Consider the following 127,426-nt stretch of genomic DNA (forward strand, 5'->3'; position numbering starts at 1 on the left):
CATTTTCACTACAGATGAGGAAACTTTATCATGGCTTGTGTCTATCCAGAAGTTATTTGTCATTCATTTTAAATATAACTTAATTACAACCCTTATACAGAATATCACAGAATTAAAAATAATAATTAGTAATATTTAAAAAAAAAAAAAAAGGAACTATTTTCTTCCTTAGGCAGACAAAAGCAAGCAAAAAAAATATATTGTGTGTCAGTTCACTGCTGTAAACAGCAGTAAAGCTGTTGTAAAACAGGTGTAAGGAGAATTTGATATCTATTAACACATCATGTACAAATATAGACAAATATTGATTACACTTTTATTTTAGTTTTGTAATTTTGAGAAGTCTTTCTGATATCTCATTGTTCATCATTTGTTCATGAGTTGTTCATCATTTGCAGAAGAGCACAGAGTTTCTATTTTTTCTTCAGCTCTCAGCCTCAGCTGAAAATGATGGTCTCATGGCAGACCAGAACCTCAAATTGTTTTTGAATAAAAATGGATATTATGCAGTTTTCTTCTTACATGTTTATTAAGAACTGAATACCCTGATAAATGGTACAATGAAGTCCCCAAGCATACTTTTTTTCATCTGCCTGATTTGAGCTCTTAATTTGATCTCAGTGAAACAGCATGTCTTTGGCAAATATAACACACAATTAAACTGTATGATCTGCTTCTAATAGTGTTCTTGCATACTCACATTTTATTTCAATTAGTTATTTAGATTTATAAATAAATGGCATGCCTTCTCTTCTCACCCCAGGCAATCAGGTAAACAAAATCTAAGCCTAATTATGATTTGCTTTCCTCCCTCTGCAAATTATTTTAATCGTTCCTATTCCAAACTCCAGTATTATGAGAACATGAGTAATAAGAAAAATTATTTTTGTTGTCACATTTTCTGCTCTGCTTATCACTTGGACTTTTCATCAGCTTTTTTGAGTGTGGATCATTGTAAGCCTATAAAAAGGTGCAGCTGATTGAAAAAAAAAAAAAAAGAAAGGATGACTTCACACTGAAAAATACCTAAAAATATAAACTTTCGTACTTTGCATTTTAAACATGATTATACAAATTTTACTTATGCTATTTGATGTCAAAGAAGGGTAAGATCATGCTGTAGTTGAGTGCAATATAACTAAAATACAATTGCAATACAAGATGCAAACTCATAGGAAACCAGACTTCATTAGTTCCACTTTTCATGGAACTACTTTTTTATACAAACAGTCAACTGACATTTACCCAGACCACAAATAATTTTTGCTATGGATGCATAACTTGCTGTGTCTGATAGTACTTGCTGGCTCAACCTCAGAAACAACAAAACAGAGATACGTTAATCCCAGGAAAGCTCTTGCCCAGAAACAGTTGAGCTTCTCTCATATTATACAAAAGCGAAGTTGTAAACTCAGCAGCCCTAACTTTGCTCCTGGAGAACCATGTCAGTGTCTCAGGATTGAAAATCTCATCATCCTGGTTCCAGGAGAGCTTTTGAATGGGCACAGCAGCACGTGCATAGCAGCATGCCAGCAGTCTTGAGCCCAGCACCCAATTTACCCAAGGATATAAACAAGACACCTACCACAGAAAGCCATCAAGTACCTGGAAAAAATAGTGTTGACCTGGAGTTAAATAAGCTTTACTGAACCCAAAGTAAGTTCCAAGTAACTACAGAAACATTTTGCTTTCCTGTCAGATCCATAATTTTCATAGCATCCAGATTTTTCACTATCATAGACCTTCCTTGTCACCTTTCTCCAGTGTGATACTGAGTTTACTATGGCCAAAACACACACACACACAAAAAAAAAATAATAAGAGTTCATTACTACATCTCTTGATAGGTGTAGGGGTTAAAATCAGAAATAGTGATGTATGTGATGTATGTGATGTTGATATAACTATTACTCTACTATTTATATGTAATGAAGCAGAAGGATATGTTACATCCCATATGACGTTAAGGATGCAAAAGAAAGTTTCCCATCTGTTGACAGGGATGTGAAAGAGCATTTGTTAAAGTTAATTATTTCAGTTAAAGCTGAGCATAGAATCATAGAATCATAGAATATCCTGAGTTGGAAGGGACCCTTAAGGATCATCAAGTCCAACTCTTGACATCGCACAGGTCTACCCAAAAGTTCAGACCATGTGCCTAAGTGCACAGTCCAATCTCTTCTTAAATTCAGACAGGCTCGGTGCAGTGACCACTTCCCTGGGGAGCCTGTTCCAGTGATCTTACACCCAACATCACCACAGTAACTAGATGTGGACTTCACTGGAGCAGTGTAAGGGTTTTATGAAGGACTGACACAGTGTGTCAGTGTCAGATGTGAGCAAGCTCCAGGGTGAACCGGGGACTCAGGCCAGCAATCCCTGCTGTGGCACAGAAGAACTCCTGTGACAGACTCCAGAATGTCCTACATTTCCAGCAAGGTGTAAGCAGGGTGTTGCAGCTCCTGAGAGTAGTGCAGATGCCTTTGTTGGGATGCTGCGCTCCAGCTTCTTGCCTGCTTCAGCAGTTCCTGCAGAAATAGGCACATCCCTCCACAAAGCTGACATCCCAGGAGCCAGGAAAAAGCCAAAGCATTGTGCATGGATATGTGATGGGGAACAAATGAGAGGGATAGTGATCCAAATGAAATCCTGGGGTCACTTTAACCCCTGTTAAATCCATGTCTGCAATGAATAAAATGAGCTGGAGACCAGTAACTTTGGTCTGGCTTTCATGTAGTACTTTATTTTATTTATCAAAATTATGCTTCAGGGTTTCAGAGATTAGGAGGATTTCCATTCCTTTTCTCTGCAACACACAACTGAGGGATGCATTCAGAAGGAGAGAAAGCTTTCTTTTTTTTTTTAAGAGTTGGATTACACCAGAAATGGTATCCAGCACAGGTCAATCCATTCTCTTTGCTACTGTACAGTGCACTTTCTTAGCTTGTCTATCTGAGGTATTCAGCTCACATGATCGTATTTCCTTCAGTAGATGTGGGAGGTTTCTGCTGATTGCAACAGACCACTGAGGACAATGACATTTGAAATGATTTTCTCTGACTGAGGTCTAGAGGAAGATCAGTGTACGATGTAACAGCCTTTGATATAGAGAAAGTCACACTAGGTGATTAAATGATATCCGTCAGCCAGTTTATATGCTGAAAAATTTCACTTGCATTTTCCTTGCAAAGGAACAAACGTGAACCTGAATGCAGAAAAAGAAAACAGAAACACAAACCCAGATATGTTGGAGTCATGGGCTTAGGAGCAGAAGGAGGGCTCCAGAGAATGAATATAATGGGTCAGTGGCTATTAGTGGTAATAGCAAATGTCACACAGAAAATCTAATACACCGGGTAATCTTTATTCTATATAGTAGACAGAATAGCAAGGGCTCAGCTGCCTAAATGTAGGGGGAAATACTTCATGAAAAATAAATATTTAATTTAAGTTATCCACACTTAACTGATTGGTTAAGTCAGAAAAACCTTCTGTAGCATTGCAAGAAGAAACAGGGAATCTAAAATCAAAAATATGTCTGGGCACATGAATACCAATGAGTAACAAAAGTCTATTTAACAGTTATAAACTGTTTGAGTTCTTAAATCCTCCTGTTATTCTCCAGAAAGACTGGATTTTCTGTATGTTAGAAATGAAAGTGGTGGACACATCCTCAACGTCACTTTTTAACCTCCACTCCTCCCTCATTTTTTGTTAGCAGTTTCATACTGAAAATCAAATGGCTAAATTTAGAACATGAAATCTATGTATTGAAAAATTGGAACAGGCCTCCTGAATTACGGCAATATGTTGAGGAATCAGCCTGGTTTAAAACACCGAGATAAAGAAGTCAGACACCAAAGGGCATGGAATTAAAATGCATTGATACAAACAAAACAAGGAATTAAAGAGTGATTTTGGTTTTGGCATGTACTTAAATCTGACTATAGAGGTAAATTTAGTATGAAAATATGGTGATACCATACATATAGGCTAGATTAAAGCAAAAAACAGTATGGTCTTTCCTTTCAAAGATTATATTTCATTCCACTGTTTCTCACATCTCTCCTCTTTTTACAGATTTGTTAAGCTCAGTAGCAAATCATATTTCCTTCACCTGTAGAGCTCTGCAGTGAGACTTTCCTCCTTCTTTGGTACATCTGAATTCAGGAGAGAAATGTTCCTGCTTTTAATTTGCTTCATCCTCTTTCTGCTTTCTGTCTTTAGTGCTGTTTCCACCAAGACCCCTGAGCTCCCTCTGGGGTTTCCACAGTATTTCCAGCACAGAAGCTGAGCAACACCACCTTTGTATCCAGGGCCCCAGAGTTGCATAACCAAGAGTTTTAACCTGCAAAATGCAAATAGGGAGGGACGCTGTTGATTCAAATGCTCCATATCAACGTATAATAAGTAGTGCAAATGCACCTAACATAAAATCATTTGTTCTACCCAATATCTGGATTCGTTCCCTTTTTTTTTCCCTCCCATTAGTCTCCTTTTTCTTTTTTTTTTTCTCTCCAAAGTATTTGTCAAAGTAAGAAAAACATTCATCTGAATTGTGATTATGGAAAATAATTCTCCATAAGATATGATCAACATTCTCACTAAAATATTAATTAGTAAATAATAACAATAAAGTTTCAGGTATGTTTTTAATACCTAATCACATATTTCATGTCCCTTGAAGCATAGTTTACTTTGTAAATATTTTCTAATCCAACAAAACATGTACAGCCAGCCTCAGGTCATAATTCATGCAGATAGCAAGAGGACTTCGTGCTATTTTATAATGTAACTTCCCCATTTAATTAACTCCTTTAATATGTTATTATCAGACTTTTTTTTTTTTTTCCTAGCTCGTGTGCCTTTGCTTGTGTGACTAAAAAGCTCTGTGTACCATTCAAAACAGGTCAGCTTCCTCTCTCTCTCATAGCAACAAAAACCTGGCTACCTCTGAAGTGGATATGGTAAATGGGAGGGATTTCACATCATCTCTTGTCTCTTCAGCTTATATGCACAAAATGCCACAGTTCTGCTCAGAATATATTTTTCTGCAACAACCATTTTGTGTGTGATACTAATCAATTTGCTATTAATGACCAAAGCTACTCCATAATAAATATATATCAATAATACAATCTATTCATGCTTTTTCCTAATTCAGTCATGTATGGTACTTACAAACATTCTTCTCCCTGTTTTTTCATTTTCCAGATAACATGCTAAAAGCATATGAACTTTTTAAAAATGTCTTACATTCTGTCTTAAATAAGAAAGCCACATTCTTGTCTAGTAGCTTCACTTAAAAAAAATCCTTAATGCTACATATTTCTTGCAAAGATATGGTTAAACATTATGTTGAACACTGTTACCATTTTTATCTGATAAAACTTACACTTTCTTATACCACCAAGTCCAGTCTTGTAACCATGATTCAAGCTGTGGCCTCACTGGAAACCTCTCACTAATTTCAGTAAGTCTATTTGCATTGGGGCTGTTCAATATCCTACCCGGGGTCGCTGAATCAGACCATTAGCAAACACATACAAATGTATGCCATTCAGCCATAGGCAACTTGAATTTCCTTATTTCCAAATTAATGAGCTTATCGTGCATCATAAACAGCTCTTATTTCCCACAGTTATAAAAGAACTAACATGGTCAAAATTAAACTCTTCCTTTACTATGACATCTGTTGTTTTTTCATTAACCATTACCAAATTTTGTTGAGTGCCCTTCAATCAGGGAATGTTCTGTTGCTGAGTTCAGTCATAAAATTATTATTTTCACAGGGCACAACTGAAAAATCTTCTGACCAGTATGATGAGTTTTTGAGCTCCCTTCACTTCACTTTGTTAACAAATTAACATTACTTAGCAATGGTAGAGCATTCACCAGCTCTTGAGAGACTTTTTACAGCAGCAGAACTAAAAGTGAGTGGAAGGGTCTGCAGGGTGAGAGCTTGGGCAAGAGGTTCTGAGAGAGCATTACTGACACAACACCTTACTCCACAGAGCAAAGGAAGACAATGCAGTGCACTGTTGACCAGTGCTATGATAGTGCTAGAAGAATAATTTCATTTAGCATTTTCTTTGGCCTAATCATAAAAGGAAAACATTTAAATGTTTACAAGTTTGGTGTAGTAATATTGCCAAAATCTATTTACATGCATTTGCATTCATCTATATGGCCACGTGGAAGGTGACCATATAGATGAATGGCCTGCTGCATCTGAACCAAAAGCCAAGACCTTCAGTGTGACTGCAGGATGCATTGCCTGAATTTTCTTTTCCCTTTCCTTGGACAAATAAGAGTGCTTCTAGTCTAGGTTACCATAGTTTCTGGTTTCCTTAGTAACCCCTTTGAGAGCATTCACGTGTTTGTGTCAGTAGGAAATGGGATGAGGGGGTGTCTAAAATGAAACACAAACCTCTCAAACTTGGAGAGAAAAAAATCCCAGATTCTCTCCTTAATTAACAGCCAAATCAAACTTAGAACAAGCAAAATCTTACTGGAGATGAACTGAAATATTTATGACTGAGTATGGATTAAATCATGATGTGACCAAAGGACAAGTTTGTTCAGAACCACTGAGAGACTCCAGGGTTAAGTTGGAAGTTGAAAAGCACACTTCTTATCCTTGGGACAGGAATTTGAGTTATGAACTTTGATTTGAAGAGATGTTTCCTTTCTAGAGTTTTGTTGTGTTGTAGTTACAAAGAAAAAGGTGTACTACACCTTTTTTTGCTAGTACTACACCACTTAAGGTGTAGTACTAGCAAAAGAAAACAAGGCCAGTTAGAACTATGGGTTTTCTAGTAGCTCTGTGCAAATATAATGAAAATACTGTCATAATTATAGACCTAGTAACATTTTACCTTCTTTCTTCACTCAATTGACACTAAATAGCAAAATAATATATCATATGAGTTAAAGTCTTGATCTTGCTTTCCTTATCTGAGATAATGGATGTGCCCTTTAAATACATGAGAATCAAAATGTATATTTAAATTTAGAAATTGATTTATCTTTTAAGAAAACTATTTTTATTATTAGTCTTCACTGACCCTTATTGTTGTGCAAGTTGTCTGTCCTGCCCTGGGAAGAAACTTGTTAGAGTTGCTTTTTTGCTCTTGTTGCTGAAGAGTCCTTTTGTGCAGACACTGACTGAAGCAGGTCAGTGCATAAAATTTGAATATAAGAGAAAATCTTAACTATGAGGGTGGTTGAACATCTTCTCGGGTTGCCCAGAGAGGTTACAGAATTTTCATCCTTGGAGGTATTCAAAACCTAACCAGCAACCTAATCTAAGTGTCTAGACATCTCTGGAGGAAGGTCCTTTCCAACTTTAACTGTTCTCTTACACTGGGATTATGTGATGGGCAGGAAACTGAGAGAATGAGAGAACCTGGGAAAAGTTTAATTTTATATAAGGCAGCACCGGCACCTGTAAAATGCGATTTCACAAATGTAATACTTTTCTAAGTTAATTTACAACGTTTAGAGTTTTAACTGGAAGTGATTTTGAAAATCATATTTCTGTATCAAAAATAGGAAATAGTAACTATGGCATTGATATTAAATGGGCTTATTCTCCTAACAATAATTTTGGTAATTACAGTATTTTGAATTATAGAAATTTGGGGAAGTTAGAAGAATAATAGTTACAACTAGAAGAGTTTCATTTATATATTGCAAAAGGTACAGACAGCTCTTATCACATAGAAATGGGGGAAAGATGGAAGACAAACATATAGATATGTTGAGAGTAATATGAGGAATTAAATGTTGTTAGACAGCAACATAAACTTTTCTGTTGTTTTGTTGTTGTTGTTGTTGTTGTTGTTGTTGTTGTTGTTTTGTTCATGTTTCCCATTTTTGTCCCTAAGCTGTCATTCCCCTGAACTGTTGATGGCTTGCTGTGTTTTTGAATGAAGAAAAGCAAAGCTGTTGATAAAACCTTTTTAACTTTTGGATCCCGTGCCAATGATTTTTAACTCACAGTAACAAATTGCAATTTATTTATTTTTTTGGTCTTTGTCTAACTGTTTCTACAAAACAAAAATAAAAAACAATAGCACAGGTCAGCAATGACTGGTTTAGTTTCTTCCTGTGAGCCTCTCCTCAGAAGTGATTTGAAAAGCAATTGAAGTTTTCATACCTTGTACACAAATAGAGCATTAGCAGTGGCCCTATTTTATACACAACACATTACACATTAATTTTTAATCAGGTAAGCTGTAGGTGGCCCCTAATTAGGTATGTTCTGCATTTTAAAGGTGATTTATTGATTGGGTTTCCCTTAATTATCAGTAGGAATTCTGCCCTTCATTACATATACCTCCACTGACAACTTTACTGTCCTTAAACAATTCCCTGATCTTTGACTTTTCACTGCCTTGAATTCTGAAGAATATTTACTTCAGCACAAAGAGAAGAACCTGAACAGTAATGTTTTGCATCTGTTTTGCTGAGATGAAAGTAACTACCTATTGTCCACATCAAAAAATAGTCGGGTCTTTTTCTTTCCTATATATGCCACTAAAAACACATGGAATCACAAAAGCACCACTGAAAGTCTGACTCAAACCTTGGTGAAATCAGTGGGAATCTCTCTATTAAATTGAGTAAACTTCAGCTGGGATACTGAATAGCAATGCCTTGCATTATAGTCAAAGAAATTTCTTTCCTCTGAGAGATAGAAGAGACTCCCTAGTGACTTCTAATGCTGTTTTTAAGAGTAGCAAACTGTAAAGATGAGACTGAAGAATAACAAAGAAATAATTGAAAATACCATTACTGCAGTTTACTTAGCTGCTGGCCACAAAATTCAAGATTCAGCTCTACTGAAGAACAAAAAAAAAAAAATGAGAGAGAGGTAGAGAGAAAGAAAGACAGAGGGAAGGAAGGAAGGAAGGAAGGAAGGAAGGAAGGAAGGAAGGAAGGAAGGAAGGAAGGAAGGAAGGAAGGAAGGAAGGAAGGAAGGAAGGAAGGAAGGAAGGAAGGAAGGGAGGGAGGGAGGGAGGGAGGGAGGGAGGGAGGGAGGGAGGGAGGGAGGGAAGGAAGGGAGGGAGGGAGGGAGGGAGGGAGGGAGGGAAGGAAGGAAGGAAGGAAGGAAGGAAGGAAGGAAGGAAGGAAGGAAGGAAGGAAGGAAGGAAGGAAGGAAGGAAGGGAGGGAGGGAGGGAGGGAGGGAGGGAGGGAGGGAGGGAGGGAAGGAAGGGAGGGAGGGAGGGAGGGAGGGAGGGAGGGAGGGAGGGAAGGAAGGAAGGAAGGAAGGAAGGAAGGAAGGAAGGAAGGAAGGAAGGAAGGAAGGAAGGAAGGAAGGAAGGAAGGAAGGAAGGAAGGAAGGAAGGAAGGAAGGAAGGAAGGAAGGAAATATAAAGCAACAAAAATAAATCTTTTCTGCATGAGATGTAGTTTGTATGTGCACAGACTGGGGAAAATTTCCCCCTTCACATATAAACAGTTTGGTCTGTAGGGGCTATTTATAATTTGGGCATCATTCTTGGTTTACAGGCTAAGTAGAATGCTTTTAAATTAAAATATTAGTATAGAACATTCATGTTATAACTAAGATTAATATTATTAGAAAGATATATATTATATATTGCTATTCAATAAGATGAAACAAACCAGTGCTACTATTTTCTTTCATCTTCTCATTCTTTTATTGCTGACTTTTAGGTTGCATTTGAGAAAATATTGAGCATTCTTTAACAGAAAAAAAAAATCACTGCAGTTCTATTCATTGATTAGCAACTAGCTCTCATAATAAAAATAATTTCTAACCCAGAAATATACGTGATAGTAAGGAATCATGAATTAGATATTATACTTGTTACACCACCATATATTGTACTCAAAGCCATTGAATCATATATCCAGTACAGTATGTTATTAGAACGCCTTTCTCATGTAGATAATATTTCAAATGTTTTTCTTAAAATTCCGTACAACCTGCAATAAAAGGTCTCATAGGATTAGTAAATCAGTGCTTCAACTTTCAATTTCAGGTACATGATTAAATTTTCAAAAGGCTGTGGTTATCAGAACTTGTTACCCTCTCTTGGTGTTTAATAGCTTATATAATACAAGTCACATTACACCTTCTTACAGCAAGGGATCATACCCCCACAACAAAAAGAGATACTAACTGCCACACTTGGTAACAACATCAGGTAAAGACCTTGAACAGTGGAGGCTTAAATGATCTCTCAACAATCAGAATGCTGCCCAAGTCAAGGCTTAAGCAAAACAAAATGGGGAAAAGTTCATTAACACTGTCCAGGAGTGAACCTTGATAACAAAGGTTCTCATTACATGGCCACAAGAAGGATCCCAGAGGATAGTCTTCTTTTGTACATGATGACAATGTTTAACAGTTCTTATTCCTGAGTGCTGCATACCACTACAAGGAATCTCTGCAAATCTTCAGCTATGAAATCAATCCAGCATGTCTGTATGATTCTAATTTCAGCAGAAGCTGACTGGTAAAGCTATTGGAGAACCAGTCAGAAAGGTTTCTCATCTTGGTTAGACTAATTTTTTCTCATAACTTTGTGATTTGTTCTTGTTCAGAAACAAAGAAAGAAATTTGTGTTATTTTCACCACCAGTAACCACTGTCTTTGTGTACTTTTCTTTCAAATCAATTAGCACTGAATTTCAAAGGTAGTATTAAATAGATGCCTTGCCAGTAACACTAAGAAAAATCCCTGCACTTATACAGTTAATTAGTCTTGTTACTTTAATTGAAAACCATTTAGAACCCAGATCTGAATGGAGGGCAATCTGGGAAAGTGGCCAAGCATGGTATTAGGGAGCGATGCATGCTGCACCCAGCCACAGCCCGCTGGAGGCAGCAGACCTCACCTTCCCCGGGCACTGGATCAGGCTGTGCTGCTATTCAAAATGTTGCTGAGGAACCATGTATTTATTGTAAGTAATCACATTGAGTAACAGTTATAATAATGAAAACAGTGGAAAGCCTTTTAAAGGGCTTACTGGCTTACTTCAATAAGGAAGGAAGGTATCCTCTTCCAGAGACTGGGTATATGGAGGGCAGACTGATAATAGCTAAATGTTCTTGAGGAAATAGGTGTGTCCTGTTGTATATGTTTCATTTCCAATAATCAGAATATATTTTTTGGTCCTGGTTTAGTTCTTGGAATTTCAGGATGTTCATACATATATATGTGTGTAATAAAAAAGTAGAGTTAATTTTTGAAGTAGAACCCACATAGGATCAAGAATTCAGATTACACACAGAAACTAATCTCTGTGTTGTGTCAAATAGGAAAAATAGGACTAGAATTAAAATATTTTTTAAGAACTGAATCATTGAACGTGAGGATGTTTGCTCAGTTCTTTCTGAGCTTCCACTCTAGAAGAAAAGATAAAATACTGTAAAGAAGTAATGGCTTTCTCTTACCAAAAGGTAAAACTATAGAAATATAGAAAATCTGGAATTACTTATGCATTTGGATTCCAGTTTATGGAAAGTGCTCTTCTCCTAAGGAAAGTAAATGTGTATGTAGGGTGTCAGCCTCAGCTGAGGAACAAACTCCCTCCCAACCACTTCCTTGCTTCCTCTCCTAAACCGAACAGGCAGAGAAAATTTGATGGAAAAGCTCATGGGTTGAGATAAAGTCACAGAGATTGCTCACCACCTATCATCACAGGCAAAAGAGACTGCACTTGCAGAAAATTTATTTAATTTGTGTCCAATTAAAATAAATTTAAGGTAGTGAGAAACAAAGATTCAAACACCTTCCCCCACCTTCTTCTCAGGCTCAACTTCATTCCTTCATTCCTTTTTATCATACAGTGGTTAAAGTAGTAAATGTCTCTTTCCATTGCCTTTTTAGACCACTGAGTTCATTTTGAAGTCCCAGTTACCATCAGGTTTGTAAGATGATTTAGTAATTAAGAGTATCATTAAATGCTGTTGTTTGTCGCTATAATATATTTGCTCTGTTTTCTCTTCCTTTTCTCTCCAATATGTATGTCATAAATTACTCTAATTCTAGATATCTTATTATAGGCATGATTATTCCATCATTTTGACTGTTTGCTGCTCTCATTTTTTTTTTTTCTTTTTTTAATTCCAAATCATTTTGCAACCTGAGATCTTTTTGTAATAATGGAAAAAAATGGGTTTAGGGCATGCATTTTGCTAAAATTGATGTTTGAATTATTAAATACAACTCTATTCCCACATGCGATGAGAGACAAGTAGAAAGTGGAAGCTGTCTATAATTTAATTATAGTACATACAATAATAATCAGTTGTCATTAGGACCCTGATTTTCACTGTGTTGTGCAAATACAGAAATACCTAATTCACTGCAGGGAGGTATGGTATGGCTTACACAGCACAACATAGTCCTTCCTCTTTGTGAGAAACCAGACTTTTTATTTATTTCTAGTACTTATTTCTGGTGACAGTATGTCACTGCGAACTTTTAATTGCACAAAGTGAATATGTGGCACTAACAGGTATTTCAATTTAAAGAACCTCTAACTTACAAATAATTTATTTTGAATGCAAATCACAATAGATGGGCATATTCTGGAAAAGGAATCAGAAACAGCATACTTATTTCTAAGTGATAGCTGCTTAAATCATAAGTTCATGCTGCTATTTTGAAATTAAATGCCATAGTCTCAGCTCTCTAATGATAGAAATTTGTTGATTATTACAGATCTTTAAACAGCTCTCAAGCAGATATTGAAACAGATTGATGATGCCAAGTTGACATAAACTAGAAGTGTTAAATTCTGCTGCCAGTTTCAGATGCTTTGAAATACTTCAAAAGCAGAGCTCCACTGGCTCCAGATTGAGGACTGTGCTAAGCACTGTATACCTATGTGATGAAAAGTCCCTATCTCAGCCAGCTTACATCTCAAGTGTAAAAAGCTTCCTGTTGACCAAATGAATGCTCAGGAGAAACTGGGCAAAGGTCATCAACGCTATCCTAGGAAGATGTGAAAATTACAAAGTCTAATTATTGTAGCTGTGCAAATGAAGTGGGGACTGGCAAGAAAGATGGCCATAGTCCACTGAAGGACTAATGAAAGTCTGCTTGCAGGAATGTGTGGAGAAAGACATGTAGCCTCAGGAAAAAAAGAAAAACAAAATAGCTTTCAAATATATATAGCTTGTACTGAGCATGTGGTGCTAGTTCTTGTGTACATGCTTTGCATATGAATAAAGTAATTAACCAATTAAAAAGGCACATGATTAAAATTATAATCTATAGGATTTTTGTCTAAGGAACTGATTAGACATATATGAAGGAGAAGTGTAATTTAGATTCAAGATGCTGGACAATCAACACCATAGTGCTGCTGATGAAGCAGCAAACTACTCTTCATGGTTTTTAGTTGCTGTGTAGCCTTAATGAAGAAATGGAAGAGGTGAACCAGGCCAGTCTTGAACCACTTCAGTTGGTCTTTGTGGCTGGACAGCTCCGGTCACTAAGAGAGAGGATTAGATGTAGACCCTGTGGCAGTGAGCAGTAGCTTCTGGCAGAGCCCACAAGCCCTGAAGTGCTGGCAGATGAGGGTAACCATCAGCAGTGTGGTTTGTGTTTTTTTTAGTGATAGGTGCAGACAATTGCAGCCTTTCTTTACCACCCACCACCAAACTCAGGGAATTTCTAAACCAAACATCTTCATGCCCTTGTTATTGTTGTAGCTGTTGTTGCAATTTTCACATGCAGTAGAGGGCCCAAACCTACGCAAAGAAAATGATTACCAGCTCACACTGAAATTAAGAGAGATCACTCTGCAGACCAGCTGAGTTGTCCCATTTAGTTGAAGAAACCTTTTCAAGGTTGCCTGAAAAAAAAAAAAAAAAAAAAATCTAAACTCCAGATTCAAAACCATACCCCACTGTTAATGTACAATGGAAATCACAATACATTGCTTGCACCAGAGTTTGATTGCTGACAATTTCTTGGCCACTCTTTCCACAAGTCAAAGAACTTTCACTAAAAATAGAGGGTTTTAAGACTTTAGTTCTCACATTGAAGCCATGAAATAAAACTAGTAGCTTTCATGTAACTGAAATAATGGTTTCAGGCTGCCATAATTGAAGTCACACTTTTGAAAGAACTGACTCAAATGCACATTATGGGCTCTGAAACCAAAATGTAGACTGGCTATGTACAGATCTGTTCCACAGTTGTAGAGCACTTGGAACTGCACACCGTGCCCCAGTGTAACAATCCTGAATGCCTTGTTCTCTTCCTTGCTAGATAAAACTGCAGTCTGAATTCTTAACAGTGCTTTGATCCAGTGCTAAAATAACGAATTATGTCCTGGGCAAAATACTTCCTCCGAGCCCAGTGTCAAGCAGGGACAAGTGCACTCCACTTGAGTGTGCTACCAAAAAGGCTTTTGTCCCAATAAAGCACAAAAATGATCCTATGTTCATTCCTTCCATTTTACATCATGGACTTTCCACAGTACTTGCCTGCAGAATTTACATTTAAGCCATGCTACCACAGATTATATATATATATATATATATATATATATATATATATTTTCTAATTGCTTCTACTTTCTTCCATTACAATTATAAGGGTTATCTAATTAATTTGGAAACATGGATGTTTTGAACTACCTTCAGTAAAGCCACTGTTAAGCTCTGCAGGGAAAAATTGAGCTCTGTATCACCACCAGATTCTTGTAGAAGCTCTCTGTCAATAGACTTTTAATTATTTCTGCATTGTGCGTAAGAACACATACCACAATGAAAATTAGAATTTCTCTGCTTATAAGAAAATATTCAGTAGCCAAAGGCAAATCTGCAAGAATTTCACTTCTGGAAAAATGCATGTTTCAGAATATGGCATCAGCAAAATGTGAATCCTCTTTAATCTAAACATTTGTTTTTACACCTGTCATACAGGACTAAATATAGCTTGTTTCTGTGCTCCACCACCATATGTTGCCAGTTTCTGAGTGCAGCAAAAGTGGTTTTAAATTTAAAAGGTTCTATGCAAATTCCAGCTGCTAATAGCACTCATTTTTATGTTCAAAAGGGGTTTACTGCTTTATGTAGATGTTTAATTTGTGCTTGTAGTTACTTAAGGTATATTCAAACATCTGATGGCACTTGTCAAAATTTTCTATGGTATATTCATCCTGTACACCTGTGAAAGGTTCTTGAGAAGAATGAAGTACCACCAGCTACACATGGAAATGTTAGCTCATATTAATCAACATATTGCTTAAACTCATATGCTTTTAGATTACACCTTCTGAAACAGAATTAAAATTATGGCCTTGTTATTACACAAGGAAACAGTAGAAACATTTGTTCTACAAGCAAAATGGGGAAGCTGGTTAGTGCCTCCGAATGTCTGGGACCAGATCTTTTCTCCTAACCTGTGCAAACAACCGTCTTTAGGTCAGACACAGAGTAAATACATTAGCAGAAAGCAATCTGCACATAAAGCAATAAAACTTCATCAGAACAAGCTACCAATGAGTCCCAAAGAGTGACAGCACCATAAGAGAGTGTCTGTGGACAACTAAGCATGCCAAACCCCAATAACAGAACACTAACACAATGTTTAAGGCCATCAATTCACCATTCCCTGCAGAAAAAGAATCTTTCAAGCCTTTGCTCTTACTCAGTAATGCTACAAACTCTCAAAATGGTTGAATCCCTAGTGCAGTCACCTGGATTGTCTTCCTTCATCCCAGCTCTTTCCTGGGTGAAGCATTTTCACTGAAGGTCTCACCTCAGTCCAGACACTGCCTAGTCACAGATTTTCAAATCTGGCCTGCATTACCTTGCAGGCAACCTTTTATGTGCAGCCCAAGTTCATGCTTATTTTAAAGAGTGTCCTTGCACCTTCCTGGAGCACAGGGTTTTCTCCAAAACTCTAGTCATAGTAGGGAAGAGGATTTGGAAAACCAGTATGACCATCTGATAGCATATTATCTATACTCTCTGTAAACCTATGAGCAACAGCTGAAATATATAACGATTCAAATTAAAAATGTAGCTTCATATTTCAAAATATCAGTTCAGCATTTTCTTCAGCAATGTGGAAGTTGCTAATATACCTGCTGAAAGCAACAATGCAGCTATGACACTTGTGGAACCCACACCTTTTTTGTCCCCCCTAAAAGGCAATGGGCAGAGAGAAATGGGAAAAAAAAAATGTTAGAAATCCATCCTTCATCTTCAAATGCAAAAGCTGAAATATTTCATGAGCTTTTGATTTGCAGGAAGCCCCAAACTCCTTTTCAGAAAACAAGCTCCTGCAGGGGAAGATTCATTGGGCATTTGTTGTCCATTGAAAGTCCCTTCTAAAGTATGGGCTAAAGCTGGTTTGCATTTTCTTAGCTCTTCAGCTAAACTGACAATTTGTCAGTTGCTCTTCTAAACAGACACATCTCTTTACAGGTTGATTTGAAATTGACTTTCTTTGAAACTCAAATCAGGCTCTAGCAATGAATTATATAAAACTGCTAATCCAAAGCTTGTATAACTAGCGTGTAACTATTAACTTGTGTAATTTGTGGAACAGTTAGATCACTCTATTTTGCATCCGCCTTTTTCTATTTTATGTAACTAAAATGACACAAAAAGATCATCAAATAGGTACAGGACACATAATGATAAAAGATTTTATAGACATGATTCTGGGAAGACTATGTTCCTCACAAAGGAGTTACACAACTCATTCTTAGAAGTGCCAATAAAATCTTTATTCCTCTCCTTCCCCACCCTTTCCCATCCATATACATACTAACATGAATTTTTATGCAGTATTTTGGAAAAATGTGGTTTATTACATTTTTATAGTTCTATGCTTTGTTATTCACCTAGTTTATCTATTACTTGGTATTTGTGTGAGGTTTTCAACAACTTCTTACATGTATATAGATATATGTAAATTCCCTCTTTATCCTGTTCCTTCATTAGGTATCAGATTTTTAAATATTTTAGGTCAGGTCTGGGAATATTCACTGCTAGGTCATCCTGTTCTGAACATATGGTCTTGTAAAAGAGCATAGCTGGAAACTTGTAGATTACTGCAGCAGACTTCTGGGATTCTAGTCTCTCCCTAAACTTTTAAAGCATTTGCTGTAAACCTCCTATTTAGAGAGTCATCAGTCATAAAATCAAAATGTACATTTTAGTGATAATCTCTTTAATCCTTTTTGAAGTTTTGCATCTTACAGTAGGAAGCACAGGCTGATCTAGAAAGGCAGAACATAAACAGCCAAACCATACTGAAGATTTGCTAGGGATTTCTTGGGACAGGACAGGAAAGCAGATTTCTAATTGCCTTACACGCACCATTTTTTTCCTCTGAAATCAGGAATCGTGGTTTCTCTCTCACAGATCTCTTCTGATTTACAGGTTAGGTGTTGTTGTGCTTGATTGTTTCTTTTTTCCTCAAAGAGGAAATACCAGTCACTAAGTAAAAAAGTGTTTCTTGAATAGAAGAATGACAAAATTAAAATTGTCAAAAGACCATCAGCGGAGATAACTAAAACAGGTAGTACAGTTTAAAATCTGAGAAAGGATTAGATATTTGGGGGTTAAGATTTCTAATACATAGTAATTAAAGCTATTTTAAAACTTCCAGCTGAAAGACCTAGGAAAAAAATTAACTCATGGTTTAAGCCAATTATTGCATAGTAGCAGTTAAGATTGCATTTAATTCCTGCTCAGATTTTTCTTCAGCTGCTTGTTAGAGATGTTTGGGTACCATCTTCTCCAACCTGTGCTACTGCTCCCTGAATACTGGAAAAAGTCTGGCTACAAGTGTGATCCACTGTGTCAACTCCAGTATATATGTTCAGTTGTTTTTTACATTGCTACAGTACCATAGCTTCACAGACTGAAAGACAAAAGGTCTACCTAAACAAACCAGCAAAGCTTAATATATATATGTATATGTTTAAACAGTTTTCTTAGTTACATGATAAGATTATGAGTGGTACAGGTGAATTCCTCTGAGCTGGGTCACAGGTTTGCCTCCCAAAGACTTTGCCTCCTATAAAGTCTGAAACTTGTAGGTGCCGCCTTTTGTAAATATTAATAATGGCACAGGAACAAGTGCCACAAGCAAAGGGCACTTGGCCACTCAGAGGCCTCCCAGCAAAAGCTCACTGCCATACAACCCCTATATCATTTGTTCTCCAAGCTTCTTATAAACTGGCAGATGTACATAATGCCTATGTATTCCACAACATGTGGAGTGAAGGCTGCAGTTATGCCTTCTTTCCTGCTTGCATTTTGGACATAACATTTAAATAATTTTTTGAAGCAATCAGGAAAGCTTCAGTGCACTTTCAAGCACTCACAGTGACTGACCTATTGCAGCCTGCATCCCCCCCAGCTGACCTTCTCTAACCACACTCCTAAATATACTCTTCAGTTGCAATCAACTTGAAAGCAGCCAACTTTAACCTCTCACACAGATTTTAAGATAATAATAACAATAATAAAATAAAATTTCAGAACTTTCAAGCGGTATTAAAGACACCACCCTAAATTCTGCCAACTACCTGGCAGCCTGAGCAGGTGCCCAGCAGAGATGCCTGGTGCCTCGGTTCCCTGGGTAACAAGCTTAGGGATAGAGCACAGACCTGCCAGGAATAAAGCATGAGCCATTCCACTTTTTTTGCTGTCATTTTAAAATATTTCACTATCTTAAAAGGTGGTTTAAAAGAGACAGAAATCACCTTGTGTGCATTCTCCTTTTGAATCAAGGGCAGACCAATGATTGTTTATTTATCCTGAGCAAAACTAATGATGGTCTTTGTCCAAATCCGAGCAGACAATGCTCACATCACTGGAGCTGGCACGACACGTGTCAGTAATTCACGGGACTGGAGCAGGTTAGAAACTGACTGCCTTGGTCACACACAGAGCACGATTACTTAATGATAGCAATTTCCCAGTTTTACAGTTTGCAGTGCCAAGGAAATATCGCTTGTGACAGTGGAAACAAATCAAGCCTGAAGTGGTTATTCAGCATGGAGAATCAGAGCTGGTTCTTCTAACACTGAAAAATGTGGAATTTATTTCAGTGCTTAATTGATGATTTCGATGCCTATTTCTAAGTAGATTTGTAGGAAAGTTTGGGACACCAATCCTTTCAAATAACCAGAAGTTATGGATTAAAGTGTTTTTGCTTCTTTCAGCTGTTATCCTGGCTCTGGATTTATTTTTTTTTTTTTTTTATTTAATGATTGTTCACTGTATGCCATTAGTCTTCCAACTGTGAGAGTTATTTATTTGTGCTGTTTTCCTAAGTAGCCCTGCTAATTCTCTAGTGAAAGACCATGCATAAAAACAGAGCTACCAAAGCCAGCTGAAGCCTTTCAGATCAGAAGGAGAAGGCATTAGGGAAGAAAAGGGTTGTTGAAACCTCTCAAGGTTAAATTAAAAACTTCGCCTTCCCTCATTAAATGAGTGTTTTTCAAATTTATATCATCAGTTGTAATAGGAATTCACAGACAGAAAAAACATTATGGTTTTTATATTTAAAATCATTTCAAGAGAAAAGACTGAAAGGTATTTGGTTTAGCTGGTAATGAACTAACACAATCTCTCAAGAATAACATCATCAGTGCAAAGAAGGGGAAATTCTACCTATATATATTTTACCCATTGTAAACACCATATGTAAACAACCCTGTAACCACGTAAACACCCATATGTGATGATTTCATAAAGTTATAGGAAATGAAAGAGTCAAAAAAAAAAAAAAAAAATCAGCAATGGGGGTTGTTTTTTGACTAAAAAAAAATCATTAGCCCAAAAAATAACACACAAAGGTTTTTACAGCCGAATAGCTTTCAGACCGAAAAACACTATAAATCTATCACCGCTTTCTGACCTACTTTCCATGGTCATGGCTAATTCAATCTTCTTGCTTTTCATATCTCTCTGTCTCTGCCAACAGACAGATGAGCAGTGGAAGAACAGAAGAGACAGGTTGGGTTAAGAGGCCAGATCAAGGTAAATCATAGCAAACAAGAGACTGGAAGATTTCAAAGATCTAGTCACTAAATAAGAAGAAAATTACTCTTTTAAGATAAAGTTAAAGGACATTATTAACACAAACATATGTTTCATAAATCACCAGAAGGTGTCCAAGTAAATGATCTTTCCAAGGATAATGTAATGTCTGAAACAATTATTATATCACCTACAGTATCAAAACTAAATTCTACAGGAAGATAATTAAGAAAAATGAATAAATAGCAGATGCATTGAAAAATTAAACTTCAGAAGTAGGGGAAAAAATTGAATACATCAGAAAACTTTGACATTTTCTAAAATAATTATTTTTTTCTTTAAGAAATATGTATTTGTTTGGGAACAGGAGCAATTTATAAAATGAGGAAAAAACAAAACAAAACGTAGGATTAATTTCAAGTCAATTGAGCTATTTTTCCTGACCTGCACAACACAAAATAATTTTTAAAAAGCTAATAATGTTTTGTGTTTTTTTTTCCCCTAAGAAACTTTTTGTTCCAACCTCTATTCTGTGCCCTCTCACCTCCATTTTATTCTGATTTGATAAGTAAATGACATATATGTAACAGCACTGCACAGTTTTTATGTGACCCCTATGTCTTCTGATACATTTTCATCCCATTGACCACTTTCAAATAAAAGAAAATGCAAATTTGTGCAAATGTGTCTGAAAACTGACTTCTGTTTGGAAAAGATAGACCCCAGTTCAAGTCCCTCTTTAAGAGACAGTGCAACTCCATCAGTTTCCTGCTAACTGGACAGCATATCAGACTTCGTATAAGCTGCTGCATGACCAGCCAAACAGGTCGAAGGGAAGAGATGGATGGGATTCAGGAGTTAGAAAAAAATAAAGGGAGAGGAGAATATTATCACATCAAGAGTTTTACTGTTCACTTGACTTTTGGTGTGGTTGTTTTTTTGTGTGTGTGTTGTTTTTTTTTACTGTTCACATGACTTTTTTCTTTACTCATTTTTTCCAATTTGGCCTCAATTTAGTTATTATTTGTACATTCCTAATTGAATATTAATAAACTCTCAGGTACGAGCTACATCAAAGACACTCAGGATCTAAAATTCAAATGATATGGGGGGGTTCAAAAGAGAGGTAAAAAAATATGTTATTTGCACTGCCTTGATTCAGAGGACCTGCACCCTCTGACTTTGGCCCAAGTGTGTAAGAAGCTACCAACTGCACTGATCTACATCTTGTGTGAAGGGTTCCTATAGCTCTGGCTGAACTATGCAGGAAGGAGGCAGGTGTGTCAGGTTTGCCTGATCATGCAGATGAAAGATGTGGCTGGACTACATCATGGCCCCATGCAGATACAGGGAAAAGATTTGGACAGGGAGTGGGGACACAGCCAGAATCTGCTTCTGTACCCAGGCACACATCCAGGTCTTATCTCTTACAAATAGCTTTTGAAACTCATTTTTATTAGCCAAACACAACAGCAGTTCACACTGATAGACCTAACTCTTAAATCTCTTCCATGCAGCCTACTCATTTGTCTGGTCATGTAGCAGCTCATTCAGAGGCTGATACACAGGCCATGTATATGCTGTCTGACTAGCAGGAAACTGCTGGAGTTGCACTGTCTTGGTTTAGGAAGGGACAAATTTGGGTCTACCTGCCCACTGAGCTTCTGCCATGCTCACTCTTTCTCCCAGTGCATCTTCTTGATCAAGATATACCAGGAATACACTTCCTAAAAGCAACTATCATGTCTTTCTACATCTTCTTCCAATAAAGACAAAGCACATTGCTTATAGGGATTAATTACTTTTCTGAGCTGACCACTTTATTCCTCATTGAAATCTATATCAACGCTGAGACAGATATAAAAACAGTAGGAGCATCAGTTCTGTCAAAAGGCAAGTGAACATCTTCACAGCCCCACAGTTTTCATACACTCATGTAAACCTCTTTTAAGGCATGTTTGGATTTATTATTTTTTTTCGGTCCTAAAAGAGCTAAGTGGATTTTGTGCATTTCAGTTATGACCACAAGAACCTACCGGACACATTTCGACCAATTTTCTCAAGCTATACCATCTTGTGCTGTGACTTCTAGGGGAGCTGTATGCACCACCAGGAAATGTTAGCACCTCTACTAGTAGGTATTTGTAGTTTTACTATTTGTAGTTTTACAGAAAGTAATTTTTGTTTGTTTGTTCTTGCCTGCAAATTTACCTTTCAGAAAGCTGCCAATATTGGAAAAAAATAAGTATGCCAAAATTGCAATTCTCTCATTAGCTACAGCACTTTAACAATCCTGTAGAAAAGCTATGGGAAATAATAATAATAATAATTTCTATGACACATTTCTTTTTTATTATTATTTACTAGGAAATACTGTGATGATTAATTTTCTGAAATTTCCAGATGACAAAAGAGAAAGTAGAAATACAGAGGTATTTTTCAGCTCTATAGTTGATGTTACATGGAAGGTTCAAGCAGATCTTCAAGTAGATTAAACACACTTAGTTTCACAATTTAATATTCACATATTTAAAAAATAATACTTCTTCAGAAGATGATGGAACTGGATAAACAATTTTTAATTGTAAATCATAGGTGTTTTATTCTGCAGTCTTCTGACCACACAGAGGAAAGGAAAAGGGAAAGTTAATTTCACTGCAACTTGCAGTTCAAGATTGCTACTAAAATTTATTTATTTGAATTCAAGAACTGGAGACAGTGTTTGTTCAGAATTTCATTTTAGTAGACATTTTGGCAGAAAAGAAAGTAAAAAATAAATTGAAATAATTGCAGTAAATTACATTAAGAATAATTAACAGAAAGTTACCATTTTACTATAAAATTCTTTAGGATTCTTTTCATTTTTTAAAATATTATTGCTATATATTATGGAAGATAAATACCTCTAAGCAGCTAATAAAGTACCTATCATTTATGTACTGAAACTTCCTAAGGCATCTAGTAAATCTAATGGTTTGGGGTGTGTTTTTTTCACTCTTCAGCTACCTCAGCTAAGAGGTAAACGTGGGAGATTGATAAAACATTATTATAACCTTTATTATAGGTTATTATTATAACCTCGTGGCTATAAGATTGACTATATTGAGTAACCCAGTTGACAGTAAAGTTGATGTGAGTAAACTTGCTCAATTTGCAGAACTGTAGCATGATGATCTACTCCAAACATGTATTTAGAAAAGCAGGTTTGGCTACAGAAAAATAAAAAATATATATATTAAAAAAAGAAAGAAAGAAAGTTCACCTTTGAAAAACAATCACAGAATCACGGAATCACAGAATCGCAGAATTTCTAGGTTGGAAGAGACCTCAAGATCATCGAGTCCAACCTCTGACCTAACACTAGCAGTCCCCACTAAACCATATCCCTAAGTTCTACATCTAAATGTCTTTTGAAGACTTCCAGGGGTGGTGACTCCACCACTTCCCTGGGCAGCCTGTTCCAATGCCTCACAACCCTTTCAGTAAAGAAGTTCTTCCTAACATCTAACCTAAAACTCCCCTGGCGCAACTTAAGCCCATTCCCCCTCGTCCTGTCACCAGGCACGTGGGAGAACAGACCAACCCCCACCTCGCTACAGCCTCCCTTGAGGTACCTATAGAGAGCAATAAGGTCGCCCCTGAGCCTCCTCTTCTCCAGGCTGAACAAGCCCAGCTCCCTCAGCCGCTCCTCGTAGGACTTGTTCTCCAGGCCCCTCACCAGCTTTGTCGCCCTTTTCTGCACCCGCTCAAGCACCTCAATGTCCTTCTTGTAGCGAGGGGCCCAAAACTGTACATAATCTTTCACAGTGCTTCTTAAATCAAAGAGGCTATAATGTTTTCTGTTATTAAAAAAAATAAATACATTTCATAGCTTTCTCCTTCCATACTCTTTATACTCTTTTTCTTTGAGGTTTGAAGACTTTTCTTCCCTCAATAAAACAGGAAAAAAATTTCTCTTGTAGAGCAAAAGTACGAAGTTCAAGTTCAGAAATATACAATAGATATTTATTTATTTATAGTACTTTGCTTTGTACTCTATAAACCAAAAATACCCTCAAAGATCATGTCCACTTTTTAAACAATGGAAATTATTTTGATATTGCTTGAATGGTCTTCTAAATATCTTTTATAACTTCTATCAAAAATAGCATGTGTCATTTTTAACTATAAGGATATAATAAAACATTTAGTGTAAAATTCTATAGTTCTTCACTGAAAGGAATTATGATTCTTCAAAGGTCAGCTATAAATACCTTTTCTAATGCCTTTGTGACTGAAAAGAGCTTCATAATAATGAGTATAATCTTTGTCTGTCCAGATTTTCTTTCTCAAGGAAATCACAAATTGGTAATTTCTTCCTGTTAAATTGGCTTCTTTAACTCTTCTTTACAGGTGCTCTGCAAGGTTCACCCTTTCATAGCAAAGGATAAAAAAATAAACCTGTAAAAAATAAAATTAAAATAAAATAAAATAAAATAAAATAAAATAAAATAAAATAAAATAAAATAAAATGTAGCTGGTATCATTGCAAAGTAGTACTTTAGGAAGACAAACTTCAAGAAAAAAAAAAAAAAAAGGAAACAATTCTAGATTAATATAAGGAAACACAGGAAAACCAGATTAACAGGTAGGATTGCTGTTTTCATTGTTTCCTTAGATGGGCCTCACCCATTGCTCCCAACACCACAGCAAATATAAAACAAGTCCCAAAGGGCAAAAGGAGCTGTTGGTGTACCTTTTGAAATTACATTTTGCAGCTGTTTTTACAAGAAATCTGTAATAATGTGAGCAGGTAGTGAAGTTGAAGACATCGTAGAGCTCTTGTGTAAGCACACCTTCTCTGCCATTTTAGGAGATATTTTTTCTGTTTACTTAGCACTCTCCTTAATGAAGTAAATCAAATAAGCCACTGAAACCTGAAGTTGAGTAAATATGAGTAAGGTCCACAGTAAGTACGAGAGTACAATTGAATTTCCAACACTGCTTTGGTGGTTTTTATTTTTGTTTTTAATTTTAAAAGTTCCTCTCAAGTGGAATAGATCTAGCCAGTAGTCTTAGTGGCTATCTCACTGTACCCTGGCTTTTTCTATATATCCCATGTAGATATATAAATAATGTCTTTACTTAAGATAACTATATCCAGAAGACAAACTACTCTGAGACTTTTCTTGGTAACTCAAAAAGAACAGTCTTGAAGGTGTTTATAGTGAAAAAGGGGACCTATACAGATAAAAGTGACAGAATTAAGAGCCTCAGTTTTATCTGAGCTGACACACTGAAAACAGTTCATTTAGTCTGTATGTGAAGACATGGAAGAACATCATTTTTTATGGCTCAGCAACTTAGCCTTCAGACCCCCAGGGATAGATTCTGTCTCATTGAGGGCACCGGGTTGGTCTTCAATGAGAAGAGGAATCACCTTTTGGGTTGGTGTGGTATGCACGCTTATCTAACATCAACTCAACAAGAAAAGACAGGATCTAAATCTCTTCCCCTACTAGACAGAAGAGTACTTTTTTTCCAGAAGTCGTAGCACAGGTCATCAGTTGGCCCCAAAATCTTCCTTTTGAAGACCCTCCAGCAACAAGTGGTGCTCAAAGGCTGTGCAATGAGGCAGGTGCCAGCCTTCAACAGCCTGCCCAAGGAATTATAGGTTGGAGCCAGAAGCAAAGTAGCACACATCAAAATAACACACAATTTTAGTGTTGTAAGGGCTGAGTGATCCCTGACCACCATATGATGCCTGATGCAAATAAGGAAACTCAGTTTACATATGGATCATCCGTAACCAGAGCTGAACATGTGGGTGCAACCAAAGTGCAAAATAATGTTTAAATTCATATATGTGAGCAATGGGGCTATAATAAACAAATAAACCGGCAAACACAGATTAACTGTTACCTTTTTTCCCTAAAGTGGTTTTGAGTCATTCAGTGCATGTGGCTCTGTTACATAAATCTGAGGATTTTTTCATGTCAAGGAACTGTAAAAGGGTACTAATTTTAAAAGACTACTAAATATTGAAGTTTCCAGTGCTCAAGTCAATGCAGCCATAATTTATTCTGTCTGTAACATTGCAGTCAAGAATCTCATATGATGCTTTATGTCATGATCCATCAATTAATTCAGCACAGAGCCACACCACTGCTGAAGGGGTCGAGCCTGTCATCTTCCTCCCTTCCTAAACCCTGGCCCCTCTCTTGTGCAAGCATCAGCACTCAGGAGGACTTGTGGTGAACTAGACAGAGGTCTCATCTCCATGATTATGTGAGTGATAATCCCTGCTCAAGGGAAAGGGCAAGACTAAGCACTTCGCTTGTGCCTTTCAGTGGCAGTGATGGGTTATGCCTGTTAAACTGCTGTGGGATCCCCAGGTAAGGGCTGCCACAGAAAACCCTAAAATGGCACAGACTGTTATCTACTGCAGCTTTTCATGGGATCAGCTACAGTGATTCCTCAGCCACATCTGGCAGCTCCTTCTTCTGCCTGACACTTCATATATTTTTCTGTTATTTAAGCTATTCATCTGCAGTAATAATAGCTATTCCAGCCTCATTAACTAATGAGAATAATTGCCCATTGTCATTTTTATTAAATCCTTCCTTTTTTCTTTCTTTTTTTTTTTTTTTTTTTTTAATAGTCATGCTTCTTACTGCACTTCTTTCCTCAAAGTTGACTAGGATGAGTTGATTCCCATTGTGGCTTCTAGAATAGGATGTGAGCTTAATAATAATGGATCAAATCCCCGTCCAAATTAAATCAAAAGCATAGCTCTCTGATTGCGTTGCCATTTCGATTAACCCATTGTTATTCAAATGCAGGAGTTCTGCTAAGAGAACTCCAAGTCTCCATTGTTTCCTATGAATCAGCTTTGTTACTCGTGGCTTAGCTTCCCCTTGTCAGTGTAGATTTTGCAGTGCCTCTGCCCCATCATGAAGTACACACATCTTCCCTAGCTGCCCTTAACACTAATTTCAAGACACATGGAGAATTTGGCAGAGACCATTACGGCGCAGTGAATGGAACCACTGTGGTTAGCAAGGGCGTCATGAGCAAGCCCATATTACAGTGTCATAATATAAACATATAACTAATTAACTAAATAATGAAGAGGAGACATAAAACAGTTTCTTATGCTTGGGGAATTATAGAGCCTAAGGCTCAAATGGCAGCTTTAAATAAGTATTTCTTTGCTTTCGTTAAGGCAGGTTGCTTTATTTTAATATACATTTCATATTAAAATTAATTATAATGTATATTGGATTCTGCAGTTATAATTTGTATTTTCTGCTTTATGTGTCACTCACTCATTAGTTTCCTAAATAACAGAGAACACATTTAGTCAGTTGGCATTTTCCAGTGTTTTAATTGCCTGCTGTGATATAATTATTGTGACATTTTGGGATGTTTTTAACATCCTGAATTAAATATTCTGACATCCCACAGAGCACTTCATGAAAACAGTCAAACTGTATTCAAGTCATTAGGAGTCTACAGTTGTCCTTTAATATTAAAATTATTTTTGACACCAAAAAAAAAAAGCAGATAAAATTAAAGTATTTAACAACTTAGATCTTATGTCAGTTTCCATCTTGAAAATTGCTAATTATTATTAGAATATAATTAGTAACTACAGATCTTAAAATATTGTATTAATTTGTTTTTAATTTTCATTTTATTTTTTAGGTAGCTATCAAACAATGCTACCTCTGACGTCCTATCTACAAAGTTCAATTTTTAGTGAACTCTCACTGTAAAATTATTCTACATTAATTTAAAATAAAAAAAAAAAAGAAGAATAATAACATCTGATTCACAATGGTTATGAACTACTTTATATTCATAAAAATAATGTCATTTGCACAAAAAGAAATGTTTACAAGAGTTAACATGAAATGCCTTGGATTCCAGATTAGAATTAATTTCTGGAAACAATAGTTGTTTAATGGATTACATAAAGAGAATTAGATAAATCAAATAAAATTTTGTGAATTAGCTCCTAAAAGATGTAAGAATAACACATATTTAGATAATAAACAGACATTTCCCTGCCTTGGTCTTTTCAGCCCTATTTTGCAAAAAGGATTGCAAATTTCCTGGCATGTGAACGTGGAGGTTTTAGGAACCACAGATGCAATGAGGGCAGCTCCATTCAACCTCCAGTCCAGCCTTTCTGCCTCTGCCTGCACCACTGCAGAAACACACAGACCTTGTCAGGGACGGAAAGAGAAGTCAGGAGAGCAATGGAGGGTGATATTTTACGCTGGCAGTCTCCAATTAATACCTGGTCCCTAAAGAGTCATACATTGGCTTGTGCACAGCACTATATTGAATTGTGCTGTGGTCAAGCTACAAAAACAGATAGACACAACTTGACACTTCCCTTCCTCGTGTGAGTCAAGCACAAAGTAGTGCAGTTGTGAGTATGGCATTAAACCAGAAGTTGTGTCTGGTGATTAAATACGATCTTAAAAAGCAATGTCAATATACTCAGCATTTGGTTTATACTTAATGCTGACACCCTAAAAATCCTCCCCCATTAAAAAAAAAAAAAAAAATCAATTTGTTTTTTGACTTGTCAAGGTCTATATAATGATTTTTCTATCTCAGCTGCAAATTTAGTTATTCGACAGTATTAATCAAATTTCAAAAGATTGTCTGAATCTTCCTACAATGAAAATTGGAAATGAATGCAACACTGTAATAATGGAATAATATTCTATGAATCTTAAATGTAATCATGTTATGTTTATGCAAAAAATATATTGGCCTATTGAGCAACCAAGAAACAGACAATGCAAGATGAGTGACAGAGTCAAGACCTAGTTTGTGTGGAAAGGCAAGAGCTGGCAGTTGTCAGAACTGAAACTAGATGTGAGGGCTAAACAGACCGATATCCTATTGACATCAGTTAGACAGCAAGAATATGGAAAGCAAAGTTCTTGATTTCTTGATCACTATGCATTAAAATCTTTTAGATCAAATTAATTATCTTACACAAGTGAAGGGACAAGTGCAGCGTGTGCAAAATTAATGTCCATCATAACCTCAGTGAGAAGCCAGAGAGATAATGGAGTTAAAACTTGGGGAACAAATTTGCAGCAAAGATGTTACTTTTATGTATATAATTACCTGCCTTTTCTGTGAGTTATGACTTTACTTATATGAGTACTTATTTACTTTATATCTTTCTGATGGTACACTGATGATTCATATTGACTTGAGCATGCCCTAGTGTATTTACTGCAATAAAATGCACTGAAATAATTCCAATGATACGATCAAAATGTTCAATTACCCAGCTGACATTTAATGCTGACACTCCACTCCATCCTCATGTCAAACTTCCATGCAGACTTGAGGTATTTTTGTTGTTGAAACCATGCCTCCATTTTTATGTCATAACACTTTAAATGAGTTAATTACAATTCCAAACAGCAGGTGTGTGTTTTAACAGCCATAGGATTTGCACTAACAGGCTAATTGCTCAAATATTCTGTTAACTTAAGTGAAACTTGTGCTCTGGCAGAGCAGGAGGAATAAAGAACTAAGAAATAAGAGATTACAAATAATAATAAAATCAAACTCACATAAACACAGTATGTATTTATTGATAGTACCACACTGGCAATGATCTCATTTTACTCCAATTCTGCACCATTTCTGAATATGTTAAAAGACCAGCACAAGTGTCCTCAACCATATTGATCCTACTGAAGTCACAAGTCCTTTTGCCTCATTTTAGCTGCTACTTGGCCAGGCAACTAAACTAACCGTGCTGAGTGGATCCCTTCTCAATGGAGCATTGAAGTACACACCATGCAGCACAGCCCAATGAAGACTCAAGCAGCCACTTGTAATGAATGTGGTAATACACAGCCGTGAATTGGCTTTTCCTTCTACCTACAAGAATTGCCAGACATGAAGATGGTGATGGATCACTGCAAGTGGGAAAAGATGCAGCTTATTCAGGTGCTCATTTTCACGTGCAAAATCTGAGGGTAATGAGTTTTTTAAATTGAAATATGATCAGCTGACTCTGTACTCCATTGTGGGGTAGCATTAAAAACCAAAGAATAAACCAAAGAACTGTTAAGTGCCAGAAACAAGACTTTAAAAAGTCTTTCCAAAAGGTTTATGAAATATATTTTGCAGGAATACCTATCAGAAAATAAATATTTTTGTGCCTGTGTGTTGGAAAATGCTAATAGACTCTTCACTTTGCTAGAAAATCCATCTAACAAAAAACCACCAATGCTTTACTATTTTCATTCATGGTTTGCTACAAGGTAGTATGAAGTTACTGTCATATTTTCACTTAGTTCTTTCACATATACTGAAGTGATAACTGAGGTCATGAGTAAAGTCTTGTTCATATTTCAATATTTTCAGACAAGGTACTTCACTATTAATAAATTGGAATTAGACCATTACCTTTACAGAAGGAACGTTACACCGGGAGCACCCACATTAGCATTTCAGTTCAATAAAAAAATTAGTGTTCTCAAGCATATCTTTCACTCATCCCCATGTACTATGCTCCATTTCACATTAAAAAGCTGTTTTAGAGTGCAAAACCTGGAGTTTTTTCAGGTGAATGTATGCTGGAAGGTATGCTCCAGAAGCACACCTAATGTTGTCTGGCCAGGAAAGCCTTGAAAAGCATGAATAATGGAGACATAAGATCTGATCACCAATGTCCAATTCTGCAGGTTCAAGGTGTGAAGCCACTTGCTGATGTGCGCATAACCATTCTGTCCAGAAAAGTGACACGGAAGGTTTGATATTTAAATGTACAAGTCACTAAAAACCAATATTTCCTTTTTGTCAGTATGTCCTCACCACCTAGATAACAAAACCAGGAAGATGACACAGATTTCACTTCTACCTCTATCTGCAGGTTAAAAAAAAACTTAAACCTTTCCCTCTGAAGAAATATCTATAACCACAAACCTGTGGGTAATATATAGGAGACAGTGCTCTCAGTGGCATGACACTGGCATCACACAGGAAGAAATTTATGATAAATCAGATAAAAAAGAGAGAGTTCAGCTCTAACTTAATGGTTAAGACATTTTTATTAAAGATGGGAATGTTTGGTGACAGTCTGTGGGTAAATAGATGTAGTTGCCATTACAGAAAAAGCCACCCCTAGAACTGGTTTCAAAAAAAATATTACAACTGCATTCTGCCAGGGCCCTAATCCTGTAGTAAGTATTAAGTATGCCCTAAGAATTCCTCCCAGATCAAGCTGCTTAGAGGATTTGGTAGAGAAACTGTTCCCAGATCACTGCTGGTCTGAGGGAGAACACAAGCAAGCTCCATGAAGCCTTGGACATGCACAATAACAGCTCTGCAAGTGGACCTTTAAAGGTAAAGAAAGAAAGAAATTCAAGTGCATCTGGAATTAAAAAGTGACTGAGCAAGGTCTTCTTGGATCATATTTTAGAGTTCATGATCAGAAGCCCTTTATTCAAGCTATTTCTGATTCCTGTGATTTTGAAGTATATTAGCACTGTCCCTATAAAAGAAACAGCAGGACCTTTGGAAAATAAACAGAGGCAACTTCTCAGCAGGAAGGAGAGCAGACTAACAGAAGGCAGCATAGACTGCAAGCTGCAGAACTTAACAGGCTTTAGCAAGGCATCGTGAGCACTGGAAGCCTGTCGGTGGAATAAGCCTGCGCGCCAGGCAGCTGTGGTTGTGGCTGCTGCCAGCCCCCGAGCAAGCTGCTCTCCAGCCAGTTCTCTGCTCTGCTGCAGTCAATAGGCATAACCTAAAACCCATCCAGGAAAAAAAAACTTTTGGTATGTGCTTGTTGTGGTTTAAGTCGGCAGGCAGCTAAGCACCACACAGCCATTTATTCACTCCCTCACAGTGGGACAGGGGAGAGAATTGGGGAAAAAGGTAAAACTTGTGGGTTGAGATAAAGATAGTTTAATAGGACAGAAAAGGAAGGGAAAAGAAATATTAATAATAATAACAATAATAACATATAAACCAAGTGATGCACCATTCAATTGCTCAGCACCTGCTGACAAGTGCCCAGCCCGTCCCTGAACAGTGGCCATCCCCCAGCCAACTCCACCAGTTTTATTGTTCAGCACAATACCACATGTCATGGGACATCTCTTTGGGACAGTTTGGATCTGTTTCCCTGGTTCTGTTCCCTCCCAGCTCCTTGTGCACCACCAGCCTCCTTGCTGGCAGGGCAGTATCAGAAGCTGGAAAGTCCTTGGCTCTGTGTAAGCACTGCTCAGTAACAACAAAAATATTGGTGTGTTATCAGCATTATTTTTATCCTAAATCCAAAACACGGCATCATACCAGCTACTAGGAAGAATATTAACTCTATCCCAGCCAAACCAGGACAATATCTACCCCTTATTCTATACCATCTATGTCATGCTCAGGTTCTAGACCTTCCAATACATCCCAGTTAATCAACACAAACCTTTCCTGTCTTTTGATATACACACACAGCTATCATTTCCCTAGTCTATGGACCATCCTTCTAAAATGTCCACTGAGTTCATTTAGTCTATGACTTTGGGCTCCATCTGTCATAACAGACTTTCAGGGCAGGAGAGATGGTGTGTGGTGTTGGATTGCTGCATGCTGAAGCTAGTTCTGGTTCCATCACCACTGTAGTTTACTCAGTTACATCAAAATTTATTCTTCATTAGTCTGAGTGATTGTCACTGTAGCACCTTAGATATGGCACCCAGCCAATTCATCCACCATTTGTCCCCCTCCATCTTTCCAGGTCATTACTGCCAGTGAGCTGTCACACAAATAATGGTGTGCTCCATACAAACTTCTCCACATGGGCTGCATGCATTTGACTTCGTCTGGATCTTTGAATAACTGGTTGCTGTCCAGGTCACCATAAGCCACATCCAGCGTGACTAGTTCCCTCAGGTACTGGATACCCCTCTCCATGGCTGTCCACCCACCTGGTGTACCAATATATCTTCCTTGAAGAAGATTCCTTCATGACTGAGAGGAGTTACCTCCAGAGGCTGAAGGCTTGTTTCTCTTTTTCAACCACTTTTTCAATGTCCCTTTCCCTAGAGAGGGATCTTAGTCATTTGGCTTCCCTGCCCTCCAATATCACGCTACTTGCCCTGTTATTCCAGCATCAGAGAAGCCAGGTGACAATGTGCTTCCCTGAGCAGTGACTGAAATCCTTTTGCACATCTTGCAGATCAACCAGTGATATGGATGGAATGGTTACTGCCCTGTTTATGAGATCTGTCCCTTCCTCCTCCTCTTCTCCTGATGGCCCTGCTTTGGAGTAGCCTGCCTCACCCACTTCTTCCTCCTTCCCCTTTATAGGAAAGGGGGAGCCTTCTTCCTGCCTTATTCCACTTCTTCCCTTACTAAATGAGCCGACTTTCACATCCATTGTTTCTTTTCATGTATAGTGGTGACAGATGTCCACATGGGTTTTTTCTCTGGTTTGGCCACAGGGCCTGTCACAGGGGTTGGAGTGGCCACTGAGCCTGTTGTTTTGTTATCAGATCCAAGAGCCTTCTCTTCCTCTGAGGGTGCTGAATAGTGTTGAACAAGGCTCGGTAGGCTTGGGCCAGGCCCCAACACATTTCAGTGATTTCATAGAATCATAGAATCATTAGGGTTGGAAAAGACCTCCAAGATCATCTGGTCCAACCATCCCCCTACCACCAGTATCACCCACTAAACCATGTCCCTAAGCACTAAGTCTAACCTCTCCTTAAACACCGCCAGGAACAGTGACACCACCACCTCCCTGGGCAACCTGTTCCAATGCCTGACTGTTCTTTCTGAGAATTGCCAGGGTGACAGCATACTTTTCCCAAATATTTTACTAGTTATTCAGCATTCAGGGGCGAAGTTTCAAAGCACTGGAGGTGCCCACTGGCCTAGATACCTGTCCATACTATCCCACACACTCTGTCACTCATAACTATCCTGCCTTGAAACAGATCTCTGGGTGTTATTCTTATAAAGCTTTTTAACCTTAAACAAAACCAGGAACATATTCAGGAGACACAGCAATAGGAACATGCTGGCTTGAACATCCCAAGGATATTCAAAATTCTCAAGAGCTATTATAGCTCGCCTGGAGGAGAAGGGGAAGGTGAAGGGGAAAGGGAAGGTGAAGAAGTGGGAGAAAGAAAATTAACTCTATCCCAACCGAAACCAGGACAGCTTAAGTTCATTTCTAATTAGGAAAGTGGGTAAGTGGATTCTTGAAGTTAATCACCTACTTAAGTGCTTTCCTGAATTACAGCCATGCACTGCTATACATGATGACTATATCTTTATGTAGACTCCATCTTATAATTCTATACAGAAGCAGAGAAGGAATGTATTTAGAATAAAGGAAGGGGGAAGAAGCTGAGTAAATTCTATCCATGCTAGTATTGTATGCTTTCTTAATGCTGTCATAACAGCTTGACCTTTGTTTAGAAATCCATTTGATTTTCTTGTCATTTGAGATAGATATATTTCAAAACAATAAACTGTTTCTGGAGGGAAACACATTTCTTACTTTTCATGGTGCCTTTTGTTTTTCTTCACGTAAGAAATTTTCCCATTTTTTACTTCTATTGTTAAACAGATATGGTTATTTTAGGTTTGCAGTACTTCCAACTATAACTGTGCATTGTGTATGGCAGACAGCTGTCTCCTGTCTCTCACCCTGGCAAAGCACCTTTCCCAGTAAATATTTACAAAGACAACATTTAAGTACACTGTAATTAAAATGTTAATTTTTAAAGAATGAGAAATACATAATGATGATGTGATTAAACCAAAGAAAAAAAATAGCAAATAAGAAAACATGAGGTAGAGTCAGTGCAATCCTATTGATCATTGTAAATAAAACAGAATGTTTCTTCTTGAAAATGATCATTCAATAATGAATATTTCTTCTCTGAATTCATGCAGAAACCCTTCCACATCTTTGTGTCTCAAAAAATGGCTACAGCATAACAACAGAAAAAAAATACTTTGCACATGTAGATCTGAGTAATGAAACAAAGACATATTTATTTTTTAGCTATGCATATACCCTTTTATTTGTGCTTGGGTAGGTGATGGGATTTTGGGGAGATCGCTACATGAGCAAATATTTGTCCATATAAATTCTCTTGTAGGTTCAAGGCCTAAAGTAATTCAAAAAGAACTCAAATTTAGCCAGAAACTTGAAGTTAGATGAGCTTCACCTTTTTTTGAGCTCACCCAAAGACATAATTTTTTCTCATTATCTAGCAAAATCAATACTGTAAGATCACTACTGCAGTGATCCTACTCTTTCACAGCAAAATCTTCTCCCAGGTGAACATGCCTAACTGCTCCCAGTGGATCTCCTCCCTGATGACCTGCAGCAGCCAGGCAGCTATTCTCTGTGCTCAGTCACAGGCTGATTAATGAAACATAGCATAGAATAAAATGTGAACAAAAGGTTTTATTGACTATCGTGATAGCATTGGTTATAACCTTAAGCTTGGATTATCAGGTTAGATAAAAATTCAACTTTTTTTCTCCTTTTATTGTTTGTCTTATCTTCCTTTCTGAAATGGATCTCCTTTATAAATAAGCTTAAAAAAAATTATTTATAACACTCATTTTGGGAGCTGATTTGCATGTGTTTCACATTATTGTACTGGGTGAGTATTTGAATATTTGAATATATGATCTGATTATTCTCAAGATGATGCATTGAAGTTTTTCGATTCTGGACCTTTTTTTTTTTTTTTTTTTTTTTTTTTAATCTACTGAGACTGTCTACAAAGACCATAATATGTGCTGGAGTATTAGTTGCATTAGAGGCAAGTTAGCAGAGCCTCAACCTTTCCATAAACTCCTGGATACCTACTTACTCATTCTCAGAGAGAGAAGCAAGGTGACTACCAAGTCACTCAATATTTTAAGGAAAGATAATTTCTAATTATCATTTCTCAAGTTAGCTATATTGAAATGAAATGTCATAATGAAACTCCAAGAAGCTTGCATAACTTGTACCAAGACGATTTCCTTACAGCCTCTTCCTCTAACTACTCTTGTCTCTCACCTATTGAAAGAAGCAAAACTTGCCCTAAATATATAGTCAGAAACAAACAAGCAAACAAAAAAAACCCTACACTCATCTGCCTGCCTTAATTTCTTTTGTTGTTATAAGAGGCAATGTGAAGGAGGCAAAGATACATAATAACTTGTTTCAATATTACTTTCTTTTAATTTTAATTTTCATACTGGGCTTTGCTTGCCTGACAAGGGTTTGCTACTCATTTATGTGTTTGTATGCAGGGCATGTAAGTGTATACATATATGGCTTTGTTTTCAAGAGAAAAACCCATTGCTGGTCCCAGATTCTGTGTGATGTGGAACTGTTTCTCCACCTTTAAAAATTGTTTTAAATGTTATAAAGTGGCATTTTAAGGAAACATATGGGCTTGTTTTAAATCCATTTCTCTACTCCAAGGCATGTTATTGCTTGATTGAATGAATGCCTCTGTAACCACAAGGAAACGTCCTTCCATACGAGCAAAAGGATGACTGTAATCCCATGTCCAGAATCACCACCATCACTTAAGCTTATCTCTTTAGGTAGGCCTACTAGATCATCTTTTCTGTTTCTAGTGGGAGCACAGCTGTCTTCCCAAGAGTAAATTCCAGCTCTAGAGGGTATGCCAAATTCCCGCGTTGGCCAGAATAATTACAGACAAATGCAGGAACAATTTATAGCTTATGTCATTCTATCCTGTTGTAAGCTATTTGACTTTTACATTGTTTTATTAAAAATATAGCACAATATTTTTAATCTTTATCTGAAGATGGGAATTGTCTGACAGTTTAGTGGTTAAAAGGGAATGCTTTCAAAATGATCTTTTTAGTAGGACTCAGCAAAGGCTGACAGGTAGTGCCAAACTGGTCAATAAATAAATCCAAGGACAGACCAAATTAATTCCTCTAGAAAGATTAATGTGAATCAAACAGTTATGTTCTTGCCAGAAAGTAGTGAGTATCTTTTACCTGAAGTCCTTTTCCTGCCAGTATTTCACTTTAGTCATTCTAAAAATTCTAAGTGTTCTTATACTTCCTTTTTTAAGTGCATTGGAAAGCTAGAAAACAGGCCAGCAGTAAATAAAGAAATAAATGAAAATTGAGGAATATGGCTTAGTTTGTGACTGCAGTACATAAATACCTTTTTGCTCCCTCTCCCACTCATCAGAGGCTTTGAATTATGACCTAAATACTTCTGAGACACCATACCAAACCTGATTTTTTTCCTCTCATCCACTTAATAAATGTCAGTTCAAAATTAATAATTAAATCAAGAGAGTAAATTAATTTATTTCACGGTGAAGCATATTTCTTAAAATAAAGTTGTCATTGTTTACTTGATAAAAAATACAATTTTGGGACTATCTGAAAACCCTCACAAATGTTGCTCATTTAGCAAAGGCAGGAGGGGAAAGAGAGGCTCTGCCTGTTTTCCTTCCCAAATAGTTTCTCTATGGTATTCACCTAGATGAGTAACCCAAAGCACATTATCCTGTTCCCTCAGAAATTAGAATACACTTGTCTGAGCACTGAGAAGAGCCTGATGGTTATCACACTACAGAGGGCTTAGGGCAATGCTTCCTTGTCTGTGGACTTACATGCCCTTTAGTTTTATAGCTGTCCACTTTGTATGGATTAGCTAAATATTTGCATTACTTATTTGGTGATGAGCTGTATATCTACATAGGACCCCATCCTGAGGGATGACCTTAGTTCAAGCTTCTGCTTCATTTGTTTCCCCAGTTTGTTTTTGTTCAAAACCCCCAGGGGTTTTGGCCCTCCCCTCAGCTTCTTTTTTTTTTTTTCCCTACTATATATATGATTACCATCCTGGACTTGGTTCTTGTATCACACCTATTAAACCACTAAAAGTGGTGTTATTTTATTAGCAAATTCCAAGGTTCTATTTCTGTGAAACAAAATGCATTCCTAATCATGCACTCTGCACAAATCGGTAATACGAGTGATATAATAATAATTAACAGTTAATGTTCAACTCTTTTCATATCAAGATGTTCTTGGGCAACGTTGACTTATCACTGGATCACATGCCACATAAGATCTTGTTGATGATAATTTTGATCAGAAGTATACTCAGGTACTCAAATTTAACAAACAATCAGGCCACAGATGGCAGTTAATCTAGTCTTTGACTAAATTAATTGCTTTCATAATTGGGTACACATGGAGCTGTTTAAACATTAAGCACAGTGTACTTAGGTATCTTTAACAAGAGAAAGTAGGGTTGTTTTAACCAAAAGATTTGTGCAGCTGGGAATAGCAGGAGAGTGGGTGTCATAGGAAAAAACAATGCAGTGATTTCTTTTCTTTGCAGAGCTAAATGAAACAGTAAGAGTAGAATGGGCATTCAATGGTTAAATTCAATAAATGTTCTTAATTGTTTGGAGGTAGGAAACTTCGTACTGTTATCCCTTCACTGGGTACAGAATTGGCTTAAATATTTAGGACGTTACATGTTTTATTATTTTCCCCTACTCTTAACCAACTGATTGCCCACATGTGAAAATAAAGGGAGAGGAGTATTAGTTACCAGCAAGCTAGCATTTCTATGCTACAAAGGAAGTGCAAGATGTTTTAATTTTATTTTTTTTTAATTTTTACTGATAGGAAATATGGATCCTAGGAGTGAAAAGATTTTATTTCCAATAATCTATTGCCGATAATAACGTAAAGCAGTTGTGCAAGGTCGGCATAGAAATGGAACTGAGATTTATTTTAGAAGGTGTCCTCCTTGTATAAAAAGGAGCACTCACAGGGGATGAAGACACTGCTGAGGAGCTTAGTGAGTTCTTGCATTGATGTTGGATGTGGCAGAAGCTAGAGAGATACTTATGCTGAGCCTTTTTTCTGGTAGGAGGGAACTTGGCATCGGACTTTTCTGAAATCAAAGTGGCTGTGGAAGATCTATGGAACAAGTTGCTAAATAAACACTAAATAAGTCATCAAGGCTTGCGTCTTCACTTGAGTTCTAGATGAATTTCAGAGTGAAATAGCTGAGTTACTACTGGAAGCATGTGACCTCTCATAACTTCTTCAAACCTGTGGACTGCAGATAGCGTCACTAGAAAATTGCCACCTTCAAAGCAAATAAATAAGTAAATTAGAATAAGATCAAGATCAAAATTGCTTTGGATTTTACAAGTAACTAATTCTATTCCAGTTTCATAGTACTATAGATAAAAAGATAAAAGATTAGAGCCCACTTTAACCAGCAGCAACAAAAGCTACTGGTTAAAGGCATTCCCAGCACCTCCTTTCAGGTTCTCCAGCCTGAAGGATTATTTGAATAACACCAGAATCTATTTTATGGCACTAACACCAGGCTGACAAATGTTTAGAAAAGCTGATTGTGAGATTGCCTAAGAATAAGAGAATCAATCTAAATGGGGGAGGACTTGTCACAAGTCTATGCAAGTACTCAGTATTGTGAAACCCGCATGTAACAACATTTACTTGTTTAACACGTAAGTCTATTGTTTTTTATTTTACTTATTATAAATAGTAAAACATTAGAGTTACGACAGCGTCTCTACCAAAACATTGTCGATTCTTACATTCATATCACAAAATCTTTTATTTTCTTAAGCCCAAGATTATGGAATCAAGTGAAGATGGGAGACTTTTGACTTCCACTTCAAAGAAATTCTACAGACTGGATGGAGAAGAAATATGTCTGGATCACTGTGGCACAGGACCCAGACTGGAAGGAGCAGGATCCCAGCCTTACTCTGCCATGGCTACAGGGCTTTCAGACCCACACTTCCTGGCCAGCCTTCTTCGCTGCCTGCTGTGGGCACACATTGCTGGGGAATGTAGATAACTAGCTGTGAAAGTGTTCTTCATGGCAAATGGTGAAAGCCTAAAGTCTTGAATTCTAAACAAGAGGAAAGGGAAGAAATAAATGTTTTGCTTTCAGGAAGTGGACTTGCATAAGATAGAGGAGGAAAAGATTCATTCAGTCGGCATCTGAACCCATGAATAACTGGAAGGAATAAGGCCATTTAGGGGTGACCAAATTATGGAAAATGACAATAGCAACATTGCACGATTTCTTGTGGTGATCCATAGTAGATCTACATGGCCATCCTACTTTCTCAGCAGGAGTCCAATGAGGAACTGTTTGGTCTGCAATATTTATCCTAGTGACTTCAGTTTTGGTTATCTGAGGAGATTACTTCATACAGTCCCCCAAAAAAGGAATACTCAATGTGAATCTCTATTTTTTCTATTAATTTGTGTGAATTAACATAATACAAAATAGTCTTTACAAATTAATGGGAAAAACTGTACTGCCAGAAAACATAAGAAAATCAGAAAATCAAGTTTCAGAAAAGCTACTGAAAAATAAAATGAACATAAAAATCATTCCTTATCTTTGATTTCAAAACGTACATTTGAAAAGAGGTACAATAAGAAAATCACAGTTACATTAAATGTATTATCTGTTTTTTGTGAAATATAAATTTGATTTTTGTTTCCTTACAGCAGTACTGAAAATGATTAAAATCACATAAAAAGATAAATATTGAGAATTGCAGAAAAGCAAACAAGCATTTCAAGAACTGTTATGTGAAGGCCACAGCAAACTAAACCCAATAACACTGATCTAGCGAGGTCCTTATTTTCAAATAAATTTTGGTCTGAGAAATTGTATTGCTGTCTTTTTATTTCACTACAGAAGTGGGGCATTTCATCCACAATGTTCCTCCTTTCTTTTTCTTCTACTTTTTTTTTTTTTTTTCAGTTTGAGATGTTTAGCTTGAAAATGGAAGAGATGGAACTGGTGGGAAAGGAGGGAGGAGGGAGTTAAGTGGGGATTCAGAATGTAACATAACCTAAAACACAGACAATTCAGCTAAGAGAAAGGTTATACATAAAACTGATAAGATGAAGTTTACAGATGTAATAAAAATAGTTGTCTTAAATCAAACCATGAAAAGCTCAGTTTCAAGAGGTAATAACTGTGCAAGCGATGTTCCAGGAAATAAGCTGCTTTACTCAAGTGACCGATGAGCCTTCCAGTCTCATTTCCTGACACCTCCCACTGTGGGTGCTGGTTTGGTTGGCTATGAAATAGCAGACAATGCCAAAAACTATAGGAAAACCTACCCAGTGTGATGTCCCACACAAGGAAGAGTAGTATTGGAGAAACAATATCCTCCTTAGCTTAAATTGTAATTAATCTGTGGTCCACAGCAGAGCTGGCAGCCCTTGCGGTATTTAGTTTTAGGGAGTACTTAGCTAGCATAATTGTAGAAGTCATTCATGATGACAGTAAACAGTTCTTTGTCTTTTCACTAGTGTAAGTTTGGATTACCAGCACGTTGCCCTGATGACTGGCTCAGTATTTCATGTCTATCTCTAATATTAAGCTGCAATTAGCGATCTATTCTCTCTGGGTTTAATGGCAGTATATTTTCAGCTGCAGAGTTGCTCTGGTGATGGCATACTTAAATTACTTAGCCACTTGGGAAACTTTAGAGAGAGTGAGTGACATTACTCAGCTGTGTGGAACATAGGATAACAGTTTAAATGGAAGGAAAAAAACAGCCATATTTGACAGATAGTGCTATGGAGACATCACTTAGGCATATATATAGGATTTTACCTTCCCTCTAAATTTAATTTTAATAGTCATATAATGACGTGTTAAAACAGCAGCTTAATCTATAGAAGACTATATTTTCCTCTTTTTTTATTATTTTTTCTTTTTATTATTATTTCAAGCTGTCTCCTTTCACTTACACACCTTTTTCTGTCAGGTTCATGCTGAAACATAGGATATATCATCCTCAGAAAAACACTTAAAAATAATAAATGTTTTAAATCAGCACTGAACAAAAGTTGTTATATTTCTACTTGCAAAGTACTGTGATTGGCTTTTAAAAGATAAAAACACAGAATCTTTCACTTATTTTGCATATTAGCAAATAATATCACCTTGCAAGCATGTATTCTTTAAAACTCTTTCTTTTTTTCTACCGTAATGTCTACCAAAATGTAGCTCTGCTTTGAGAAGTGATGCTATGAAGTAACATTTTGGGAACTGTTATGATCACATATGCTCAGCTTGCCATAAAAATCGTCGTTTTTTTGGTTGGTTGGTTGGTTTGGTTGTTTTTTTTTGTTTGTTTGTTTTGTTTTGTTTTGTTTTCTCCAGCTCTACAGCTTTGTCTAAATGGATTGCAGCCCTCATACACATGCACTTTTGCATAGTAAAGTGTGTGTGATGAGAAAATGACCCCTTGGCTACATAAGCAGGAAAAGTGTGGCACAGATTGGGCCACCAAAACCAACATCATACAACTTGTGCCCGTCCACTCTGAAAGGATGGTGAAGGGGAAGGTAGGTTTAGGCCATGTGTTGTTTCATGTTCTGGTCTGCAGCTTGCAAGTACTTTGATGGGTTGTTATTTGAGCCATAAAAGATGGCATTACTGTCACAGGATGAGGATGATACTTCTGCTGCTCAGAAGCCCATAAATTAATTCTACTCAGATTAAAAAAAAAAAAAAAAACTGTGGAAATCAGTATTAAAAATCTTTATCCTGAATCCTATAGCCCATAGTGATGTTTTGCAGTCAGTTTTGGTCCAACCTTTGTTGACTGCCTAAGGAGTTGTTTATTTTAAATGAGTTTGTTTAGCAGAGCAGAGTCGGGAAGCAGAGAATTTACCATGGTATGATCAGTCAGATTTGAACGAGGGAAGCAGAATATTAAAATGCCAACTTTAGCTTTGTCATGCAGAAATAATGAGAGATATTTCCTCTTCTTTTTCAAACATTTTTGCTTCTGAAGAATCATCTATTATGCTGGAAACCTGAGCACATTTGCATGTTAGAAAGCAAGATAAAGCACACTGTGAATTATATTGTTACAGAGAGAAAAAAAAAAAAAAAAAAGAAAGAAAAAAAAAAAAAGAGGCATAGAATTCAGAGGAGGAATGAAAACAGGGAAACTTGGAAAGGGAAATGACTTCTCTGGAACATGTTGAGAAGGATACCAAATAGCTCTGAGCACTTACAGTTCTTGTGAAAGCATGGGGAGGTGAATAATCAAGTATTAGGCAAAACAGAAATATTCCACAAGTCTCTGTCACCCCATTTCTGTCTCACTATTGACAGCAGTTCGGATGGTGAAATGGCTGGTTCATAGCTGGGCCTTTGAAAACCAAATAAAGGAGGACAAATGATGCTGTATCAGTTGGTGTGACAGTGCAGCACACTGGAAAGGAAAGCAAAGGGGGACTAACAACCATTGGAGGGATGCTTCCTGTGTGCAACTCTCTGGCTTCTGTTTCACTCTCAGGGTTGTGTTTCATTTGGTGTGTTATGTCTGCTGTTTTTTTAAATACATTTACCTCTTGATAATTAATAGGTCTGAGCTGATTCAAAATCTTGGCTTCAATGTATCACTAAATTTATTAAAATTATGTGCAGGCTGAAACATGACTGTTGTCTGCTTAACTGTAAGAAAAAATGGAATTGTAGCTATACCTAGTGGATTTATTTAAGTATTTTAATAAGTTACTAAATGAATAAGGTAACAACCAATCTCCTGAGAGCAACCACTGTGTTTGAAGCAACCACTTTTGATTTAACCAATTGGCACCCATTGAGGATCACCCATAAAATTCTTCACACAGAGTATATCTGCTACAGATGAATACTATTCCCCTTTCAAAAGTCACAGGGTAGTTATCTCTACAACTGTGGTAACCCATTCAACCTGACCCACGTCACTTCTTCGTTCAGCAAACATCCTAAATTATCACACATTTGATGAGTCTGAGGCAGTGTACATAATGTGGACATGTGTGAAGTACTAGATTTCCTTTCCTCTCCTCATTCTGGCCCACTGCTGCTTTGGGAAGGCTTTCCATCTTGGGAACTAACAAATAATTTATTTATGTACCATGTGCACTCAAGAGGAAGGTAACACTCACAGAGAGGGCCTTGCAGACCACAGCTATGCATGTGGTACCTGCATCGTTTGCATGAGTTGTTCTGGAGGCAATTCCTTTCTTCAACCCTGCAAGGGAACTTTCTGCCATCATGCTGTAATTAGAGTAGATGAATTTTCTCCATAGCTCCTTGTCAGAGGGGAGCATCACCAGACTCTGAGCCTCTAAAGAGTAGTGATAAACTCAGATCTGAAAGGAATACAGGAAAATTTCACTTTGTGTTCCAAAATGGTATAAAATGAAAGTTCTATAAATGTCTTAGTTAACCATGTAAAACTGAGTGTATCTATCATAAATATTTACTGTATGGTTTTATTGCAAGCCTTGCTTGCTCCAAACAAGGCTAGTTTGATGCATGGCTGTTACATCTCTATTAAATCAGCTAGTATAGTTAAAGTAGATAGGACATGAAGAATATTCGTGTTCTTGAAAGCTTGGCTGCTTTTAGATAAGTTGGTTAGATGGTCTGGTAAGAAAACAGCAATTCACATGCAAACTTTTCTTTTTACCTATTTTGGTCCTCACCGCTTTAAGAGCACTAAGAACACACAAGAAGCATTTTTCCATTTTTTACCTTGCTTTATGACAGATATGGATGTTTGTGAAAAACAGTCATCTGTCTGCAATAATCAGGTTTCATGTGCTTAGAATTAGGTCAACAACATGAGCTCAAGTATAGCACTGGCTTGATTGGCTTAGTGCTGCCTTTCTACTTAAGGTAAGCTTCACTTTATGAATTTCTTGGTCTTTTTTTATAGGCAGAGATTCAAGGAGAAGTTTTTGGCCAAAAATGTTATTGTTCATTTTGAAATTCACCTTGGCTGGCTTTCTATTAACCTGTGCAAATACACAATTGTGCACCTATATTGAAAGCAATATCAACTGATGCTGATGAAATTCCCAAAGGCAGACCCTGTAATTAAGAGAGAGCAGTATTTTTCATTTTATATACTCCTGAAACACGCAGTCACTGAACACCAAGTATTCTGCAAGGAAAATGTCTCAGATTTAAGATTTGTTGTAAGGCACATGGAGCCCCTAAACCCAGACGTCTGCAACTGTAAAGGATTTCAACCTTTATAAACGTAGTTATGTTTTTAAAGCTATTTTTGTGTGACTTCATACTGATTGAGGATGTTATGAAATTCTAATTCTGAACTATTAGATTAGTCATAATCTTTTCACATGGGCTAGGCTGCTTGCTGCCATGGGCAGGTTTCTCATAGCACTCCTGCTGCACTGCACTACAGCTGCAGGTCTGGTTTCTGCTGCTGGAGGCTACTTTCCTCCTTCACTGGAGGAAAAAGAGTAGGCTGTATATCAAACCTGGAATAGTGGAGGTATCTGCTGGCAGTAGCTGAAAGAGTAGGTGGATCAGTTATGCCCTAAACCATACATATCAAACCACAGTGGCAAAATATTTATCATTTGCTAGCTGTCTGTGCTTACCTCTCTTGGGTGGAAGCTGCTATCCCTTAGGGGAAGCAGCAGAATTAAACATTTGTTGGCTATTCAGCATTTCACAGTTCAGTGCATCAGCCTAAATCTGTGAAGTTCACGGTATTTTAGCATATAAGATTGTGATCTTATGCATCTTTATAATGTACTAAATCACTGGAATATGTATATTGCATATAGATTTAAGCAGTTATGTTTTGGTAACCTAATATTCACAGTGATTATTAAATATCACTTCTTCCATTTAGCTAGATCCTTTACCCAAATGATCACGTCAGTGTTTATTGTGAAATCTCCCCTAGCATTTATTTTTTAAACCCTTGTTTTCTGTTGTCATTTATCTTTCAAATATTAATAGTTCTCTGCAATACTCATTCATAAAGCTATTGTACAATTCATTATTTAACACTTTTTGTTTTACCAGAAACACTGACAATTTCAAGATTTACAAATTGTGTTCATTTAAGGGGGGAGGTTCACCATTTCAGGACATACTCATTTCAAGATACCATCTGCAAAGGCTTTGTCTGTTCAAGTTAGACTGTTTTAATTACACTTCATCCTTACTCCCAGTTTCCACAGAGCAGTGCTTATGTGACAAAGAGCCACGCGAAGCTGTCTGTACAGGAGTGAATTTCATCTTTGGGGATTAATTATAAAGAGGTTTTGGTGACGAACAGTTTTGTAATGTATCAATAAGACAGTTCAATCTCCCCAATATGCATTTAAAAAAAAAATCAACATTTCAGATTGTGATAGGGTTGTAGATAAGCTCCTGTGACAATTTTATTTTGTCTTTATCCACAAATTAATATATGAGAGATGAAACATGCCTAAAGACCATAATAGTAATTCTTATAGCTTTAAACAAAATTGTACTGGACTTTGCCTCCAGAGCCATTTCTAAGTTAACTGACTCTCTGATCCCAGAAAAATTAGCTAGGATAGGCAGCTAAAATGAACCAAGTTAAAATTAGCCCTCACTGCCCCTGGCTCTGCCTTCAGTCAGTCTTGGAGTTTCCTTGTTCACGACAGTGGAATCGCTTCTATAAAATGAAGTCCAAGTCCATGCAAGCAGTAATCTCCTGGCTGGGAAGTCATTTTGATACAGAAGGAAAACCAATACAATTAATTTAAAAACAACACCCCTGAGGGTTCAACTAAACAAGATCCTTAGGTTGCCTGCTTTAGTTTTAGATTTGGAAGAATAAAGCATCTCAAAGGGAGAGAGCTGTTCAATACCTAGTGTCTAGCATGTCTGACATCTAGGCAGTATTTTCAGAAGGCCTAGGAATACAAAGTCGAGGCAGTTTGAAATTCTTTTGCCTTCCCTCCCTCTCCCTGAAATTTGCCCTCCAGCTTGGTCAGCCATGTTTAGTTCTTTTTTCCTGCAGTGCCTGGAGAAGTCTCTCGAATGGGACTTGCAACTAGAGCAAAAATTGTATAAATGAACAAAAGGAGGTGGGGGTGGTGTCTTGTCAATTCTTTATTTAAACATAGGCATAAAAAAAAAAAAAAAAAAAAAAAAAAAAAAAACTCTTCAGATGAAGGACATTTGTGTCCATATGAAACTATGATAACCTCCGGGGTTCAATTAAATGAATAGTTTTTAAAATTGCTGTGTGCTGAATTCATTAAGCTCTATTAGCTGCTTTACACAAATGACCAAGTTTATTTTTATAAAATCTCTTTGGGAAAAAAAAAAAAAAAAAAGGGATAAAAGACGTGACCTGTCATCTGATACAAAAGCTCAGTTCATTCCAGTGGAAACAAAGGTGATCTTCATTTGCAGGCAATCCCTGAACACGTCCCTTGCCCAGAAAAGCATCTTCAACAAGTTCAGAAGGAAATATCTGCAAAGTTTTGCACGAGTAGCAAAAGCACAAACAGATTTCTTAAGCCCATTTGTGAAGAATAATATATATATATATATATATATACATTTTTAATAGTTTTTCCTTCAGAGTTTATTATTAGTTTGAAACCGATGCATTCTATCCTCACACGGTTGTGTTTTACTCTGTGTGGGCTCTGACGATGCCTTGCAAGAGTTGCCTTGGGTTTCGCTGTTTCTGAGGCGAAGCTGGTGACTGTTGGAAGTTCAGGGCAAATAAAAGACACGAAGCGCTCGCAACAGATCTGAGGTGGAGAAGGAAGCGAGGAAGCTGCCGAGCTGCTGCTGGCCGCTTACTGCCACTTACGGCCCCCATTGGGGACGGCTCCGGGATGGGCGTTCAGCTCCCCCCCTCCCGGCTCCCCTCAGCGGACTACAACTCCCGGCATGCTTTGCTGCACCACCTCCCCCCGCGGGGCTGCAGCAGGTGGCGCGCTGCCCTTCGGGATTTGTAGGCCGGAGGGGGGGGGGGGACATCGATGGGAAGCGGGGCGGGGGGGGGCGGATGGCGGCCCGGTTACCGACCCGGAGCGGGGAGAGGGAGCGGAGGGGGGGGCGGTGAGGAGCCCGGAAGGCGGGAAGGGAGGAGGGGGTGGACACGTGTCAATCACCCCGCCAGGCGGCGCGCGCGCGCGCTCCCCGCCCCGGATGCTAAGGGAGGAGGTGGGGGGGGGGGGGGGGGGCGGACGGGCGCGGGCACGCGCTCGCTGAGGTTTGAAGGAGGGGGGGGAGCGCGCGCTCGTATGTAAATGAGCGGGCGTGAGGTCAGAGGCAGATGGAAAAGGGAACAGACAGAATGGCCGCCGCGGCTCCCGCTCCTCCTGCCGCCGCCGCCTCCTCCTCGCAGTGCCGGAGCCCCCGCTGCACGGCGGAGCGCAGGGGAGTCCGCCGCGAACTCGACTCCTGGCGGCACCGGCTCATGCACTGTGTGGGTAAGCGCCGGGAGGGGGCTGCGGGCGGGGAGCGGGGCGCTGAAAGCTCGGGGGGCTCCGCGGCGGGGAGCGGGCATGGCAGCCCCAGACCGAGCCTCCCCCTCCGGCTGGCAGCGGCGGTGAGGGGCGGTTGGGGGGCGAGCCGAGGTCTCCTGAGCCGCCAACGGGCAGCGCGGGGTGGGCGCCGCGGCTCGGCTGCGGGCCGCCCGGGCCCTGTCTTCGCCCCCTTCCCCGGCTCCGGCTCCTTTTGTCTCGGCTCCCCGCCGCCCCCCCCACCTCCGCCCCTTCTTCCATCGCGGGTGTCTGAGCGGGGAGGCGGGGGGGGGGAGCGGCGGGGGTGGTGTGTGTGCGCCTTTAAGAGCCAGCCGCTCCTGCACTGACGGTTGGGATTTGAAGTTTTCCCTCCCCCCGGGAAGTTGTCATGGCGACGGCAGTTCTCCCTCACTCCCCCCCCCGCCCCCTCCCTCCCACCCCGGGGCTGCCCCGGCCGCGAGGTTCCCCCCTCGGGTCACGTGACGCCCCCTCCCGCGGGGGCGCGCGGGGCCCTGGCGCCGTTCCCGGGCGGGGCGGGGCGGGGGCGCGCTCCCGGGTACCTGCGGGGCCGCGCCCGGCGCCTGCCCCGGTGCGCGCTGCGCCGCCCGCTCCTCGCTTCGGCTCCGGGCTTTTGTGCCTGTGCTCTCTTTCCTCCTACCCCCCCCGCTCCTTTTATTGTTTTTGTGTTTTTTTTTTCCTTATGTTTTGGGGCGCCCACGTGCCCGGGGCCGCTCGCTTCTCTCGACGGAGCTCGCCCTGCTCCGGCCCCAAAAAGCCTCGGTCCCAAAGGGCCGGCGGGCAGAGCCCTGGAAGGGGGTGACCGAGGGGTGACCCTGTCCTGGTGCTGCTGCTGCGTGTTTTGGGGAGCCTGGTGGCTCCTTCGTGTGTGCTGTCAAACACCTGTGTGTGTACTACTGCACCTGTACATAGTGCACTTCATTAACCTTTCCCATTTAACATAACGCTCTTTAGAAAACAAAATGCGTTTCCACATACTCCTATACTCATCTCTCACTTCTGTGGAAAGGATGAAATTTAATTAGAATACATAAAAAGCGCTAGTTCGCAGGCACAGACATCACGGTGCACTGCTAAAGCTGACGGGCCGATACCTCGCACGAATTATATATGAAGCATCCGCTCCTCTGGTTACATCTTGCTTGATGACATTTCCTTTTTAAATCTAAACTGGGATCCTAAAAGCCTGCGTGATAGTTGATAACTGAAGGGACTTTGAGCTGTAGCAGGGTGCTATCAGATGCATTCAAGGAACACAGTGGCACATGACCAGCACGGACGAGGACTACGAAGAAATGCAATGAACTCTCTGTAAGATAAAATGTCACTGTAGACTGGGACCTCTGCTGGGCAGATCCGTTGTGTTTGAGAAACTTCTTCCAAGTTGCTTTGCGGTTGCTCTTTCACTGAGATTCGTTATGTGTAAAACCAGAAAATAATTACTTACACTTTACACAGACTCCACTGTGTTATCGCTTTGTGCTCTCATTCCACTTGAAATGTTTTTTTAGGATATAATTTCTTCATATACTCATATGCAAAAATTAATTAATAGAAAGGAGCCCCACATTATGATTAGCTCCTGCCGAGGAGGAGGGGCATGGGTTATGGTTTAATAGTTAGTCAAGAGCTGTCTCTGTTGAGAACTGTTACTTGGCATGCCTGTTGAGTAGCCCTTATCTGAGAGAAAGTGTAAACACAGTGGTAAGGAAGTGGGTAGGTAGTCAGTGTAATGGAGGTAGAGTACACTTAACTGCTTTTATTTTGAATGCTTTGAAATTCTGCAGCATTAACTTCTGCAAAGTAACCCCCTGTATTGGTGCTAATTAACTTTTGAAGTAGAAATAGTTAATTATTCTCCCTCAGCAAAGTATTCCTGAAGATCAGAAGAGTCTTACCAAAGCTAGTGTTAACTGGAATGTCTAAACAATTGCTCAATTCATGGCTGAAACAGCAACAAGAGGGAGGGGGAAGTGGTGAATATGATTGATATTTGGTATAGCTCTTTGTTTTTTTCCTCCACCTTTTTCAAGAGTCATACCTGTGTAGCAAAGTGATGAAAATGATGTAGCAAAGTAGTAGTCCACCAGTGCTTGAGGTAGCTTAATGTCAATCCTAAAAACACCCACATCTCATGTCTTTCTACCCTTAGCATTTTTTATTACCAAAATTGTTGAAAGGTGATGTGACATTGTGGACTGTAGTTTGTCAAGCAGTATGTTAAGAGGGTGACGCAGGAAAGCAGAGATTCCTTCAACATGTCATCTGCCAGCTGTTTGGATGAACAACTTCTTGATTTCTTACATTGTTTGCTATATTGATGCTAAATCTGACACATTTCTGTGCTATGGTGTTGCTTAAGCACCTTGAAATCCTTTATATGTGAGGGATGCCTCACCCACATGCTTTATGGAAATGGTAAACTGAGCCAGAGGTAATCCTTCCAAGACACTGATTGCCCAGCTTGAGGCTAATAGTCAACAGATTGTTCGTATCCACAGCAGCACGATGAAAATAACTCGGTTGTCTGAAGTGTACTGTTTGCTTGAGGGTCAGTAACGGTTAGGGACCTCTGCTCGAAGGGTTTGATTGCTGAATGGGTTTTTGTTCATCTGTCAAAACCTCATTGCAGACTTGAATGTTTACGTGAGTTTAAGAATTAAAAGCTTGTTTCTTGCCAAGCTATTGTGTTAATTAGTGACTCGTGGAATATTACTTTAAGTCCCAGGTCAAAATGTTCAAGCACTTAAAGACTTGGAGAAAAACAGTGATTAAATTTCACTGATACCTGTTAGTTGAGATCAAAATGTATTTGAAGGTGCCCAAAAAAATCCTTCATGTTATAGTTATGTGGAATATAGTCACATGAATCCCCAATAGGTATGCCGTATGAAATAGCTGTTCAGATGGTAGGCTTTGTGTATGTTACTTTGAGCACTAACATTCCTAAGATGCCTAGGCTTCTCCTTCTGGATGTGCCTTGCTCCAGAGCACCTAGCTCTTACATGACTCCAAGCTCAAACCTGGAGGCTCTCAGAAGCCATCTGCAGCTCGTGACTCTGTAGGTGTTTGTGCATCGTGCACAGGACATGCCAACAAGTTCTGTTCAGAGCCCTGCTTACAGGTGTTTTGTCCTAGGCATGATCTTTTTATATAGCTAATAAACAAGATACCTTAATTCCAAATTCTGTGTTTATGTAAAACTGTCTGAAAGTTTGGAGTTGAAGTACCTAACTTACCCAACAAGTGAATTCCACGATGGTGTAAATTGGAAAAAAAAAAAAATATATATATATATATATGTGTGTGTGTGTATCAGAAGGGCACCACACCTGAATTTTAAGTTATCTGATTAAAACTTTGCAGTGTGAAATGGTTATATGCATTCCACTGGATTAAGTGGCTTTGGTGATGTGAAGCTATATAAATTTAACGTGAGACTGCAATCAGCCTTAAGAAACAGGATTTATGCAGTTCTCTGAAACAGTCACCGACCCCACAGATCAACGTTACTTGGCAAAGTGTTTTGCCTTTACAGGCGAAGTGTTGGCAAGTATGTTGAACCCACATAACTTTCATGGCATGGGCACAGAGGAGAGGCCTAGGAATTGCATGAAGAATCTACAGCATGAGCTGGTGCTTTTCTTTATATTACAGTGGTATTGTCTGCGTTAAGCAGAGACTTATGGAAAATGCCAGGTAACTCCAGTCATGGAAGTCAAAGTTTTCTTTCTAGGGCCTTGCACTGTATTGTGAAAATATGAAAGAGTGGGAATGATCTTTCAGTATGGAAATCAAAGATTTTAATAATAACCAATTCTTAAAAAATAAATGCGTCATTATTTAGGAGAAGGATAGAAGTTCTCCTGATCCTTTGGTACAGCTCGGGGGCATACATTTGACAGGAAATAGCCTTGGAATTGCTTTCTTATGAAAGCTGAAAGTTGATCAAAATGAAAATGTACTTTTTGGTATGCCTGTGAAATCAAATCATGCCATCTCCTTTGCTTTCAGTGTCACTTCTTTCAGGCTTTTTGCTTTCTAAACTAGGGTACATCAGTAAATCTAATTCTGTTCGTTTTGATGACTAAAGGTTGAAAGTTGCTTTTTTAAATATTTCCATTTCTGCAGCAGCTTGCTCTTTTTGAACAAGTTAGTTCTCAAGTGGAATTCCCACCAAACCAAAGACTTGTAGATTCTGCACTTGGTATTATCCCCACTGTTGGAGCCCTCCTGCATTAACTGCTTCCTGTCCTTATCCCCGCAATAATACACAGGAGTGTCCCCACCTTCCCCATGGCTGTAGGTCCTCTGCACAATGTCACAGGGTTTTGCTGTTTGTTCTGTAATGCCACCGCAGTTGTAGGTGACTTCCTACAGCTGCCACAGTGGCAGAACCAGCTATTTCACTGTACATCTGTTAGATTCTTGTCTGTCTGCTAGTGCTGCAGGCAGCCAGTATCTGCCAGCACTGATGCTCTGTTACACTGGCAAGGTTGTGTGCAGGAACGATCTCAAAATGATACCTGCTTCTGTGGCACTCTGGGCTCCTTAAACAGCAAGCAAGCTTACTGTGGCCATAAAGTCATTGTCAGGTGTGAGCTGTAGTACCAGCGTAGCGTCTTCCTGTGGTTCTGTCATGCTTTGAGCTGCGATGTGACAAGCAGGGTAAGGAAAAAAGAAAATGTTTAGACCCAGTGCATGGATATATATCATTGGAGGTTGCCGCAGCATATCACATGAGCTGTCTTTAGATTGAAATATGAGAAGACATGTGGGGCTTGCTTTGCTTGTTCTGGAAAATGTGCTTCAATAAGCAATGTTAAAACAGCTTCTTTTCCATGTTTTTTCATAAGCCTTGTCCAACTCAGCTCCTCTCAAGAAGTCATGGCCTATTGTTGTCATTATGTGTTTTTGAAGGGATGTCTGATATGGGATTCCTGAGGGTAATGTTCATGTGGGAAAACAATATAGAAGGTAGGGTGATGACATCCAGGGACTTAGTTTAAAAAGTTGGGGGAAGATGCAGCGGTGTTGTGTATATTTAGTGGCAGATGCCTGAGTAGTCTGCTGATCGGCTGTGAACCTGCAGCTGTAAGGTGGTACGGAGCGTGCCTTTGTGACAGGCAAAACAGTACCTGCTGCACAGACCACGTGGGATGCAAGCAATGCTCTGCTGGAATTATTTGCCCTCAGAACAGAAATGTGTTCTGGAGCATACAAGTAAATACACGTGTCTTCGGTAGTGCGCATAAAACCTGTGATTGTTTTTGTGCTCCTTGTGCCTAGATATTAGTATATGGAAGCAGTTCAAGTTTTAAGTGTTCCAGGAACTGCTGTGATCTTTGTCTATGGTTTTAGGCATAGCTTGAACTTTCTTATTGTATGTTCTTATATGGTAGCTGTTTATTTTTGTGTGATTGATAGTGAGCTGAGAAATTTGAACTCTGCTGGTCTTTTTGCATTGTAGGCACTAACAGCTTAAGCTGTAACTTCTGTAAACCAAAAAAATTGAGAGATGTGTTGTCATTGCAATTCAATCTGTTTTTTTTCTTTGAACTGGCATTCAGTAACTGTACAGACCTCTGAAGTTGGTGACTTGTTTTTGTGTTGTTGCATACCACAATTTTATTTTTTTTTTGTTCTGCACTCATTGTATCTTTCGTCATGGTTTGTGTAGACCAGTATGAGGATTCATTCATTAAAACTACCCAACAAACTCGATGGTAAAATTTAGTCTTACAGAAGAAGCTAACCTAACAAACGAGGAGAAACGTGGCAGCAGAAAGAAAAGGGAAGGAAAGGTCAAATCTAGTTTAGCTTGGCTCGGTTTCCTAGTCAAGTTTACTACGTACCTGCTGTTTTTCCTTCTCAGTCAAGTGTAAGTGGCTTCGCTAGAGAGTGAATCAGAGTGGCTTCTGATTTTAAGTAACTTCTAGCAATGAGTTTTTTGATGGTGTTCCAAATGAGCTAGAGACAGAGTTGGCTGAACAGCATCCCAATCAAAACAATTGTTGACAAAAGCAAGGTTACAGTACTGCTAACAATGTGTTTCTGCTTGTTCTCCTCTGTGGTGGAACTGCTCTGATCTAGTAGCCAACTGCCCTTCTGTTTTAAGTGGTTCTGAGGGGGCTCTGTGGTGGTTGTTCCTCTTGGTAAATTTTCTGTTGAGTCTTCTGAACTGTCTTACTGTGGTAGTAAGCACTAGTAGTCCTGTAAAGGCAGGAAATAGGAGTTTGTCGTGCTGATCAATTCATCGGATTACTTTGTTCTGAGAAGCTAGCTGTGTTCCAGCTCCTGGCAAGTAGCCAGGGCTTGTACTGCCTACAGCCACAATGGGAAAAATGAGTACCTCTTCCCCTTATCCGCCCCTGCCTTTTTTATTTCTCAGCTCTATTATATGGGTGTTCTGAATAGATAGTTACAATGGATCCCTTCTTCTTGAATATGACTCAAGTATTAGGGCTTCGAACAAGGTTGTTATTCTAACCTTTAGAGTTCAGTATGTTTATGTACAGTGTAGAGGTCAGCCAGAGCTTTATAGACTTCACTAACTTAAACTTCTTTGTCCTCGTTAGGACCTTGTCTTTCATGTTATTCTTGAACTTTTTCTTCTATGTACATGGGAAACTTTGATAGGTTGGAATATTGATAGAGATATGAATGTGAGATTCATATTTCTGGTATCAAACTCCTGAAAAGTAGGATGGCATTATAAATTTAACTACCATATATTCTGGAAGGTACTGAGAAGCTTGTTTGAGGGTGTAAAGCTATTACGTGATCTATCTCTTTGTCACTGCTAATCTACCACTTTATCCTTCCATCTGCTAAAGGCATAGAAAAGCCAGGAAGAAGAGAGGAGAGAGTAGGGAAGATGGATGTACTGGCTCATCTATTTGAGACTGTAAGGGAGTAGATGATGTATTACAAAGAGCAGGAGATTCTGAATCTGCAGAAACGCATCCAGATATAGAAGTTGAATCCCTTTTTATTGGATGTGGTCAGCTGCATGTGAATTCTCAGATCAAAGACCCATGTAGCACACCATCAGCATTTTTGTGTCCACTTCTGGCACAGACCTGGTTCCTGTGTAATATCTTGAAGCTGGATTAACCCCTTTTGAGATGAATCCTTCATTCTTTACAATTTATTTGAAGTCTCAACTGTTATTTTTGGTTGTCTTTGGTTCTCAACATCCATGTAGACTTGCATCTACATAGCACCATGTGTTATATTGTGGGGGTGAGAGGGGTAAATGTTACTAGATGTGAATTCTGAATTTTTTAAGGTCTGGTGGTAAATAGAAGATGACTGAATTTGTAACCTCTTTTAATTATGTTCCTCAGCTTTCAGGTTCTGTATAATTTTGTAATGTCCTGCTTTTTAAGTATGGAACATCCTAGCTGACTCGAGATCAATCGCTAATGTTTAAAGAGCTTTTCAGTAGAAATACCAACTGTTTTGCTGTCTTATTCTGAAATACGACAGATTGCTCTTAAAAATATTTATAATCTGAAAATTAAATATAATCTTCCTCCCTTTGCAAGTCTTCACTTCAAACTGTCTTAGTTAAAGGCTAGTTAAAATCTTATATATGAAGACTAGTCACCACTGTCGTAATTCCACTGCTTTAAAAGCTAGCTTTCTAGTTTGCTTAGCCACTGATAGGTCAGAGGAGTGTTGAATATGCTGCTGCTTTTCATAACTGATACCAAAAATCTTTGTGTATCATATTAAAAAAAAATTTAATTCTTAAAACTACACAATTTTGTGCCAAGTTACTACTGGTGCAAAACTGCTAGGTATCTTTAATGATGAACAGATATTGCTGCCGTATAGAATGTAGACTATAGAAAGAAGCTGTCCATTTGTGACCTGTAGATTGGACACAGGTCATCTGGTGGCGGAAAGAAAAACAAGATCTACTCGAGATCCACTGCTACCTTAAACTACCCTGTACATAGTGCCAGCTGGGCCACATTCAGTCTTAAAAGTTTGCTATGCTACCAGCTGAGTGACACAGACTGTGGACATCCTTTTGGGTCTGGTTCATGTCCCTTCAATCTTCTTGTTCCTGGACCACCCTATCTGTTCATCCCTCAACTTCCATGAGCAGTAGCTTCCCATCCTTGACTTAATAAAAATTACTAGATTGTTTACTTCTAAACCTTTATCTATTCTCTTTGACTTTAAAGCAATTTTGACAACCGTCTCCACAAAAATATTCTCTTAGCTTTTGATTTTTTCAGGTATGTTTTTTCATAGTTTATTTGCATTACATCAAAAACTTGCACACCAAATAAATAATACTTTCAGTCCTTCAGTCCAAGAGACATCAGTCTTCTCTAAATGTTTCGTCAACTTCCTTCAGAATTCTTCCCTCAGATATTGCTGTTATATAATGCATTGTATGGTACTTGAGGAAAAAGGAGTATATGCTTCTTCATATCACCTTATCCAGGAAATGTCAGGCTCTGGCATTCTTGCCAGGTCAAGAAGTCTTATTATCAGAGGGTTCTGCATACTTATCAGTACCCATGTGAAGGAACTTCAGTGTTCTGTTTTTTTTGTTTGTTTTTGGAAATGGATTCCAAATCCATTCTGGCTAGAAGTGTCCTAATTTCTAGCCTAAACTTATTCGCAGTGTATATGCACTGTGTCAGGTTGATTTTTTTGTTTGTTTGTTTCCTCCTCCCATTTTGTATTCTTATTCAGATATTCTCACTTATCTAACATGGTAAAAACTGAGTATTAGTGGACAATGAGTACAAATGACCCAAGTCATTGTAGTGGATTTGATTTTTGTTGTTGTTGTTCAGACAAGTTGGGGGGGAATACAGCTACAAATATACATGCTAATGTAGACTGCTAATAGTTGATATTGTCCAGAGTTTACTGTGTGCAGTGTGGTGCAATCCCAGTTGCAGTGTAGGGGCTGTAATGAGCTCTCTGCTCTGGTGATCTCCTTGAGCAGTCTTTCCGTTCCTCCTGTTCCAGTTTGAAAAACTGCTTGGAAGGACTCCTTAGAACCCATTCAAACAAAGTATAGTCAGGGTTGTGCTCAGTGGGGGTGGTAGTAGTGTCTCTGCATCATTGGATAAGAACAGCTCCACTAAACCAGAGCAAACTTGTCTAGTGCAGCACCTGTTGTCTGCAGCCAGTGGTGGACCGCTAGGGGAAAAATATGAATACATACTTACATTTCAAAAATACCTCTCATCCTTCAACAACTCATCTCGATCCTTTAGAGAAAGTTTTCTTTGTTCTGATAACTGCCCTACAAGATGATCCTGCTTGTTGACTTTGGGTGGGTGTGTGGTTGTGTGTTTTTTTTTCTTTTTTTTTTTTTTGAAGCAACATAAAACTTCAGTGGATCTCTGTCATCTGGTTATGGATTCTGTATTTCATGTGACTCATTTGCTTGTCCTAAAACAAGAAGTGGAAGCACCAGATTAAACCATTATTTTAAATATATATATATATATATATGTAAAAAGGCAAGTGATAACAGGTGTTTCCTATTTGAATAGTTCTGGGGTTCTTCCAGTTCTGTTTTTTCCTGAAGATCTGACGTATCTTCACTTGGCAATCTCTTCTGTCCTCCGAGTTGAAAAGTTGTGTGCCTTGTAGAGAAGCTGTGTATTAAATTTGATCATTTTTCCCTCCTTTCTTACACTTTCTGCTTGTATCTTACAATGTGGAACTAGAAGTACATGCAGTAGCCAAGATTGTGTCAGTTTATCGTGACAGACCAGGGAACAATGCAGAAGATACTCCTCTAAGAACTCCATAAATTCATGGTATATTACTTGCCATTTACCAAGCTTATTTGTTCACAGGACTGTGTGTTTGAACCCCAGGATTAAAACCTGAGTGACAAGTCAGTTCAGTGCCTGTTGATGTCTATTGTGAGGATTTACTTTCTTCACCATTCAGTTTAGTGCTTACATGCTTTTGGTTATCTTCTTCCATTTCACCACCTTGACACCTCAGTATTTTGAAGTTCCCCTGATGTTCACTGAGCTCTGCATCCCCCTGCTAATACTAGACTGTCATGTAGGGAACTGTAAGTCTATTAGATAATCTCTTTGGGTGGAAGAGCACTGGCAGCCCTGGGACTCTCTTGTGTCCTGCTGGGAAAACTAACTGTTCATTTCTGTCTTTTAACCAGCTAGTTTTCTATGCAAGAATTTCTATATCTGTTCCTTGGGAAGCTTTTTTTAAAAGCTTTTGTTTTGTGTTCCTGTTCAAAAGAGTCTGTAACATTATTACACGAGGATGGAGAGAAAGAAGAGTTAGCTTCTTGGTCTGAGGGGTTAGAAATGAAAATTTCTGTAGATCAGGCAGTACAGGACTTGACTCGTTGGTGGTACTTGATTGATGGAAAACAAGCTTGGCAGTGATGCAGTACAATGGCTATTGGAAATACAGTTTATAAACTCACTTCTACCATCTCACCTTTTCACTTTGGAGTTCTACCATTTTTTAAAAGCTGTGTTTCGTTTTACGTAGTCATAATGGCTTTGGAGTTTAGAGGTCTGCTGGTTCAGAGAATTTTGCTGTAAGGAAGAGATTAGAGAAGCTTTGTTTCAAAGTTGTACTGATGAAGGTCTTGTGAGACCTTCTTCTATTGATGCCTGAACTTGGGGAACTGTCCACTTAACAGCTTACAGTTGTGTTGTAATCTGTTGGGAAAGCAGAGCCTTCAAATTTCTACTGTTCAGCCTTTAATGGGTTCTTCAGTCATCCTCAGGTGTGTATGTTCCTACACTTCATACCATCAGTATGTGATGAAGTGTCATGCTTGTGTTTGAGGCCACCATCATCTTCTGTTCTGGCACAGTCAGAGCTTCAGGTATGTTTCTTGTGGTCACTGATAAAGTGTATTTAGCAAGTCATCTGCTAAAACTTACCCTCGATGAAATCTAATACCCTATCTCCAGGCTTCTTCAGCACTACTTGTTGTTAAGTTTCTCCTTTCTTGTTAGTACCGTGTCTGTTTTGTGTGTTTCATGATTATTTCCTCAGCCTTGACAAAATTTTGCCTCAATGCTGATCCCTATCCACCCTAACACTAAATGATTTATATGCTGTACATCATGCCTGAATCGTGGCCATCATCTCCGGCAAGAGATCTTTGTCCCACAAACCTCTAGGGAGTGAACTAAAAATTCAAGCATCATGAGCTTCTCATTTAACTGGTCAATGCCTTCTGCACTGACACTGTGGGAGAAAAAGCTGTGAGATGCCCCCACCATTGTGTGGGGCCTTTTTGTTGACTGTCCTTTGTACTGTGTGACGCAGCTTCTCCACCTGCCCTTTGCTGACCGACTGACCTAATAACACGGCATACAGAACAACTAGGAGCTAGGTACAGGACAGCTTTGTCAGCAGCTTCCTGCACTGACACCATGTGGGGGAAAAAGCTTCCATAGCATGATGATTTTGGTTACTGAAACTTGCGGTCTTGTTTGCTGACTGTGCCTCTTAACTGGTGACCTTAAAAATACTTACCCAGTAGTTTTAAAGAGGAATGACCCAAACCCAGTTTTACTTTCTTTCAGGTTTCTGCCTATCGTAGCATTTTGGGGGCTGGTGCTTGAACTGAGAGGTAGTTGTTTGTCCCATTCATATTGTCTAAGGAGATCTTGGCATCTTCTCAGAATCCCTCTTCAGAGGGATCAAATTACTTTTCTTTTTGGAGGAAACTGATACCAACTGTGTTCCTTAAAGGCAGTAGAACTGCTACTTGTTTGTTTGTTTGTTTTTCAAGAACTTCTTATTGATTTCCTATGAAGGAACAACAGATTGCACATCTTCTGTCACGTTGTCAGCTTCATTCGCCCACCACAGCATCGTAAACCCAAGAACCAGAGTAGCCTCTTCTACTGCTGTTGGCAAGAGTAACTAGTTGGTGGTGATTTGGATGGTGTATTTGAAGAGTTGACTGTCCTTTTGTTCTGTGACACTACTTCTCCACCTGCCCTTTGACAACCGACTTACTGGATTATGTGGCATGTAGAACAATTACAGACTAGTTACTAGGCAGCTTTGTCAGTAGCACATCTATAATGGTCCTCTGGCATTTTCTCCTTCATTCTTGACCTTACAGATAAGTAAAAGACTTCTTTGCGTGGAATATAAGCGACTTAGACCTGTGAGACTAAGAAGTTTGGTACTGGAAAAGTAACTTCATGTGATGTCTTCCAGAATGCTGGAACTGAGATTTATCTGGTTCCTACAGTACTTCTCCCTCTTGCTAGAAATAGGCTTTCTTTAAAAATAAATAAATAAAAATCCTATTCCTGTTGACCTTGCAGTTCAAGTTGGCCTTCATAAGTGGTTGCTGTTGTCTTCCAGAATTGTTTAATTAACGGGAAAAATCCTAAGTAAAGATCAGCTTGAAGTACTGAAGTTTCCCATTTTGTGTTACTAGAAACTTGTTGGAAGCAATAAGATGACTGTCTTGGGTCAAAGAAACATACTACATTGTCAAAGTAGTAGTGAAACCTGGTGGTGAGTCAGCCTTTTCTGATTTTCTTCTCATTCCTGGTCTTCCAGAAGAAAAATTAGTATCTGTTTTGCTTTTGCTTAATGCTTCTGCAACAAATGCATTATCTGCTTAAAGAGCAAAATAGGTATGTAACTTCTCATTTTATGCAATAGAAATGGGGAAAAAATATCACTTCAGATTTTAAAGTAAACTAATGAATTCACAACTGAAAATCAATGTCTGTCTAGAAACAGAGTGATTCTGCTAAGGAGGAGCCAATGCTGGAACACAGGAGGAGTGGAGTGTTTCTAAGGTGGGATAGTACTGTGCTTAAACCCATGCACTTTGTGTAAGAGCTCGTTTGTTCTCCCCATGATTAAAGTATTCAGAGTCCTGCCACTATGTACTTGAAATTAGTCTGTTTCCTTTCTCTTCTTGCCACCACTTGGTCAGACATTAATAACATGAGTTTTATAGAATGTAGGAGCTAATTAAAAGATTGTTACAGACTTTGCTAATTCCCAATGAATTCTCAGAGCAGGTACATTTAGGCACTGTGTGATTTCTGTTCCACACAAGAGGTAAGTCTGAATCCAAAACTTAAAATCTTACCACTTGATGCTTTGTCTTGTGCCATGTAATCCTTGGGAGGAAGTTAATCAAATTTGTATAGACGTGTACTGGCTGCTTTTTAAATTTAAAAAGCAAGAATAAAGCACCCCGATTAGTCTCTGAGGTATCTCTAATTCTGAAAGCTAAGATGAGACCAATTCACTTTTTTTCTGTTCTCTGATCTGTCATCTTTTCACTGAGAGCGCCTAATGTGAAGCTAAAACTTGTATTTGTGGTCTTCATTTCCGTATTTCTGCTTTTTCAGTCTCCAGTGGGAATTGAGGAAATTTAGCTCTTACTAAATGTTAGCTGATTAGAAACTTGTGTGCATGCATGTGTTCTTTTTAGTTGTATCGTACAGGTTCAGCAGAAGTGACTACATTCAAGATGTAGATTGCAGGTTGGTTGTCCCTGACATGTAAATAGGCAATGTATCTCAACTTACTTTCAGTAATGGTATCTCTTCTTGTTAGCTTTGGGCATGTTTAAGACAAGATCAGAAATCAGCTGAATTGAACTTAGATCTTCTAGCCTAACTGAAGCATGTGAGTAAAGCACTTTCAGTTTTAACTTTGAACTCTATAAAATTTTATAGAGAAAAGAGGCATGGTTAATACCTTTTTTTTTTTTTTTTAACTTCAGGTGAAATTTTTACATAGATCAGTGTGCAATTCTGGTTGACCTAGTTGACACGTTGGCAATTTGAAATTGTCTAATTTGCCAAGCCAGATTTTCTTTGGATACGAAAATGGTGCCTGTGGTTTTTTCTTTTAACCAGATCTTTATAAGAGTAAAGGTGGAAATACATGGCATCGTTATCATAAAAATGTAGAAAAGCAAGCTTATGACAAACATATCAAATTAACTTGTATTTTAAAGGTATATCCAAGATTATAAAAATATTTTTAATAAATTGGCTTAGGGCTTTGTAAGTTAGTAACATGCTTGGAAATAAACTTTAAAGAATGTAGGATTGATATCTATAGAGTTGATAATGTGTTTGCTGTGTGAGAGTTTGGTATCTAGATACAGAATGACTGTCATTCTGTAGCTTCAGCAGGTAAGAAATAAATGTCAATGTAATTTCAAAACAGTACACAGCAAATAGACAAGTTGTCTGCTTGAGGCAGAAATGGTAGACAAAAGGAAACCACCTGAAAATTCCCATGAATTAGAAACTCAGGATTTCTTAGGGATGACTTTCTGTGAAGTCTGCTAGTTAAACTTGCTGTTGGGCATGAGTTTCATGGAGCTTTCCTGATGGCTTGCGAGGTCTTAATGTGAAGTCTTTCTTGCAGCAGAGCCATGGTGTGGTTGCAGAACCCTCAGCTTCAATTTCTCAAACACTCATCAAGCTTGGGATGTTTTGAATTAAATACTTTTTTGGCTCAGTGAAATACCATTTTCTGATAAGTTTATTTTTCCAACAGCTTTCCCCAAGATCTCCCTTTCAAGCAGAAGGCTTCATATTTCTGATTCTGCTAATCCAGGAAGTGTGCCAGACGAACTCATTCATTAGTTGACTGCTAGACTTTCATCCAGATGCTGGTTAGGCATGTGGTGCTGCACAGTAGGAAAGCAGTGCTGGGACCTGTTTGTTGTTAGAGACCTGCTGTGGACTTTGCTTTTCTGTGATGATTCAGTGAGCATCTAAATAGACATGCATGTAGGAATGAAGCCTTTCTCTAACAGTTTCCTTCTCTAAGGAAGTTACAAACTTGTAACCAACAGAAGTTGGCTGTACAGTTTGTAATAGCAGTTGGTATTGAGACTACCATAGAGTTAAAACTAGAACAAAGAAAAGCAGAAGCTTTGTTGGCAGAATTTTTAACCAATGCTAATGTGAAATGTATTTAAGGTCTCTTTGACCACAGGCTGAAGATGTCTCAATTCCATGTCCTGCTGCAGGGCTGGCTAGCTCAATAAGATCCAAAAAGTGGTGAAAGTGGGGAGAGAAGTGGTAATAGATGATTCAGACAGTTTCTGGTCCCTTTATTCTGGGAGGTAGTGGATGCATCTTGCACTGAGTTACCTGGGCTTGGTCACCCATGTCTCTTTCAAGGAATGAAGCCTCAGTTCATGGATGGATTTCTGCCTGTTATGTGACACAGAGTTCTACTGCTTCAGTGCTGGTCACTATAAGCAGTAACAGAGGGCCATGCTTCCTTCATTGACTTGCAAGTATGTAAGGTAGAGATGTCTTGATGTCTGGTGAGATTCAGACCAATTCTAGATCTAAATGTCCCTGCATGACAGCTAGGATTACACCATTTTTCCAAGAAATTAGAGTTTTTTCGAGTAAGTAAAATTCTAGTAACTGTCATTTAAAAAGCAGTTTTCTTTCCCTCTACCCCAATACTAGCTCAGTTACTTTTGAAATGCTTAAGGAAAAGACTTCAGATTACAAATAACACAAAACTCTCAAAGTATCTTGCTGCTACTTTAGAGATTAAATCTAGTTTTGACAGTCTCTAAAGTAGCAATGTCTAGAAGCTGCAGTAAAAGGTGCCATGGGCTCTCCTTTTTAGGGGTCTACAAGGGCACATTTTTATTTACATAAAGAGTGCAGAGATACTTCCTTATTTCCTGAACCTCATCTCATTTCTCTTACTGTGATTTGTAAGTACCTGAAAAGTAGATATCAAACCTAATGCTGGTCTTGGCTACAGATTTGTAACCTACAAATCTGATTTATTTTTGCTCTGTTGGCTGCCACCCTTTTCTTTAAAATTGTTGAACAACTGGGGAGGGGGTGGGGAACACTTCCTCTCTTTGTTTTGCTCCTGAGGTATAGCCAGTGTCAGCCTCTAGCACTGCACGTTACTCCCTCTCTGCCTTCTGCTGAGCTGCTCAGTGGGTTAACTAGCTCTTTTGATGTACACGTTCTTCTTGGAAACTGTGCCATCGCTGTGCATCCCCTGGAAGAAGTACAACGTTAAGACTCAAAAGCATGATTTTTTTTTATCCTAACTGCAAAGTAGCCTGTTAGAACTGAGGCTCTTCTGTAAGTTTCATTGCATGTCTCACTGACAAGTGTAGGCAATCTGTGGTCACCCAGTCTCATTCTCTGGCAGCATCAGTGCCCTCAACCAGATTAATTTTTTGGGGTAAAGGTTTGCATTAGACAAATATCTTTCTTAGCTATGGTGCTGAATTTGTATTGGAGTCTAAATAGAGGATTTCCTCCCTTTCACACTGGAATCTCTGGTATGTTGGTTCCTGTTTGCTCAGGGATCTGAATCAATACAGTAAAGAAAATGAATGTATTAAGTTTTAAATGTTTTAGAACTCTCTATCTTATATATATATATATATATATATATATATATATTTTTTAGTGCTATAAGCAAAAACTGGGTTCAAACTGGGCATAATAGTGTAGAGCAGCCTCATCCCAATCCTACCACCCCCATGTGAAATCTGTCCTTAATTATGTTCCAAGAAGAATGTTCCAGGAAGAAAATGGGGCTATTTTTCACCTGAGGATCTGGCCAGCATTTTGTCAAGTCTTACTGAATAGATATCCTGTAGTGACATTGTAGATTGGGGTGGAGGAGGGAATAGGGAGTGGGATAGGAGGAGTAACACTCAAATGAAATTTTATTTTTGCTTCACTTGTCATGATCTAGACTTCGGGTATTTTACCAAACAATCTAGTTGTGTGTGATTTTTTTTTTCTTACAATTTGTATAAATGGCAGAAATACTTTATTTACTTTAACTCAGTGCCTCAATGGTTTCATAACACAGTAGATCCTTTCCAAGTTCTTGTTATAGTAGGTTGTTTTTTTTTTTTTTAAAAAAAAAAAAAGTATTTGAGAATGATACCTGTATGTAAAGAGTAGATTTATGAATCCATCTATAGCTCGGGGGGGGGGGCAGCCCCTACCCATGGAAAGAAGGGGGTGGCAGAAGAAACCGAGAGATGTGAAGGTCAAATTTAAGTTACTCTGCTGAACACCTTGCTCTTTATTCTTATAAAATACGAAAGTAACTCTTGTCTGCAGAATATTCTCCTTTTATCAAGTTATGAGGGGGTTGCTGCTTGTATCAGAATGGGCTAAAGATAACCAGGTGTAATAGAGCAGGAGACTGAGAGAACTATTTAATGCTTTTCAGAAATTTGAATTAGTGGTACAAAAGTATCATAAAATGCCTTCTAAATCAGTCGAGAGTGGTCTGACAAACCAAAGGAACTTGGTGATGATTAATGAACATATGTTCTTAAAGGGTTTCATTTTTGATGCAATTAATTGTTTTTCCTGCTACTTAGAAACAGGAGACTTTCTTTATTTGGAGACAAAAAGGCAAAACTTATATGTAGATAATAATCTTTCAGAGGAACCAGTGACCTAGTGCATTGTCAAATACAGTGGCACACGGAGTGCAAGTAGCACCTGTGAAATGGGGGCATACACTTCGGAAAGCTTACTCATTTTACTCATCTTTTAATTTCTAATAATGTAAACATGAGCTCTGAGACCCATTCTTATCAAAGGGATAACCTGTCAAAGGAGTCATCTGCCTTTCTTTAAGTAAGCCAAAACAAATACTTTTTTTTCCCCACTCTTGCACCTGTAACTTAAAGTAAGTATTGAAGAAATGACTTGAAAAGAAGAGAAGCAGAAGTTAGTCATTCCGAGACTGAGAGACTTAGTGTTCTTTCTGCATAGGTTACTTTTTTTTTTAAAGCAATTGAAAATAAATCTAATGCCTGACAGGACTAAAGAAACTGGATTCTGTCTGTGGTATGACTTGGTTGAATCCAAGATAGCTGACTAATGCAAACTACAAAACTTCCTTCAGGTGCATTCCTGTACTGAGCCAAACTAAATCACGCAGTTGTGAAGCTGTATAGAATGGGGGCAAGTATATATAAGTGACAAGCCTCAGTTATTTTCATAAGCAGAACATCAGTATTGACTGGTGAAAGTTTTTGCTCACTGTGCATATTGCCTTGCCATGAAAGGCAATGAAATAAAATAAATACTGAAATAAAAGCATATGGGAGCAAAAGGAGGCTATCAGTTAAGGAGGTTAGTTATTGGTTATGACGGTCTGGGGTGTGCAGGGCCTGTCTTTTGATCCTTATTTGGCCATAATTTATTCCCAATGTGATTTTAGTTTCTGAAACGCCTCATATGGTTTGTGTAACAGTCTTCATAGATTAGGGAAACACCTCTTCAAAATACAGGTTGTGATCTATGACTTCAGGGTGGGAAGAGAACTTACATGAAGACCAGATAACGTTCACAGGCTCAAATTCAGAAGTAGGAATTAAACTTAGTTGTAATCGAGTCACTTAAGCCAGTAGGTGAAATAACACTACTATTACAGAAAACCAAAAAAGTTTCATTTTAATTCTGTCTGGTGGTATTGTGCTTGTGCATAAGCTCATTAAATATAATCCTATTGTTTGAATTTCCTAATTACATTTTGAAGACTCTTTTAATTTTTACAGTCCTTTAACAATTAAAATCAGCAGTCCTGAAACTATTTTAATGTTAGTTTTGGTTTTAAAAGCAGCATTAATTCTATGATTAATGTTGTTGATCTGTATGCTGCTTAGCATGTGCATTTTTCTGCTTTAACTTTACATTTGATTTTATTATAATATCAAGTAAAAAATCAAAAAAAAAAAAAAAAAAAAAACAAGGTGTATGCAAGTCTTCCTTGTTAGAAGCATGTTATTTAATGGAGGTGTTTCTTAAAACCAGAAGAGTGGTGAGTGGTAAGTAACAGAAGTGATATGGACTGTAGTAAACCAGCTTGAACCACTGTAATTCAGATGTGATTCCTAGTGTTGTAAGGCACAGGGTGGAGGAAGATGGAAATTAATGGGATACTGGAAGAGGGTAGGTTTAGATATAAGGAAGAAATTCTTTACTGTGAGGCACTGGCACATGTTGCCCAGAGGAGCTGTGGATGCCCTTATTCCTGGCAGTGTTCAAGGCCAGGTTGGATGGGGCTTTGATCAACCTGGTCTGATGGGAGATGTCCCTGCCCATGGCTAGGGCGGGTGGGACTGAATGGTCTTTGAGGTCCCTCCCAACCCAAACCATTCAATGATACTAATAATTTTTAGATGCATGAAAACTGGGAGGATTACAACATCCATAATGAAGCGAACAGAGTTGTAGTTTAACAAAAGTGTGTTTTAGAGAAATGTGAGATCCTGTGGTGCCTTCAGAGGCTTCTGTACTAGGGCCCCCAGCATGAGAAAAGGATATGAATCTGTTAGAGTGGGCCCAGAAGAGGGCCGCAAAAATGATCATTGGGCTGGAGCACCTCTCCTGTGAAGAAAGGCTGAGGAAACTGGAGCTGTTCCTTCTGGAGAAGGCTTTAGGGAAACCTCACTGTGTCCTCTCAGTACTTAAATGGGACTTATAATGAAGATGGAGAGTGACTTTCTGCATGGGCAGACAGTGACAGGGCAAGGCAGAATGGTTTAACACTAAAACAGGAGAAATTTAAACTGTATGCTAGGAGGAAGTTCTCCCTCAGAGGGTAATGAGGCCCTGGCACAGGTTGCCCAGAGAAGCTGTGGATGTCCCATCCCTGGAGGCATTCAAGGCCAGGCTGGATGGGGCTTTGAGCTCCCTGGTCTGGTGGGAGATGCCAAAAGCAGGGGGTTGGAATTAGGTGGTCTGTGAGGTCCCTTCCAACCTAAGCTGTTCTATGATTCTGTGATCCATTCTAATAGACTCTAATAGACATTTTTCACTTTGGTGCTGAAAAGATAAAGCAGCAAATGTGAATTGGTGAAGCGAGACTGTTAAACATCTCTCTTCCATTTAATTTTTTCTAAGTAAGGACTGTTTGTGTACTGCTTCTGTTATGTATCCAGCGATATGGGTAAAACAGTGTTTGAGTGGGGAAAAGTATCAAAAGTGAATGTATTTAGAAATATTTACTTTGAATTCTTTTTATCAGTATGTGCTTATACTTCTCTAAACTGGAAAAAGCTGCAGTAGATCGGGTGTGGGGAGAGGGAATGGCAGAGAGTGGAACGCCTATAAGCAGATGTTTTTTCTAGGTGACATGTCGCAAGGTCATTTGTGTGGCCAGATTTTGGATTATAGGGGTTTTCTTCCCTGACATTCCTTCCATTCCTTCCCTTTCTCCTTTCCCCTTTCCTCTCTCCTCCTTGGTGGCTACAGTGGAGTAACTAGCTATGTGGCTTCCTGGGTCCCTGTTACAAGTGGCTGTAGACCAACACCTCCATATACCTTGCCTCAATTGCGGATACTGGAGTTTGCCTAAGTTTTTGTGAGACCCTTCACTGAGATTTAGTATTAACGTGTTCTAGTGTAGAACAGAAGAGTAAGGAAAAACGCATAGTTTGTTTTTACCAAAAGATGATTAAATTGTAGTGAAGTGTCTCAAATACAGTGACTTTGTATCATCACCACCACCCAAAAAAAAGTACACCTTTGTAGCTGAAGTGTAGGATTGGAATACTGCTGAAACAGGATTATGTAAAATGGGACGGGGGGGAGGGAATGGATGACAACCAAAAGAGATAAGAAGGAATGGAAGTCAAGGATGGATGTAAATACCTGCTTTTATAAAATAGGTATTCCTTTGGAAAAGAAAAGATGCAAATACTGAATTAATATGACAATAAACTGGGGGGGTTGGACCCAATGATTTTTTTGAGGTCCCTTCCAACCCCTACAGTTCTGTGATTCTGTGATAAAACAAGACTAACGGAATATAGAAGTGAATTTGATGTAGAGTATATAAAACACTTCAATATAACCTGCACACATACTACTAGTCGCTTTCCCAACCGTGTAATGACTCTCTAGCTTCAGACCTGCCAAGTGGTATGTTTGAAAGTGGTACTCCAATGCCAACTTCTATTTGTTACATGACATGCATTCTTCTTGGATGTTCTCCTAAGGCTTGGTCATTTGAAGAAACTTGTTAGAAACATGCTTGCAGGCTCAGCTGTGGGATGTTACTGGAGATGTGTCCCTGCTTATGCTGCTTTTTTTGGGGTGGTAGAAGCCTTGCTTTTGTGTTGTCCTGTCTTTACCTTCTCTGTTCTCCTACTTTCTGGGCTTCAGGCTGCATTTCCTTGGCAAATCCTTGGATTTTGAAACTGTCATTACCAGGCAAGCCTGTTGGCAATGAGGATTTTCATTACCAAATGGATCCTGTTTCTCTTGAGCACTTTCTCAGGGAGACTCTTATTGCCATAAAATCTGAAGTTCTGCCTGCAGCCAGATAACCAGATGCTTACTCCCAGCGTGTGTTTGTTCTTGTCAAAGCCTTTTCCCTGGATCACCACCAGTGTCCTTCCTATTGTTCCAGGATATCTATAGTGAATATTGATTGCTGAAGATCTCCCTTGGCAGTATCGTAGTGACCAAGCACCGCATTATAACATTGAATATGGCCAGGTGAACTGTAAAAAAAAAAAAATATATATATATATATATATATATACACACATATATAAAAAAAAAAAATCTCTTAGCTATATCCTATATCAGGACCCCAGGCAAACAGACCTCTGCAGCCAACCAGACAGTATGTCCCATATGTAGAAGCCTTCACCCCACACATACAGAAGTCTGCAGCCACTGTTGGTCACTGCTTCTTTTTAGTGGCTTTGGTTGTGGACCCATGATTCAGGCTTAGATGCCAAACCTGGCAGAACTTCCTTCTGACCTGTTCTCTAGGCTGTGTGCCTGTTCAGTGCCTAAAGAACTACCGATGGAAAAAGAGAGCCCTCTTCCTGTAGCTGGAAGTCACAGCTTCCAGCAACCATGTCCTGGGAGTCCTTATTCTAGCCCTGAGCAAGGAAAGCAACAGATTTAGGAGAGGATGATCATAAGGGGGTTAAGGAAGAAATATGTGTTGTAGGGGAAGTTGACAGCTTTGTTCAGAAAACTGTGGAAACATTTTTCCTTAACTGTCAAAAGATTAACAGTATCATAAACTTATGCTTATGAAAATTGTTGGAGGAATGTGACTTGGATCATAATGGATGTCAAGTAATTGATAGAGCTGATACTACTTTTATGTAAAGATATAAGAAGACAAGTAACACAATAAATGTGCTAGAGGTAAAAGGAGTTAAGTTGATAGACTAGGGCATTGCAAGATGATAAAGCATGGTGTTTCTCTTCAGTTTGGAGCCAAAAAGTGTCCAGGATAAATTCACAGTAGTTGTGAAAGGCAGTTTAGAGTCAAGCCACCAAAAGACTGATATGAAGACATCTGTAAAATGAACTTAGAACAGATTTTTTGATTGTTTGCTGGAAAGGTGTATCAATAAAGGTGTATAAGTACTTATACAGGTGTATAAGTAAAGTGTATTTGACCAGTGTCTGTAGGCTCTTCAGGTTTTGAAGAGTTCCAAAACTACTACTTAGGTTTCCAATGAAACATAGATTTGTTTAAATTCCTGGGCTCAGGTGGTTACATTTCATGAAATGTTGTTGGCATGTATTCATCAGCAGTAGTAAGTCAAACCTGTGGCCGCACAGGGAAGCTCTGGTAAGAGAAGGGTAGGATGGAACCCAGTTTGGTGAAACATCAGTGAAGTGGATTGGTGCCTGCTTTGTTCAGAAGCAAAAACCATAAAAGCCAACTGTGCTATTTACCATTTATAACACAAGATGCATGGAAAGCAGTTTTGGAAAGAAGAACAGTTTTGCAGAGCTAGAAAGTACTAAAAAATTGGAGTTAGTACTTGTTCTGGAATAAGCCCAGCTGTTTCCAAGCAATGCTCCAGTGAATTGTAACTTGCAAGAATCTAAGCATTGGCTAGCTTCTGAGCCTAAGTGGCTTGCTGTTTATAACATTACACTGCTTCTCTTATTATGATTTCACTTTTTTCAGGTGGTTATTTGGGGAATTGCATCTCAATTTAAGATTTCTTCTCTTGCCCTTGAAGTCAAAAGAGCTAGGAGTCTGTGCAGTATGATCTGAATTGATATAATGTTGAATCTCAGAGTCAGTGGATGATATTTTAATATAATTTTTAGTGTATACTTGGACTTTGGATTTTTGTTTTTTCTAGTTTTTGTAGCTGTGTTTAAAAAAAAAAAAAAACAAACACCTGAGAAGAGAGTGGTTCTGTCCATTACCTTGTGCTGTTGTATAAGACTATATTTATTGGAGGAAAAAAAAATAGAAACCTAGAATAGAAGTATATTTATTTCTATCTCAAATTGTAAAATTATAGTAGGTACTAGTCAATTTAATAATATACATATAATTCATGTATAAAACCCATGGAATTATACAAAATTAAAAGGTAATTTTTAACACGATATGACCTGTCAGGCTGAACAGCTCCTATAGTTAAAGTAACTTGTCTATGTTAGGATTTTAAATTATTAAATATCCACTGTACCTCATATAGCATGTTAATTCCTCCTCATACTAGTGTACATAAGATCTAAACCAGAAAGTAAACGTTGTCTGTGATAGAGAGCATCATGGGTGATGAGCAGATTTATAATTAGAAGTGTTCTGTGCTGATGGTAGGCAGATGTTTCCTGAAGATACTGGTGGTATCTTTCATGTAGTAGGATGATAAAATAGTCTTGTAAAGTGCTGTCTTCATACTCAAGACCTGTTCATATTAAAGAATGAGAACCTTCAAATGCTGCTTTGAATTATCCTCTTAGTTGAAAATAGGCTTATTATATAGGAGTCTGTAGGAGAGAAGAGAGGGCACATGAAAATTATTTCTATATTGAACAAAACTTCCGTTTTACTGATGTTACAAATTCTGACTGTTTCATTAGTTTTCCTACATGTCCTCTTCCTTTTTTGTTTGTTGCAGACAGCTAACGATTGATTAACTTCTCTCCTGCTGCAGTGTGTGCTTTTACCAAATACCTAAAACAGACTAGCTAGTAAATCTGGAAAATAATTGGATTTATTTAATCCTCAATTTTAAAATGTTTTTTATACAGAACTGTCATCAGAAGCAAATAAGCTTTCTTTTCTTTTATTTGTAGAATACTAGCCTACTCATACAATGTAATTTTTTGTGAGCCTAAAGGAGAAGCTTCTAATTCTGAAATCCTGTGTCCTCCTGCCCTCTTCTTCCCAACTTCTAATTCTCAGTGTAAGAAAGACTTACTCTACTAGTGTAGAGCTATGAGGTTAATCTTCCAACCCTTAAGATTCTATAGTAGTTATTTTAAGTCTAATGAGGTTGTTGGGGCATGGCTTAATAGACTGACTGTGTGCAGATGGCAATTGCCTTGTCTTATGTTTATCTTCTAATTCTGCTGAATGGTACTATAGTGTCAGGAATAAACAGACTCGTGTGATAAATGTAACGATTTTTGAAATTGCTCTTGGAATTTGAGAGAATGTCTGTTGCCAGTGTTCTCAAACTTGCGTTCTTTTTATAAGAAACCTTTGATTAACTGTTCTAAATGTTTCTTTTGTTTCCAGGTTTTGAAAGTATTTTAGAAGGGCTTTATGGACCAAGGCTACGAAGAGACCTCAGTTTATTTGAAGGTAAATAAGCCAGCTTTTAGTGGGATGATCTTCATTTGCAAATTTTCTTTTAATTAGAGGCATTTTAAAGCATGTAAAGTTTATTTAAAAAATAACCTTTTGGTTTTGTTTCCAACTTATTTTTCATCATGCTCACGTCAGTACTGTGCATGAGCAAAATATTAGCTAAAATGGTACCTAAGCAATCTTATGTAAGGAAATTTGGGATTAGTTAAGCTCTCATGAAAAAAAAAAATTCTGGAATATTGTAATTCTGGCTTTATTTTTTAGACAGCTTTTAGAAACTAAGCTGAGCAGCTTGTCTTCCCTATCAATAGTAATTGGAAAAAGGAAGATTATGAATGCTTGTTTGCTTTTTGTAGTAGTCAAGAAAGCTTAATCTTTTCTATTTAAAAAAAAATATATGCACTAGACTTTTGTAAGACCTATTCTTATTCAAAATGGGTTTGGTTTTCTTGGAATAAGTGTTAATAAATAGTTAACTAAAGATCCAGATGTTATCAGTCTTGAACAAAAGCAGGGAAAGAAAATCCAGCACGAAACTGCCTTGAAGTGTTGAAAGAGATGTACTGTCAAAATTATTTTCATGGCTTTAAAAAAAAAAGCATTATTTGTTACCAAACCTTCCAAATGTTCTGTTTAATTTCCTTACAGTTTTGATAGTTCATAAAGTTTTGTAATTAATATACTGCTAGTACATTAGCCAGTGTGTCATATACTGTGTATGTTTGCTTATAATAGATTTGGAATGATTGTTTTTAACTTGGCTGGGGTTTTGTCCTCTTTGTATTGTGTAAGTTCCTTGGCCTGTATCATATGCATAACACTATTTTCAAGGGAAGGGAGAGAACTTGAAATACTACTTTACTGCTATTTTAAGAGTAACTTTCTACCACTTACAAAGCTAAGCATAACACTAGTCAAACTCTTAAAAATGTTCAAGAAATCTGTAAATTTGGGCTAGAGCTTATTTTCTTGAGTGGTACTCCCATCTCCTGTGATAAAAACAAGCCCATTACGCTTTGGAAAGGAAACAGGGCAGTGTTGATCTTGTAATAGTGTACAATATCGTTTTCTTGTTGTAATTCTAATAGGTTGCTATATGTTAGGCTTCACATTGATTAGTGACTGATGCTTTATTATTCTCTTGCATCAAAGGGTTTACAGTTTGAAAGGAAACTCAGGACATTTTTGGACTTTTGCATAAGGTGACAAAGCACCAAGCAAATGACCACAGTGTAAGCATTACAGCTAAAGGATCCCAATAGTCCACCATAAAGTGTTACATTACCACTTCAGAGTTGCTTCATGTTTGCTGCTTCCTTTCTTAAGGGAAAAGCTTCAGTTTATTTATCTCATGCTGTTGAAGATTCATTGTGGCCTTCTGTTTAAGGTGATCTACTATTTCCATTGTTTGTCTGAATGCCCTAGTGGATCTTTGTCCCTGCAGATTAATGTGTATCTAAAACATAGGATTTTAAGTGATTTCTTTTTTCCTTATCTGAACGTCAGTAATGTACCTGAATTTTGAACAGTTAGAGCTTCTTTCTGTGTTTGACACCTATAAAATTGGTTTTATTGCTGGAGCAACTGCAGAAGAGATGAAGGATGATGGGATTCCTACCTCACCTTATTATTTTACATTCATTTTTTTGATATAGATACTACAACAGTTTGAAAGAGACTTGCTATGTTCTCTATAAATACAGTAGAAGCAGACATCTTAGGATTTAGGGCAGTTTCTAAACTGACATCTGAATTGCATTATAAAGATTAATACAATCTTGAGTAAGATTGACAATAAATCTTCCCCGTCATAATTCAAGTGCCATTTTTTCCATTTTTACAGGTAATGAAACTAAGAGACAAATTTGACTCACTTCAAAGTATGTCATTGGTATATAGAATAGAAGCCACATTTTTAGGCTGTTAGCAACATTCTGTAAGGTGTCCATTTTGCTCATCATGACCACTGGATCGCTGCTATCAGTATTGTCAACATGCACCATTATGCGTTGTTAGCAGGAGAGTATGTTTCTTTGAATAAAGCTTAAGAAATTAAATGTCTTCCCTATCCATAAATTTGTGAGAATCAACTGAAGTACATGCCTCTTACCTACAATACCATTTTTCTCTTATTGTTCATTCTTATGTTTTTGTGTAACAAAAAAATGCATAAAATTTAATATATATTAATGGTATATTTCTTCCTTAATTGTGTGTTGAAATAGTATTTGATCTATAGATTAAATTACTGTAATTAAAGCTGCTTGAGTAAAAAAAAAAAAAAGACAAATTTAAATGGTAAAAGGTACATTTTTAGTTTTGCTAGTCCTCTTTTTCTTACCTTTCAAAGAAAATGTCTTGCAAGCCTTAAACTTTCTTACTAAGCAACAAACTAATTGAACGACCCCACCCATGGTAACAGATGATGATCTGATGGCAAGTTTTTTTCATAATCTTAAAATTCTTACATGTTGTTTATGTAGGACTTGTTTGCTTAAATGATTATCGTTACCTCTATTATTCATCACCATTTTTTTCCTGACTGCTTTGATAGTGTATCTTCTGGTTGCAGAGGTGTCAAGTCTTATCTCGGCATCCAGCCTTGGTCCTGCTCAGAACTTCTCAAGTCTTCTTGTGTCACTGAATCTTTTAGGGCTTCCTAATCCTTTGCTTAATAGTCATTTTCAGCTAAGTAGATTCACATGTAAATTGTTACTCTTTACATTCTACTTCTGCATATTCAGTTAAACTGTTAAAAAGCTTTTCTTCTGAGATGTGTATATTCTCTTGGGATTATGTGCTGGGATTTGGGGTGAGATTTGAGGAAGGGGTTCTGTTCTTCTATGGACAGAGGGAAAACACTGTATTGTGGGTAAAACACAGCTCTTGCCATTCTTCCTCTGCCAGGGGAAAAAAACAACTTTATATAGGACAAAAGGGTTGTTTGAGGGTGTGCTGCATTCTCTTTCACTGAGCTTTTCTTGAATATTTATTTATAGGGGAGGTAATGGGATGAAAATTTACATTTGAAACACAAATCTTTTAGTCATAGTCAAGTTTTTATGAAATTAAAAAGATGAAGGAACATGGTAATAACCTCAGATACTTCAATTTAATTATTAAGAATCAGCAGTGCCATATGAAAAAGGGGATTTGTTTGAAATTGTGACAAATTGCCAGAACATTTGTAGGGACATTGTAATAATGCAAAAAATCCTGGGAAGTGTGAGTCGGACTTCTTTTTAGGTTTAGTAGATGATTTCACATTTTAAGAGAGAAATATGAAAGCCAGTTGGTACTACAGATGTCTGTTAACTTAATTCAGCATGACTTTGGAGGAAAAAAATGGGAGGAAACAAACATTTGAATGGCTTAAGAACTGAAAACAGGTGGTAACTTTTGTCAAAGGCCCTTATTAAACCTATTTCCCTTTTTTATTAAATAGCTTTGCACTACGTGACATTGGTTTGAAGTAGTAGTCTGAACTATGCAATAATATCAAAATACTCTTTGCACAGTCCAGCAACTTTTTCTCATGGGCTGGCTGCTGTTTTAAATTGTCACCAAATCTTTTATCAGCTGATCCCAAGCAAGATAAAATGGGGGAATGGATGATTGTGCTCCTAAATTAAATGCATCTAAGAGAGACAACCATACTCTCCGAAAGATCAGAGGCACAGATGGCCTATCTGTAGTTAAAAACTAATACTGACATCAGTATGTTTCCTCTGATGGTGACCTGAGACTGTTGTGTGCCTGACACTTGATGTATTTGACACATCAAGCAACAGCCCTGGCAGTTGCTTCTGGGAATTTGCTGTTTTATTGTGTTTGTTTTGTTTTTTGTTTTTTGGTTTTTTTTGGATAAGCACCGGTCTGAGGTGAAGAATAAGATACTTGGTTGTGTGTTTTGTTGGTGGTGATTTTTGTTCTTTTTTGGGGGGGGGGGGGGGGATACTCTTTCAAAAGATACCTGTGGGGCATGAAGTAAATTGCAATGAGTCTAGGTCTACAGCTGCTGTAACATTAACTAATGAAAGACTGGATGTAAAGGCAAGCATGTGTACTTAGTTCCTTTCATCATTAATGCACACAAGTTTATTTGACTTCTTGACTTTGCTGTGCTGATGCTGAAAGTCTGCAGCTCTGAAGAAAGGTGTCAGAGGATGGTTTGGAAATAATTTTATAGCAAAGAGCCTTCTCTTCTCTTTACTACTTATCTTTTTTCCTGAAGCACGACTTGAATTTTAGGGGACAGTCCCTGGGAGAGCATTTAGGCTTTCTCTTTGCATCAGTATTATGATTTTTAACCACTATTTGCCAGGTAACAACAATTTGTTCTTTTCCTTGTTAAGTTCCAAAGTACTTCTGTTAGAGAAGCCCAGAATTGATCAATCACCTCTAGATTTTTGAGTCTTTATTCTGATAGCAGTGTTCTCCAGCTCACTGAATTCTTATGTTATACTCTTATTCTTAATACAATACCTTGTACATGATTTACACTTCTTTGAATAAACTTAGTGTGATGCAGACCTTACACCTCTTAAGTGGTGTTTGCTTGGTCCACAGAAGGATTGTTCTCCAATTAGACTTTTACCAGTAGAACTTCAGGATTCCAAGGCAGAAGAATTACTCTGCTAAATTTACTAGCTATGTTGGAATTGCACACATAATCCCAAGTATAAGTAGTCACATTGGATTAGATTCCTATTGTGATTTGCAAGGAAAACTATGAAAACATGAAGTTCTTATGAATGTATATAATGTTTGAATCTTTTTATGTGCAGACATCCTGAAAGAATAGTTCTGACAATCAGGGTTGTCTAGATTAATTTAGCAAAAATGATGTGCTGTTTTTCTTACTGTGCAGTTGGAGAAATCCCATGTCTTTTTTTTGATCATCAGCTGTCCAACCCGTCAAAACTGCTGGTTTGCATCCCTGGAAGTATATAACATGTTAATACAGAATTCTGCTCTAAATTAGCATTTGACAGCTGAGATAATAACCCAAGTAACTTGGTATTATTATTTAAATCTAGTTATGTTTGTATTTAACTTCAGAACATTTTTTTATTCATTTTATTTTCTGGCTCCTCTGTGCCTATTTGGGAAAATAAACAAACAAACAAAAAAAAACAACCTGCAGAGCACTTGTAAGAGAGGAATGGGGATGGAGGGGAATGTCAGAAACGTTCCAGAAACACCACGGAGAGAGAAAGGGAGGAGGGAGAGGAGGTTCTCCAGGTGCTGGAGCAGAGATGTCACTGCATTAGCCTGTGGAGGGGACCACAGTGAAGTGGAAAGCTCCTGTAGCCCTTGGAGAACTGCACCAGAGCAGGTACCTTTGCTGCACCCCAGTGGAAGACCCTATGCCACAGCAGGTGGCCTGAAAAGGAAACTGGAGCCCTTGGAGAGGCCACGCAGGTGCAGGTTTTCTGGAAGGAACTGTGGCCCTTGGGGTACCCCTGCTGGAGCAGTCTTTTCCGAAGGACTTCCCTGTGGGCAGAAGCTGCTCTTTGAGCTGCAGCCTGTAGAAAGGACCCATGCTGGAGCAGTTTAAGAAGCCTTGTAGTCTGTGGGAAGGTTCCTGTGCTGGAGCAGGGGAAAAATGTGAGAAACAAGAAGCAGCAGAGAACAACTCTTACAAACTGATGGCAACCCCTGTACCCCTATCTTCCTTGCCCTGTTTGGGATCAGGAAGGAGATTGAGTTTGGAAGGAAAGACTGATTGTGAAGAAGGCGGGGAAAGGTGTTTAGTTTCACCATGTTGTCATTATGGAAATTGTTTTAAATGGCAATAAATTCAATTTACTTTCCTTAAGTTGAGTCTGTTGTGCCTGTGACAGTAATTGGTAAGTGATTTCCCTGCATTAATATTGACCCATGAGCTTTTCCATCTTATTTTTACCCCCTGCCCTTGGCTGCTAGCCAAGGTCAACGCACCACAGTATCTGGAAGCAAATAACCTCAGGAACCTCCCTAGCAGAACTGTACTTGTAATGCTGTGATTGAAGGGAAGATGAATTTGATATTAATAAGGAAAACAAATTTTTAAGCCATGAGTACATGAACTGGAAATGACTGGGATATAGGAAGATCTGTAGTTGATGTAGTTAATATTCTCCTGCCAAAATGACGCAGCCATGATCAAGACTCATATGCAACTGGGGTGCTGCAGGAAAGGTACTGTTTATTATCTTGAGACCTTGGTCACCTGTGTTCAAGAAACGGGAGTTCAACTGGGAATAGTGCAGAGATGATGAGGGCTGAGTCTCATGAGAGACTTAGGTAGATTTGATTAGCATAGCAAAATGAAGTGTAAGGCGGGGGGAGGATAACATTCTCTATAAGTACATCAAGGTGCTGAATAGCCATGAGCAGTAACTGTTTAGATGTAAGAACAATGTTGCCACAGAAACAGATTGGAATAACTTGACACACGTAAATTTAAACAAGAAACTAGAATATTAATTTTAATTATTAAAGCAGTCTGCTTTGGAAAATTTGTAGTGATTGGTGGTTTGTTAAGAGTATGTGGTTGAAAACTAACTTTTTAAATGGAGCTTAATTACTTGATTAAACGAAGTAGATTGTATGTCTCCATCGAGACCTATTTAAGCCCTATGTTCCTTCAAGTCTAAAGTATGACGTCAGATGACTTTAAAATTCTCATTTCTATCAGAACAAATAAAGCATTACAAGTGAATGTAGGGTTTTGGTTCATTTGTAGTAATAGTATAAAATAGTCTAAATATGACACATTGCTCAAATAATGGGAGGACTGTATCTGAATTCCTAGCTTAGTTTGGTGTAGGCTTGCAGACTTTAAAAGGAATAATGACTGGGTTTCAGAGCATAATTTACTTCACTCAGATGCCTTCGGTAACTGATAAGTAATCAACTGAAATGTACGGGTTCGCTTTTCATTTTAAGGAAGATGCCCTCTGATTTGAAAGTTGAACCATAAGAGCCAGACTAGACTTAAGAAATAACTGAAGAATTGAATACTGTTGACTGCATTGTACCAATAAATGCATATTAGGTTACAATGGAACTTAGTTAAGAGAATTGTAGGATGTGTGTTTTGTTCTCTGAATCCATTTTTACGTGTTTAAAACATCTAGCTTTTTTTCTTCTTTTAAGACTGTGAGCCAGAAGAGCTAACTGACTGGTCTATGGATGAGAAATGTTCCTTTTGTAATTTACACAAAGAAACAGTCAGTGTAAGTATGAACATGGTATCAAGCATGACTCTCCAACGCCTAACTTTTGGTATGAAAATAAGAATCTTTGCAAATAGGTTAGCTGAATTTTGCAAATAGGTTAATACTGCATTTTGACTTAAGATAGGTTAGTTATGATGGGAAGTAGTAAAAATCTCTTTAGTGGCTCAGTAACTTAATTGTATATTATACTATCAGTAGACTAACTTCTGAAAGATTTTTATAATCTTCCATGTATCTTCTAGGATCGTGCATCAATTATTGGTTCTTCACAGTCAACGCCTACAGAGGAACTATCATCTCAGGGCCAGTCCAACACTGATAAGATTGAATGCCAAGCAGAAAACTATCTAAATGCACTCTTTCGAAAGAAAGGTAATGAAAGCATGTCTTTTCTATTAATAGATGACATAAATCTAGCAGAATCAAATGATTTAGGGTTGACTTTGATTCTGAAGTAGTTTTTATTAATCTGCTGAGAATGCTGTCCTTCCTGTTTTATTCATTGTTTTTTTCCCTAATCTTTTCCTTTAATTTTAGCAAATAAAGCACTAATTCTTTACTTGCTGTTGCTGTGAGTCTTGTTGCATTGTTTTTCTTTTAAATCTGTGTTCATTACCTTTTTCCTTTTCTAACTTTTTTCTATGCCAACTTGGGTTGCAGTTCTCTGGAATTTTTAAGTATTTAAGCACTTTCTGTCCCTAAACTGCTTTTACTCCTAGTTTTCAGGAGGCAAACTGTTGTAGGTGAGATAATGTGATTTATGGATTACAAAATAGGATTTGGGATTATTTTACATAGAAGTTGTGATTTCATATATATCCAAGCCAGTGTTTGAAGCTTCTTCTTAAAACAGTGTTAAGAAATTTTATTCTTCGACTACTGTCATTCTTTGGCACTTTTCAAGTTATAACAGCACACGAGTGACTGGCAGGTCAGCTTGGTTCATGTAGGTTATTTGCCAGTAAGCTAGTCACTATTGATAGAGGCAAAATTACAAATTTTCTTCTTGAAGTTCCTGTGTAAAGAACATGAGTGCAGCTTTATTCATTGTGGGTTTCAGAAGTTTTTATTGGAGTCTAGTTGGTGTACTTGAATGTCGAAATAGGTGAGTGTGACAGGGTGACAGCCCTCTTGTACTCTGTCATAGTAGAACAAGTCACTCATATTCACTTCACACAGGAAGGGGGGGAAAAAAGGGAAGTTAACTTTCTCCTGCTTTACCTTGCTGTATCAGGAAGAGATTACAGTGCCTTTGAGCCTGGGATGGGTATAATCTCTTTCCATACAGGGCACGTCTGTTCAGCCTACAGTTTACTTAAGGCTTTGAATGGAGTGCAGTACATATTTTGAGTCCATCTTCATTCCTTGTCTTTGCTTAAAACCACTTGTTTTCCATTTGAAATAAAACGTTGCCATCTCAGTGTTTATGAAACTTCTATTATATTTTGATTAAGGGGGTAGTTTCATGGCATCTCCCTAGGCAAGTATTATTAAATTCCTTCAATTTTCTACCTTCTCAGCTGTTTTCCTTGGTCATGTGATGTACAGTGTTTTCCAACATTACCTGCTTTATGCTTTCTCTAGATAGAATCATAGAATATCCTGAGTTGGAGGGGACCCAAAAGGATCATTGAGTCCAATTTAAGGTTCCACACAGGACCACTCAAAAATCAGACTATTTCTGAGAGGGTTGTCCACGTGTCCTTTTAACTTTGGCAGGCTCGGTGCTATGACCACTGCCCTGGGGAGCCTGTCCCAGTGCCCGACCACCATCTAGGTGCAGAACCTTTCCCTAACACCCAGCCTGACCCTCCCATGTCCCAGCTCCATGCCGTTCCCTCGGGTCCTGTCGCAGTTCCCAGAGAGCAGAGCTTAGCACCTGCCCTTGTGCTCCCCTTGTGAGGCTGCCATGAGGCCTCACCTCAGCTTGCTCTTCTCTAGGCTGGACAAACCAAGGGACCTCAGACACTCCTCATACATCTTTCCCTCTAGACCCTTCACTGTCTTTGCCCTCCCTTGTACGTTCTATAATAGCTTTGTATCCCCATAGAGATGCTGTCTTTTGATTTTCCTTGGGAGGAAATTTTATCATGAGAGAACTGAAACTTGGTATGACTTCACCTTAGCAGAGTGAGTGACTTTTGTGAAATTTCTCAGAAAAGCACTTGTTTTTTAGTATCTTTCTTATTTTTTTTGATTTGCCAGATCAGCTCAGTTTAAAAGGCTTTGTGTATTGAAAAACAAGTGGAAAAGCTTTCCTGGTTATCTTTGATTCTCTGGTCTTGTGCATTCTTTGGTAACTGATAGCATGTTGAGGGTCTTCTAGGAATTTGCTTCAGTTCAGGTTCGGCAGAGTCTTGTAAATTGTTCAAATTATGGAAGAAAGAGAGGAACAAACTGTTCTTTGCAAAGGGCATGTAAAGCCAATTTCTGAGATACTAGTTTCTCTTTGTAAGAGCAAGCTGAAGAGTTTTTCTAGGAAAATCCCAAGTCTTTAAGAACTTTTGTAGGCTTTTGAGATCAGTTATCCCTGGGAGGGTGGGAAATCAAAACACTTGTAGTAACTGTTTAGCCTAAGGAACTTTTGTTACACTTGATAGTAAAGCAGATACTTTTTCATGGTCAAAGTACTGCGGAAGTCTTGGTTGGCTGCCTTTAAAACAGAAGTAATAGTTTCATTTTGTTTTGATTATAAACAATAGTAGTTTCATTTGTTTTGATTATAAACTTTTCAAGAGCATATAGTGTCTCTTACTGTCATGACCAGTGGAATTTCATTTGGGGCATCTGTGAACAACTTCTAAGACAGAACAAATTGAATTTTATTTATTGGTCTCATTATCCTTTTACTTTCAAAATATGCTAGTATGTGGTTGGATATCTTAATTTGCAAACTGTTGTTTTTTGGCACCAGTTCAGATGGTCTCCAGACATGCAGGCATGTTATAAATGTTGTCCATAGCATGCAGCCTGCAGGCATTCATTGATGAGGATGTCTGTAAAATCCCAAAGATGATAATTCTTCCCTTTTAAGAGTGATAAAATCACTGCCAAGATGAAAGAACAAAGTGTTAGCTTTTTATTAGGTAACTACTGTTGTGTCAGTGAAAGACAAATTTGGTAGACAGTTGTCTGTAAGGAAGTCCTATCCTTGGCAGGCACTTCAGTAAAGCCAAAATAGTTTTTGTTACCTGCTGTAGGCCCTGTTGAATTGATTGTTTAGTGTAAACAATTTATCTGAAATGCTTTCTTCCTAGGTATGACATCTCTCTTTGCCCAATGGGTGTTGTAAGTAGAGTAGACTCTTCACTTACGTAACATTAAAGTATCCGTTTTCTTTTGGCAAAGCAGCCATGAAGAAAAAATATAATGTGCTTTAAGAAACTCAGTTTTTTTCTTGATTTCAATATTACTTTTATTTTAATATTTCTTATATTTCACTACTTATTTCACTATTGCTTATGTTTCAATATTTTTTCAATATTACTATGAATATTACAGAATGTGCTAATCTTTACATGGCAGAGATGTAGTTGCTCAAGAGCTTTATCAGACACTTTGATCATTGAATATTAATTATCTGGCTTTCTGATAATCCACATAATATGTTCCTGGAAGCTTGCTTTCTTTCACTATTACCTTAATATGAACTCTTAAACCAAAAGTCATGTACAATCGCAGCTGTGAATCAGGTTCTACCTTCAGGTCCTGATCCACCAGGACAGAAACCTGAAAATCTTTTTATAGAAATAAAGGAATTGAGGTAGAAAAATGGAGGGAGCAAAATAGTCAGGATGACTTGAATGACTTCAGTCTTCCTAGGTTCTATGGGTAGCTCTGTCAAGCTTCTTCAGTATCATATTTTTGACACCAAAGTAACTTCCTTTAAAGCTTAAAGTTTTCTCTTGTTTCTAGGTGTCTTGTGTTCTAAAATGTTTCTTTTCATAAGTATGTCTTTATACCATATAATTGCCTTTGCTTCTGAGTTCTCATTCTTTACTTAGTTGCATCTCAGGTGCAGAGATGTCAAGAGCTGGTTACACTTCTCAGACAGTATGTAGCGTTTGGTAAACCCCATCTAGACTTGCACCTATAATCTCAGACTACAGAAAACCATCGAAATGTTCTTAAATATTCATTTAAAAAAAAATTTTACTTCGAAGATGAGTTTTAATGTGTGTACTACTTAATCCAATACCTGCAGTTCCTTCTTAATAATTTTAAGAAATCTGATTTGTCTTTTCAAAATCTGGTATTATCTGATAAATTAGGTTAAGTACAAATGTAAGAATTGAGAACTGTCATAGCAAGAATGTCATACAAGTGTGCTGCGCAAGCTGCCTGTCCCTCAAGTTCATCAGGAAATAATGTTTAGCAGGATTTCAACTGCTTGCTGAAGGAAGTAAAATGTACAATGTGTTGATTGTCTGTCTGCCAGTGTTACTGTCTCCGGTAACTTGAATTTCCTGGTCATTTTCAACTTCATTTAAGTTTTTCAACTTCATTTATCCTCAGAGATATGAGGATACAAAGTAAATTGCCATTACAGTAGAGGAGGGAATAACTTTGAATGTTTAAAAGAGCTGAAAACTAGAATAAACTTGGCCCTTATTCCTTCTGTTTGTTGATCAATTAAGCTTGACTAAACTAATCAAAGTTAGTAAATGGCTGTATTCTGTTTTTTTTAACCTGGTGATGATTGTACAATGAGCTGGACAAGTTTACATGTGGAACTAAGGATGCTGCTGGTACAGTTTGGCTATTAAGATGGGGTCATTCTAGAAAACATGCAGCCCCTTTGTTACAGGGAGAGGTGATACAGGAAATGCTGATAAGCAACCTCATATTCTTAGTTCTGCTGTTCACAGAACTGCGTTGTAAGGTACAAGGAGAGCTATGATTCCCTGATGATTTCAGCTGCCTTTTTGTACTGTATCAGAAGAGAAATTAAAGATTGTTGTCCCAATTCCCTTTTAAATGGAAAAATTACTATTTTTCAAGATGCAAAATGCTAATGTGGAACATAAGTTTGGGAGCTTTCAATTCCTCGTCCATTGTCCTGCCAAATACATGTGTAAGACCAAATTAGCTGTTAAATCATTTTTGCTTTTACAGTCTAATTCACAGAATAGTAAAACACATGGATTTGAATAGCTACAAGGTGGTATAGTACTTAAACTGAGGGAGTCTTAATCCTAAATGTGAGGTTTGAAAAAAAAAAAAAAAATTGTTACAGTTAGTCATAATTGCATATCATCTTTACTGCTGCCTTTGCATACTGACTGGAATATTCCACAAGCAGAAAATACCAGGCTGTATCATAAGTGATACATTTGTATCTTAATATCAGGAGGATCTACAGTGATCTGAGAGGCACTAGAGGACCATCAGAGCTACCTATTACTCCAAATTCTTAGAAACTTTTGCTGGGTTTGAAGTGGTATGTATTTGCATACACAATCTATGGAGTAAATACAGCCGCCTTGTCATGTAAATTTTCTATCTGATAAATAGAAGCTTAAACAAATGCAGGCTTATAAATCTAGAACTTTAAACTAGCTGTAATCATTACTCCTAATAAAACATCTTAGAATAAAAACTTTTTTGTTCGTACAAAGTATATTTGGTGCCATCTGCTGATAATAATTAAGAAATTTTTGCTAGTGAGACTAAGCTCAGAGGTTTAATAACTTTCTTCCCACAAAATACATTAACAAGTCACACAAAGTTTGTAAAAGCCATTTAAAGATTTCCAATGTGTAGTGAAACCTCACCACTGAACTTAAAATTACAGGTCTTAACATGTTTTCATTACATACAGTAATGCAGACACTGAATGTAAGCAATTACACTGTCATACACGTTAACCATGTACCCTGTTCTGATCACACAGTCTTATATTGATAAAACATACAAAGTTACATTTATATTTTATAGAAAAAAATTAGACTATGGATATAGTGTACAAAAAGAAAATTGTATATGAAAATATATCACTATCATTTGAATATCTATCATCTCTCATCTCTCCTCTGTTTTATTTGGATAGCTGTGGGAAATTACTTCTGACTTAAAATATTCTCAGTTAGTTCTTCCTAAAATTACAAGTTATGTATCCACATAAGCTTTGTTTCCATTAGAGAGGATGCAGTATTAATAAAAATGGATCAACAGCAGCTTTGTAATACCTCTGAGGAGGTTACTGAGAAGAGAGGATCAAACTCTTCTTAGTGGTGCATAGCAGGACAATGGAAGACAAATTGAAGTGAGATGTTCTTGGTTATATAAGGAGAGACGAGGATCAGCAAGCAGTGGAACAGGCTACCGAGAGAGATTGTATAGTCTCCATCCACAGAATTTTCAAGTCCCAGCTGGGTAGAGCTCAGAGCAGTCTGGTTTGATCCTAAAGGTGACCCTGCTTTGAGCATGCAGTCTTACTACAGACCTCCTAAGGTCCTTCCAATGTGAATTATGATTTAAGGGTGTGAGGATGTCATGCTATTTGCATTTTTAGCAGTTAAATTTAGACTAACTAGGGTCTAGCCTTGTAGACTGAATGAATATACATTAGCAGATAGAATACTGCAAATGTGCACCTGGAGCACATTTTTTAGATTGTGCTCCAAGGTGTTTTCTTCCATCTGATATTACCTTTTATAGTAAATTAACTTAAACAGTCAGTAGTTGTAGCAGTTATGAGAAATCTTACTGCATTTATTCTTCCATAGGGGGTATTTGGAAATAATTAAGAAAAAATAAGACTAATAAGATATATAAGAGCAAAAAATAAAATCTTTGTTATTCCAACTAGTTCAAAAGATGGTTTTGGTGCTAATGGAAAAGCAGACTTGTCAGGCAAATGTCTAAAAACAGTTCATGCTTGGATATTACCAGTGTGAAGACTCTGAAACAGAATAGGAAGAGAATAGAAACATGGTAGTTCTGGAAGAACTCTGTCTCAGTTACAATACTTAATGTTGATGATTAATAGGCAGATGCTTATTTCAGGCATTTGTGTTTTTTGGTTAATTATGGGTATACCCTGTGCTTCTGATCTCTTGGTTTTTAAAGGCACAGATTGTATCGGGATGTAAAGTAACTGTCTTTCCCATTTGGGCTCATAATCACCTCTTTTCCAATTTTCCAAAAGCCTTCAACAAAGGTTTTCTTGGCTGCATGCAGCAGACTAATTTCTCGTCTGTTATAGAGTGACCCTTCTTATATATCTGTTAAACTGGTGTTGTTGACATTACTTACACTTCATTGTATTTTAGTTTCTTGATTATTCACTGTAAGGTTGCTTTTTTTTTTTTTTTTTTTTTTAAGCTAAGTTTTTGATCAGTAACTTTCTTTGTTTGACAGTGGTGGAATCATAGCTTTAGGCAGATACTGTTCCTAGGTAACCCAATTTTCCAATTCTACATCCAAACTTCCCTTGTTCTTTTGTTACTGGTGTATATACACTAACGTTTTTACATCTGTTGCCTTGCTGCTTCAGTATCTTTTGTGAAGTTGTTTTCTCATGTGTCTCTAACTGTATGCCAGTTGGACACTTCATGGATTCATTATTCAGGAATCAGGAAATACCAATAAACAAATAATACCTGTGTCTGGATGTTACATGATGGGGAGAGATTTTTCTCTGCATGGATCATCCTGCATTTGAAATTTCACTTTGTGCCCCTCCTCCAGAAACTCCTATCAAGCTTTAGAAATTTTGGTAGCAATCTGGTTGAAGGAGTGTCAGAAGATAGGCCTTCAATCATAAGCAGACTTGTTTTTTATTCATGTCTTGCGTAAGGTCTCTTGAAGCCAAGACATCTAGCATATACTGAGTTTTTGAAAATGCTGGAGCTTTACCTTACCTAGTAACCAAAAGACATTATCAAGAAGCACCAGAACAGTGAGCTGCCTCAGCAGACCAGATATATGTATTTGTAATGTCTTGCAATACCTCCTTGTCGAAAATGAATTCTTCAAGGTGAATGTTTAAAAAATAAAAAAAATAAAAAAAAAAATGAAACAAACAGAATCGTACATACATTCATCCTAAACTTGAGCAGTGTGCTTTGGTCCAATCTCAGTGATCATTCTTGCTGGTAGATGGATATAGCTTCATTGATATAAAATGCTCAAGCAAATACTGTGTGATCCACTCATCTATCTTCCAACAGTATATGCCTGAGTGAAATATTTGTGAGATCCAGTCCTTTCGTTTTCTCAGCTTCCAGGAGGACAAAACTCAGCTACTTGGCTTTTTTTATTTATTTATCTGTTCTGGACTGATATAAGTTCACTGGTAACTGCCACTTGACATTGCTTTCAGGCAATCAGGAATGACCTAAAAGCTAATTCTTCACGTTCACAATTCCTTATTTTTAAGCTTTAAACCTCTGTCTGTTCTGATGAAATTTGTTTTGCTGATTACCTGTGAACTTGAGGATGGACAGTGGGTTAAGCAAAGCTTTGAAATGCATATTTTTGTGTGTATAGTGTCTAGGGAAAGAAAGAAGAGTGGAATAGGTACTACTACTGCCACATTAAGGAAGAACGTAAATATTGGAGTATGGACGATGGTGCTCGTTTTTTTTTGAACTGAAATATTGCAGTTTCTGGTATTGCATTGATCAGTAATACAGCTTACTCTGTAGTAGATTTCTTATGTAACTAAGCATAAAAATGTAATTTTTATTTGGTTTTGGCATTTGGAGGGATTTTATCATGGTAATTCACAAATGTAGTTTCAGCTTTGCTTGTCAGATAAACATTAATTTTTTTTGTCTAGCTGGCACATATTAAAGTTAAGTTATAGGGATCTCATGTTTGATCCTTGTACTCATTTTGTGCATTTAAAATAAAATGTTTTTTTCAATGGGATTGTTGTATATATCCACGCACACGTGTCCTCACACACAGTGTGTATAGTTTAGAACAGGAAATGTTCCTTCTGTCAAATGACTTCATTGTTAGCACTTTGACCTCTGAAGATTATTAATGCAAACAACTGAATTTTACAATACAAATTATATGGGAAATCAAGTTATATCACATCAGATTTGATGTTGAAACCTTGAATCTCATAGGCATGATGATTTAACATACATGTGAAACAACTCTTCTCTAAGGTTAACTTCTCAGAATTCCAACTGTTCTATATTATACAAAGGACTAATCTGTAGAACTGTAGTTTTAAAATAACTTGTTTTATTTGCTCTTTGAAAGTAACTCCATGTATATTCATACTTCTATTTATCTTGCACTAAATATTCAGAAATATTTTCTAAACTGAAAGTTGTCTTAAAACAAAAATTCATCTGAATTACCAACAAACTCTGATTCTTGTACTTGCACTGTTTATCTTCCCATATAATCTGACTTATTCCATGATAGTGAAATTCCATGATAATTAAGTAAGGTAAAAATTGCTGATGGGCACTAAATGCACTCTTGCAAGTGATCAGTAAGGAATATTTATAAGAACAATTTAGGAGGGATCTTAATGTGTTCATTAAGTACAATGAATGGGTGCTGTGAATTCATATGTGTATGTGGAATCTTTATTTAAAGAAAAGTATTTCAATTTGTTTTCTTAATACATCTGTTGCTTGTGTTGTTGTTTTTTATTCCTAGATCTTCCTCAGAACTGTGATCCTAACATTCCCCTAGTTGCTCAGGAATTAATGAAAAAAATGATCCGCCAGTTTGCGATTGAGTACATTTCAAAAAGTAGCAAAATTCAAGAGAACAGAAATGGTTCATCATTTGAACCAAGTATGATATGTAAAAGTATCCAAATGAACCAAACGGAAAACTCCCTTCAGGAAGAACAGGATAGCCCTCTAGACCTCACTGTGAATCGAACTCAAGAACAGAATACTCAGCAAGGTAAATATCCTCTATCTGCTTTTCTGTGTTTTGATGTCATTTACTACCTTATGTCTCTTCACTTATAAATAAATTGTTCTTGTCTGTGCCAAATAACTATATATTCTGTCTTTCCAAAGCAGTGCTCAGTACATGGAAAAAAAGAAAAAAGAAATTGTGTGCTTAAAAGAAGCCTTTCTAAAAGCATTTTTCTTATTGTGTGTTTGGTGATAAGTATCCTAATTTCTGGGTGCATGTTTTCAAGTAGCATGGGAATTTGTCAGTGTTGGAATACCAGCTCTTAAGTCAGTTCATCTGTGGTAACACAGATAACAGTGGCTCAAGATTTACTTATTTTCCTTTTTGAAGGAAAGGGCTGTTAAGCCTTCTGAGAAAAGAGAATTTACTGCAATTTCAAAGAGCAAAGTTCATTCTGGCTGATTCTTTCAGTACTGATTAAAATGATGGAAGGATGAAGGATGAATTTTCTGAACTGATCTGTAATGATTAAGAGTTAAACAACTTTATTCTTCAAGGCAAGGAAAGATATTTCATATTTGTAAATGATAATGAGAGATTTTTCATGCTTTATTCTTAAATACTGTCATCTGAAACTGATAATAAAAGCACAAGAGTGCTTTGGACTTCAAACCTAATTTGGAGTAGCAGCTATTTTCAGGGAGGATTGTGAATTTTTCGGGAAGGATTGTGAATGTTGTATAACTGTGAACACTGGCAAAATCAGCTCATCTTTGACAAATGCAAGGGTTCGTTTTAGTCCAACTATATTGCTCATCACAGAGAAGTGAACCTGTATCATACTAAAGTTAAAAGAAGATAGAACTGCAGAATTAAACTTTTAAAAGACTACATTTTTCATAATAGCTTTCATATGTTTGTACTTAATGATGCAGTCTTCAATTAGATGATGCATCATTTGGGGGAAAAAGATTTTGACCTTGCTAAATGTACCTGTTCTATGAAATTTAAGCAACTTTTTTTTGACAATCACTAAGAAACTTTGAAGTTCTTGCTTTTATTCTGCGTGGTTAGCTAGTTCATGTCTAGATTTAGACATGAATTTATGCAGACTAAATACCTGGTGCAGATGAAATCCTGAGAAAATATCAATTGTGTGTTGACATGCCTCTGCTGTAGATGAATTACGTATTTCAGAGACTTACAATCTCTAGACTGAAGCTTTTTTTTTCCCCCACCCCCACTCCAAAGATGGTAAAAAGTATCGGCACTATAACCTGCTGCTTACTTCAACAGTTGGCTATAAAGAAGAACCAATTTTAACACTAACATATACATGAGGCTGTAAAGTCCCCAAAGACAGGTTCTGGGTCACTGAGCATAAATAAGTCTTAAAGGAATGAAAACGAAGGCTGAGGGTGAATGGGGCAATGGGGTAGGGTTAGGAAGAAAATTCTGCTGCTACAGTCACTCAGCTATTTTGAAGTACACTGATCTTTTCTCCAAAAAAGTTCATAGCATTTGAGGTATTTTTATCTTCCATGTCATCTGAATCTTATTGCTGTTTACCCTAAGTATATAATATAAGTATAAACAGGTATAATCTTGAACAAGCTTTTCAGCGGTACTTTAGGATGATTTAGTCTATACAACTAATATAATCCTGATCCTTAGGCACTGTTATGCAATTGATCATGGATTTCAGCTTTTAATTGCACTTTTTTTTTTAATTGTCTAACACAGAACACTCAAGTCTCCAGACTGGAGGAAAAAAGCTGTATGTTCTTATTTGCTGCCTTTCTAGTAGTCTTTTAATTGTCTTGCACCTCTTAATCTATTACTTGCTTGTTGTAATTTCCAAGTGAAATGTCAGTAACAGTACAAAGTTCAAATCTGTATGTTTGATCTGTTGTTGGATCCTCGAAACTGATACCCTTTGAATTCAAATTCTCTCCTGTGAAGCAGGTAATGGCCTAAACATAAATACTTGAGGTTCATCTTTTTAATTAGGCAGGTGCTTTGTATTTACAATAGTCTCATTTAAAATGGCAGATCTAAATAATAAAAGCAGGTAGCCTCTTACCTGTACTATGGGAATGATTCTTGAACTACTTCAGAGGAAGTTTTAGGCTTTATTTTCCAGATCACAAGAAGCATTTTCTTGCACTGAGCTGATCCAAGCTAAGCACTAGTTCAGTGCTGAGCAAAGGTTCTGCCACTGAAGACATCTGGATGATCTTATCTTCACCTCAGAAAGTTTTTTTACCTTCCTTTGTTATCTCTAGGCTGTCTCTGAAGAATTCTCATAATAGTCAGGTTTGACACTAACAGTGCTGCATGTTGTCAAAACCCCTGCATGTTGGGTTTATGTGCCAGTTTTAGTAGTAGGAGGGCTTCAGGGGTGGCATCTGTAGGAAGAGGTTGGGGGTTGCTCTCTGCCAGGCACAGCCACTGCTGCACCAGACCCACCACAGGTTGAAGCAGCATGCAACAGCAAAGTTTGTGGCACCTCTCTGAGAACATGTAAGAGTGAAAATGCTGGAGGGGCAGAGTGAGAAACAGCCCTGCAAACACCTAGAGCGGAGGAGGAGGTGCTGCAGCAGGTGTTTCCCTGCAGCCTGTGGAGAGGACCACGAGGGAGCAAGTATTTCCCTGCAGTTCATGGAAGAGAGTGGCCTGGAGTAGATATCTGCACTGCAACCAGTGCACATCCCCACATCAGATCAGCTTGGCCTTTCCTGAAGGAAATGAGGCCTGTGAAGAGCCCATACAAGCAGGGGAGAAATGAGAGGAGGAAAGCATCAGAGAGGAGACTGTAACCCATGTTTCAGGGGAAGAGGGAGAGTGGATTTGGGAGTGAAGGAGAGAAGTTGAGCCTGGGAACAGCTGGGGGGGGTGTTCTATTGTTTTGTCTTCCTCATGTTACCCAAATCTACTAAAATCAGCAATAAATAAATTTTCTATAACTGAACTCCATTTTTACTGTGACAATACTTGGTGTCTGTCTTGACTCATGAGCTATTTCATCTTACTTCTTCCCTCCCCCCTCACTTCCTTCTGCCTGGCCTCCTGACAAAGGAGAAAAAGAGAGGCTGGGTGTCTAGTTGCTGACCTAGGTCAACCCATCACAATCCTGGCACTGAATCATTCAGTAATGAGCATTTAAGCACAGACATGCAAGTACCTCTAGCTAACACCTGCTTCTGGTAGTGAAGTACCAGAATTACGCTCTGCTTTCTTCTGTAAGTGTGATAATTCCATTGCCACTTGCTAGTAAATAACTAGGCTCAATTACTTACTTTTAACTGACAGTAAAGTGTCAGAAAAGACCTCCAAGATCAATAGTCCAACCATCACCCTACCACCACTATCACCCACTGAACTATGTCCCTAAGCACCACGTCCAACCTTTGCTAAAACACCCCCAGGGATGGTGACTGCACTGCCTCCCTGGGCAACCCCTTCCACTGCCCGACTATGCTTTCTGAGAAGAAATTAGGAGAAATTTCCAACCTAAACTTCCCCTGTTTCAACTTGAGTATATTTGCTAGTATCCTACCACAAGAGGCTGATGCTTCCTAATGCTACCAAGGACTCAAAAAGAGTACACTGTAATTATATCACAAGAGAAAATTTGTTTTGCCTGCAATGTGCCTAACAAAAATAGGGTACGTGTATGTTTTTGGAAGCCAATAATAAAGCAGCATCTTCACAAAATAAAATGTGGATTAAGAAACAGTCTTGGACTATCCTACAGCAATTTTATTTTTTTTGTGCAGCATTTTAGGGAGTGTATCCCAGCAGCAGCTGCTTCAATGTAGAGGTTTCTTCCCCTTAATAGATACAGAAGGGTCCATCACCCTGAAGCTCATAAGGAGAGCGACGTGCAAAGAGGCAAAAGTACAAACTGTACAATTACATACTCTAAGGAGCTAGTTTAGCTGTACAATTTTTGTTGACTGATAGGGTGTAAACATAGCACACACAAAAAAAAAAGAGAATTTGCGTAATGCTTTTTCATGTCTCCTTGATTCATCATAGGTAGAAATTACTAGTAACTAATATCATAGATTGTCTTCTGTTTACTAGTAATTCCAGAGTTGGGTGACAATGAGTGTTGTTTTGCTGCACTGAAGTTCTTACAGCTATTCCATAGCTATATCGTTGTTGGTTATTCTTGAAGTAGGAAAAGTAAGGATAACCAGAGTAAAAATTTAGTTTGAATGATTTTAAACAGCGTTTTATTATCTAGTTTTCCTATATGCATGTGAAATCACCAAAATTTCCAACAAAACAATTCTTAGTTTTTGAGAAGTAACTAGTTTCATAACTTGAAAACCCTCCTTCAACTTAGTATGGCAACTGGACTCGCAACATGTATGGCTTCTTGGTTGCTACAATCAGGTGTATTGAAAAAAAAAATTCAAATAAAATAATCCTTTACCATCTTTTTATTTTAATATACTGTTCTCACTATATATAGTGGGGAAAATGCTATGTCCTTGAAGGTACACAAGCTATGTTTCAAAAAAATAAATCGTTTAATCTGCAAATATATTCAAGAAACGATTTGTTTAATAATTGTGTAAAAAGGTCATCCTTGGAACAGTGTCCAGGGTTTTCATAGAATCATTAAGGTTGGAAAAGACCTCCAAGATCATCTGGTCCAACTATCCCCTTACCGTCAGTATCACCCACTAAATCATGTCCCTAAAAACACCCCCAGGGATGGTGACTCCACCACCTTCCCTAGGCAACCTGTTCCAATGCCTGACTGCTCCTTCTGAAAAGAGTTTTGTTTCTTTGACTCCCAGTAGTGGAAAACAGACAAACTCCAAGCCATTTGCTCGCTCCTTCCTTCCTCAGTGGCAGAGAGGGGGAAATAAGACCAGAAACAAGAGCTTGTAAGTTCAGTTAAGGACAGGATGCTGACTTACTGCTTGCCATCATGGACAGTGACTCACTTTGGGAAAAGTTAATTTAAAATATTGCCTATTAAAATAAAAAGGCATTTTTCCCTCCCATGTTTTCTGAGAGGTGCCACCAGCCTGGCTGCTGGGCTCAGCTGTGTCTTGCAGTGGGTTCGTTGGAGCTGACTGGAATCAGCTGTGGTCAACCAGCATGGGGCAGCCCCTTTGCTGCCAGCACCTTGCCACATGCACCCACTGTATAGCCAATTTGGCAGTCCTTCATTTTACAAAATAACTGGTCAGCAAAAATTAGTCAAAATGGTAGTTAAAAAGTAATAAAAGACTTTGGAGTTACTGATAGTTTTCTAAAAACAGTGTCTCCATAAAAATAGACAGTGAAGGGCAAGGCATCATCAAGAAAGGTGTTAGAGACAAGGCAGTGTCATTTTGTTCCTATTTAAAGATATATTGAGGTTTGCCACAGTATGATGGATAAGGCAAAGGAATAATTGTTATTTACCAAATCTAAAAATACAAGAACTAGGCAGGGTTTGCTGAAACATTTTAAAAGGAAAGTAAAAAGAAAAAAAAAAAAAAAAAAAAAAAAAGGGAAGGGGTTTCTTTTACACAGTGAATTATGAACATCTGGAACTGTTAAGACAGGAGGTGGTAGAGCAGGACAGTGGCAGTGGGTTCAAAAAAGGCCTCTCATAACTTCCCAGTTAACAGAACCAAGGCCAGATAGTAAAGACAGCAGTCAGGGAGAGAGACCTCTGGGTTCTGTGATCCATTGGCATCTGCTGGGAGAGCAGGAGAGGAACGAGCTGCGGGTGGTGGCCAGGCTGATGTGCTCTCCCTTGCTAGGAGTGGAGTTTCTGCAGTGACTGGAGTCAGAGGACTGAGTAGAGTAGATACCTGACCTAGTCAGGCAGTGAAAGATTTACTGAAAACCAGAAAATGACGTTTGCTAGAATCAATATTGAAATACCAATTGTAGGAACTCAGTTATCTGATACAGACTAATTTTTTCTCTGTTCTCTAACCTTGCTCGTCTGGTGGAGGTTCACTTTATTGTGGTCCTATTTATTCTGAAGATGTTTTAGCTTAGTTGTACCTTGGTATTGTTGTATCTGGTGATGTGGTGCTGAGCAGTCAGGTCCAGAGGTCAAGCCATTTCTTTGAAATTCAGAATCATTAGATTGCAGCAGAAAGAATTCCATTAGAAGGTCACGAGGAGCAGACCTGAAAAACTTGTAATAACTTTTTTATATTAACCAGTATTTCAGAGTATCTGTTTATGAAGGCTATTTTTGTAAAAGTCATGGTTTCAGATGAAGAGTGCAAGCAATTCCATGGCTCTAATTAGACCCACATTATATAGAGTTTTTTCTGCTCCTGATGTTATTCACTTCCTTTCCAGAATTTTTGCCTAAATCATCTGGTTTGAGTGATTTGATAGAAATAATAGGAGTGCTGGTTTGGTTTTAAAAGAACTGTTCCTACCTTGGAAGTAATGGAGGTTTGTTGTCCGCCTGTACAATCTGTTTTTTGTTCCCTAGTGCTGTAAAACTGTATGATTTGGGTCCTATATTAGGGCAGGAGCTGAAGGATGAGTTGTAACTGCTCTATTCTGTGCCTTTACAATAAGGTGCCCAGGGGACAAGCATGATCGCCAGGGGTACTGCTGTTCAAACAGATTTCTGTTTGTCATGCAGGAGATATGTACATAAAATTACTAGACTGTGTGAACATCCTATTACAACAGAAATTTTGTTAGGCTGAGAAATCAGTCTTACAAAAACCAATACCTGGATAAATTAATGCCCTCATTACATACAAAGGATACCAAAAGATCATACTTAACTGGGTAAGTGTATGCACAAGGTGTGTAAGTGTAGCAGAGGAAGCATTAGAATGCTTTGTAACTGTATGCAGGACAGAAATGTATTGCTGTACCCACAGAAGCAGGGCTTCTTTTGAAAATCCTGGCTTGGAGATGTGGTTAGACACATGTTTATTTGCATCTCGTTATAGGTAGTTGGCTCTGTAAACTTCTGGTCTTGTACCTAACCAAAATGAAGATCTCTACTGTTTATATATACATATGTTCGTTTCATCTCGTTTAGTCTTAAAATTTATTGCCAGTGCTCTTGCATTCCTACCAATTGGAGGTGCTCCTTCATCATAATTTATTTTACTGTAAAGCAAAAAGATCCACCAACAGTAGGATCATTTTAATGAAACTTTCTGACCTATCAGCACCTCCTGCATCAGATTGTTTTTATTTGTTTGACTGAAATCACTGAAGAAAAGCCTGGTCTGTGGTGACTTTATCTGCTATTTTGTATGGATATCAAATCTCTCTCATGCTTCTCTTTCACTCTTGTTTCTGAGGATCACCTTCCCATAGAAAATTGGTTTCACGGAAGAGTCATATGTATACTTAATAAATGCATTTGCTGTGTTGAACATTCAGCTGTCTTGAATCTGAAATAGTTACTCCATTCTGCTTACCTTTTAGAGGCCCAAAATGTATTTAATTTCATGTCTCAGTAGTCTGTATTTTCAGTGCTGTCCTCTTTTTAGTCATTTTTTCAGTTTGTTGAGGGTTTATATTGTCAAAGCCAATTCTGAAAGACTGGAGATAAAAATTATTTGGTTTGTTTAGATTTCATTGTGGAATCTTACGAGAGATCTTGTTAGCTTCGATTCCTTTGTGGAGTGGTTAGAAAGAGCCATTCCTGTTGGTTCTCTTGATATTCTAATGTCTTTAGCAAAACTCTCTATTTCAAAGTTATAGATTAATTTGGTTTTCAACAGTGTTTCTCAAAATGGGTTTTCATTTAGGTGTTTTTGTTTTGTTTTAATCTATTCTTGATGTTCTTTTGTTGTTAGTAGTCACATAATAGTGGTCTACCTAATGATTAGCTTTTACAACTTGATGTGTTTGAACTTTGAGGTAGTTTTCTGAGGTATTTTTTCCAGTGACTTCGTCCAGCTATCTCTTCTAAACATTTTTATGTCACGGTGCCTGTGAATACCAACCGAAGGTGGAGAAACTATTCTGAAAGAGAACACACAAACCCTTAAAGGGTAACATAGTTTATATCGCTAATGAAGTACAACAGATGAAATCTGTCTGTTGCACAGGAGTCAGGGTCATTACAAGTATTCAGGATTTTTAACAGCTGGGTATTCCGTCTGGATATTCCTTGCAGAATAATTCTGTAGCGATTTTATCTGGCTTTTCCTTCTGGAATATTACTGCTTCAGAAAGCTTGATTAGCATTAACTAGTCCTTCCTTTAACTTCCTTAGGGTTTAAGGAAGACTTTGAAAGGAACAAGTTTAGGAGAAAAGGAGCATCTTTGACAAGTGGTGTATCTATAAATACACTTAATATTATTACATTGGCCTACAATGTTAGTTTTTCTCTCTTTACTCTTCTTCCAACATAAAATAGTTGGGCAACTAACACTAAAATACATTTCTTTGCAATATTGGAATAAAGCAGAGTTAACCTAACAATTATTCTGAATTTACATTTGAGTTTTGGCATTCGGAAAATCCAACCAATGCTTCATGTCTTCAATCAAAGGCTGTAGGAAAACATATAAAATTGATTGATGTTTTGCAGATAATACATGATAATGTGTTGCAAATAATACATGATAACATAAAAATGATACGACTGTATAAAGGCCTAACATAAGATTGCTTGTAGAGTTGAATGTTGAGCTACATGTTGAAACTCAAGGATTCTTATAACACAAGCATACAAAACAGCCCAAGTTTGAAACAGAAAACCAAGAAAAAAAGGTATGAAATTAAATGTGTTCAGGCAATTTATCTATAAATTAAATGTGATTTTAAAAAATATAAACCAAAAAAATCTCAACACTCTAACTGGAAGGAAAGTGTCAGGCACTAAAGAGGTTTGCTAATTTTCAATGTTTGTAAATATTGATTTGAAACAAAATATGGCTATTTCAAAAATTCATAGATTTCAACATCCAGTTATAAACGTTGAATATAACATTTGCTGGTGACTGAACAGAGTGAACTCCCACCCTAGTTTAGGTCTTTTTCATTCTTTAGTTACATCAATTACTTCTGTGTGGGGAAAGCAGGGGGAGTATGTATAAACAAACTGTTAGTAATGTTTATGCTGTTTAATGACATAGGTCACATACACTGAAAACACTATGGGCTTGAGCTCTCTTCCCATTATTGGGGTACTACTATTCCTTTCTCATCCAGTAACCTGATCTGATCTCATAGCTGACTCTGCTCAGAGCAGAAGGTTGGTCCAGAGACCTCTTGAGGACCATTCTAGTCTAAATTATCCTGTAAGTCTGTGATTTAGTTATGTCCATTTTAACTTCATTATCAGATTCGTTTGTTTACAGTATGTTTGTACAATAATATGAAGTACATTGCTCTGGTTGCCTTAAAAGTAAACTGTGCAGTATCCATGCATACATGATTTTTAGGAAAACAGACGTTGCTGTTTAAGACATTCTTCTTTTAAATTTCATGTTTTTGTCATGGGTTCTTGAGTTTTCTTAATTTTAGACAATTTTGTTATAAATCAGATAAAATCATTTGCAGACAGCTGATATTGTTAAAGGAATAAGATGCCAGAAATTTGCAAGGTAAATTTAACTGCTTCAAAACTGTGCCATAGCTACAACACAATTGCTGACAAAATGTCTGAGGTCATCCTTAAACAACTGCTATCATCACTACTCATTCTTTGCAGGGGATGGAGTGCTAGATCTCTCTACAAAGAAAAGCGCAAGGTTGGAAGAACCCAAATATGATCCATTGTGTTCTGAAAACTCGGTGTCTGGGTAAGCAACGTTTAGGACTCTCTTCGGCTTATGTAAAAGAAAATCGGGGGTTTCTCTTACTTCTCTGAAGTCAGGTTTTATGTTCATAACATATTTGTATATACTGACACACACGTGTGGTTTATATTTTGCTTTCAAAAGAATTTGTGTCACTCATAAGTGTGTGTCTATGTATATATCATATGTTTCATTTGTCTTTTTCCTTTTTTTCTGTTTAAAGAAAAGTTATCAGAACAATCACCAAACTTTAGTTCATGTTACTAAAAATGAACTGAAAATTGATTATGTAACACAATAAAAGCAGTAGGACAGTAGAAGAGAATGCAAATATATTCTTTCAGAGTTTACTTAGGAAACTTCAATTTTTGACAAAAATTACCATGTTAATATTTAGATTTAAAATATTCTTCAACTAACATGAACAATTAAATGACTGTTATCTATAATACTCCTTAATATGAGAGAGAGAAAGCGCGCGAGAGAGAGAGCTCTTAATCATCATACTTATACTTACATCATGGTTCTGGCTATGGTGTGTGGTGGCAAATAGTTAAATTTCTTTATTCAGCAAGAAAAATGTTGTTGCATCTGCTGAAAGCTACCACAAAGCTAGTGAAACGCATTGTTTTGTTGGATTTCGTTATGATTTTGGCATCCTCCCATCCACTAGCCATAGCAGGACGCTTTTTGTCACCTGTACGTCTTACAAAATAACTTCTTACCAATAGGAGTCCAATAGCAGTATTTGTTGGATGATGTAAAGTTGCATTTTATTAATTTGCTGATATGAAGAAGTTTAAAAATTAATATGACTTTGTAATTAGAAAGCTGTAAATAGTGGCTAGAAGTTTTTAAACGTGTGTTTTATTTTTTCCAAAATGGACTTGATTGTTAACTACAGCTCTTTACCTTATGGTTGTAGAAAACCTAGTTTTGTGTAAGTCTGGGATGGTTGTGTGTAGTTATGTACTTATTGCTGCAAATTTTCTATGAGGGGGTTGACTCTTTTATTACTTGTTTAGCGGTAACGTCACGTTTCTACTAACAAAAACTCCTTCAGGATTTGGGTATTTAATGGAACGTTAATTGTATAATTAAAATTATAACAGTGTTGCTCTGCAAGTATGTGAACAAGGGAATATAGCAAGCACATGAGAATATTATCGAATACTGAGCTAGGATATAAAGTTCTTGGAAGGGCTGCTGTAGAAGCCACCGTATGATTTTTGACGCACTGTCCTACCAGAACTGTAACATTTTGCTAGGATAATCATTTAACTACCACATCTCAAAGGCTTAAAAGTATCAGAAGCAGTGATGTTACCGAAGCAAGGAGTATAATAAAGGAGTGGACCCTTCCCTTCCATAGCTGTGTGAGAGTCTCTCATACATCAGTTTACCATCGTTTCATTCCATCCATCCAGGAGACTACACAGACACAGAGAGGACTATGTGGAAAGAAGTGCTGAGTTTGCAGATGGTTTGCTCTCAAAAGCTTTGAAAGACATTCAGTCTGGAGCACTGGACATAAATAAAGCAGGCATACTTTATGGCATACCTCAAAAAACTTTACTTCTCCACTTAGAAGCCTTACCAGCAGGAAAGCCTGCACCTTTTAAAAACAAAACTCGAGATTTCAATGATAGTTATTCATTTAAAGACAGTAAAGAAACTTGTGCAGTCCTACAAAAAGTAGCCTTGTGGGCAAGAGCTCAAGCAGAGCGCACAGAAAAAAGTAAACTCAGTCTACTTGAAACCTCAGAATTAAAATTCCCAACAGCTTCCAGTTACCTCCACCAGTTAACTCTACAGAGAATGGTCACACAATTTAAAGAAAAAAGTGAAAATCTACAATATGAAACTACAAGTCCTACTGTACAATTAAAAATTCCTCAGCTAAGAATAAGTTCTGTGTCCAAACCACAGTCTGATACTGCTGGTCTTCTGGATGTTATGTACCACGTTTCTAAAACCTCCTCAGTCTTAGAAGGATCAGCTCTTCAAAAATTGAAAAATATACTCCCTAAACAGAACAAAATTGAATGTTCTGGACCTGTAACTCACTCAAGTGTTGATTCCTACTTTCTGCATGGGGACCTCTCTCCTTTGTGTCTTAATGCTAAGAATGGGACAGTAGATGGAACCTCAGAAAATACAGAAGATAGTTTGGATCGTAAAGATAATAAGCAGCCAAGAAAAAAACGTGGCCGCTATCGGCAGTACGATCATGAAATAATGGAAGAAGCAATTGCAATGGTAATGAGTGGGAAAATGAGTGTTTCCAAAGCACAAGGAATTTATGGGGTACCTCACAGCACTTTAGAATATAAAGTAAAAGAAAGATCTGGAACATTGAAGACTCCGCCGAAGAAGAAACTCCGATTACCAGATACTGGCTTATTTAATATGACAGATTCAGGGACTGGCAGCTGCAAAAATAGTAGCAAGCCTGTGTAGAATAATTGTTAGCAAATTGTTTTGTGTGTGTGTGTATGTATGTCTGTATACACACACTGTGTGAGAAATACATATGTTCACTCTGACAGAAGACGTGAAATTATACAGTTCAAAAACCACATACATGCCTTTTGAAAAATAGTTTTATTCAGGGTTTTCACTGTGGACAGAATTATAGAGTTGCTCACTTAATTCTGATAGTGTGTATTTAATATAATCCTTGTATAAATAGGTGAAAAGATTCAGGTTTTATTTAGTAGTCAATAGCATAAAGATGTTTTGGGAAAACAAGTATTTGTCATGTGAAACATAATTTTTAATTGGTGAAAAACCACTCTACCCATTCAACAAACCATCTTATTACGGAAATACACGAACAATGGTTAGCAAACTTCTAAACTTCACAGAATACTTGCAATAAATTGTAAGTAACTCAGATTATACAAATGCAAGGGATTTTTTGAAAAGCTAGTTCCTTAAAAGAAAGTGAATTTGTGAAGTATTAGTAGGATATAGTACATTCTGTGAAAGAAAAAAACTTCATCGTTACTTAAATATCCAATACAAGTAAAAAATAAACATTTCATTACTAAAAATGTGTGTTAGCAGGCATAAACTGCATTTTTTATCATTTTAAGACAATTTTGTTGGTGGTTTAGAAAGAAATTGGTGTTTACAAAGTGTACACTTATGAAACCTGAGAAATTACTGTAGTTATAGAATTATTAAATATGAAATAAGATGGAATACTAAGAGCATAAAATAATTTAAACTTAAACCTAATTTTCCTTTTTAGTTTGAAAAATAAGGTGACTTGTAAGGTTTAAAAAGAAGGTTGGAATGCAACTTAGAGCATGTTCATAATGTGCACAGAATGAGCTTGAGAATGGCGTTTTGTTTTGTTGTTCTTTTTTTTGTTTAAACGTGCTGGTTAGTTGACGTTATGACTACTTAAAATTTATTTAAGGATTGTGTCACACTCCTATTGAAAAACCTCACTGTAACTGTAATGTATTTGCTGCTGTGACATTTCAAAACATTTTCAGTTTATCAAAATGAATACCAAGTTACATTATCATTTTGCTAATAACCAAATTTGCAGTTCAGGGTCTTGATAGAAATACAAATATTGAACAGTGAAGCTGTTTTGAACGTTCAATAGTATAAATTCTTTATAAATTTGGTAGTTAGAAGCTAGACAGTTCACTTTAAATAGGTAACTTTTAATAGAATTTAAGGGAGACCAATTACCTTCATATTGCAGTTTTTAAATGAATTTCAAAGTATTCACATTGAACTTTATATCATACTTAATTTTTTCATGGAATATCACAAAAAACGTGTCTACATATGAAGAATGGGGGCTTGCTTCATGCGTTTGATACAGAACATCAATGCCCTTTTCCTCTCAAAATATAATTACTTCTGTATGCATCTAATTTGGGATAGAAAAAGACTTCTCTCCAACTTTTATACATTTGTTGCACGTGCATACATTGTCAATTTTTTTCCCACTTAAATTTGCCTGTGTATAGGTTAATTATAAAAACTGAAAGGGGACATTAGATACATATGGGCCACATCAGGTAACTTGATTTCTAGATAAACTTGCCAGTAAAGTCAGCAGAGAGCATACTTGCAATATTGATGGCAAAATCTAGCCCATATTTATTAACCTTATTAAAAAATAACAACTTACATTTTAAAATACAATAATGTTCCTTAAGTGAAGCTGCACAAACAGTGTATCACTTCTTTGGTCTCTCAGATCTATACTGAATCTTCTTCAGTGACTAAGGTTTACTTGCATATTACAAAATGAATCCTTTTTTACACAGAACTGTACCCGATAACAAGGAGGTTACAAAACAGCAAGTGTCAGGGTCATCTTTCCTTTTAAAAGAATTAAGCCATATTTTGTGAGGGCCAGAAGGATTAAATTCTTAATGCATCCCCACTGGAAAGTGAAGTTGAAAAAACCCTTAAACGTTTCAAGATCTGTCTTTATACAGTTTTACTTGCAAAAATTTGGGGCTTCAATACTTTGCCTAATATTTGTACCATACTGGTGTTTTCTACTCCTCAGACAATATTATAAATTTGAATCTGAAGTTTATATTGAAGGCAAGTTACAGTACTCTTTTTATATCATTTAAAAGATGACCTGACCAAAAAAATAACAGGATTCATAATATCAGGGATCATTTTACTATTGACTTAACAGTACTCAGTAGTTTTGTATGTAATATTATAATTAATTTTCAACATTTTAGTACTTGTATTTATTTTTTGGTCAGAAATAGTATATTAAAATATTTTTTGATAGTTTATAGATGATACTCAACCTGTAAGTGTTTAAAGGAACAGAATTATTTGTTTCTAATTATTAGGCTAACCTTTGATTACACAACTAAGGAAAGGCAGGGAAATGTGTAGATTCTCCTTCCCCAACCCCTATGTACTCCATTAAATGTCATTTAAATTACACACTTTGAACTGTTTTATAAATTCAGTTACCAGTCACTACTTAGTAATTGACATTTTCTGAAAATCCATGTTTCAGCAGAATTTTAAATGAAGGCGAAAGCAAGCCCTACATGCTTTCTACTTATTTGAATGTTTCTCAAGTATTTTATATTAAAAAACAGTGCCTCTGTTTTTAGAACTACTGCTCAGTAAAGCTGTTTAAACCATTTCTGGTAGCTAATGACAATTTTATATTAAATTGTATATTAACTTTAGTGAGACTGATTTTTTAGTTGTTTACAGTACAAATACTTGTATTTGTTTTTTAATTGCAGTATTTCCATTGTCGCAGTAATTTAGTAAAACTCTGTGGCTGCCTTGATTTTTGACAGATTTTTGTTAACAACTGATTTTTAGGCAATTAGTTATATTTATGCATAAATCAATTGCACTATAATTCATGAATTATTTATTACAATATTTTCTAATGAATTCCATGTATTTGTCTTGTGTTGTAAATGTACTGTAATTCTGTTTCTTCTTTGTGTTGTTATATTCCTAAATCTGATTGTATGAATTTAATTGTTTAGTTAACGTGTTTCTACGTTGTAATTTGTAGTAAAGCACTTCAATGCTTTTGCACATAAATTTACAACACTGATGTGTGATTGATTTGCTCATTCAGTAAAAAAAAAAAAAAAAAAAGAAAAAGAAAAGAAACACAAAACCTGTACACTGACTCATTTGACTTACTCCTGAGGCACATATTTAACAGGGGCATTAGATCAAGACCTGTACAAATTAAGCATTTAATGACTAATTTACTATGAGAATTTTATATAGCAGAGATCATAGCTTTAAGGAAGGGTGGTTGCTTAGAATTGAAATATTACTCATAAATGAGAGGAAATTCGGAATACAACACTATGTAGATATAGAATTAGTTTGCAATGAAAATTATCAAAAGCTATATGGGTGCTTAAATGGAACCAAATATTCATTTTACTAATACTATTGTGGATAAAATACAGCTTTTGGGGAGAGATTTATTTACTTAGGAAGTTCTGTGAGTACAAATTGATAGTTCCATCAGAGTTCTATGCAGTCCATACAAGTACCTGCAGATGTGTTCTGTTCCCAGTTCTGCTTCTCTGCTCAGTCTTCAGCGACACTGCTAGGTCGGTCCAACAGGGACAGAACTTTAGGGAAGGAGATCTTTTGGGAGTCCCCTCATAAGAACACTTTCCTGAGAATTTTCCGGATTTGAGAATAAATATTTGCCTATATCTAAAATAATATGCTGAAGGGCTAGTTTTTAACCTTACCAAATCTCTGCCTTTGTGCCAGTTCTGGACTCCAGTCGATCATCACTCTGTGGTATTAAATGCCCCTTCCATTACAACTAATGTAATTCCATGCTTGACCTTTGTCTTCAGGGGTTTTGTACACGAAAGGTATTGGGGGAGCAGCGTGTATTGCTCCCTTCCCCTCTCAACTCCTCCATTTCCTATCCACTCTCACTGGCCACCTATTTTTGTGTCTGTTGTAGGAAGTGTAAGGCAGCTCTGTGAAGGAAGGATGCAGCTGTGAAATAGCTCGTCCTTCTGTGCCATTAATGCTAAAGTCCTTTGTCCCAAAGAGAGTCTTAACTGCTGTGTGACAACACAAATTTAAAGGGCTACAGGGAGCCCTTTCAATTTTATTGAAAAGCTATTAAAGGAGTTTGTCTAAATATATGGACATCTCTACAGAGAGAGACTCTCTCTTGAAAGAAAAAGTGTAGCTTTAAAGCTTCAGTGTGTTTGCAGAGTAAACTCTACTCCCAGATGGTGACCATGTCAAGGCTGCTGCATTTTCACAAGCTTCAGAGACCTTTTGGAGTATGGTAGCATTGCCCTAGGTGAAGTTGTCTGTCAGCTTTAGAAACTAACACACACGAAGGGAAAGCAAGTTTTAGTTGTGTTACAGAAGGGTAGGTAGCTAGGAAATAAATCATGTTAGGAGAGTGTCCAGTATGTCCGCAGTAACCAGCATATTATTTTTTAATAGATTAATCTCAACATATCAAATTCAGAGCAGTTTTAACTTTGAGAAGGTTTTAGCACTTGGGAAGGTTCTTCTGCCAGTGAGCATATATGAAGTAGCAATTACTTACATTCTGGATACAAGCAGTCTCCATTAAAATATCTCCAGTGAAACATCATTAGACAGAGCTTGCAAGCCTGGAAAGACACAGACATCTGTTTAGAGATTTGTCCATAAAATCTGTACAGTAGCCATCAGGTAGCAAATTGTTACATAGCAAAAGGACTGTGATTTACAAACAAAATACTGAAGACCTGGTGCTTGGGGTGTTTTTTGGTTTGTTTTGTTTTGTTGGTTTTTTTCTCTTTAGCCTTTTGATACATTATTTCATTAAAGTCATGGTGGGGAGGGCAATTATTTTTTATCCATAATTGTATTACTAGAATAAGCTTTGTTTTTCCCAAGTATAGTGATGCAGTTCAACACCTCGTGACTCCAGAGAAATAACATTCTGACTCTTCCCAGTGCAGGGGTGTTTCAAAAATAGTTAAAACCTGACATAACATGCCCTTGAATCATGTTTTTATTTTGAATTGCAAGTGCAAAGAGGGTTTTAGTCTTTTTATGTCTCCAATTTAAATATAATCACAATTTCAATTGGTAGCATCACAATTATCTTAGGCTTTTGAGTTAGCAGTAGAACCTAATGATTGATTTTCAATATATTCCATTTCATACTAAATATTGCAGAGGAAGGAAAGAACACAAGGGATTATTAAGCATAGTTGGCTGTTTTCAAACTCTAAACATTAAAATCCACATGGGGCATTAAAAATACGAATTTGTGTGTATAACTTCCAGAAAGAAACCTGAAGCTAAAAGTTACTATTGATGTTAATTACATTGGGTATGAGCTAACAAAAAAATAGGTAACTTTTTAATAAATATATTCCATTTTAAATATGTATGTTCCTTGTTCAGCACAATTGTAAACTAACCAAAATGAAGGTTTTCTGAAGTACAGGCTTAAATGCAAAAAGTTACATAAGATAATATTAGGACAAAAAGTTAGTGTCATGTTCAGAGTTTGGTGATATGTTTAAACAATACATACTTTTCTAAAACAGAATTCTTCTAATACTTTCTGCTCATGCAATTGGTTTCAGTAAAACATTTGAATTAGATGGTAACTATCTGGTGATAGTTGCTATCCAGTGTAAGGAATTTGTATTTAATTGAAGAACTATCTGTATTAATTTCTACCATGGAAATTTTTCAGCTTTTCAATATAAATGATTGATTAGGTAAGTAGTTACATTAGTTTTAATAATTTATGAGAAATGAATTAAATAGTTAAGGTAGTATTTCATCAGTGATTTTATTTTGAGTTAATATCTTTGAGAAAACTGCTCAGAAGTCTTTCTTAGATATAGACCTACCCTATATTTGAGATTTAATGGATATTAATCTTTGACACAGCAGTTTCATATTCCAGTGGTGATTATCTCTGTTTCTGTATAAGGAAACTGTGTGTGCGTGTGTATATGTTTGTGTAATATATTGCAATGAAGAGCCTGTGATGCACCACTGTAATTTATTTAAAAAACAGAAGGGAAGCTTGTATCTGAAAAGAACCGTAACAGTAGCAAATGTCTATTTTAAAAATTCTTTGTGAGCCTATTAAGTGTTCCTGAAGGAAAAAAAGAAGTGTCTTTGAGAGGATCTTAAACGAGTATCCTAAGAGCAGTCAATACACTTTGGTGTACATCTTAGGAGGTATCTCAGGAGAGATGGATCCATTCTTGCCTCAGCCACAAGCTTGAATTGTGACCTTATGCAAGTCATTTACCCTCCCTCTCAGTTTGTGCAATGGCAGTAAAAAATAAGCCCCCCAGGTTCATGGTGAGGTTTTACTTCATTAATGACCAAGACAATTTGAAATATGAGGAAGCTAACATTACTGTAATTACATTTAGATATGAGAAGCTGTTTTTAGAACTATTCTTTTTGTCCCTTAGTTTCTTTCTGATTATTCTTCTTCTTATGGTAGGATTACCACTGCTATATACAAAATGCACATCATTTCTAGTAAAACTTGCAAATTTGAGTGAACTGTGCAAATAGAACAGAACTGTTTGGCAGACTTCAGGTTTTTAGTCTTGAGCTTAGCCATTGTAACAAACATTAGATATGGTGTTTTACTGTAATTTATGTTTTGTTTTGATTTGTTTTCATTTTCAGTTCAAGCTCAACAGCTGATGCAAATTCAGAGGAAACAACTAGTTTGGAAAAAGGAAAATCAGCATTAAACAAAGTTTTGGAAACTTTTTGTTCATATCACTGGCAACAGACTTTGGCTATGTTAAAATTTCTAATACAAGATGAAAATGTTCCTATAGCTTGCAGTTGCACGCAAACACATTTGGTCCACTCTGAAACTCCCAGTTCCCTTACTGAAGAGGATGTTCACGTTTCATTTTGCAATTGCAATGGACATGTGCTGACAAAAAGGTGCTGTTTACGAAATCAAAGACCAAACACTTGTTTACCACCTCTATCTGTTTGTGTTAAAGATTTCCATTCTTTGTCATGCCAAGCTGTAGCAATTGGATGTATTAAGACAATGGTGAACAAAGCATGTAGTTCTCATAAGTATTGTGCTGAACAATTGCAAAATTCTAACAGGCATTCTGCAAAAGCAGCAGCATGTACATCTTCAACTAAGGACTGTGACCTGTTAAACAGCATTAAAAATTCAAATAGATCTCGCAGCCCATCACCACCTCCCCTGTCACCTGTACAGAGTAAAGAATTTGAACTATCAGAAGGATCAGGCATAGATTTTCCAAGTTTAGATAACAACAAGCTTGAAATATCCATCAACCAGCCTCCATCCCTCTTGCCAGCTGAAAGTAGCAATGAAGAATTTGAATATGAAGGTAAAACATGCAGAGGAAAACTGGCTGAATACTCAGATGGAACACTGCAATCAACAGATCAAGAAGGCAAAAATTATATAAATTCTGAGAAGGTTGAGAACAGTGAACATTATGCCATTTTGCAAGATTTAATGGACCGTATTAATGAAAAGTTAAAATCAATAGACACTACAGACATAGCAACAAATCTTGTAAAGTTTTCTAATAGTGACAGGGCACCAGAAAATGATGTAAAATTAGGAGACTTCATAACCTCCCTTTTGCATAACGCTAAGGCAAGTGATTATAGTTTTATGGAGTTACTTCGCCAACATGATAAGCAAATGGAAAATAAAATTATCCAAACAAGATTCCGCAAGCGTCAGGAAACGTTATTTGCAATGTATAATTCTCCTGATTCACCATTCATTCGGCGACAGTCTTTGCAAATCAAGAGGCAGCTTGCAAGCCTTGATGAAACACTTGTAAGAAAAAAGTCGATTTCTGATAGAAATGCAAGAAAATCTACAAAGACTTTTGATAAGATATACCCAAACAAAAGACACAGTTTTACAGTGATAGAAGATAAAGCTTTACAATGTCTTGAAAGTAATCCACGTATGAATTGCCAAACCAAACCAATGTGCTTTCCAGTACACCAAACAGAGTCTTTCAAACTACCTCTTAATAATTTTCAAACCAGCCCTGACTTTCTACTTCTTTCAGAAGACAGAGCTATTGCCGCCAACCAGGCTAAATTTGCAAAAACACAAGGAGATTGTGAAAGCCTAAAAGAGTCTGATCAGATTCCTCAGGAGGAGGAAAGCAATGAAATCCCAGGCAGAACTAAACGCAACATTGTGCCTCCTGGATGGTATTCTGTGTATGTAACAAACAATATTGTATTTAGGAAATCATCTGATGCAAAAAAGTCTTTAGAAGGTTTGGAAAATATGGAAATAAATAAAGATGTTCATGCTGACAGGTGCAGTGACATAAATATAAGCAAAATTGTGAGAGACACAAATCTGCAAGTTGTTGTAGAGCGCTTAGAAGATACAATAAACTTAGCTAAAAAGACTAACAGCTCATGGTTGGATGCTTACAAAATAAGCCAAAAATTAAAAGATAATGCCTATGAACAGATTATCAACCCACTTGCTAGAAGAGGTTTACCTTTCAGTCTGAGTGAAACTGGATACACAGGACAAAGCTTCCTTCCACATTCACATGTGCCAAGCAGCAGTAAAACTAAAACTGTGTGTGTGACAACAAACGAACAAGAGATGGCTATAGATCAAGAAATTAATGACTGCCTTTTGAAGTCTCTGACCTTTGATTCATCCAGTTCTAATTCCAATAATGAGAACTCACATACAATTTCTGAAGCTGGGGAGATCTCATCTCCCTTAAGCTACTCAAGTCCTATTAAGCTTATGTTCGTCTCAGAGGTTAATAGTAGTGAAGGAGTCAAATACACTTTGACGTCTGCAACTGCATCTTCTAAAGGAAGCACAGATATTTGTTTATTTCAGGGGCATGCGAACACTGTGTTAGACAAACAGACCACAAAGGATATTTCTCATGCAGTCTGTGACAAGGATTTTGATTGCAAAGAGAATGATACCAAGGAGGAATCAAACTGTGCTTATGCAGAAGAAATTACAAACTCATGTGCAGTTGTTCAAACTAACTTAAATGACTCAAAGCAAAATGAAATTGTGGAGAAATCAAACAGTAGCAGTGAATCAGTTTTAAAAAGAAAGCCTGGTAGACCAAAGAAAATAGGTCCTCAAGTTGTTAAGCAGGTTAAGAGACCTATTGGGCGGCCTCCAAAACCAAAAATAGACGTAACTGAAAATACAGAACATAGACCTGCACTTAACAGTGATGGTAAAAGTACCAAATCAGATGCAGCAGTCACGGAAGACGTTAACAGCAACAAAAATATTACTGTGACGGTTGTTTTTGGAAGGTCGAGAAGAACTAAAAGATACGTTTCTGAAGGTAATCCAAATGTCATCAGCACTCTGTCCACAAAACACGTTGATTTCAATGTTGCCAATGACCACAGCAAAGTGCGGCATAGCACAGAAAATGAAAATGCTTTGAGTGAAATAGTAAAAGCCTTACAGAAGCCTTCTACTGAAAATGAGGTCTCTGGTTATGACTATGTTAGACCTATCAAGAGTAACCTAGCATCACCACACCCTTGCAGCAATATTATACGGCCAATTAAGAAACCCTTAACCACCGTTCGAAAGCCCGGTAGGCCAGCAAAAGTAAAAATCTCTGGTATATCCGTGACCATTAATAGATTTTCACCTCAGGAAAGAAAAGTGAGTATTAGCAACTGTTTGCCTCCTTTACAACAGCAGAATGTGTTAGAAAAAAACATACCACAGGAGAGAAACAATCAACTGTGCAATAATATGGGTCAAGTAAAGAGCATGCAGAAAGATTCTAGAGAAGATGGATCAAACAACATTATTACGACAGTGTCAAGGAAACGTGAAATTCCATTAAGACATTCTGTTAGAGACAGAAAACCTTCACTGCATTTTTTACATTCATTAGCGTCCTCTAATGCGTTTACTTGTAGAAGTGCCTTGTTACATAAGTCTTATAAGCTCCATTTGAGAAAAGCTAAAGATCAAAAGGAAAGACGTAGGCAATCAAATCAGAGCACCACATCCAAAGATACCTCAGAAATGCGAAATTCAGGAAGTGCAAAAAAGGTTCTTAAGGATGGCGAATTTGGGCCCATTAATGAAGTATCATCGGATCCCATCTTTTCATCGAAGCCTTCTCTCAGGTGGTGGGCTACTTCCACTTCAAGTGACACGTTGATGGAAGAACTAAATAATAGATTTGAACAGATAACTAATACCTGGTTGCGAGTGGGGGGAAATGAGTTTGATAAATGTGTGTGTGAAAACAGGGATCCCGTTGAACAGGACTGTAACACTGAAATGTCAAACCCTTTAGACTCCTGCCTTGTAGAACTTGAAACATCACCTATAAAAATGCTTTTTCAGAAAAAGTGTAATATGAATGAGCTCTGCACCTGGTTTATGCAAACTACAGAAACGCAGTCTCTCTCTCTAGTGAGAAAGGCAAATGCTCGCAATCCTTTAGAAGTAGTTAGTACTAGAGAGATAAAGGTGGAAACTAAGCAATCTGACCTTAGTACTTGCCCTTTCAGAAAGCACTTTAAAAAGTTTGCACTATCCTCTCCTTCAAAACCAGCAGGGAAACTACAGATATTACATAACATGGTGAGGTCTCCAGTCTTAAGCATGAAAAGTAATTTTACATTAGCCAGATTAAAAAGAAATGACTTTAAGAAGTTACAGCATGATAGGTGGGGACAAACAAAAAAAAAGCTGTATAACCAGGCTCCTGGAGGCTGGAAATCAAAAAGGAAAAATTTACAGTTCTTTTGCCAAAGCCAGTTGTTTAAAAGTACAAGTGGGGAAAGCAATGATGGAATGCCCAAGCTCCAGGAAAAAAACACGGTAGAAATGCAGCCCACTCAGACTTTGGTAGAATCTCAGAGTAGCCTCTTGCCAACTGAAAATGAAGCCAGAGATGCATTTGTTCAACAGATGATGGGATCTTCTGACTTTAACCCACATCCCGGTTTAGCAAATATACTATATAAGTCACATGCAGAGACAAATGGAACAATTTGTTGCCAGCAAAATGGTAGAAAAGAACAAAGCCAAGATAAACTGTTTCAGAATACATGGAAAGCCAAAACTTTTAAAGATTGTAGAATATTTCTGAGAAAAATCAACCATATTGAGCAGCACAATTCATTTAAGTTAAATAATGTCATTTATTCTCCTGAAGCTGTTGAAAGTAAAAGCCATCCGGCCTATTTGGAAGAAAAAAGACATCCTCTTTTAAGGTCCCATTCTACTAAGCAAAATGCATTAAAGAAACAAGAAAATGAAATGGAAACATCTAAAGGATCTAATTCATCTAAAGTGACCGAAAGGCTGGATGACCAGTTTCACAGCAGAAAATTAAGTAGTGGTGTAAGCCATGATGATATTCCTGCTGGTAGTTCTGAAGTTGTTATCAGAATAAACAAAAGAAAAAGTCCACAATGGGAGACCACTGATACAAATGTAAGAAAAAGGCATAAGAGACAATCATGCAATAGTGGACAAATGGCAACTTATTACCCAAAGTGCCAAGTAGGTAAGTTCCTGTTCCCCCCTTCACCGTAAAATGCAATCTTAAAGAATTAGAGAGGTCAAGCAACTAAGCACTTTGGATTTATTTTTTATTTTTTATTGCATGATAATCATTTTAATTTCAGAGAAGTAATTAAACATAGCATCAGAATAACGCAGAAAGTGCAAATTTAACACATACAGAATATTTTACACTAATTTTTCAGCTACAATAGGTGAGTTACATTGTGTTATGGCTATAGCATGCCAAGATGAAAGAAAAATGCTAACTGACACGGTCCAGAGAGGCAACAGATCAAGTTCTGACATTTCTGAAGTCAGTGGCAGCTGGTTATTGATTTTAAAATGAGCAGAATTTCAAAATGAACAGAATTTCATTCCATGGTGTAGTTACTCATACTGTGAGGAAGGGTAAACTATAAAATTAAGTAGAAATTTAGTTTATTAACCAACAGAGTTGTTTAAAAACAAAGCAGAACATTTTTGTCATGTCATGATTTCTAATGTAAATCTGTAATGGTTTTGTAATGAAATAGTAGAAAATAGTACTATGTACTTCTGAGAAGTATTCATTCAGAGATCCGTTTTAGTATCCATTCGATGCCAAATGAAATCTGCTGACTCTAAAGGGTTTGTGCATTGAATCCTTACAGAACAATTTCAAATACAAAATTACTCTAGTCAATCTCAATATACAGTTACCATGCTAAATGCATTTGTTTGACATGGTTTTAGGCTAGTGTGAAATTAAATCCATTTTTAAAGCTAGATATTTATAATACATTGTTATGCAACTGTGATCTCAGAAAGGCCATAATTTTACTTACAAAGAGGGTACACTTGTGAAATTATTTCTTCTCTTGGGTGAAGAGATCTCCTTAAACAGAAGTCTCAACTCATTTCAATAAAATAAGTAAGGTGTTAAGTACTCACCAACGTAGAGGAGTTCTGCATAAGGAATTAAATTACTGCAGGAATACTCATTTTTAGAAACAAAACTGTATTAGCTACTCAGATTATATTGCCCAAAGGATAAAAAAACTATTCAAAACAGAGCAAAATCTTATGTACCCCTTTGTATTTTATATTGTAGAAAACTATCCCTGATAATAAACTGAAGTATTAATTTAAGTTGTAATATAAAAAATATTATGGCTCTTGTATACTTCATTTCTTTTGTGCTTTATGTAATATATACAATTCTTCATATTAAGCTCATTCAGTGTAACCATTCAGCGCTTTTCCAAGGTACAGAGATTTTTTTACATTTAAGCTATTGTTTTGTATTTTAATTCACTGACTTGGGGTCAAACTCAACATTAAAAAAAAAAATGTTTTTAAGAAGTTCAAACCTTGACACAAGATTGCTATAAAAAAGCCAGAACTAGAGAAGGAAGGGTAACATCTATGTTTGTTTGTTTGTTTTTGCAAATGAAGAAAGAGCTCTCTCATACTTCTTTTTCTTTCATAATTTTGACTGTAGCCAAGAAAATTTTGCATTCAATTTATATTTATCTTTATACTGTTTCTTGCTATAGCAATGTAAGACCTATTACTGTGATATGGTCTCATATTAGTTTTAATTGGGACTCAATTTTATTTACCTGATAACTTTCCTCCCTTAGTTTTGGATCATTAGGAAATCTGATAACTATTTTACATTATTTCATTTACAATTTTTTTTTTTATTATTTTCCTTCTTACTCATAGTTTCTCATAATAATTGTTGTCTTTAGAAAGGATATAACAGAAAGGTCATTGATTAAGGAAATGTTAAAAGATAAATGATGATTCTGGAGCTTTCTCCATGCTTGTAACCCCAAATCTTTTTTCAGCGTACTCTTGCAGCATAGAAAAGGATGTCTTGTTTAAGCATGTTGATTCAACATTGTGTACTGTCTGCACTAGCCAAGGAAATCATATAAATATTTTTAGTCTACCATGTAAGTTACTGGCTAAAAAAGAAGGAACATGATTTCTAGCTGTGCATGCATGTGTTTTCAAACATCGTTCTTGCATCTGGAAGTTTAATGCACATGAAAACATCATTATTCATTCATATGTTCTCTGGATTGTATTTTTGTTGATGTGGTACCATAATTTATATCGTTGTTCTGTTGCCATGCTTGAAATGTTCTTATGGTGACACAGTCAGTATTTAAAGTTTTTCTTCACATTTTACTGATCTTGGTGTCTTATGAAATATTCCTGAAAGAGGGAGGTATTGTGATGCTGTTTTATTATGAAGCATTGTGGCAAGTAGGCAGAATGTTGTCAAATTTTTGTGTATACCTGATATTTGTTAGAATATGCAAGTGGAATAAAGTCAGTCAAGTTCTTACAGCTCAAGGTGGTACCAAGCAACTAGGACTAGTCACACAGTCAATACAGCAACAGAAAACAAATAATCCCTTTTTCACATTATCTGTTTTATTCAAGGTAAGGTGGATGGGTAGACACATTGGTCTGTATGTTGTATGTTACTACTCAACTTCTGAACTGTTGCTTCAACAGTGCATTTGATGTGTTGAGGGAAGTTCCCTTTTACCGTAGATATGGGTTATGATTATTTAAATTACTTTCTTTAAGAACGTTGAAACAGTATTACTGTCCATGGTGGCAAAGAAAATTATATAAAAAAAACTTTTAGGAAAGCATTTATGTTTCTTCCCATGAGGGTGGTTCAGACCACACTCATACCCTGGAGACAGTCAAGCTAAAATAAGAAAAACTATTATCCAACAATAAAATGGAACACAATAAAAGACTTACCATGTAGTGAAAATATTTTTAAAATTACTTCAGAGGGTGTGGATTTATCAGAGTATCGGAGACATAAAGAAGACTGTGGACCTGCCACAGGAGCAGGCAGTACTGCGTTTGGATGACACAATATCCATGTCTGCATACCTTTTGTGTAAAGTTGGAACTCACATAGAAAAGCTTTTAAAATGACTTCTGATCAGCTGGAGCTAGGATATTGTCTTCATTTATTTTTCAGTTTCTTCACATTTTTTAGCAAGTCTTCCCAGCTTTCCCTTTCATGAAGGAGCACATTCTACACTCCTAACATGGAACCAATTTTAAATATTAGATGAGGTAAAATGCAAAAGAGACACATTGAAAAGGTCATTAAGTCTGCTGATCTCAAGCAATCCTCTTAACAGCCATATCTTAGCTCTTCCTTGAAGGCTTTTCATCAGAAGTACTTGGCTTCAGGATGTTTCACCTGTGATGCAGATGGACATTTTCCTAACTGTAACTGCCGGACAGGAAGTTACTTTTTCACACAGCCATAAAACAAAGTAAGCAAATTGATTGAAAACAGAATAAAATAGTGAAAAGAACAACTGTTCTCAGTCAGTGGACTATTTTTAATGCAGAAGTATAAAAGCAGAAATGTAGACTTGATATATAGCTGACTACACGTGTATAATAAATCCTGACTCGTTTAATGAACCTCATGGTCTCTGCCTCATTCCCCTGGTCCAGCACCAGCAGCTCTCCTACCACCACCCAATGCTCTGGTGGGCTTCACACGGTGGGATTGCACCTGTCACATGCAATGACATAGCCTGTCCTGCCCCTCTGTGAAAAAGAAATAAGATTTTGGCCATATTTTAAGAACAGAATTTTTCATATCATAAGGCATCGGCTTCTTATTTCCGAGCTGTATGTCTTTTCCAAAGCAGGTGTATCGGTAGAGTTATCTTCCTAGCTCCATGCTTTTCGGCCAGCAGCTTTGGACACTTCAGAGTTCTAGAAAAGTTACTGTTTCTGCTCTTGTGGAACAGGTCTAGAAACAATTTATGTTCCTCTTTCCATTTTTAATTAACTGAAGGAAGGAAGGGGACCCTTTTCTGATGATTTCTCACGTGTTCTGGACATCTGTCATGAGGTTGTTCCTCAGTATTCTTTGCAGTACAAATAATGGTATCTATCACTTTATTAAGAAGATGTAAATCTATCTAGAGAGAAACTTCATGCTTTATGGGATCTAGACTTGTTTTCTGTATTCTTTTGATAGTTCTTTTGGTCAGTCTGACAGGTTTCATTGTCTTGCTCTTTCAGCAGTCAAAACTCACCTGACTTCTGTCTGCATTCAGCTTCATCCCTCACCACAAATGAAATCTAGACAGTTATTTAACATTTATTCAGCTCACCCACTCTCCATCCTCTTACGTAATGCTACGTGCTCCTTTTGGTCTCCCCTTTCCAGCAGATGTGTAAGGGATCTGTGCTTCTGTCCTACGACACGGTGTATGTCTGTAAGCAGGGCAAGCACCTTAACTTTGCTCTAGATCTTTCTTTAGTGATGACCATCGTTAGATTTACCTACCAGTAGAAATTGCTCTAACACTAGCTTAGGGTTTAGAATCCCTTCAAGAGCATAAGCCTATGCATTTCTACTTGGTTTTGAATGTTTTATATCAGTTGCACATTGTCAAGCCATGAGTGAGTAATAGGGCAACATTCTTCTTTTTTTTTTTTTTTTCCTTTCCCAAACAGCTCTTACATAAGTAAGTGCTCTTATTTTTTGTTCTCACTTTGCAGCTCAGGGTAGAATATTTCTAAATAGTGGCCCTCATAAGCAAATGAGACTTCCACATTTCATATTAAAATACATGCACATGGAGAGGATAAGATGCTTAGGGAAGTCAGTCTCTTCAGAAGGATGTTGTCACAAGTTCCTCTTATCCTCTTATAAACAAGAGAGTATATTTGGCATTTTACTGATAACGGCTTGCCATCCATGTTGTGTATTTCAAACAATTAAAATCTTGATTAGTTGTTTCAAATAAAGGATTATTTTCCTGTATATGAAATGGAAGCCTAACAGAAAAAAAAAAAATCCTGAAGCTGTAAGAATACCATATGACATTTTTTTAATCCAAAAAAATAGTCTCTTGCTCACTTAGATGGTGCTTTTTTATCTTGGTGACATGTTTGTGACATTTGAAATGAAGGCTAAATTTGGGGAGAAAGTCAGTACTTAAAGATAGATTTCCATGTTCTTATTGGGGAATTCAGCATAAATTTCAAAGCACTCAGTAACAATTGTTTGTTTCTTAAATTTAAGAAATTTATTTACAATGCAAGTAAAGATTTAAGAGCTATGCTTAAGGTATCAATTCTTAAAATTTTGGTCATGTTGATTACTTGTATTTCTAGTTTAAAATTGAGAGGTGTGTTTCAAAAATACTCTTCTTTTGTATATTTTGCTCCTGAATACATATATCAGTTCACTATTCACATCTGTTTTAAAATTTATGTAGTAGCAATCTCAGGAAAGGAAATTACTTCTTATTTGCAAATTATTGTTTGACCTTCCTGAATTCAGAAATCTGGTGGCTATAAGCCACATGGGGACTGTCTCATCATATTTCTGAGATGATCTTCCTCCATATCCGCATTTGTAAAGAAAAACAAAAAAAAAAAAAGAATTTGAGATTTATCCAGCTCATATGACAAGATTTACATAGCTGCATTCATTGCATTCATCATGGTACTGAGGTGGTGGTGCGCTCTGTTTTCTGAGAAGAGCCTGAATCAGCATCTTTAGTTCTGTACCTCCAACATTAACCTTTTCTTAAACTTGTTCAAATGCATTTTGTAATTAAGAATAAGTGGAATAAAAATAGCAAAGCCATTTTTTTTTCTGTTATAGCATGTTTCTAAGGAGAACTCAGCACTATTCATTGCACATTTTTTTGTTGCTTATTTAATTGATTTGTATGCTGCTAGCTTTTAGTAATGCATAGAAATTTAGTTTTCTTTCATGCAAGAGACAGACTTGTTTCACAGCAGTGCCTCCATATTAAGAATGAATTATGTTCCTCATGAAATTAATGATGCTTCTTTTCAACTGTTAGATTACTGAACTGTTAGCTGTTTTTTTGTTTCCAAGATTTTTGAAAGCAGTATGCTTGAAAGATTAAAGATCACAGAACTCTTTTTTTAAAAAAGTTTTAATACTATCACTAATAAAATATTGTTGACAATTTATCAAACTTTTAGTTATATTTCTTGTATATTTCCTATGTATTTCATTCCCATTTCCTTCCTTTTTATGTAACCTTCCTTTCTTCTGGACACATTTTTTTCTCTCAGACCAAGAAAACATTTTCTGAGTTAGTGTGAAAAGCAGAAGAAACTTTTCCACCATAACTTCAGTTTGTTACTATGACTGATTCTGACTTCTCGCCCTATTTTTTTTGACTCTGTTCACCCCCCGTGTTCCTTATGGTCTTGTTTACTGTTCTATTTTTCATAGTACCCCAGCTGTGTTCAATACAATATCTAATATCTCATATCTAATTTTTGAAAGAGTCCCTGAATATTGGTTATCCCCTCCCGAATTCCTTTGATCTAGTTGGGTATGCCATCTCTTTCCAGGGCACTTCTTTCTCACATACTAGCAAGTATGATTCCATCCATTCACCTCAAAAATATTATTTCTTATTCCAACAAGAACCCATTTGATAAATAGAAATGAGGCATAAAAAGCTTACTTTGCAGCTTTCTTTGTTACTGCATTTTGGCATTGTGTAAAGATGAGTATAAGTTTCATAGACAATAAATCTGACTGTGCATGCTTGATTTGCCTTTATTTCAATGTATGTTGCATTAGCAAACCAATCCCTGCTTACAAGCATGCCAAGGCTACTGTCATCAGTGTAGCATTTAACCTGTATGAGTTCTAATATTTTCCTTTTCTGGGAGATCTTCAAGTGGTTTATACGTAGAAAATCATTTATGCTGCTCAAGTTTTACTACTTCCACTCAGTCTTTTTGAAACCTCTCTGTAAAAGCCTCAAATCAGTGCTGTATGTCAAGAATGCACATTTGCTTTCCAAGTTGCAAATTTTCACATCATTAATGATGTTTTGATTAACAAGTTCAGTTTGCAGAATTTGTGTCAGACAGGAGGGAAAAAACAAACAGTTTGAGGTAGCTCAGCTAGTTGGGAAGGAGACATTTTTTAGCAGTGAAATGAATGTTGCAAAAGATTTAGAGAAACATAACCCTGCGATGACACTTTCATAGTCATTTTACAGAATACAAATGCACAACATCTGATGGTAATTTCGTCAGCTGTAAAGGCTGAGGAGGCACCTAACAGTTATCCCCATGCCTGCTTTTTCTGTGTGGCCTTGGTACCTAGAAAACAGAGGGTAACGCAACAAAAGTATGCGCTTCAGCTAAACGGATTTTCTCAACTTTGTCATTTTCATACAAAGGTGTGACAGTCCTGTTTTTCTTGAGGAACGCAGTTACAAACTGCATAAAAATAAAAAGCTCAAAGAATATTATTTTCTTTTCATGCTTGGCAGCCTGTCAACTTATACAGAATTGCTCTCTAAACCTACTATTAAAAGTCAGTTTTTCTATTATTGTAACTGGATGATTTGGGTAAAGCTAAAGTAACAAAAGCAAAACTTCAGAAAGAAATATTTGTATTCAAGTAGTTTTAAATGGAAGCGTGGAGAAGAACCAAAAAGATCTTTAGATCTTCAAGCATAGGAAGGCCCCTTGTTGTTTCCTTTAGTAGAAGATTGAATTCAAAGACTTTCCTATTTAATTTATTTTACTTTAATGATAGGAAGGAAATTTAGTGGGGAAAAAGAATCCTTTTTAGGTCCCAGCAGGCCTGGACACTTGACCACATACAGGCTTGCCTGCTTAGCTACGGCAGACAAGATAGGACTTCGGAGTCTATCAGCATTAATCTCATTTGGTTGCTATGAGTTGTTAGAATAACATCGCCAATTGCTCTTCTCCAACACTGTTGAGAGACAGCAAATTCAGAGGTGATTAGTGGTGGTGACTTGGAAACACAGCCTTAGTGATCCCTCATCCTCAGCGCTGTCAGCAGCATCCAGCTGTGCAGAGTCAAAAAAAAAGTCATACAAATGAACATTCTGAACTGAGCAATGGTACAGCACTCCCTGAGCAGTTAGAGTGCAAGGGCAGATACAGAGTAGTGTAATAAAAGTGAAAAAAAAGAGGCTGAATTTTCAAGAACTGTCGCTATTCTTTAAATACTCTTTATGTGAGATACCAAAGAGTGTTTTCTTCTTTTTCATTGGGTTTTTAGCACTGTGGACTATGACAAATCCACTAGGGAAAGCAGAACTATCAAATGTGCCATCACTGGGATTTGTTTTCCATACTACAGAAGCACCTGTATCCGACTTCCAAAAATTGCGTGCATGGTATCTGCTTGACTGAGCCAGTGACAAATGAACAAATCAAAAACAGATAATTGCTATAATAGAAAACAGATGTCTTCAGAATTTTAACCTTTTTAGAGACTGCCATTTAAGATCAGTAAAATGCCTGTTTTTGTCAAGGCATTTCATTTCAAGAAGTTAAAGAGATCTCCATCCTCTTCCCAGGGCAAGCCTTGGGAGTGGAGAGCACTAGAAGGCTGTAGAGGAGCCAGCCTCCAAGCTCTACCAAAATAGGCCTCATGGCTTCTGGTAGCACCAGGCTGTAATCTGCAGTTCCTCCTAGCGGAAGGGTGGCTGTACAAAGCACCTGTTTGCACTAGGAACGCTTAATGCACACCACACCTTTCACAAGTAGAATGGGATAAAAATCTAGAGTAGAACATACTGATCAATCTGGCTGGGGAAATTCAGCTGCTTATATTTAATTTTAGACCATAATTACATTCTTTTATTTTAAAAGTACAATTGAAATACACTATTGGCATAGTTTTTATTACATCAACAACTAGAAAATAAATCACAACAGATAAAAGAGAACCAAAAGCACAATGAAAGACTAGGCTCATGGTGGTTAAAAAATATATTAATGCAGATCTCTAACCTTGCTTTTTTCCACTTTGCCTTTATTAATGTTAAAATTTCATAAAATACTGAAGCTTTTTATGTTGATGTTACCTATAGTGGGGAAATGAAAAAGATGTTGATTTAACATCTTTCTACTCCTGTTTTTAAGCATTCCCCTGAAATTCCCAACACTTGAGTTTCCTGTTATTCCATAAAAAGCAAATTACCAGCATGTCCTTCAGGTCTAGTTTTGCAAAGTTACATGTATTTGTGCCTCATGTACAGAAACCTGTGAAAAACTAGATTAAAAATACATATTGGAACATGTCAGTCTGATCAGTTTTCAAATCATTTCTTTCAGTTGTTCCTCAAGAGCAGATAGTCTGCCACAATAGCTTTCTTCCAGGGTTTGATATTTTTTTTGTCAGCCATGAATCCATAGTCATAAACAATTCCTATCCTCTAGAGAAATAAAAACAATTAGCTCCTAGCAATAGAGTTAATTTTGTTATCTTTCAGTCAATGGAATATCAAAATACTTTCCCTAATACTTGAAGTAGGAGCTTAAATGAATAAAAGTATGTTAAGATTTAAACAGGCAACATACGTGTTCAGAATGAAACGCATAGGTTTTCTTTGAGGAAGGGAATGGAAACTCCATTAAATGGACTAGAGATTTAAGACCAGGGTTTTTTGTGCTTATGTACTGTAGGCAGGGCAGGACATTGATCATAGCTGTAGGCGTTGTGAACAGTACTTGGTAAACAGCAGGACAGCCCCTCTAAGAATGCCCCTCTAGCTCTTCACATTATGATTTGTGGTTCAATCTAATGGCAAAGAATTATGTTCATAATTACACCAAATCCTAGTGTAGTTGTATTGTCTGGTTGGAAAACAGAGCATCCTTACTCAGTACAATTCCTACCTTCTGGAGGAAAGTAACATGCTAAATCACAGAAAAAGCCCAAACCTTTGTCATTTTCTATCTGGCATTTGCCCAGCATTAAACAAGGTTTACATATCTACTGCTTTAAAGACAGTGCAAACTTTGCTCTTTAAAGCATTTTGCATTTATATCCTACTTCACAGAATCATAGATCATCCCAAGTTGGAAGGGACCCACAAGGATAATCAAGTCCGGCTCCTGGCTCCACACAGGGCCACCCAAAAAACAGACCATGTGTCTGAGAGCGTTGTCCAAATGCTTCTTGAACTGCAGCAGGCTCAGTGCCACGACCACAGCCCTGGGAAGCCTGTCCCAGTGCCCAACCACCCTCTGGGTGCAGAACCTTCTCCTAACACCCAGCCTGACCCTCCCCTGTCCCAGCTCCATGCCGTTCCCTCAGGTCCTGTCACTGTCCCCAGAGAGCAGAGCTCAGCGCCTGCCCCTCCACTCCCCTTGTGAGGGAGCTGCAGGCCGCCATGAGGCCTCCCCTCAGCCTGCTCTGCTCTGGGCTGAACAAACTAAGGGACCTTCATATGTCTTCCCCACCAGACCCTTCCCCATCATTGTACCCCTCTTTGGACACTCTCTAATAGCTTCATGTCCTTCTTATGCTGTGTTGCCCAAAACCACACACACAGTACTTCAGATGAGGCCGCACCAGCGCAGAGGAGAGCAGGACAACCCCTTCCCTCAACTGGCTGGCAGTGCCATGCCTGAGGTACCTCAGGGTAGTGTTGGCCCTTCTGGCTGCCAGGGCATGCTGCTGGCTCATGTTCAACTTGCCATCAATCAGAACACCCAGATCCCTTTCTGTGGGGCTGCTCTCCAGCCTCTCATCCCCCAGTCTGTATGCACAGCCAGGATTGCCCCGTCCCAGGTGCAGAATCCAGCACTTGCTCCTGTAGAACTTCATTCAACTGGTGATTGCCCAACACTCTAGCTTGCAATTTCTAGACTCCCAAGGCATTTGTGTTCCTTCCAGCTAACCAAAACAACAACAAAAAATAATAGCTCCAGCACTATGACTTCATCGAGCAGTTGACTATTTCTGTTCACTGCTAAGAGCAAGTGAAAAGCACACAAGGAGCAGGGGGGACAAAAGCAGCAAGTCAGAAGTCAGCCCTAGCACCATCTCGTATATGCTTCATCCCATGGTCCTGAGAAGAGGCTTGAGCTTTCCTGAAAGTAAGCAAGGACAATGGTTCAAACTTTTAGAAGCTGTAAATTCAAGAAGTTAACCTTACAGACTAGTCTTCTGTCACCCCCACCTGCATGCCGTTTCCTATTGGAAAGAAAAGATCAGAGCAACAAAAGCATGTACAAACCAGAAAAATTGAATAAATAGAGTGCAAAGGCAAAAACACGACTAAAGATATCACAGAAGAATAAGGACACAATGAAATACTTGTTGGAGAAGCAGTACCCCCTGTTACGGAGGACTAGAAACAGGGGTTGGTAAATCAGTGGTGCCATGCCTGTTTCACGCCATGTCACAGAGGCACATAACATTCCAGAGAGCTTGCATAAGAACTTAAAAGCATGAAAGTTGTGTTTCAGTGATCTGTGAAAAGTAATGAATTGTCACTTCAGCGGTTACACTCACTGTTGTTCCCTCTTGCCCTGAAGTAAGAAAAAGTTTAAATCAGTCGGTAGTGTAACACAAACCAATACATTTTAGGTTATACTCTTGTATACTGTATTCATTCACCCATGTTATAAGCAATTTTGCATGTCTTCAAATGTACAACAAAACTAATTGTATAGTTATATAATCAGTCAGTGTAACCACAGTGAACACTAGACTTCAGCAGATTCGGTCCTTGATAATCTGCACTTAAGTCCTGTGGGAGACCTGGCTTCCTGAAATACAAGATAGGGGAGATTCTTGCTGCTAAGACCACTGTAATAGGAGAAACTGGGTGCAGATAGCATGATCACCACCTCCTAACCTTTTCCTACCTTCTATTACTTACTCTCCTAGAATTGAAGAAAAGTTACCTCTATATTAGTCTTCTTATGGCTGTACTAACTCTATGCCATAAAGAAAAAAAAAATTACTTCTTGGATGGTTCCTATTTTGTGGTTTTACTTTGTGGAACCTGAATTAAGTAAGGTCAGACTGCAGACCACTCTTCCTGTGCAGAGGAATGGCGGTAGCAGGAGACTGACCCAATACAGTCTGTGCACACCAGCAAGGCCAGCTGCTTCTATGCAAACATCCCTTCAGCCTTTGCCACATGGAGAGCCGAGCACAGGTCAGGTTCAGTTGGTGTTTCTGGAACACACTGCAATAAAACAAAACCAAAAACCAGTATACACAACCTGCCACCACCTCACCTTGTCTCTTATCAGTTTGCTTGTTTGCATAGAGAGGAAAGTGTACTAAACTTTTTCTCATTTTTTCCCCTCTCCCACCCCCACTTCTTTTCTGACAGCACGCTACAAGTGAAAGTCTCTGAGCCGCAGAATTCAATAGATGCGAACACAGAAAATGAACATTTGAAGTCCATAAAGATGTGCCTTAATCAGCCCACTGAGTGGAATCTGAGTTTTTCAGCAGCATCTCTCGCCAGCTGTAAAGTTTTTAACCAAAATCTCAAAACTGATGAGAACAAATAGATTGCAGCTGTTCTTGCACTATTATTTTGTACATTGTTCTTCTTTTTTTTTTTCTGCTGAATAATAAGCATTTATTACATTGATCTTGAAATGATCTTGTGTGATTTGGCTTTATATTACTATTAGCATTATTCATTTTGATGTACTTTTTTTTTTTTAAATATGAAGTTTCACATCATGGGATTCTTGCAGTACAAATTTACATCAGAATCAGATATTCCCCTTTAATAGTATTGTGATTTTTCTATGTTCTTTAAGTTTAATTATTTCCCAATTTTATTTTTGTGCACGAAAGTTAATATATTATGTAATTTGTGGCATAGGTCACCATGTAAAGATTTATGGTAATAATTCAAACAAATCTGTAACAGGTGGAGACCGACTACCTCGAAGCAAAGCAGTAAAGAGAAGGTAAATTATCCGAGATCTCCCTTCATCATAAATGGATTGAAATGTATCAAACAACTAGTTTGTTTCTGCAGTATGCTTTCATCATCATTTATCTTGAGAACTTTTGTGTGACAGTGTTTAATGACCGTAATGTCTAAAAGAAAGGCCAACCTTGCAGGAGAATCTCGAATGATTGTCATTCAACTAATCTGTATCTGCACTTTTTGAGGTTTCTGCTAAATGGTCTTTCTTCCCCTTTTGTTTTTATGAATTTATGCCTGACACCAATTAAAATGGATGTAAATGCTCTTCCTATTTCATTTTTTCCTTGTACTTTGGAAATTCAATGTAAACAACAAAATTTTAAACTCAGAGAAATAGTAAATGGTTGTAGCTGACTACATTGTAGACATTCCATACCTAAATCAGCTTTAGCAAGGTTCATGTACTTCATTCATCAAAACTTTCTTAATAATAGAGCTATAACAAGAGTGTTAGAATAAAACCATACAATCTATTTCGCTTTTCTGGAGTCATACATTCAATAGCTAGAGTAGAGGGTTTTTAATTCATTAAGTTGTCTGTCCTTGCAAAGAACAAATTTTCCAGAAGGGCAATTCCTTGGAAGACACTATTTATAAATCAAACATTACAAGGATTCATTTAAAATTATCATCTTAACAAAATGAAGATGCAATTCTTCTTCACAGAAGTGTGTTAGCTTGCAGATGCAATCCAGTAATTCAAATGCAGACTTACTGGAATTCACAACGATCTTAAGTTCTC

At 37.5% G+C, this 127,426-nt stretch overlaps 1 protein-coding gene across 1 annotated transcript; it reads left to right on the forward strand.

Annotated features, from left to right (window-relative positions):
- Positions 1 to 48,168: 48,168 nt before the first annotated feature.
- LCORL (ligand dependent nuclear receptor corepressor like) lies at positions 48,169 to 114,991 on the forward strand (the record flags this gene model as incomplete). Its single annotated transcript, XM_084286535.1, has 7 exons — positions 48,169 to 48,325; positions 72,914 to 72,979; positions 80,129 to 80,208; positions 80,454 to 80,583; positions 89,842 to 90,096; positions 99,726 to 99,816; positions 109,012 to 114,991. 7 exons carry the CDS (start codon positions 48,169 to 48,171, stop codon positions 113,918 to 113,920), a joined length of 5,688 nt encoding a protein of 1,895 aa, XP_084142661.1. The 3' UTR covers positions 113,921 to 114,991.
- Positions 114,992 to 127,426: the final 12,435 nt, after the last annotated feature.

This window comes from Netta rufina (genome assembly GCF_964035555.1).
Source record: "Netta rufina genome assembly, chromosome: 4".
NCBI lineage: Eukaryota > Metazoa > Chordata > Aves > Anseriformes > Anatidae > Netta > Netta rufina.